At 36.0% G+C, this 129,442-nt stretch overlaps 10 protein-coding genes across 35 annotated transcripts; 3 read left to right on the forward strand and 7 right to left on the reverse strand.

Moving 5' to 3' along the window:
- Positions 1 to 23,993: 23,993 nt before the first annotated feature.
- Positions 23,994 to 36,731, reverse strand: LOC107269452 (protein odd-skipped). 9 transcript variants are annotated; one of them, XM_015743308.2, is made up of 5 exons: positions 36,133 to 36,729; positions 35,990 to 36,013; positions 35,257 to 35,419; positions 26,326 to 27,498; positions 23,994 to 25,241 (listed from the first exon to the last, which is right to left on the reverse strand). In XM_015743308.2, the coding sequence occupies exons 4-5, from the start codon at positions 26,799 to 26,801 to the stop codon at positions 24,890 to 24,892; spliced, it is 828 nt and encodes a 275-aa protein (XP_015598794.1). In that variant the 5' UTR covers positions 26,802 to 27,498; positions 35,257 to 35,419; positions 35,990 to 36,013; positions 36,133 to 36,729; the 3' UTR covers positions 23,994 to 24,889. The 9 variants fall into 9 exon arrangements, with proteins under 9 accessions (XP_015598794.1, XP_015598795.1, XP_015598796.1 ...); XM_015743309.2 differs by having other exon boundaries at positions 35,257 to 35,422; XM_015743310.2 differs by having other exon boundaries at positions 26,326 to 26,804; positions 35,990 to 36,731.
- Positions 36,732 to 39,330: 2,599 nt separating this feature from the next.
- Positions 39,331 to 40,178, reverse strand: LOC112494595. The gene is made up of 3 exons (XM_025086727.1): positions 39,846 to 40,178; positions 39,544 to 39,794; positions 39,331 to 39,478 (listed from the first exon to the last, which is right to left on the reverse strand). Exons 1-3 carry the CDS (start codon positions 40,026 to 40,028, stop codon positions 39,331 to 39,333), a joined length of 582 nt encoding a protein of 193 aa, XP_024942495.1. The 5' UTR covers positions 40,029 to 40,178.
- An 8,546-nt stretch (positions 40,179 to 48,724) lies between these two features.
- Positions 48,725 to 54,786, reverse strand: LOC107269451 (pyruvate dehydrogenase phosphatase regulatory subunit, mitochondrial). Its single transcript, XM_015743305.2, has 12 exons — positions 54,255 to 54,786; positions 53,662 to 53,893; positions 53,198 to 53,461; positions 52,842 to 53,004; positions 52,419 to 52,703; positions 51,989 to 52,291; positions 51,766 to 51,905; positions 51,276 to 51,481; positions 51,026 to 51,167; positions 50,679 to 50,948; positions 50,260 to 50,432; positions 48,725 to 50,071 (listed from the first exon to the last, which is right to left on the reverse strand). The coding sequence occupies exons 1-12, from the start codon at positions 54,545 to 54,547 to the stop codon at positions 49,804 to 49,806; spliced, it is 2,739 nt and encodes a 912-aa protein (XP_015598791.1). The 5' UTR covers positions 54,548 to 54,786; the 3' UTR covers positions 48,725 to 49,803.
- Positions 54,787 to 54,870: 84 nt separating this feature from the next.
- LOC107269454 lies at positions 54,871 to 56,981 on the forward strand. Of its 3 annotated transcripts, none has more exons than XM_025086733.1 (8): positions 54,871 to 55,189; positions 55,343 to 55,375; positions 55,532 to 55,576; positions 55,731 to 55,796; positions 55,903 to 56,034; positions 56,099 to 56,170; positions 56,283 to 56,334; positions 56,593 to 56,981. In XM_025086733.1, the coding sequence occupies exons 1-8, from the start codon at positions 54,977 to 54,979 to the stop codon at positions 56,706 to 56,708; spliced, it is 729 nt and encodes a 242-aa protein (XP_024942501.1). In that variant the 5' UTR covers positions 54,871 to 54,976; the 3' UTR covers positions 56,709 to 56,981. The 3 variants fall into 3 exon arrangements, with proteins under 3 accessions (XP_024942501.1, XP_015598798.1, XP_024942500.1); XM_025086732.1 differs by having other exon boundaries at positions 54,879 to 55,189; positions 55,532 to 55,582; XM_015743312.2 differs by lacking the exons at positions 55,343 to 55,375; positions 55,532 to 55,576 and having other exon boundaries at positions 54,872 to 55,189.
- A 16-nt stretch (positions 56,982 to 56,997) lies between these two features.
- LOC107269455 lies at positions 56,998 to 59,066 on the reverse strand. The gene is made up of 2 exons (XM_015743314.2): positions 58,849 to 59,066; positions 56,998 to 58,287 (listed from the first exon to the last, which is right to left on the reverse strand). The coding sequence occupies exons 1-2, from the start codon at positions 58,886 to 58,888 to the stop codon at positions 57,995 to 57,997; spliced, it is 333 nt and encodes a 110-aa protein (XP_015598800.1). The 5' UTR covers positions 58,889 to 59,066; the 3' UTR covers positions 56,998 to 57,994.
- Positions 59,067 to 60,473: 1,407 nt separating this feature from the next.
- Positions 60,474 to 107,255, forward strand: LOC107269437 (liprin-alpha-1). 15 transcript variants are annotated; one of them, XM_015743277.2, is made up of 23 exons: positions 82,272 to 82,522; positions 83,630 to 83,795; positions 84,608 to 84,709; positions 85,928 to 86,092; positions 86,207 to 86,281; positions 86,698 to 86,790; positions 88,338 to 88,532; positions 89,450 to 89,737; positions 89,995 to 90,138; positions 91,108 to 91,267; positions 91,353 to 91,714; positions 91,869 to 92,111; positions 92,425 to 92,607; positions 93,352 to 93,444; positions 94,275 to 94,435; positions 95,373 to 95,420; positions 98,100 to 98,352; positions 98,475 to 98,620; positions 98,909 to 99,121; positions 99,407 to 99,670; positions 99,817 to 99,973; positions 100,085 to 100,201; positions 100,301 to 107,255. In XM_015743277.2, exons 1-23 carry the CDS (start codon positions 82,458 to 82,460, stop codon positions 100,388 to 100,390), a joined length of 3,783 nt encoding a protein of 1,260 aa, XP_015598763.2. In that variant the 5' UTR covers positions 82,272 to 82,457; the 3' UTR covers positions 100,391 to 107,255. The 15 variants fall into 15 exon arrangements, with proteins under 15 accessions (XP_015598755.1, XP_015598752.1, XP_015598756.1 ...); XM_015743269.2 differs by lacking the exons at positions 82,272 to 82,522; positions 83,630 to 83,795 and adding an exon at positions 60,474 to 62,273 and having other exon boundaries at positions 89,995 to 90,120; XM_015743266.2 differs by lacking the exons at positions 82,272 to 82,522; positions 83,630 to 83,795 and adding an exon at positions 60,475 to 62,273.
- LOC107269439 lies at positions 74,292 to 79,636 on the reverse strand. 2 transcript variants are annotated; one of them, XM_015743282.2, is made up of 4 exons: positions 79,377 to 79,636; positions 77,026 to 77,225; positions 76,262 to 76,600; positions 74,292 to 76,129 (listed from the first exon to the last, which is right to left on the reverse strand). In XM_015743282.2, the coding sequence occupies exons 2-4, from the start codon at positions 77,223 to 77,225 to the stop codon at positions 75,952 to 75,954; spliced, it is 717 nt and encodes a 238-aa protein (XP_015598768.1). In that variant the 5' UTR covers positions 79,377 to 79,636; the 3' UTR covers positions 74,292 to 75,951. The 2 variants fall into 2 exon arrangements, with proteins under 2 accessions (XP_015598768.1, XP_024942502.1); XM_025086734.1 differs by having other exon boundaries at positions 77,026 to 77,191; positions 79,377 to 79,635.
- A 1,463-nt stretch (positions 107,256 to 108,718) lies between the features above and the next one.
- On the reverse strand, positions 108,719 to 111,779 carry LOC112494596. The gene is made up of 3 exons (XM_025086735.1): positions 111,532 to 111,779; positions 109,368 to 109,590; positions 108,719 to 108,983 (listed from the first exon to the last, which is right to left on the reverse strand). Exons 1-3 carry the CDS (start codon positions 111,546 to 111,548, stop codon positions 108,783 to 108,785), a joined length of 441 nt encoding a protein of 146 aa, XP_024942503.1. The 5' UTR covers positions 111,549 to 111,779; the 3' UTR covers positions 108,719 to 108,782.
- A 1,745-nt stretch (positions 111,780 to 113,524) lies between these two features.
- LOC107269420 (potassium/sodium hyperpolarization-activated cyclic nucleotide-gated channel 1) lies at positions 113,525 to 117,217 on the reverse strand. The gene is given in 9 exon segments (XM_025086736.1): positions 113,525 to 114,620; positions 114,683 to 114,804; positions 115,161 to 115,262; positions 115,326 to 115,590; positions 115,593 to 115,793; positions 115,879 to 116,013; positions 116,238 to 116,424; positions 116,514 to 116,738; positions 116,829 to 117,217. Coding segments are annotated over 9 exon segments (1,743 nt in total). The 5' UTR covers positions 117,122 to 117,217; the 3' UTR covers positions 113,525 to 114,407.
- Positions 117,218 to 117,731: 514 nt separating this feature from the next.
- Positions 117,732 to 121,547, forward strand: LOC107269425 (HAUS augmin-like complex subunit 6). Its single transcript, XM_015743247.2, has 8 exons — positions 117,732 to 118,080; positions 118,300 to 118,597; positions 118,936 to 119,089; positions 119,168 to 119,310; positions 119,657 to 119,853; positions 119,925 to 120,315; positions 120,397 to 120,642; positions 120,842 to 121,547. Exons 1-8 carry the CDS (start codon positions 117,919 to 117,921, stop codon positions 121,303 to 121,305), a joined length of 2,055 nt encoding a protein of 684 aa, XP_015598733.1. The 5' UTR covers positions 117,732 to 117,918; the 3' UTR covers positions 121,306 to 121,547.
- Positions 121,548 to 129,442: the final 7,895 nt, after the last annotated feature.

Below are 129,442 nucleotides of genomic sequence, written 5' to 3' on the forward strand. Positions count from 1 at the left end.
CTCTTCTCTTTCTCTTTCATCGCCATGCCTCTTCTTTTTACGAGGATTCTTCCTGTTTATCCCTTATTTTACTTTGTCTATCCCATCGTTATCCCTCTCTTTGTCTGTCTTTAGAATTATCTCATTGCTCTTTTACTCTCTCGCTCGTCCTTTACGACTCTCTCACGTTCCTTCTCTCGGTTCGGATGCTGCGGCTCACTTGGCCCCCGGTGAATCCAGTTAGCAGCGCCTTTTACTTCGTTACATTATCATTATTATTATTAATTTTAGGCTTTTTGCGGGTACCGGTAGTTACTCGACGGTTTACTGCTGTGAGAAAGCTCGTCGGAGTACGACAGTGGTGCAGCGCCTGTGCTGCACCGGCAGCCGAGCTGCATTCTCCCTGTTCGAATAAAAATCTACAGGTAATATCGTCATCCGGTACCAGTGCCGATTTAAATACCAATCGAATAACCGATAGCACTCGGTAAATAAATTTGCTGCTGTAACGCGACTTCTAAAAATGCTAACTATAGTATCCGGAAAGTTATTTTGCTCTTGATATTGTTCCCGATAGGAGAAAAGAGCTGAAAAATTGTACGTATACTATAAGACAAATTATTTTCTTATTGACTTTTAAAACCACGTATTACGTAACACGTTTAATACCTACCTCAAGAACGACCGTATATACCTACCGAATGATAAGGCTCGATACACGGTGTAAGGGTTAGAGATTGGAGGCGTAGTCGCAAAAGAAGAAGAAGAAGAAGAAAGGAGGGAGGAGTTGGAGAATAAGAATAAGGAGATGATGCTGGAGGAGAAGGAAGAGGGAGGATGTCGATTCGTCGTGCATTCCGACGGCGGACCCGTTGAATGACAGATCGATAATTGATCATTATTATTGTATGACTGGGGTCCATTGTTGGGGGCCAGAGTCCTCCCCGTGCTCTTCGTCCTGGAAGCGAAGCCCCTTGAAAAGTTACAGGGCCGCACCCTGTCGCGGGAGTACCTCGGGTCAGGGGTCACAAGCTACGTGGACACCCGCTGCGAGTGTCGCGCAGCATTCTCGTCCGAACGGCTCGTGTCCAACCGATCTGTCCTCCCAGATCCTTTTCTTCATCCTATTCATCCTCTTTATACTCTTCATCCTTTACTCTCTTCGTACACTTCATTCTGCAGTACACGCACGGGCACTGGCTCATTCTCTTGGTACTCCGGAGTCTCCTGCCTCAGCCGCTTCACCTTTGGGAACTTCACTCGTCTGACACGGAAGGGTCTGGGCACTTGCTTTGGTATCACTGACAATGCATAAACATAGTCACTGCAGTCGTTATTGGCTTAAGTTATATTTACGACGTCGAGAGCTGTTGATAAGAAAAATAGTGACAACGGTAATCGCACGTTGAGACCTCCAGCGAAATTAACGATGCTGTTTGAGGTAAATAGAGCCAAATGATCGTGACAGTTAAAGTAAACCAATTGCAATGTAGCTTCAAGGGAATATAAGTATATCGAAGTATCCGGTACAGTGGCTGAGCTCGTAAAGTCGATTGTAAATTCCAAGTAAAAATATAATACGGCTACTAAGAAGTAAACACGGTGGGTATGGGCTACGAAGCATTGAAAAAGAAATACATGAGGTAAGGTATCGAATTCCTGTTATTTCAATGTAAAACCAGAGAATATAAATCAGATATACTATTAAATAGCCATGTAAATTTTTAATCTGAGAAATAATAAATTTATATCCCCTAACGCGTATAGATGATTGTTCCAAGTATGTTTTTTTTTTCTTAATAGTTTAACTCAGGCACAGCAAACAAGGCAAATCGTTTTAGGGAGGTTCGAAAAATCAAAAACATTCAATCCGGTACACAAAGATCCTGTCGAAGATCGAAGGATCTGTCCAGGATCCACGTTTCTTTTTGGTGGGTTCGTTCGACGTTCTGTTGCCGGGACGTCGATCTCGACCGCGTGTACGGGAAATTGGCAAGAGGCCGGCAGTACAAGCCAGTTGTAAAGTTGCGTCGGGCTACGAGTTGGAGGATGTCGAGGTGAGGGTCTAAGGAGATGTACCGAGAGGAGGACGAGGAAGAGGAGGAAGAGACGGAGGATGCGGGGCAAGAGGGTGCAAGAGGAGGAGTACCAACACGAGGTGGTTAAAGAGGAGGAGGCGAAGGAGGGGAGCTGGAGACTTCCCGGAATGCTCGGCCCGTGTAAAGCGGACTTTACCTCGGATCCAGCCTGGAGCCTGGCTCCTCTTGGAACATCGAAACGCAGGACGTATTGCTCTGTCACCCAGGACTCGCCGATCTATTAGTTATGAATATGTTGCCCACGGCGATACATGCTCGGCGCTCCCCCACCCCGAAAATATGTCTGCTGAGATCGTCATGGCTATATTCATTTCGAAATGTCACGAAAAGCGCACCTCGTCCTAGCTGTGCGCTAAACATCGTCTCCCGCTCCACCGTTCAGACGAGATGATCCGCTTTGATAGGAGGGACGTGTGCTGGCATTTAAATGCACCGAGACCGTCAACTCGGATGCTACGAGGAAGGAGAATTCAAGAACTGGGTTGAGGTCGTGTCACAAGGTCCATTAGGATTTGGTGTACTCTAAGGCTGCTAAATTTGGAGTCAATTTAACTCTGAAACTTCCGATTTGATATTTCGAACCGGTGGATGTCATAGGGATTATTAGCTGTACCTATAGCTACATCTATCAGAAAGTGACGGTGGCTATATAGCCCGTAATGATGACGAAGTGTAGCAGGACTCCTGATGGTAGCTCGGTGTATCGCTGATGTCGAATGCCGGTGTCAGGGACGTCGCTGAGGTTGCTTCGGATCGAAGTTCGACTGATGACGAAGTGGCCGAGGTTGGATAGCATTATCGAAAGAGGAGGCGGGTGTGGTATCCGAAAAAAGGAAAGCCAAAGAAGTTCGAGCCGAAGGTGGATGTGGAGGATATGTGGAGTATAAGGATGTGGAGGTGAGAGCGGTGGGAGCGGGTCGCCATTAAGCGGACCCCCTGCCGCGTGGCCCGCGGCAACCCTTCACAAAAAACTGTAATTGGAAATACTTTTCCTCCTTTTTTCCTAAAATAATTTATGAATCTCCACCGGTCCACGGGTCCTAGCCAGGGCTCCTCCGCGCGTAAGGCCCTCTTGCGGAGGGGCCCTCTCCGTGGTCCTGGTTAGGACCGAGGTAACGAACGGAGCAACCTTTAACCGGGAGGACGCTTCTTATTCCGTGGCCCGACGACCCCTGCTGCGATTCGGGTGGAGGTGAACCTTCTTAAGGTCCACGTGAGGTACCGTCAGGGAGACACGCCGGCAGCCCGAAGACGCCGTTATCAATTTGCGTGATTCTCAGGATTTATAATGAAGACGCAATGAGTGGACCAGCATCGGCGCCTTGTACCGATCCCTCGTTTCGAGCAACCACCTCACGCAATAATTACCTACCAGCCACCATCCGGTTACCATCAGCGACCTCATCGGCCGCCATCAGCCACCAATAGCCATCATCGGACCCCACGCATTCCGCCCATACGTATCAATCGGCGCCCGATTTCGCGCGTCATGTAAACGATCAGCTGCCACTACAGTCATTATAGCCACTATAGAGGCTTTATTAACGAGCCATCCCACTTACACGTCCACCTCCGAACGTCAATTATCCTACAGATCTTCTGCCACGAATAAACGCGGTCAGAGCTCAATAGGTTAGCTTACGGTGACCAGCATTTCTCATTCAAATAATTACCCACATCCCACTCTGTGTGGCAAACGACAGTAATCACAAGACAGGTACATAAGTACCGTTATACCTGCAAAGTCTCTTGCAATGCACAAAATCAAATTGAAAGACTTGCTTGACATTCAATGAAGTCCGTATCCATATACCGCAGCAGAATAGCTTAAATAAAATAATTTTGTGACCTGCGGAAAAAGATACTCCGCTATTTGCTAACCATCATAAATCATCAGGATTCATTGACATTCCTATGTCATCATTTGGGGACTTCAGCAATACTCTTGTAACTTATTAACAAACCACATTTGAAACGTACAAAGTTCGTATGCTAAAATACATAAGTGCAAAAGGACTACCTACAATATGTTATGTCTTCATAACCTATTATATCAAACTATTGCTATTGTTTATTATATCTAACCTACCTGTGTTTCTACCGGTATCTTTTTAATTAAACGATTTTACCTGTTACCTTAATGACCGGGGACTACCGTCAGAAATTGATGAGCCGTCAGAGTTCAATATCCGACACCAAGTCGACCGACTCTTCTCTCTTGCCGGTCAATATCGGTTTCACGTCGAAGCGACATGACAGGTCGTATAACCCCTGCGACGACCTCTATGCATCTAAATTGGGCGGACTCCCATGACCGCGATACTCGCAATCGCTCGCGCTTCGTGGGAAGCGACCCGCACTCGACCTGTCCCGTAACCATATTTTGCCTTCGAGAGACAGCAATAATCACAAACGTCTGTTGGAGGGAACGTCTTTCTCGCTAGGCATTCCTCACGAGCTTGCTTCTGGACTGGTTCGAATCCTCCGAATGGTTCAACGGACCACGTTGTAAATGGATGGTTGTAAATATACTAGTATAAATACATATAATATGTACATATGATATACATACGGTCCATAGTTCCAGTTGGCTTCGCGCGTGCTGCGTGTCATCTTTTTAAGATACAGTCGGTTATTAATCGAACGGATTAGCATTGGCGTTAAGATATAAAAAATTATGTAATCCATGCAAGATATTGAACCAAGTGCGTATGTAGTATTAAAGATTGTGATAGTGTAGGATATAGTAGATATGTTTTTTAATGTGTTGAGACACCGTTTATGCATTCTTTGGCTTTAATTTAAAGGCAGACAAAGATACTATATTTTATACTTGTCTAGGAGAATGATTAACAGCAGAAGCATACGTGAGACGAAGGATAATAATTTATAGTTAAAATTTTGGTACTGTGAAAGTTCCTAATAGACTGATACACAGTATTTAAGATCTAATATAAATTTAGTACGTAGCTTAGATTTTATTTTAATGTCAAATTTTAATTTGACTGGTAACCTTGATCTTCGTGAATTAAAGCCAGTGTCACTATGTCGAATTGTCTTACTACATGTAAAAGGTATATAAAATCGTCGAAATCGACGGGACTCGAAGTTCGAATTTTTGAATTTTCAAAATTAATTTCAATAAAAACTTTACTTAGATTCCACTAAACAGGATATATAACAGAACGTATATCGAGTAAGGAAAAAAGGAAGTATTAGGTGCAAATAGAGGCGTTTTTCGAGTGAGAAAAAAAATAGAGTGCGATCAAGTGGAGAGAAAGAGAGCGAAGATAAAAAAAATGTGTCCGAGAGTGTAAAAGAGAGAGAAAGAGAGCAGCGAGTAGAAGCGGCACGAAAATCTCAAGGCGCCTTTCCACGCGGCTATTAAGCTATTGTAAGTCGCGCAAAGGCGAACCCGACACAAAGGTATAAAACCTTTTGAAGATGTCACTTATTAATTCCCCCATTCTCTCGAGGCGGCCTAAAATGAATAGGGAGTTCCCGAAGGAATTCGGTGAGACAGAAGGAAGGATGGACGTACGGACGTACGGACGGATCATGGACAGCCGGTAGAGGTCAAAGGATCTCGCTACCTGACCACTTCCAGTCCTCTCCTGGAGCGGCGCGTCTTGCCGTGTCCTAGCCCTTTCCATCCTTGGACGATTAATAATTCCTGGTCCAGCTACACCAGGACTCCGGACGGCCTCTCGCTCCTAGAAAACCACAAATTTTAGCTCCTGACCCAGGATCGGTCATCAAATTCGATACAGAATGAACCCGACTCGGTCGCCCAGGACCTCCTGCTGATACCGAGGATCCTGATGGAGGCGGAGCACCACGGACGCATCCTTTACGTCTATGAAATGCACCCGATGCACATTCTGCTGCAGAACAATCTTACCTGTATTAAATAATGTCAAGTTTTCATAGCGAAAAAAAATTTTAATTCAAACCCTTATAATACATATATCAACATGAGAGTTTGTAGTTGAACAAAAAAATGATTCTTACCGAACAAAAGTATTTGACGTAGAATTGTTCTTGATATTTTTTATTGATTATTACAAGTATTGCTTAAATTTTATTACATGCAAGAAATACCGATTACGCGTGGGCGTACAAAAAGGCCTTGGTCCTTTTCAAGTACTACATACCGATCCTATACGTAGATCAGTAGGATCAATGATTCATAATAAGGTGGCATCAAAGCTCAGACTGTTTATTAAGTAACGTTTGATTTATTCTAAATTAAATCAGTCACCTGTCCAGGACACCCTTTCGCTACCTACTGACTTCCACTCATCCACAACCACCTCCCATATAGGTTCGTACCATTCTCTTTACATTGTATTAACAGATTATAACGATCTATGATTTATAACCAAAGTTACAACCAAATACAGAGGATATTTACTCAGTCACCTATGGCTAGTACCCTTTTGCCACTGATTCATGCTCATACATAATCATTCATTCTTTTATCCCACCACATCTAGATCCTATACAAAGATTATAATGATCAATGGTTCACAAACGAAGTTAGTATTCAATGTAAGGATTATACCAGTAGTTAGCCTTGTTGTCAAGCGCAATAAATGTATGTTTAATTATATTTAGTTTGATTCATTAGGGCCGTTGATGTAAGCCCCCCTTGAGCCCTATAAAAAAAAAAGGTTCTTGTGTCAATAAGAGGACAAAAGCAATAACAACATTGTACAATAGCATTTGTGAGCTCGGATAATTTTCTTTCAATATTTTTTTTCGACTCAATAAGCTAGAGACCTTTCTCACCCTTTTTTTTTGCTCTCGGCCAAGGAGATTGTTAGCGTTGCTCTTGTTCTTGTTGTTAGGGGGGTTAACAGGGGGTTGAAGCTCAACCGAGTAATATGGGTTCCTTGAGATGAGGGTGTCGCGATTCCCTGCTGTGCGTTGATGGCCCCATCTAGGGCTAGGGCCGAATTCGGTAATTAGCTTTTTCGTTTGGTGCCAATTACCTTCCCGATTTACATAACGGCCTCCGGTTGGCCGGGCTGGTCTTAATGGATCCCGACGCGGTGACGGATGCCGGGGCTGTCAATTTTAAAAAAGTGCCCCGAAGCCACCGAGCAACCCCATGGCTCCCTGCTGCGTAAAATTGTCTTTTGCCTCCGCTGACCGCAACGCGAGACCCACCGTGTAATTATTACCTTGGTCATAACTTTGGGCCTTCTACACGAACTTCGAATCTCGAACCTACGATCTGACATTTCATCCATAAATCTGATAACTACCGAAACGATTTCGCGCCCTTCTCGGTATTAGTGAAAATTACCGATTCCATTGTGGTTGACGAATCTCTGTTTTATTTTACGTAAGCGGGACGTGATTAAGAAGTTTCATGTAATCGTTTTTTGAATTGGTTCAAATACATTTTTGTAATTTACATCGAGACGTGTTTAATTGGTGGAAGCTTTGCAGATACGATCCCAGAGGGTAGTTGCAAGAATACTTTTGTTTTAAAAATTTTTTCTTAATTTAGTGCCATTTAATTCAATCTGAGGAATTCTGAGAATTGTCGAAAAAATACGTTCGTAAATCGGTAGACTACCGAAGGTAATTTGTGACTTAAAAAAAAAGGAGATAGAGGAGAAAAAAATAAGAAACTGAACAGCGGCTCTAATTATCAAAGGACTCTAGGCTAGATGAGGCCATCAAGTCTCAGCGGGGAATCGCGACACCCCCCGGCCCTGGACCCACATTACTCATCTACATTTCACTCGAGCTCATCCTCGTTCCAACGCCGTCACGCTCTTTACAGCACCCACATAAAATTCGGATTCCTATCCAACGAAGAAAATCATGGTTGGGCGTTAATTATATCGGCATGACGCCGTACTGAGATATCGCTCGTATCTCACTGGCCTAGTACATTCATCAGGGCTTTTGCTGGACCCAAATTAGAGGCCCGTGTCCATGGTGCGCGTAACTAATGCTCCACCCACGTTTTTACATAATTCCTGTCAATATAGAACTGAGCATACTGATCCCGATAAAAAGTCATCGAAATCGAAACTTTATCCAAAAAAATCCTTAATATATAATATTACATAGATAAAATCCAGTATTTACTATAAAAGTATGAATTAATCTGTAATCAATGTATGTTATGCAAATTCTTCATATATCAAGTACATGTATCGTACAGGTAACTAAATATTTAAAAAATCAGATTTATTCATCTCGATAGACTTAAAGCGATTAAGAGATGAGATTAATTTCAAAAATCGAAAGTCATCTAGTTTAACAAAATAAAAATGTGTCAGTCTCAATACTTTTCCAAATCACTGTAAATTTCAAGATGCTCCATTTATTTTTATATTAAAAATATCTGGAGGTAATAATTAAGTAAGAAAAGTGAATACGACATACCAATAATGAAGATACAAGTCAAATAAAAGAAAGTCCAATTGCCATGTATGGCTGCCCGTGAGATGGCGTGGTAGTCAAAATGACTAAAAAAGGGAGAATAAAACGGTAACGTCGATGAGGGCGGGAGACGGTGGATGCTAGTATAAGGTTGAGAATGGGAAGGAGGTGGAGAAGAAGAGGTTCGCGTCTGTTGTACCGCGGAGGTCATCGGGCTTCAAAGAGACAATTAATGTGCCGCGGACACAATGGCGGACCAATGGTCCATTGTCAGGGCTACAAGCGAGTGTCCCTGCAGTGTCTCTCCCTCTATGCCTGAACAGCGGCCGTGCATAAAGCGCATAGAGGGCCGAGTATCTATTGGTAGGCGACCATTGGACGTCCGTCGACCCATGGGGGGCGGAGTGGAATGCATATCGTTAACTTTTGGGCCCCATCGTGCGGCCCGAACGGACTGGCTCAAAGACAACGCGGAATCACCGTCACGCGTACCCAATACCTGCCCGTAAGTCACTCATGAAAAATCGTTAGACTTTGCCGCATAAAAGCGACAAATGATTAGGTCATTGTTTAAATAAAAAAATTCACAGATGCGGATATGCAGAATTGAATGGAATAGAAAATTGAAAAAAAAATATATATATATAACTAGTACGTAATATATCTTTGGAGGTTTGAACAATAGGTTCGCTCATAGTACGAAGAGACCAGGTGAAGGGTCATGGCTTAAAAAAAAAAGATGATGTTAAATCATCGAAATATTTCATCTTTTTTTGTTATAAACTCTTTTCGAGCGTCTATGAAATCCTCCGAGCTATCAAACTCTTGGCTATTGATATTATCGAGTTACGGTTGTCCGGCATCAGGAATAAAAGAAAGAATAATAATAAGCGCGTGTCTCCGTGACGGGGTAATTCGTTTCGTTCCATTTTAAAAGGCAACAGGCAGGTTTAACGTCCTGGAAAGAATGGTGTTTCGTAATGGTTCCTTGCAGTTCTATTTTGCGCGATGTCCTTTGTGTTTCGGCGTACCCGGGGGCCTAGTCCAGGTCTCTTGGGTCCGTAGTCGCATCTAATAATTGGCTTCGTTGAAAACCGCACTCCGCGACGAATCCTTCGACTCCTCTCTCTCTCTCACTCTCTCTCTCTCTCATTCACTCGTTACACTCTGTCTCCTTCCTTCCTTCACGCGTCTCTCCTCCCTCATTCTTATTCTCTTACCTGACCCCCGTTCACTCCTCCCGATCACTGGACTCCTTTGGCATCTCTCACGAGTCTCTCGTCTCGCGAGGTTGAGCAGCCGTGCGATCCTTCTACGTTCTACGGTGCCCCATTCCATTGAGCGACCACGTGGGAACTCGAGGGTATTTTTACGTTTCGCCATTCATGTGGACCATTATAACAGATTGTTTCTCGGAACGAGAGAACCAGGAGTAGGACTGCGTCGTCGTCCCGTGCCGTGGCGATCCAGGATCACGCCTAATAATACCTAGAGAGCGTGAAGAATACCCATAAAAAGTCCGTAAGTGGTTCGTTTTGTCTCCGCGCTGTCTTCTTTGGAAGGACAACGGAGATGACGACGCCGACGATGTGGACAGGAACGAGTGAGGTCGGTTGGGTCATCCAAGTTAACTGAATGCCGAAGAATTAATAGATCTTGTCTGACCTTCTTGGCTGCCATTGTCGTATTATAGGTTAGGGCTGGCAAAATTAAGATAGGAAAATTGTACGTTGCAGGGGTTATGTGATATTTTGTGGTAGAATTCTTTCGAAGGTACGAACGGGGGTAACTTGACGAAATTGGGCCATACCGACGAGACGAGAAAAGGAGAATCCGTGCCAAAGACCGGGTTGCGGGCGTGGACGGGACTGACAAAAATAATGATTGATTGAGCAATTAAATTCCGTTGTCATGCGGCGGCGGCCTGCTTGAATCGTTCGAGACACCGCGGGGAGTCGGTCCCCACAATTGCTGGTAATGAGCCAACTTCAGCCTTCTGACAGAACTCTTACGCTTCTTCGCCACCAAATTTGCATGCTCACCTCGCTCTGATAGGTCCAGTGACAACCGTGACACGCCTTTTGACGAAACTGGAGATGATCGGTACTAAATGTACGCGATACCCCGCGTCCAAGATCAGATAACAAAGTTTGTAATCGATCAACGACCGATAGACCTCATTTACCTTTTTTTTTCTTATTTCGTAAATGTATATCATCCAATTTCGTTATTAATTTATGGAACAGCGAACATTATACTACCCAAAGGCTACGGTTACTAAATTCACACTGTTAATAAATTCACACTGGTCGCCTACATTATACAAATTTTATATTGACCTCTCCTTCCTCTCTTCTTTGAGAGAGACATTGTTTTTCAAAAGTGCAACTGATTTTTATTCGCAACACAGTGTAAATCGCGTTGTACGTTGATATACAATCAAGCGAATTATCGAGGTGATCTGTGCCGTTGCGTCGGACATTTTTGTGCACGTGTCGCCATCTGGTGGCAAGTCGATAAGTTGGAAAAGCAGAGTGAGAAAAGAGTCGACGGCGATTTTCATCACGTGCCGGCAAGCAAGCCTAGACCAGCACGACACTTTATATTCTGATATATCGGCGCTCGCAGCGTGCGGCGAATATATCGGTAAGATTAATCGAGTCAAAAGCCGCGTTGTTACAAAGTGCGCCGCCCGCCGCGACACAAACCCATGCATTACCGGAGGGCCGGCCGTGTTCTAGCCCGGCTTGTCTCCAGGATACACCCACGCCAGGTATCCAGCACGAGATTGCTTTATTGCGACTCCGTCGCAGAAACCCGGCCCGCGAGTCCCGAACTACCAATCCCCGCGATAAACGAGATTTAGGGTTGGCCCTGAGGTTACGGGGTCCTCGAAGAGGAAACAAAAATTGCAAGATCCCTGCAGATAGGAACGACGCCAGGATTCATTCAGGATAAAGTAAAATATCATTATACTCTATTAACTTTTAGTCATTCAGACTACAACAATCTTTCGCGACTTCATCGGGTCTCTTGTAGCAAAATTTAAAAAGTCGCTTGCATACCAGAATTCTTGTTCGATACAAAATATTGGCAAACAGGGCTTGAGTTACACTTCATGAAAATTCTGATTTTACAAACGACGAAGAAAGACTTGAAAAACGCCCTTCAATTATTTCGCTTCGTTCCCTTATTAGGCGCTAACGTTCCATTATATCGTAGGTGTCAGGTCGATCGTTTTGGAAATGAACCTGTGCCGTTTTGAATAATCGCGATAAAGAGAGTAGCTAAAGTGCAGAAAGAATGGAAAATAAAAGGAAACGTAAGTAAGGAAAAATATTGGATGGGTTCCAAGGGTGAGTCTTCTTTCTTGGTTCTTGGGTCTTCGCAATGTTCGGTGCGTCGATTCCCTTTATTAATGCCCACCTCTTACGGTAATCTAATATTGGTTGATATATGGGGTAAGGCGATGGGGAGCCGATGGCTCGCAAAGGTCGTAACACCGGGGGTCGCGATGGATATTTACAATTTTAATCATCGTCTCTGCGTGGGACTTGGGGCCCAGATACGGCAGGGCCCTCACCTCGAAACACTCCCAACCACCCGAATCACCCTCCACCCGCCGCATCAACGCATTTCTTTTCTATGGTAGTGAGCTTCTTTATCGCGGCGCGATCTCGCCCTGTTCGATGAGCCGAATAATATTTAAGGCTGTTCTTCCGAGGCGACGGCCGGCTGGGTTTGATGAAGCGAACCAGCGCCGCGACGCGACAAGAAGTTTCTTCTCTTTCCTTCTTCTGCTATCTTCCTGTCTTCTCATTTTTTTTTTTTTTTTTTTTTTTTTTTCGCTAGTACCTTTGCTGTACGAAGGGATGTCATATGTGTATATATTAAGGGACGTCATATACGTATATATGCTTTTTGTCTAATTCTCAAAAACTAGCTTAGTCTGTACTTCTGCTGAGCTCGCATGTAACCCAACCTCGACTATGAGGCACCGAGGGGCCGTCTTCTTTTCTCTTGGACCCTTCCTTGGACCCTTTATAGGTACGCATTGACCGACACGCCCCTTCGTTATTCGGTGACAAAGGGCAACTGGGCACCGCGGTAGCTTTGACCACCTGTCGCTACTTCGGCACATAATGCCACCATAGTACCACCATAGCACCACCATGAGACCAAGACACTACTTGCTGGGCCCGGTGTGACTTCGTAATGCTCGGAACAGAAGTGGGTCCCATTGTCGCGAACCTCAGGAAATTCTTTGCTAAAATGTATTATGGGAAAATATACTCGAAAACGAACCCATATAGCTCTTTATTCACCAGTATTTTCAATTCCTTCCCTATTGTACCTATTATAATTTCCTTTTCTTTATTTTCCTATTACCTACAAATATATTCCCTCTCTTGGACATTTATTTGCACTCATGAATTCACCCATCACGCACTGCCCTCTCTACTCCCTTCTCTCCTCCACGTGTCATGCACGATATATTACTGCTATGGATTAAGTAGCTGGCAATCGTATACATAATTAAACATGGTTTACACGGGACGCCGATAACACTACGGGTTAATTATCTTGGCCTTACACGATGTGCGCCATCTGCTTTTACACCTTTTACATTTTATACAGAGTCGCTTGCTGTCTCCTTTTTCTACGAATTAAAAATTATAGATTTCATTTAAATATTCGCTTTCCTCGCATACACTTGTTTCGTGCTGGTTATGTATTCAAAGTAACAAATAACTTTATAAAGACACTATACCGATATCGCGACTCTACAGTGTCAATGATACAGTGGTGGTTTATTTTGTCACGGGGTTAATTTAAAAGAAAATAATTAGTCCGTTATTGGTGGATAATCGAAAAATATGAAAATTCCCACGACAGAGACGCATTCCAACGCGAGGTATTTTTAGCTGGTAAATTCATGAGAACCTCTCCGGATAGTGACAAGTCGGCGAAGCTTGCAATTCCTCTAAGAACTGATTGGGATAATTGCATTCTCGCGTGTGAGCGCAGGGAATCGACATGGAACTGGTTTCGAGTCGTCGCAACGTCTCAATCCTGACGTGTTACGAAAGGCGTAACGCAGCGCTTGGAGACTAGGGACCTTCTTTACCTTCTTACCCACTTGGAACAAAACCAAGTTGAATGAAGAGCGCTCGTTTCTTTATTTTATGGGATACCATTACATTCTATGGATACAATGCTACAACTCCAGAACCTGACGGTCGAGTGGCGCTGCTGTGGCCAGAGGCGCGTTTTCAACGTAATCGCGGCGCGGCTACGTGGCTTAATTAGCCACTGCTAGCAGCCGAGTTAACTATAAGGGAATACCAGAGCTTCGAGCCTTACAAAATCTCTAGGGTCACGGTCTCTTGACAAAGCACCGATTGGCTCTTGGAGAGTCTCTTCTCTTCATTTCAAATATTTCTTTTTCTTCATTTGCATTGGAAAATATTAAGTTTCTTCAGTTCGCATGTTTGCAGCTGCGGTTAAGCGAATCGAAAATTCGTTCAAACTTTTAAGATTCTCACGGTATATTTATTTTGAAATTTTTCTTTATTTTCTGGTAAGTAGACATTTGTTTTGCAATTGTGGTATAAGAATCGACTATGGTAATTGACGTGGGTTTTTTTAGATTCTTTTTTTTTTCAAATAATAACTAGTACGGAGTTGATCCTGAGCCTAGTGGTTTTAGTTCGGAATGGATGATATTTTTGTGTAATTTAATATTTTTTAACACTCATTTAATTTCAATTTACTAGTTGTGGCACTATTTATGAATTAGACGTGTACTTGAATACTATCTTCGATACGGTAAGACATTTATGAAATGAATAACTGTTTAATCTCTTACTAAGATATCCTCCATTAATCCGCTCAAGCGAACCTGCCACTTATTCGTGTGTAACCAGTCTTTTACGTATAAACCCAACATTACATTGATAAACACGCTCTACCCTGATTATGCGATATAAAAAAATACAGGACTGCTCATCAATCCCATTGTTTAAAGCCCCCTAGTACTCCTAAGCATCAGCCTGTTGACTTGGTCAAAAAAAATTCTCAGCAACCCTTTCTCCAAGTTCGTTCAAAATAATCAATCCTGTGCGGAGTTGGACTCTTGATATTATTTTTAAAAAGAAAGGAAAGCAAACTACCACCTACATTTCAGCGAGACTTAGATGGTCCTTCCGGAACCCTTTAGAGACCCCCCTCGGTGGTGCCTTACTTCGGTCCTGGAACCTACGTAGCGATAGCTTCATAAAATCTCGTTTTTAGAAGGGGGAACGAGGAGGGAGTCGGTGGCGGCGCCTGGGGGCCCTCCCATGAGGAGGAGTGACCTTAGTTAGCTTTGCTCTTGGGAATGAACGCCGCGATCTTTCGCTCGGTGGCCGCGAGGGGGCCCCCCCAGGGTCGCTCAGTCGGTCGGGGCCCAACGCCAAGAAAGCAGTGGCGGCGAATAGTGGAGGTTACGGGGTTGGCAGAAGAGAAGAAGACCTGAGACGCGCTTCGAAATACTCTGGGTCTCCCAGAGTACGTGGGGGGCAGTGAGTCTTACCATCCGCTGCTGGGGAAGCTCTGCCTACCCCCAACTATGGGAAGACACCTACCTCCACCACCACCACCCAAAAGGAACAGACTGCTTGCTGGCAGCTCCTTCTGCACGACTAGCCATCATCCCGAGCTCAGAGAATTGTGGGCCCACGAGATGAGGAAGAGGAAAGAGGAGAGGAAGAAGTTGCGTCGTTACCGAGTAATCTTTCGCCGCCGCCATCCTGGCATTTAACGACCCGAGGCTCCCTCAGGCCGCTGAACTTGACCCGGCAACGATTCGACGATACCGAAAATTCGGACGCGACTTACAGTCATCCCCCCTACCCACCTCTCGGACCCACCTATTCCCTTGCTGATTAAGGGAGATTCCGTTACCACCATATTAAAGTCTATCGCCCACATACTTAACGAGAGGATACGACGATAAGGAGATACATCCTCCCATTGCCATCCATCCATTCTCTCCCACCATCCTCAACGTATTTCGTGACGAGCTACACACGCACGTTAATTGATTCGTTCAAATAGACACGTGACTGGCACGATACATCGCTCGTCCACTGGGCAAAGCAGCCCCATTTTCCTGATATCACTGTTAATACATATACACGATCCACTATGCATCTCTTCAGCACTTCAAAGACCTAGTCCAAAGCCACGTGGTTCAACTCCGCGTACTCCTGGCTGTGAATCAGGTATATGATAAAGGACACCAGGATTCGTTTGAGAAGCTGTCCTGCGAATTAATTGGCTGTCAACGGACCCAAGTGAGTCATGGCTCCGTTGCACGGCCCTGAGTCGCACGCCGTCCGTCCGTCCATCGGGGTCCGGTGATCCCTCCCTGCGTCCGTCAGGGTTGGTCTCCAGACTTCGCGACGTGTAAAAGGCAACGAAGACCTAGGAGGAGGATAAGGAGACGAAGAAGAAGGTAAGAAGTACCCCGAGGGCGCGAGCCAAGACATATCCTGCGCACACGCCTGCTGCTCGAGTGCTCACTCGTTCTACGTGTAGAACAGAGTGGGTACCACTGAGACCGTGTGCCACGTCAGTGGTGTACTTGATTCGATGGCGCTCGGATGTGTGGGCGCGTCTATATAGGCAGTTACGTCCGTAGGAGTCGGCGTCAGTCGAGTCCCGGTACCGGGTAATGGGGGGTCAGAGGTCAGCGAGCCGCCAACGCTAGAGGAAGGAGTGTATACGTTATATATCGGGGGGTGGGAGGAGGAGAGACCATAGAGACCAACGGGGGGACGATATGCCTCGAAACCGTGGGAACGCGCGTGGACCCACGCGCCTAACTAACCCCTTCTTCTGCTTCTTCCTCTTCATCTTCATCTTCCTCTTCTATACTTCTTTGCCTTTTTCTTCCTTCCGTTATTCCCTGCTGACTCTTTTTTTTCCCCCCTTTTTTCTTAGCGCCGCAAGGACTCCATCTTTCTGGTAGTTCCTTCGACGGACTTACCACCATCTTTTTTTTCCTGGTCCCACCTCGTTCGGCCCACCGCATCACGTTCTCCACTATGGTGGTGTTTTCATAGAAAGCGATCCTCCGATTACACCCTATTTATGGGTTTAACATTCTTTACGTGCTTTGGACGACCTGCTGACCTTAAATCCTCGTGGTTACCTTCTGCTTTGGATTTCTTCCTCATCTGGATTTTACTTCAGTTTACATGGTAGTTTTGACCCTCTTATTAGACTTGGATTCTTAGCGCGAACAGGCCAATCGATACACCCCCGCTTAACGCGCTAACGTATTTATTAATATACTCACCGGCTCGAGACCTTCGTTTTTTACTTGCTTTTTCTTTTTCTCTTAGTCTTTACGTTTTTTGATAACTTTTTATCTATCCCCCTTTTTTCCTCGTAAAATTCCATTCCCGGAAGCTTTTTATTCTCTTGAAGCGAAACAATTTGAAGAAAATTTGTTCTCGTCGCTGGGAGCACTTTGTCATTTTTTTTTTTCATTGGATGTTTTACAGCACGGCTTCTTTCGTTAAGGTAGCATTTTAGCCGATAATTATATCCTTCGAGAGGATACTTTCTTGGTTTTGAGTATACCTGATAATAATATTTATTTGACTTTGTTAGTTTGCACGCAGGGATAACTATCATTTTTATTTTTAAAACATTTTTGCGAGTAATACATGCCTTGGTTTTTATTATAAAAAAAGTTGATTCCTTTCGTTCGCGTCTGATTTTCCTTTTTGTCAAAAATTTATTCTTATCCGATGGGCTGCTAAGTCCACAGGCTCTGATGAAATATGGAGTATGAATGCAACATTTTAACGCATGAGTGTCCCGAGGAGAAAAAAATGTCGGCTGGAAGATGAACGGATCCCCCGCAGCTAGTGAGCACGTGCCCCGGGGCATCCGTGGGCTTCTAAGGTGGGAGGCCTTAGGGTAAATTTACACGGAAACTCATCAGACTACCGCCCAAAAGATTCTCACGTATTCTGGCTAAATCACTAATTAGCAAGTAGCTCATTCTTGTTGTTCATCTTATGCAACAGTTGTATTCATATACATATTTCTTCGCTAACGATGATTCATAGCTAATCAAATTTTTAATTTGAGTGTGGAAATTAAAAATCTTGTGAATAACACCATAGCGTGTATGTCAAGCAGTCCTATTTATTAATTAATAAATACAGCACCATGACTATATCATTTGAAAATATTATCCCTGTCAGGCAATTAATATTTAATTAATTTAATTATTCAATTTATATGTAAACAGAAATATAAGCGCGAACGGAATTACCACGAAGGACATTATGTCATTATTCAGCCACGTCGTTATCAATCCTCCTCGCAAGATCCGATTAAATTCGCTCACATGTCAATTTCAAACCAGAAGTTCCAATTATTTGCAACTCTTACTGTCTTATCCGTATCCATTTCGAATTTGATTATTTTTTTAAGCTGCAGTCTAATTGGTTGATTGGTTCGTTAAAAACAGTTGTAAACTCGCGGATGAATAGAGATTCGCGCATGCGCAGTTGCAGAACCAAAACTACTGGATATATGCAAATGCTGCTGCTTCTCCTAGACCTAAAGATTGAATTTTTTTATAAATTTTATTTTGATTAGTTCCACAATTTATATGAAATTTAGGATAAAGATGTACGTACTGGTACCTGCACATGAACTTTGTTCGCATATGTTCCAATTTTTCAATAGCGTATTGCAAAAGTATTCCAAACTGTTCCATGTGGTGGTGTCTGGAAAAAATAAAAATATTTTTTAATCATTCAAAAAGAATTTGTAATACATTCATACTATAGTCAATACATACATAGGTATACAAGCAAATGAAATTGAATGAATAAAAAAAAATGAAGTCTTAGCTGCCTGCATAATCATACGTACAAGATATTGTTCTTAATTGAATATTTTTATTTTAATCTAAATACCGAATCGTCGGCTCGATCAATAATCCAATCCGAAGGACACGCGCTTTCCGAGGCAATTACCGTCGTTGCCGATGCGGATGATCGGCCGGCTTGAAATTGATTATTGCCCAGTGATAATGATCCATTACGACTGGATAATATTACACCGTGGATAAATCAGCCGACTGACAATCACTGTCTCGCAACACGTGAGTTACGAGCCCGTAATCCGCGGGTACCTTCGACCAATAGAACGCTTTTATCGTTGGATAATCGCCTCAAATCGCCTCATGGAAATCTAAATCGAATCCCAGTTCACATCCGTAATTTTGACGAGGAATTAAAAAAAAATGATTAACACTCCCGTGTTTCAATGTCTATGAAAGTTAATGGGAATTAAAAGAAAATGTTTTGATTTATGATCCTAATCCCAGACCAAATATAGTTCATTGACTTTATATCGAATGCCATACACTGTATTACCTGCATCTAGAACTATCAAAATGTATTTTAACAATTATATGTTGTATATAAATTACAAGTGATTTTCTATTAAAATTGTTTATGTTTCTGATTACTAAATCACACGTCAAATAATATCTATATATATTCGAAGCTACAGTAACAGTTGTTCTTCAACATTTTTAATTTCTCGTCTGAGTACAGTATTCACTAATTTATTACGCATGAACAAAAATTGCTTGCAACTATGCAACTACGCACGATAATACAATTTGATAACTTCGACGCATCTTTCATACAACAATTTAAATCAGTTAAAAGTATTAGTATTCCTTCATTGCACCCACTGTAAACAAAGCACTGTTCCGTAATTGATAAAGAGAACGCATCAGTTATACGAAACCGAGGCACACTTTTAAAACCGCAATTAATAAATCATACACAAAGTATCCCAATAAGAAGGTAAAAATTATTAGCAGCTTGAGAACGAGCAGGAAGCCAATCAGTAGGCAAATTGATTGGCGATCAAGACGAGTTAATGAGCTTCGGTAAAAGTCTAAGACAGGTTATAATCGACGCCGGTAGATGGCAGCATGTGGCGGATGTCCCGGTTCGAGTTCGAAGCATATTCTAGTAAGGTGACACGGGCGACATCGGGTCGACCGTGGGAAACTGTCCTGTGCGACACTCGGTCGGTAATTCAGAGGTTTTTCGACTGTTGCATGACCCCCCGCAATGGTCGCCACCATTAGTACGGCCTTTACTCCGCGGAAAAGACTTGCGTCCACATGAACCACGGCGCCAAGACTCCCGGGTTAACCGCGAATTAGTGGCGTTTAAAGGCGAGTCAAGTTTACTCGTCTATACTACTAACTAATAGCAGCCCTAGAACGTGTCTACAATGTGAACACAGCCAGCAGACGTTTACCTAATTACCGGTCACAAAAAATATCCAGCCGCCCTAACCACAGGCCACGAGCCGCAGGCACCGAACCCCCCCTCAAGCTATAACACCGTGTTTTACCAAGATCCTATCTGCACTTGCATTTCTTCTCTATCGCTATTTGAGTACGCGGATTTGCAGACTGTCCGAAAATTGATGTATTCTTGTTCTGAGTAACAGCGAAATTTGTGGTAAGTTCAATGAGAATATTGAAGTTTTATATTGTTCATTAACCTATTTGCATCATTAGCGCATACGTGCGCGCATTTTGCTCCGTAATAATCATTATCCATTTTTCCGTGTGGTGCCAATGGGTTAATAAACTCATTAGTTATTGTTGGATATAGATAAATGTTAGATTTGAGACCTTGGTAGAAGTTTTCCCTTTGGTAAGAAGTTAAAAACAACCTTAAGTTTCAGTCAGAGGTTCTCACGTAGCATTCGCGAGATCTGTACTTCGTATCAACATGACAGTCTTTTTTTGATAATGTAAGTATTTAATAGTACGGAGATTAAAGGAGTTTACGACGAAATCTTATCTCTGGGAAGTGTCATTAGAGTTTCTGATGTATTCGGAGAATTCGCAAGTATTTAAAATTTCTAATACTAATTATATTGAAATTAAGGAGGTGATTTTAATTCAAATTATTATTTCGAGTTACAAAGTCCTTTGGATTTGATTTAAGCTGTAGTTTTTAAATCGTCATGAATTTTATTGTGTAAGTTAGGTTTTCAAAATTCAAATAATTGTGTATCGATCTTGATTGAATAACAAGGATCTCTAAAGATTAATTCCTAAATAAATCAATCATCCAGATGTTCAGTAATTATGTAATAAAATAAATAAGGAATTAATATTATTGTAAAGCTTTCAGTTATTGTACAATAACCTTGACTTTGCCAGCTATGAACTTGCTTTTGTTAATTCCCTTATAGTTTGTCTATTATACGTGTTACATTTGAAGAAATGTCCATTTTACAGAATTTTGTGCAACCTACAAAACGTGGCACATTCAGTGTTATCATTTTAGTTTAATTGCAAAGATTAAAAAGGAAGCACAAGTAGTTTGCAATGAGATCATAATCGAGCAGTTAATCATACAGCCTGATTATAATTAAGTACAAGTATTAATAAAGCGTCTTCATAATGCGACACGGCCAATATGGCGCCGACAACCAAATCGCTATTAAATATCGAAGAAATATGTCATAAGAACTAAACTTTTTAAAAATTATTTTTCCACGTTAATCATTGTGACAGGTAAAAATTAAGTTGAAAATATAAATATAAGTAGAATTTTGACTTTCAACACATTTTGATATTTGCAGCTTACAAGCTTTATCAAAAAAATAATAGTGACGATAGTAACGTGTACCATTAAAACATATGAAATTTCAAAAAACGATAAAAGTTCCTAAATCAAATATTCTTTGAAAATAAAATGTATTCCATTATAATAATCACTTTTTTCTACGGCACGATGAAGCGATAAAAATGCAAAGTTTGGATACCTTGAATTTGGTAACTTGGATTAAAGTGGAAAAAAAGGACTGGTCCCGTTTGATATGAGGACCTTGCAAACTTAGTATGGTGCGGAAGAAGGACGAAGGGACCGAATTTGATGGGCACGAACTCCTGGAATTCGACTGTGGGACTTGGGTCCGAGGTCGCATGGGCCCGGTGACCCTTAGATAAGGCTCACGCCCTAATAAGAGGGTATACTCGCCGAGTTTCTAGTCGACTACAACCCAACCATAACCTAACCCGTCTAACCCATACGCTCTCTGTGGTTAGCTGAGTTAGCCTTTTGCTGAGCAGTGAAGGCCCAAAAGCCGAGTTCACGACATTCCTACGAAAGGCTCCCACACCGCAGCAAGGTTCAACGCAATAAAGCCACGAAATCGTCCGAATTTCATTCTCCGATCCTCGGGTCCCATCCTGTTATTAGAAACCGGGTTACATCCTCCCTTTTAAACGCAGCCTCTTACCGATCGATCTTCCTCTGTTCTTCCTTCTTGCAGCTCTTTGTCTTTATTTTCATGCCCACTACTTTTCTTTTTCTTCTCACTTTTTTCTATTCTCCCACCAATTAGACCACTTTGTACACGTTTTAGGTATAACCGCGACAGCTTGTACTGTGCTACGCTTCATTTAAAAGACTGTTAAACATGTCCATCCGAACGATATCAAAAGATTCAGGGACGTACCAATTTCTTTTCCCACCCTTGCAGATCACTAGCAATCATCTAATCGTTACGATAACGTCAGACCTCGTGGTCTCTACTTGAAAATTCATTCGATCAAAATAGTCTGTAATTGTATAGCCTGTAAGCTGACAAGAAAGGTAGTCAGACTCTTTCTTGAATGTAGTACAGGTCTATTTAGACGACTCTGTATCTTAGCAATGTCCATCGTTGATTTAGGAAGCGATTACCTCGAGTTCGAGACAAGTCATCAAGGATACTAGGAAGGTGCGTTCTGATTATTGTAATTAAATCGTTTCCAAGGGATCCACTAAAAGGGTGGAACAGCTCCTCTTCGGCTACCTGGTTTCAACTGTGTATGGCACGGCTCCACCCTTTCATTTGATCCTCACCAAAACAGCATCTCGTGTACTAATAATTATCCAGAACCCGAAAATAATAGTACAAAGAAGACTTCCGAAATTCGTCCAAACTGAACGGCAAGCTCGTGAAATATATATCTTAGCCCTTGGGAGTCTCAATTAACGGTTTGCTACTCGGGATGTTTTACGATCTGACGCCTCGAGTGCACAGAACGATATTCCCAGGGAATTCGTGCCAGCGGCCATTGACTTTTCGCGATAGAACCGTATCCGAAAATCCCTTAGAAAAACCCCTGGAACAGGGGATGACAGTGGGGGCAGTTCAAGGGTTTACGGAACAATAAAACCGGCTAAATGGCACGCGCCCATGTTTGCTCGCCTTTTTCATTATCTTTTATACTCCGGGGGTGAGAATTAATTAAAGTTAAACATTGCTAACCGGACGGCAAGCGTGTTACAGGGCGGCCATTCTGTCTGAGATTGCACCTGCTGCGCCACTGGTTCAAAAATCTCGAGCAAGAATTTAATGCCATATATATATATATGTATGTATATATAATTGTTATGTAGCAAATTTAATCCCTTATCTTCCCAGAAAAATTTCTAATTAAAAAAAAATACTCAAATTTTAAATCTGGAAAATTTTGGATAAGGAACATGTACTATTGAGTAAAATGAAATTTCTGGGATATTTGATGTTGACATTTTTTAAGTATATTCTTAAATTGTTACTCTTTTTATATTATTTATATTATTATAACAGCCTATCGATTCTTTCCTTATTATAGAGAAATACGTGTCAGACGAAGTTAAATTTCTTTAATTGAATTATTCTTAAAAGACGCGAAACTATCAAGAAAATTTATCATTCATCATATGATCATGTCGCTTCGCTTTACGTCACATATGGAACCGAAGAAAAGGTAAGCAAGTAAAATACAACGTCTAGTCAGCCGTAATAACCAAATTACCTATTTGTGCATAATGACAAAAAAGGATTACCACCTATCGACATCTTCAGACAATACGAGGAAGTTTTTATAAAAAAAAAACAAAATTTTCAAAAACATTAAAAAAATTTTACAAACTCCAAAATACATTGACATACGTACTATGGATCTTGTACGGTGATACGAACACGTACGTTTTCATTGCTCCAAGAACGATACGATACGTCAGACGAACTTCAATGATAACAACACGTTGAAAAATGATGAGACAGTTAATGATTATGACTTATTGATATAACAATGAAAATGACATAACTCGTCGTCTACAATTTCGGACAATAAGAAACATATCTTTAATACAGTCGACTAGGAAGAAAATGACTTTTCTGAATGTCTTTCTTTCTTTCGTTTTAATTATTATTCTTTTGTTTTTTTGTTTTTTTTTGGTATATCCATACGGTAACGACGAAGTTCTTAATGCCTGGCAGCTTACATGCAGCTTATGGGGCTAGGTACTTAATGATTCAGATAAGGTGACGATGACGACACGTTTCAAGACGATTTACACCTAGGAAAGACGACGCGTCACACGATACTACGTATATGTATGTATGTATGTATGTATGTATATATATATATATATATATATATATATATATATATATATGTTATGTACACCGATCTTAAATTAGTGGTAACATCGAAAGGGACACGACGGGATGCGCATAAAATGGGGGGCTCCACGCACAAAAACGGAGTCCTCTTTCGACTATGTTGTACTATGTACAAGACGTGCGCGTGGGTGGTCCCATGGGTCTGCTTGGGTCTGCAGGACTCGACGCGGACCCAACCGGGTACCTATTGGGGCCTTGAAAAATCCTATTTACAGTATGCGAGCCACGAACGGGATCCCTATCTTTTTCTAACATTTATGTCCTTTCGAAATGACTACGCCTTCGCTATGAGAGATTAGGATTTTTCTCGTTTATCAAAGATCCACGCCGGATCATTATTCAAGGAGACACTTTGCACCCTTGATTCGTTGTACTTAAACCTAGAAGTAGAATAAGTTGAAAGTTCCTGTTTCTCGACTAAAATATTGAAATCAATAATTTAAGTGAAATTCGATCCAACTGGATATTCTTTACATTAACATTGAAATAGCTAATTATCGGTTCGTTGCCAATATGTTTTTCTCGTTATATATCTACAGCTAGTAATTATTTCGAAAAGTGACATAAGAAACGGTACTAGCTTTGAATTTGAAAAATCGATTTTGATGTAATGCCACAATTTTCTCGCTACAACAAAATTGCACAGAATCGTTATCAATCTCGATTTTATGTCTTATCTGTATTCTATGTGTTCGTTCTATGTTTTTGAAAATTAAAATTAAAAAATTGGCCGTTGCGCAACAAGCTACACTGGAATGATTTTTTAACAAGAAGGATGCACAGATGATTATTTACAATGGTATTCACTATATATATATATACGCGAGGTGCAATGGATACGAGATCTAACGTCGCATTATCTCTTCTATACTGAAACCCAATTTTGGGGTTGTAGTCGTTTTCTGTGGTGCATGAAGTCCGCCGAGTCTCTCTGTAATCTGCCGAATCGTCGTTGACGCTGTCATTCCGGTTTCCATAGGCGCCGGCACGTCCACTCTGAGATCCTGTGGTGCTTCCGTGTGCGTTAACAAATGTGTCTTCAGATTACTACGTTGATTGAAACTTCTGGCGCAGACTGGACATTTGTGCGGCGATTCTTCCATATGTACGATCTTGTGCACTGCCAAGGTTCTGCTCTGGCAGAATCCTTTGCCGCATTCGCCGCATTTGAAAGGCTTCTCTTTGCTGTGTATGTATCTGTAATGCAATGTGAAAAAGAGCCTTTAGAATATTTGTCAAAAATTTTAAGTAAGCCTTATTACAACAGTGATTATTATATATCAACAAGCATTGTATACGACTGTTAATCAGTAATTATCAAACACTAAAAAAATGTTTATTAATAATTATTGAAAACATTATTGCGTTAATTGAATACACGAGTTACTATAGTGACACTAAAATTATTTTTTTTAAATTCATTAACGCTCTATAATTTACTGGAATTAGAACAATTAATAACCATTTGATAATATTATATAATATATAACCAATTAATAGCCAATTACGTATTTGACGTAAATGTTATAAATTTTTATTTTTTTATTCTATTTTTTATAATCTGTTTATTTATGACAATTAAAAAATTTATTTTGTATATTGTCATTCGGTAAATCTGTCAGTATCAGTGTGTAGTATAGAGAAACGTCATCGAGGCGATAGTACTTTATCCAAAGAGATTTCATAAAACCACAAATATCGTATCAAGATAACGTGTGTCTAAAATGAAAAATTATACAATTCGATACGAAATCCTGAAACTGGGAAGTTCCAAAGTCAGACCAGACAGAAAGATAATATACAAGTCAAACAAAGCATTTGCCACGAGCCACATATGTATTTATATATATACTTATGTATATACTTAGTTCCCCATGTGAAACGTCATTAAGTCATCGTGCTAGCTAGTCATCCTATATTACCGATAAGACACCTGCCTAACGCTATTCCCAGTCATACTCATGCCATCCATCGAGGGATGGTTTTACCAGGTGGGACCGGACCCATTTAAAAGTGATTGAAGTATGACAAGCCAAAAACGGCAAAGAATAGATCACAGGCACATAGAACCTCGTAAACCGATCATTAATTATTTTCATAATATGATTTGTATTATCAAAAATTACAGGCTGTTTCATATTATTACCGCATGATTCAGTCAAATAATTCAACTCTGACCTACGTAACCAAAATATATAGCACCTACGCTTTTCACAGTCCTATCCGGGAATAGTGCTAAGTGACAGAAAAAACAAGTGAGGCAAGTGTCAAACTGAATTACCTGTGATCCCGAAGATGATCTTGTCTCCTAAAGGCCTTGCCGCAGATGTCACACGAGTAAGGTCTCTCGTCAGTATGAGTCCTTTCGTGTATAAGAAGATTGTAGCTCTTGGTGAACTGTCTGTTACAAAATTTGCAGATGAACTGTTTCTTGGGTCGCTGACCAGGTACTCGTCGGCTGAGGAATGAGGCCGGCGGTGGTACTTGCATCCCTGGATGGATCAACGGATGCTGCGGTCCGTGATGGTGAGGTGAGGTTTGCGGACAGCAGCCCCTAACGGCCAAGAGAGCAGCACCCCGTAACCAGTGGTCCAGAAAGGTTGCGTGATAACCAGCCGGATGTGCCTGATGATGTTGCTGATGTGGTACGTGAAGCTGGGAGCGAATCCATCGCGGTGGTGACGTTCTATGGGGATGGACCAGCTCGCCGGAGGGAGGCGTATGGGGTGGCGTTAGAGGCTCCATCTTGGTTTCCATTATCTGAGAAGCCTCTTTATCCCTCAGCAAGTATTCACGGTGTGTGCTTTTCAAATTTGTCTTCTTAGGTTGGTAACAATTTTATATTATTATTTCACCATTCACATTCACTTCACTGCTCCCTGCCTTAAAGTCCCATGTACTTATGAGCACCTTGGTTCCTTCTCTACAGGGTGGTCCCTTCTACTTTGGAACAAGTACCGAAAAGTGCCTGCCTGATGTATTGGTGGGAACGTGAGGTCAAAAAAAAAGAACAAGAAGCTCTCTACTCGAGGGTTCGAGCGATACTGAAGTGTGCAACGAGTCCTTCGGGTTTACCTGACACAGGAGGTGGCGGCTCCTCCCGTTCGGGAAGTTTGGACTCCCGGTTGGCGGCGACTTCCACAGGGGCGTGGCTTCCGGGACGGCGCCTCAGGGCGTCGCGACGCTACCCCTGCTTGTTCCTAGTTTCGTTCTACCATACGGAACCTTTACTCGTTCTTATACGCTTTTACGACCAATACCAACACTCTACCAAACTATCGCTGCCAATAGCACGACAACGCTACCACCACCAGTCACGGTCATATGTTAAAAGCGGACTTTATTATTACGTCAGAGTTGCCTTTTTTTTATCAATACTGATAACACTCTCTTGTCGCTCGTATGCATCTGCACAATCGTGCCTATAAACGTTGCATTCGATCAAGCAGCATCCCTGCAAATTTTTAAAAAAAATTTTGCTATAGAGTCTAATCAATTTTTTTATTAATTTTTCCATCCACAAGTATAGCCAGCTCACGAAAATTGTGGGCAGAAAGAATTTGCAATGTCTTATCGTTAATCCGTATTGGATACTAATAACAATTAAATTATTGCTCAAGTATCAAGTTGGCTTTTGCAGCAGATCTTTTGTAGTATTAAACAAAAATTGTAACGTGATTCTAACGGTATTCGGTACCACGTAAGATATTAATGATAATATAGATATTAGAGGTAGAAATGAACATACGCTTAATAGGTTTGACTCATACGGTAGATAAAGGTCTAACGTAACACTTTTACTTTAATCTCAATCGGTACTAATAAACTCGTTACAATCGCCTGGTACCGACTCACTGATCGATATCGAAAGATTGACTCCTCTCTTTCAACATTTCATTCCCGATTTACTCCTAGGCGGAGTTCTGCTGATTAAATCTTCGATAGCTGATAAATTTCCTAATTAACTAATTGCTACCAACCGGTAGCCGATGCAGGTGACCGATACTCTGATGAATGACGCTGATTATAAAGACTTCTTTTTTTTCTTGTACGCTTTTTATTTTTAAATAATTCTAAACATATTCCGTACTTTGAATTAAAATCTGGGACTATAGATTAAATAATTATCGAATGAGCTGTGTTAATTAAAATGTAGACGTATATCATTCGTTTTTTTTAAATGACGTAGAAGGTACAGTCTGGTGGGTGCATTTTAATAATATTCTTGATAATACCAGCAGAGCCTGTAATTTAGATTATTCAAATAGCTATCCAAAAAATTAGAAGAAGGAGCAGCCATACCTCGGCATGCTCCAGATCTTTTTGGTTTTTTTTTTTTTCTTATATAATGCTTTTAGACACTTTTTTCCTCCCTTGTAAATAAGGAAGTCTGACAGTGGGTCTGTTCAGGTGATAGTGTCAAGGGCGGTCTGTTAGTAATATTTCTAATCTTCAATCACTACTTCATGTTTAATTATTATATGCCTACGGTGTATTTGTATATGTGTTTTTAAATATTTCTACACTATCAGAATCACTTAACTCTGCTTAAGTTCAGTAGTTACTTAATTTTTTTATGTCGGGATCTTATACAAAATTTTTAAATGTTTCTGTAGCTTCAAGGACAAAAGAGGAATAGGCTAGAATAAAGTAATGATGGAGTTCGAATAAAATTTTATAATAAAAAACACCAATGAACAATGAATTGCGAATGCTTATGCTTACGTTGTAAAAAGGCCCTGAAGAAATTTCAATAAATAACCCAATGTTATTTATAAATTCATTATTATTCCCGACGTATGTAGATTCAACAATTTTTAATCGTCACCCTTGAAAATTACTGCTAGATGTGCAAAGGTATTCTTCCACTATATCGCAATAATCGAATAGCAGATTAATTGTATTTTTAATTAAATAATTTCTTGAGATCGAAGCGTAGATCTTTAATTATCAATCAACTGTACCCCATTGACCCACAACTACCCTGGATATCGTGGAATGGAACAAAGGATCAGCGTATGATAAAATATGGTTGGGTTATAAAAAATCAGAGTTATCTATTGAAAATCAGAATAAGGATTTGCAGAGATAAGAAAGTATCCATAAAAAAGCATATAATTCATTAAAATGACTTTTTTCTCTAACCAATATTTCCTTCCTTACATATAACTCATTCAACTCTCTTGCATTTATTATAATCAGACATATACAAACCCCCCAAAAAACCACAGATCGTCCATTTTTTGTTAACGTATTTTTTATTCACATTTTTTTCTCGGTACCTCTCAAAGCCCAACCCGTTACTGACATAATGATAATATCGAGTGCGGCCTGTTAGTAGCTCTATAATCTACCCCTTTCTCGCTGTGCGAGTAACATCTGGTTACCCGGTATATTTATCGCGAGATTATGTCAAAGAACAGGTATGTTTCCTGAGGAGCTTACAATACTCGTGGAAGACCCCGTGTATACGCATGGAATTTGAAAATAATAAATAAAATAAAAAATAATAACCTCTAAGTCGATATATAGTTATACGAGAATGTAGCAGATTGCAGATTAATACGATTTTCAAAATAGCTATAGATAAGTTCAGTGTACAATGATTATCTCTTCACCGGTATTTATCATTGACGTCAAGGCCATAAAACGTAATCGTTTACTCCTTTTCAAGAAAAAAACATTTAACAGCTGGAAAAAAAGTCATCCTGTCTTATATTCTGATTCGTTATCAACGTTAAAGCATAGGTACTGTACGTTACGATTCTGCAACGATATTAACAAATCGCCAAGCAATGACGTGGATACCAAGAGAGATTGGATTGGGATCGATAAACGAGATTCTCGGACTCCCTGGGAGTCTCGGCTCTGTATCTCCGAGACTCACTCGAAACATAGATTATACTATGTAGATCATTAATTGGAACACGCTCTTTTTTTTTCGGCAACAAGTTTTTTCGACTCCCGCTGACGCCGGATCGGTAATCTTATTATGCGCTAACGATGTTACCCAGCGTGATATTACCAGGGCTACCAACGTGCTTTCTTCGTGAACTCGCGCCGTTACGAGCGCTACCGGATCTTTAATTTCGACATTCAAATTCCCCGCGCAATTGCTTACCTATTCGATAACACTTGCTCATTATGTTAGTCACGAATGCACCGATAATAGTATTGCTAATCTACTTTATCGAACCTCAAACAATAGGTGGGACACACCTCAGTATGTGCTGAGCGATAGCGGACGATTACGTTTGGCGGGAAATTCTTTGGATTTTGAATTTTTTTTACGTCTTTCGGGTGACGAATGAGTTTGCGCTTAACATTTTTGTTGTCTAACGTGTTAGGAGTTTTATGTTACTTTGAAAAACAAAATTTTATTGAATCCATAGTGCATACTTCGATCTATAGTAACGTTATCGATAGCGGCACACGCAGTTAAACGTTCTTATCCATTTATGGCGGAGCAGACAGCGCGTCACTGCGATAGAATCACTCGAGCCACTCGGGAGACATCAACGAGCCTTTTCATCACATATTCTTGTTATTATCTATGTTGTGTAACGATACATGGAAAATTGAGCTAATTATGTTTTTTTTTGGTGAATTTTCACAAGTCATGCGTTATTATTAATTATCGATAACAATGTAAGGAATGTATTCACGGAAATTGATTAGGGAAGCGGTATCGGAAATTTTTGAAAATTATCTCCGACTATAATTGATTTTTGTGTTTCCGATTGTATATCGGTAGGCGTCATGACGCGTAGACATCATACGTATCATGGATTTCGAAGAAATTTTTTGGAGGGCGATAATAGCCATTTGATAAGGTAGCAGATAATGGGGTATTGGTTTATTTATTAAGAAGTTTAAAAAAAAAATAAAAAAAATTTGAGGCCTTTTTTCTGACAAAATATGAATTGCTTTGTATTAAATGAATTTGATATTAGTAGATATATCTAGGTAACAGATTGATCGAAGTAGTACACAATTATGAATTTTTGGAAAAAGTTTTGGATTTGTTTTTCTGGTTACTCTTATATAGAAAATCTGTCATCGAGACACAATCAGTCTACTATGGAATAAGCGTAGGTACATGTAAAGACATTTATAAGGGATGATGGTGGTGGTAGGTGGTTGGGGGTTGCAGAGGGGGGTGTCTGCCTGATGGAGCTAGAAACTGAATTAACCACCCACGCCCGGGGCCGACGATCTTCAACGCGCAATCTCATCTCAACATCCATTATATCTGTCTTTGTATGCTAAACATTTTGCGAAATTATACAGACTCTCTTTTTCGCCTCGCCAGAATAAAGGCCTTCTTGAAAATATGTGCTTTGACTGAAACTAGAAGATATTTTGGAGTAAAACGTGAAAATGGTATATCAAAAAACATTAAATCGCCAGGTTGAAAACATTTTAACTGTTTTGTGCAACATGATTATTATATGTTTCGAATAACTTTCAAAATATATGAAAATTAAAATTTTTCTTAATTCGACCCTAACATGGAGTATCATTAAAATTTTAAAGTTTCCAAAATTTAATAATTTAATAATTTTTTTACTGATAATTATTCAAATGTGCCAAACATCTATCAAGGATATATGAAATCTGTACATTTAAGATATAACTCGTAAAATACAAAACATTCATCTATGCTCTTTTTACCTAAAACTATTGAATTTTTCATTCGAAATTTCAATATCAAGTCTAGGAAAAAATTTGATTTTTTTCGTCTGATTTTACATGAAATGCCGACAGCATTGGCCTAAGAGAGTATACAAGTGAGTGATAACTTCTTAACGCTTATGTATACAATTCATGATATATGTATAACTGCAAAGATTCGGGTGTGAAAGATTCGTGAAGAAGAGGAAAGCAGACAGCGTGGCCTTAGCCGTGCATGTTATGCACGGGGCTGCACAAGCAGGATGCACCAAGATGCACCAGAATGCATTCAGGAGGTCCATCTGCGTTATAACTTCTGAAACTAATCACCGTCTTCACAGGAACGTGAAAATGTTATCGGGTCGTATCTAAACGAGTAGAAGGGCCCACTCGAACTACTCGAGAATAGGGCCCATCCCTAGCACTGCTGCACTCTTTGAAGGACCCTTTCTACAGCTTTCCTCGTGACATTTCTCTCTTCGTCGTTTCCCAATGTATATGTTTACATCAGTATTGAATTACGATAAACTGTCAAAAATATGTATCAGCAGCTTAACGTTTTTTTTTACAAAATAATTAAATTTCTTTAAAAAACCCCAAACCAATCACTCGTGACAAATTATATTTCAAAAGTCAAATGTCAAGAAAATTTTTATCTGGATTGTAGTATTTCAAATTACAGCCTTATTGCTTTGACTAGTGTTTATACTTTTTGGAAATAACGACTGTTGTACTCGAACCACAATGGGAACAATTTGATCTTTATATTTATTAGGTATTATCCGTAGGTCGTAATACTTGGCAAGTTGATCTTCGTTTCATGAACAAAAGTATAAATATTGAAGAACGTGTTAATCCTGGTTTATATTTATTGTTTGATATACTTTTGAATGTTATATGGGAAATTATTTTGTTCAGTATAGCCATGAATTATACAGGTTTCTTAATTGGCTTTCGTTCAAGTCTTATAAATACATGAAATACGTATTTGCTGTCTTACAATCATCCACGTGGATAATTTTAATAAACGTCATAGCTAAGGTACCTACTGCGCTGCACATTGGTCGAATGAGGGCTAAATTTGTTTTTTGAATTTTACAAAGTTAATTATATTAACTGACAGTAGTGGAGGGCGATTTGTATTACAGCACGTGTTTTATAACCTAGAGAAACGTTTATGTATAGCAATGTATTTGCTGAAGAATTAAGTGATCAATGCTAACTTTCATAGCACATTTTTGTTGAGTATTTTCGAAAAATAAACCGTAACTTCGTATCGATTTCAATGCGTCGCAGTTAATTCGGTTTCTTGAAAGTTGCTCTACGAAATCACCAAATGAATTTTATTTGTAGTGTTGACCGTTTAAAAATTACAACCTACCGTTAAATCGGTGAATTCGTGGAGCAACTTTTGAGAGACGGAATGAGCTACGGCGCATTAAAATCGGTATAAATTTATAAAAATAATTCAATTAAGTAACCTCGCCTGGTACACCACGTAAAACTGATGTATTAAAGGAATTTATAATTTCATTAATTTGAATTTTTTAAATTTTATTTCAAAGGCTCCTTATAATGTTTAATATACTATATGCAGGAATTATTGCGAAAATTTAAAAAAAATGGAATTCAGGGGGAATTCCTTAACCGCGTACCTACAGTCCACTTGTACATACAACTCACGAGTATTTGCTGGAAAAATATTGAATATTTGCGTTTGTGCAAACCTCTGAGGATTTCGTGGTACTTTCTGGCATTTGCGCGAAATTCAAATTTACCCAGCATGCCCCGGAAATCCTGACAAGCCTCCGCGGCTTTTCTCTATATTTTTTTTTTCTTACCGCATCTGTTTTCACTTCTTCTTACTTTACCTGCGTTGTTCTATTTCCATTAACTTCATCGACTGACTAAGAAAATGCCACGAGTATTCAGTTCTGCTCAAGTCCACCTCGACAATACAATTTTAGTATTTCTTTATTACCAGCCTTTCCTTCCCCTTTCCTTCTTAACTGGAGGGAACAAAAAATGTTAACCCAGTACCTACTACTGGGTCTCTAGGTCTTTTGTATAATTTGTTTTACTGTTCCAACAACGTCATAAGATCTAAAGATATACCGGCAGGAAGTACTGCTGGGGTATAAGACGTTACGTTAATGAAAATCAAAAACATTAATAGACCTGAGAAATTTGGTTTAAGCCTATACATACGTCAAAAATGAAACAGAATATTTGCTTCAACGGTATATGCAATTTATATTATATTTTTGATTGGTCAAAAAATTTCTCAAACATTTCGGTTCTTTTCACTTGCAGCCAGTTTCGAAAGTGAGAACGGAAAAATGACCGATATTAAAATCAGCCAGAGAAAAGAGGCCTGTTCCGCTACTGCACAGCGGCCAGTCGTAAAAATAATAAACATAAAAGCATAAACCATTGTTCATGAATTACAGAGTAAAAACCCGTCCCTCCTAACACCCTCTGGTCTTTAGGTCTACTTCAAGTCCAAATATTGCTTTAGCATGTCTATTTACGTTATTATACCAGCCTTAGAAAATAAGGGTTGCTTCATAAACAACGGCTCTAAAATTCAAACTGCATTTTCCAAAATCGATTCAACTAAACATATTCACCATGAAAGCTCTCTTCGTCGGTAGCACTTTATCACTGACCTGTTACAAAAATTACTGTTTTTTACCTCTTTCGAAAAATTTACAATAGCATCATTTTAAATTTAAAAATAATCTTTTTATGGACACTAAGAACCTTAGTTGACTTCTACCAATTTTTTATAAAGGGACACTCCAATTTTTACTATATTTTGCGTATACCTTTACTTGCGCTTTTACCGTTTTTCAAAAATACTTCACGTGGACTACCTGCTGCGAAAATTAGGTCAACAGGCTTTATGGTATTAGTAAGCTTTAAAAGTAAACCCATATTTCGGCTTACTTAGTTTTTCGGCAAAGTCCTACTGTATTGGATGAGAGCATGCTCCTTCATACCTGGTATTATTATAGAGAGATGTAGTCCGTTATCGCACAATAACATCCTAAAATAATGTTCAACAGAAACCCTAATCCACAAAAGACTTGACCACCGTGTTCTCACACTGTTTCGTTTTATATCGAGTCAAATTATTATTAGATCAATTATCACATAAAAAACGGAACTTTTCCACGTGTCGGTTGTAAACCTAAAAAAAATCTTCTAAATCACTATAGAACTTGAAAACCATTTAATAGAAAAAGATAACGTTCTTGTTATTATTCCCACTTTTCTTAAGCGGTTAAAATAATTATCAATTAATGATCGCGATTATTTATCGAATTGCAGTTACTCATTATTTAATATTGTTTAAGACTCTTTTGTAATCAAAATACGTAACAAAAATTAACCCCAAAAAATTCTTCAGCCTTTAAGCTCCATTTCTAATTATCGAATCCATTGGAAATAATGACTTTGTTTTAATGACAAACGGGTGCGTCGACGGGGTGTTACTAGAAATACACATATGGATTTTTGGAGTATGTATACTCACTTAGGCGGAATATCTGCTTAGTCTCAACAGCAGAACAGATGCCCAATGCTCTTCCATCGTACAGTTCAGGGTGTCACATACCACGTTCGGAGAGTACGTGTGTGGCCATGAAGAGAGGAGCCGTCGATACGCAGAATTCCAAAGAACTAAAGTTACCACGTGGCTGCTGAGAAACAAGAATATATGAATAAACATACCGTTTTCCAAATGCTGGCATAACGCTGGGTGGCCATTGTTGTTAATGATTAGAATCAAAGCAGAAGTCAGTTGGTGAGCGACATATTTTCTACAGCGAATATTTGCATTTAATTCTAAGGCAATAGTCTTATTGATAGGCTAGGTTAGGTTTCATATTTACGTATCTAAGAATTTCTAGACAGTCATAATAAGTCATGCTACTGACAGGACTCCCAAAATCATGTGGCAGTCCAATAAATAAAGTCACGTTTCACTCGAGCCCAATTAACGCTCGCAGTGTTTATTTTTGTTCGCGAGGCATCTGTCCAGTTGCGATCGTCGTTCAGACCACTTGAAACTGAGAGCTATCGGGAGTTTATCGTCTGATTCTTTACGTTTTGTTTTCGCAGTCGCACCATTGTTTGGATAAAGTGTTTACTGGATGAATATCTATCGATCGGTAGTTGAGTAGCTCAGTGCAGAATGGTTCACACGACATATAAAATTAGACATTAGAAAACTATATTTTGCATGACTTAACCTATAACATACGTACGTTGTCGTTCTTCTGCGACACAGCCTACGTATTTCGGTTGGTGTATTGAAAAAGAAACGAATAAAGTTGGTCAAGAAATATCTCGTGAAATAACATTATTCAGTGATAGGCTTCATATTTTACTAAGAACTTGAAGTACGAACATTTATATTTGACGCTTCGCCGATGAACTGGTGCTCCTCGTGCATTATAAAAAGCTATGAGTGTTTTCGCAGTGTCGGACAAGGCTGGAAAATGACTTATTGTTAGTTGAGTGGCAGTGCGCGTGGCAGCGCTAGTATGCAGTTACCAACTCAGTGACAATTTATACGATCGGATCCAATATCTAGGGACATTATATATCACAGGACTGAACGTCCCGGCTGGAAGTCCGAACACACATCGCACACACATAAAATGAGTTGCGTCGCTATGAGATAGCGGCGCCTTTGATGTTCGCCCCACCTTCACGAATGCTTCGGTTCCGACGGCACCTTGGCGTGTGTCGTTTTCCTACGACACTCACAGTATTCATGATATTCACACCTACGAAATTCACGTTGACATCCTGGAATACTCAAAATCTAAAACTTCTCCGCACCTCCTGACTTTACGATGTATTCTAAGAACTTTCTTAGCAGCAATCACCTCTGTTCTGATTAATACCGATGGTCTTAAAAGTGCTCGGTTATTCTTATCGTTGATACAATATAATTGCCTATAGGCTTCGTTAGCTTTAGATAGAAATATATGTATTCATTGGAGTGTCTGGATTGTAGAAAAAATGTATGAAATTATTACAATTTTTATACAAACTACGTCTTAAGTACGTGCAACGTTTTATAATACATTTTTAATTGAACTTGCACATTTAAATGTTAACGGAATATTATCTAATGAATTATAATATAGAATTATATTAATCTAATACTGATGCCCATACGATATGCATATATATAATAATTTTTTATAATTTTTCTTTTCTAAATTTAATGTCTTTATATATTGATATTCTAATGCATGCTTTATGAAGGTGCATTGTGTTTGATTGAAATAATTATTTTTTTTCATACTTTCTAAAGGTTGTATAATAATATACACATAGGTGGACTCGTATTGCGTTGTATGTTGGGTAGCCTGTTGTAAAGTTACGGTAAACCTAAATAATCCAGGACATCAGTAAGACCGCCGCGCGGCGTATAAAGAGAAAACACGAAGCGGTCGACTCGGCCTCGTATTGACAGGAGTTGGACGAGAGGAAGACGAGGACGTACCTCGTGAGTAGGTATCGGGGAAATCTTATCGTTGTGCAAAGCATTAGCTGGTCGTGCTTTGCGGGGCTTTGAAGATTTGCGGAAGGCCGCTTCTAAGAAATATCCGTAGACATCTCAACTCTGGCTCGAAAGAATCGCGAGACTTATCGATAATAATATCGTTATCAGGCTACAATCGTACGAACGCGCTCCCGTTGGGATTACGGAATTTCGATTTGTTTTTTTTTTTCTTATTGCGTGATTTAAGAACGGCCAATTGAATTGATTGAAGAATTGACGCCAATAGATTAATCGACATCGTTCGACACTTCACCAAAATATATTATTGAGCAATACTCTTGCCACGCTCAAAATTTTTTATTACTTCGATCTTACGCGATATTAATGCGAAGTTAGTCGACTATCGAGAATATTACTATTACATTTACTATATCTATGTTCACGCACTACAATTTAAGATAGAAGATATAAATGTATATACTTGGTTAAATAATAATATCTATGGATTTTTTTCCTACGGATGACTTCTGTTGATAATGCTTATCGATAAGGAACGATTGTCGATTCTAGTAGTAAGTAGGATAAATATTCTTGAGAGATCTTTCAAGCTGTTTCTTAAAATAACTCATGTGTGAAACGTTGCTACAAGTTAATGTCTATAACGATATATTTATCTTGGCAAGATAGTTTCTAATTTGTTTTTGCGTTTTGACAATTTTTTTTAATCAAATCAAACGAAATGCATATACAAACTTTTGAAGTATATTTTCTTCCTTTTATTTGTATATGAATACATATATACTACAATAAGTAAAACTATAAATTTATAATATTTAGACCCAATTCTCGTTGAGCCGTGCCTCTTATAAGGCTTATTCTTATTTAAATCGGCCATTTTGAATTATGATGTCAGAAGCGAAAAAACATATTTCTGTCTTTCTATAGAAACTAATAATTCTTTCTGAATTACTCTCGTCTGATTTATCTTATATGTGTGAGAGACTGCATTGACCGTGCAGACAGAGGTGTGGTCCATATTTTTATAACGTCACAAAACGACTTCGTAGTTTCTTCCTTATCAGCATGGATCTATATGATCCAAATTTGATTGAAATATGTCGCATAAGGGAATTTCTAGTTTCTCATCAGGATAGGGAAGAGTTTTAATCCGCCCTTATGTAAGAATACATATAGTGACAATAGGTGAAACGAGATTATTGCCCGATAATCCATTTATATCAAAGAGATAACTGGGATGCGAAGAGCTTAATAAAATCTTTCTTATATCTGCCGCCATGAACGTTCATTACTATGTTGCAGCTAATAAATATTTCTTAAAATCTAAAATATATCAACATACACTTTTATTGTCTGGCGCAGTGAATTTAATGAAAAGTCAGATTTTTTCATTAGCTACGGTGAAGGCATTACTAGAACTTCTATACTTTCTTTTTTTTTTCGCGGGCATATACAAAGTCCAAGAGTGCGTCGTTAACGTCCAACGAGGCATTTGACCCGTGTTAAAAGGTTTATGCATGGTTTGCTGCGGTTCAGAGTTGTGGTCTGCTACGTGTCAGTCGACGTTCTCTCTATGACTGCACGTTGTGCACCACAAATTGACTCTGGGGGACCCTTTACAAGTCGCAGTGTAGGTGAACAGTTCAATTTTATTTAGTTTTCTTTTTTTTTAATTATTCATTGAGAGATTCACTTCACTTTGAGAAGGAAGAACGCATAAATAAGATACAATGATTATATGCAATTCTTTGTCGCGTGGTATCCGCACTAAATATTTTTGAAAAAGCGAATATCACAAAAATTTAAAATTTCAAGAATTTCTAAAATTTAGTATAAATTTTTATGTTTTTGAGAATTACTGTCAAAGCTGATTCTTTATAAATGAATACGACTTGAGCGTATTAACCACTGAATCAAAAGCGAAGATGGATGAAAAAATTTTGAAAATTTTGACACCTTTATATTCGTATATAATTATAATAATTCGGCTGATTTTCGTAAAAAAACGTTACGGTTGTTTTGTACAAGAGAAAAGTATCGAAAAAAAACGTAAACGCGATCAAGAATTATTTAGTCCTGACCGGAAGTATCCGCGTGCAACGTAATATTCATGATTTCCATTTGTCCTTCGGTGTCAAAAGCGTAAAGCATGAGAACCGGACCCAAAGATCGGCACGCTCCCAGTAGCCTTGGATCCTCGTAGTCAACCACCCGCTGCCTGTCGTTTTAATGAAACTAAGTAATCTCGAAAACAGGGAATTGTAGCCTCGTAAAGGGACGGACAATGCCCTTGTAAATATGAAAGTTTCCAGGGCCTTAAGAATCTCCGGTTGGCTCGTGCAGTAAACTGTAGCAATTCCATAGCTCGTAGGTACAGAGGGGCCTCTCTCGTTGGGCATCCAAGGCAGTTTCAAGCACGAGGAAGAAACGGAATGGGTATTGCTGGCTCCATTATGGGGTCCCATAAAACACCTCTGGTACTGGAGGCGCGTGGCCTCAAGGCCGACCTGCCACTTCGTCATCCTACCCGCTGCCTACATGAAAGTTAACATACATCCTTTTACACACTGTGCTACGCTTCTTACGTTTCTTCCACTCGTACGCCGCCATTTTGATCTGTCATAGTGACTCACTTTGTTCACCGTTTCAAAGCCCGGAACACACAGGACAACATTTCCCGTGATCTCTATGTTGATAAAGGAATGGGGTTTCCCTGAGTAGTCAGTGCCAATTACGTCACAGTTTGTAATCGACGAGTAACGAGTCATACGCGTTACTATACTTCTCGTATACGAGTAATGTCACTCGGAAGAGAGGATCATGTGATTTTGAACACAACTTTAATCGATTAATTTTACAAAAAATTAACCCTTACAGCATATCCTGTAAAAAATAGATTTATAGTTACTAAATTTTATTGGCTGATAACATAACTATAGCTATGTGATTGGTTGAAATTCGAAAATATTAATTGCGGCATAGTTGCGGAATTATTACTTTGACTGATGCGACTATGATGCGAAAAGAGATCGTGAGGATTCTCTGATAATATTTATTTCATTGAATTTATTTACTGGTGAACTGGTTATCAGTTCAGGTGCCCAGTTAAGCAATTCGACGAATATTAATAATATTTATTAACATGTAACTTTGATATGAGTCATTTTACTTGTGTTCCTACATATAGTCGATCAGCGAGTTCAATATGTTTTTTTGACAGTTCGCAAGCAATGCAATCCTTACACGTGGTTTTTCATAAAATGTAAGTATATGCTAAAATAAAAAAAATTGAATATATTAAATTCAAAAAAGCATGCATATGTATATTTTGTGACAAATATTTTATACAATGACACGTGTGTCTTACTAGAGACTTTATTGTTATCGATCTGTCAAAAAACCACATGGAACTCGTGAACTGACTGCGTTTTGTAATACTTCTACTTTCAACTGGTGTTCATCACGAATCATTGCATGAGTCAAATGTTTATCGGTATCATGACAATGTGTATTACCGAGCTTGGTGCTTTCAGTCTTCGAATAGATAATATTTGGTATAATGACGCAATCATTCTAGGCTACTTCGTATTAAGAAATTGTCGATCAATGACGTATCGTCCACTCGTGTCTAAGTAGGAAAATTTGTAAATATACTTTTTTAGATGAAATCACAAGACGACTAATGCCGACGATTAGCACGTAGCTTTCTCATGTCGGATTCTTAGAGCGGTTTTATTTCAAACGCTGCCACATATTGGGCTACGATTACTGAGGATCGATAGTCGAATCAGTGCGATCGATCGATTTGACTGATTGACTGTCGAGTAATTATAAAAATTACTTTTCACCAATTTTAATGTACTGACTGACGTTATCTGTCACCATATTTTCTGGAAGACATATCTTCTTACGTGTCTTAATTTAAAAATTTTTTTATCGATGAGATTTCTAATTTCAGATTAGACATCGATAGTGGATTTAGATGTATCGTGATTAATTTTTCTATAGACTTTAATTGCTATGAATTTCTATGTGGAAATTTAATCTGATTGTCAATTAATAAAAGACTGATAAAATTTCTGAATTTCAACTTAACCGTCCGGTCAATAACCAGGTCAATACCCGGGTATCCATTTCAGTTTGCAATGTAGAAGTTATTAACTTCCCCTGAAAAAATTTTTTTGAACGCTCGGATCCCCACAGTTGAAGTAGTTTGACGTCAGTTTTTCGTCAAAATTTGTTTAATTCATTCATTTAATAAAAGTTATTAACTATCAAAGTCAATATCTCCTCCGTTCAGTGACCGGGTACCCGGGTACTCACTTAGGTCATTATGTATGAAAGCCGTGTTTATACACACTAGAAAGACCATTTATTAAAGTATTTATGTAACTTGACTTTTTAATAAATAATCAACAATATAGTTTGTAATTTCCTTGATTTGAACAATTTTGATTATAAACAATAGTAAAGGTAGTAGGTAAAAAAATGTCATTCACTTTTTTTATTTTAGTTATTTTTTCTTTTATTTATAATAATACAGTGGCATGTCAAAAAATAGGTAAATTTAATTATTTTGCACACTCCTGACATGTCGTGGTTGAAGTAGAATGTTCATCACAAATAGGTAACTCACATACAGAGCAAGATTTCCGAATTTCGTTTTTTGAATTCGTTCCGAAGACAAGCATAGCATACACCAGTAATCTTTTTTCTCCCGGTTGACTCGAGCTGTGCCTGAGGTATTGAAGATCCAGATGCTGTTGGCTGCACATATGGATCTACCAAAAAAACTGTCAATCGCCACTTTCGTTGTAAAATGCCTCATGATTTGAGGATTATGCGAAGGATCTTCGACGAATGGAGTACACAGCTCTCTGCCCAGTTGCCGATAAAATAATCGTCGTTCATACGATTCTTTCGGATGCACTTTATTGTTCTCATAATAAAGAATACATGCAGCAAGGCAGGCGACATCGAGAATATTGTAGAAAAATGCTAAAAGCCACCTTTGAGTTGATCTTCTTGTAGTATATCTTCCAAGCATTTTATCCATCGTGTCCACTCCAGCTTTTGACAAGTTATAAAATTCAATAATTTCGGGTTTTTTCTTTGCACCATCACCACTTTTTGCTTCCTGATGCATTGATGATAGCATAATCACTGCCTTTTTTTTTCTTTGGCACATAACTGCACATAGTTATATTTTCATGAAAGCCAAACACAGTATATAATTCTTCTCGTGTTTTCAATGCAGCCATCGCTGGTGGAATGTACGTTTTATTTTTCTTCAAAGTGCCAAAAATTTTTAAATCCCAGAATACTAAAAATTTTGCTAATGGCGGAGTAGTGAAGTAATTATCCATTGTAATGTTTCTACCGGATCCTTTGTACGGTGCCACCAAGTCTTTGACAACCCTCTCACCAACGTTTTTCTCACGACCGGCACTCGACTGTCCAGTGTAAAGCTGTCCACTAAGTGGATACGAATTTTCAGCATCACGTATCCACCTTACCTTATACCTTGATTCCATACTTGGCTGGCTTTGATGGAATATACTGAGTGAATTTAGTTCGACCTCGGTATGGGTAAAGTTGCTCGTTGATTCTCAGGTGCTCCGTTGGCTTATAATTTTTTGCCAAATTACTATTCAGCATTTTCCAAATGTCTCGTATCGGAGCAGCTTTACCCAGGTACCTGAAGATTGTTGGATTTCGCTATTGTTGATTAAAATTCCACGAAGTTAACTGGAACCGCTTAGCCAATTGGCGCGCAGTATGTGGGTACCCGGGTACCCGGTCATTGAACGAATGGTGAAAGTTTGGTTATTGACCGGACGGTTAAGGAATATCATGATGCGTCTATTTACGTAATATATTTATTTATATTAGATTAGAAAAAAAATCTGATAACTAAATATCGTGAGAATTTGTCTATCGTCAACAGTTAAGTAGTGAACTTCAGTGACTTTTACAATCCGACAAAAAAAAAGACAAGAAGCAGCAACTGCAGCAGCAACGACTGTAGGACGGTAGTTACGTAGGTAAAGGATCCCATGCGATTCTACAGGATTTCATAGATCCGTGGATCCATGGATCCAAAAGGATAGCCGGGTATATGGCGGCACTAAACAGATTCGTCAAAGCCACGCGACCGTGTCCCTGAAGTCCCGTACCCAGTTCAGCAATCCTAAAGTCTTCGTGTTCTAAACCAATGACCATTTCCAATGTTTTGAGCATCGGTACGGTTGGCAACCTTGAGGACCTCATCGACTACGCGTGTCGGCAACTGCAATCTCGTTATGATCACTCTTTCCTGTAACTTGTGAAAAGGACCTTCCAAGACGCCAACCAATAGGGAAACTATTCTTGTGTCAGTTTTCTGCGTTCCCAAAGACAGATGTTTGTCGGGCTAACAATACTAAAGTCTCGTACATCCGTAGCTGATCTATGATCTATGTAGATAAAAGTAAATCATGTACTAGAATAAATATGAATCAGGCATAGATCTTATAAAATCTATTAGTGGCAATTTTGACGAAAATAAAATTACTAGAAAATATTGAAAAAAATCTTAAGGCTCGTGACGTATGACTTTCATGGTCACGTCAGCAGAACCTTGAGGATGTATTTTACCGACGCGTGGCGAGAAACCAGAAGGTAAAAGGTCCTTTTTCACGTTCCCATTACAATTCCTGTCATTCTTTCAGATTCTTTCTGTACGAAAAAAGTACCCAAGAGTCCTTCTGGATGGGAAACAATATAGCACAGGATGATCAGTTTGTCTTTTGTCAAAATTATCTATCTGCCGAACATCTTCAATCTACAGTGTACCAGACCGATACCAAAATTATCAATTTGATCTTGCTTGCCAAGAAAATGAGGACATGCAAAAAGAGAGAAAGTGATAGTAAAACTAAGTCGATCGAAAATATCAATACGGAGCAAGCTTGAATTAATATCCAAACCGTGTTCGAATCTTTCACTCCGTTTCCCTATTGCTGCCTGTACATATCTGACTTGACTGCCTGCCGTGGTAATACCGTGTTTTCAACAGAGTCGCAGCCCGCAGTCCCGAATTCTCTGATCTCAGCGACTCCATCATCAGCGACTCGGTCCCGTAGATAAAAGCCAATTGAATTTAAATCATGAATACGAACGAAGCGAGCGAGGCGGTGCAAAGCCCAACGGCAATCTGGTGGCAGCTTTGTGCCGGTAATGGCTTCAACCCCTAGCCTCCGACCCCCCAACTCTCCCAACCCCTAAGCCAGAACCCACCTCTAGATCACCAACCCAGCCGTGTAGATATCTTCAACCAAAGCTCCACTATGTAGATACACCCTGCAGGAGGCAGGACCTTGCAAGGATAGGACAAGCAGCCCGATAACAGTTATTTGAAAGTATTGAAGGCTCAAGAATTTCTTGTTTTTATAACCCCTTTCTAAGTTGCAGATACCAATCCATATATGAATTATCAAAATAAATGAGATTTTTCAGTAATTCATTATTTGTGGATTTTACATTTTTTTTTACACGTATTTCATTCAACATATTTTGTAACATTTTTAATTACCATGATCTCGGCAGAAATACAATATATTATTCTATTGTACAGCTGTACTCAAGGGGTATAATCCAGTGCTTGAGGAACACTGATACAGTAACTAAAGTTCGTAAATGATAAACCTAATAATAACCAGATATGTAAATTATGTCACGAAAATTGCTCGCGATAATATTTATATACGAAATAATTTTTTATACAAAAAATCTATAAAAAATAATTTCAGGACGACCGTCTGTCAGGCGCCAGGACGCCTTCTCCGTTAACGTTCTCCTGTCTCCCGAAGGTCATAGCAACTCCCAGAGAGGGGAGACATGTTCCGCAAACATCATAAAACCGTCGCTTCTTAATCAGCCCTTATTAAAGGCCGGGTTGACTCCAGCTCGTACCTATACGCAGTCTCGTGACTACATAGAGGGTTGAGTTCGCCCTCTCATCCTGGGCAATCCCGTGCAGAGCAAATTCTATTTCGAAGGACCGGGACACTCCCTTGCAATTTACCCAGAATTCTCCACGATAAACGGCGACTGCCATTTGTCCATGTTATCTTCAGTAAAAGACATTGCAATTTGTCTCTCATCGGTACGTAGCTTTAAATGACATCGCTTACTGCGTCAGATTTTCAAGTGATTCACAGAGATAAATAAACATATAGATCTCGTAAGATAATTAATCTGTATATCGAATACAAAAGCGAACCCTCTATTTTGAGTCGCGACTCAGCTATGACCCCCTATAGATTTTTCAAAATTAAGACACACCCAGCATACCGAATATTGAGCATGCAAATATACCCTCCTAGATACGATCTTCTCATTGTGTATCGTAAATATCTAGGGAGTAGTTTCGGGAGCAATATAAGTACCCCAATAATCTAATAAACTCTCGTCTCTTAGGGCACGCTCGACTTCTGTAAGGCCCCCGGGGACCTGGCCCAGAATTACAAGTAAACGTTTCGGAAAGTGGCTGGCGCGAGCACTGGAGCCTGGTCGTCCCTTTCATGATTTACGGTATGTTTACCTGAAACGTAAGTACCTTGACGCATCCGTCACGCCGATGGCCATTACGCGTAAGAAAAACTAACTTTTCGACCCAAATTGTGCAAAGCTGTTTCTCGACTGTCCGACAAGGAAATTCAGTAAATGCTATTCGCATTGGACTCTTTCGCTTACCCCGTTCTCTCTATGGCTTCTACCTTTAACTGTTCGTTACAAGTAGAGAAAATAAATCTTTTTCTCAACCTTTATATATCGTAAATGGATATTCGCATGGCCTATATTTGTCTTTACCGTGTATTTCGTCCTAGGGATTTTCAAATATGGAGGGTTCAAAGTTTAAAATATTAGCGTAGAATATCTCACGAAGCATTGCCTTGTTTATACAACGCAAATATTTCGTAAGTTTCTATGCATTACAAATTCACGTTTACGGAGTAATGAAATTCATTATGGTTGTTAATAATATTATGTATCTTTTTTTTTTTTTTTGAAAATGAATATGCATAGGTATTTTGAACGGGAATAATTAGTATATAATTTATATGTTATTTGGAAAATTAATTTATAATAATACATAATACATTGTAAACTTTTAACTGGACGTACTGGGCAAGCAGTATTAACGTATCGACTGAAGTTGGTTCTAGTAGAAATCGAATGAAGAGGCTAACTTCAGTTGATGCGTTTGGCGTAAGTTTTTTTATTACGTCGAAGCCTACGTGTTATAGTTTCAATTTTGAGATCAAAACTCACTTTCGAAATTCTCTTATATTATACTTCCAGAAATATACTTATGAGACGTTGATTAAAACGTAAGAGGATTTTTAAAATAATTTTTCCTTGCATAAATATGGAAATTTAAAAAAAGTACAAAATCATATAAACATTTAGAATAGTTTTATTGAAATATTATTTAGCTGAGATACATTTTTTATATTTTGAGAATTGATCGAGTCTCTTGATTTATCAACTGTCAGTCATGACACTTGATGTGTTAACTTCTGTCGGTATTTCAGATCTTCCAATTCTACTAGCGAGTGACGGACTAATATACGAAACTACCCTTACTAATTGTTGATAAGAAAACTAGTCTCAGTTTTGTGTTATAATTGTAAGCGCAATAATATTTTTAGTTATTCAACACACGATATGATTTTGATTAGATAAGACAAGCATCCCAGTGACTAATTAGTTTGCAAAATAAAGTTGAACGTGCTTCTTTTGTACACATATATACAAAGATACATAAAGTACAAGTTGTCAATTTCTTACTTGTATAAGCGATAGTCCATTTCCTGGCACGATCAACATATCGCACGTAAATTTCCACTTACGAATCGTCAAGTGCCTTGTGCTCGTGTTTAATTAGATCTAGGAGTTCCTTAAACTATAAATTAAAATAGTTGTTGGGAACATAAAATTTAGATAGTTGATGATTAAAAATTGAGTCACCCTGTAGTGATTAACAATGCTGTTAATAATTTCTGTAAGAGCCATTATAAAAGTCATCATGGGTGTCAAGGGCTCAGTAGTCTGACGTAAACCGCCCCAAGTCTCACAGAGTTTAGGTATCTTAAAATGTACGTAATTACTTCCGGAATCTTAACAATAGCAGAATCAAATGAGAGTCTTATAAACGCATAAGAGAATACCAGTGATAAGGCTTTACTGGTCCACTGCACCTATCAATGGACCAGCAACAGTTGAGTACTGGTTCGCTTTTATGTGCTTGCTGGTGTACTGGTATAAAACAATACATACCAAAAACAGGTATTGTAAGATAGATTCGTCGAGGCAAAGCAAAACAGAAATGTGTCCAAAATACGTTTGAACGGTAACTGATAAGGCAACTTTCCTAGCGCGCCAAGCAAAATTTGATTCGAAATAAAATTTCGAGTATCGAAAATGTCCATGTTTGTCGTATAATTCTGTCCATTAAACTGAACCCTTTCTCTCTCTTGAGAAACATGAATGTAGTTAGGCCATTAAGGATTCTCTTTAGAATGCACGAACTGCACTTGCGCCAACTTCGTGGAATAATATATTATATAATTATATTAATAAATATATTATAATAAGTTTCTGATTCTTTAACAATGATTTTCTTAAATTTCATTCCAGAGCTTTGAACATTTTTGTTTCTCTGTTGAACTGGGATACTCGTTATTAACTTTAGGATTAAATTTTATGACACATTTATTATATACTGACAAAGCACACACATCCTGTAGAAGTTCTACAGATATTTTGTACTTTGTGGGTATTTACTTTGTGTAGAATATCGCACGGCGTGTATCGTTTCCAATAGTTCTACGGGCCGGACCCACTGGCGCACAGACCAATTGGACACAAATAACTTTTTACTGCAAATTCTATTCACTTTTAAATAGATGGAATAGAATTAGGTATTAACTACGCGATCCCTACTTCTAATTTCTTGAAAAAATGTCCGCTCGAATAGACAAAGAGGGACTGAGGTGGTGGCCAGTAGCTCTTCCTTTCTAATGCTCCCATTGGCTACGCTTTTTATACTCTCGTACTACGGCTGCTAATTAGAAAGAGACAGGACTTGGCCGCTACCAGTCGCAATTTCTTTCTTTCAGCCGACCATATTTTTCTATACTTGTGCGTAGTCATGCTATATGTCAATTTTTTAACATTACTTTACGCTAGGTTTGGTTAGGTTAGTTTAAGATAGAGTGAAATGTTTAAATTCCCGAGACTGGGTAGGTTAGTGGATAATAACATTAAATGGATAGATAGTAGCATTAAATGTTTGAAAAGGTTCCGTCAGATAAAGATAACTTACAGTATCGTTGAATTACTGATGAAATATCGCTCAGGAGATCGAAGGAGTATGATCGAAATATTTAGAACGATTGCGATTAAATAATTATGGAAATTAAACAATCACAATTTTTATTCAATTCGAATAACATCTATATACGTGATATACGTATTTGCATATATTATCGGTTTGCACGTGACAATTTACAAAAATTATTATTACAAATTGAAACCTACTCTGATGTTAAAATCTTGAAAATTTTGAAAGATTTATATATAGGAGATTCCTTTCACATACTGAAAAGTTATTATATTCAGCAATGTTAATATTAATTATGCTACCGCATTTCTTCAAGTCGGCGTGAAACCCTTTACATTCAATGTGTATCCTTATGTTTAAATATTTTGTATTTATTGTATGCAGTATTGAAAGAAGCCGGTTAACGTGGTTCAGTAATCACAATTATAATAGTAATAGGGAATCACGGATTAAACAGGCAGTGAACAACTTCAAGATTTTACGTTCAAAAATAAATGAGCGAATATATGTATATGGTAATCTCAACATTCCAACCAGAAATCATTACGTTCTACCGTACAAATATTAGGATATTGAATTTTCAAGTTATTTATTTTTATAGGTTGATTATTTCTTTATAGTGGAAATAGACACTTATAGACTTTTTATATTACAGAAACTATACGGCAAATCATGTTTAAAGTTTGGAGAGACGAAGATTTAGTTACTGTGAAATATATGAAACAAAATTAGGAATTATAACCTAGATTAGGTGTTACAACCTAAAAACAAACCCTAAATTTGTACCATTACCCGATTAAAGAGTTTAATTGTACAAGTATCATAATTTTAATAACAAAACTTCAACAACTCTCCATTATATTTTTGGCAACCTTCAACAATATTTGTTCAAATAAATACACACTAAAATAAAACATAAAGACGATGCTTTACGAATAATTGCCTCAATCCATTGTATATAATAATTCATCACAGCACAAGCAGTCATGCGTACTGTAAAAATACGCTATGTATAAAATAAAATACTATAAGATTTCAATGATACCATGAGATTTCAATAACTAAAAAACAAAAATGCGAAATAAATATTAGATTGTGAGCAACAAAGAAACTAAAAATACAGATGACAGCTAAACAAACATAAAACAAGGTGTTCAACGGGACACATCACTTTGGTATGAAACTACTGGAGTAGGAATATATTTTTTGTGAATTTTACTGTTGAAGACTGGGATCGGCAAAGCGTAAAAGTGTGGTTCAGCGGGAAATCGATTGCCAGCAATATCGATTTCATATCGGGCATTAGGATCCATTACATATTCAATAGTAATTACGGATGCATTAGAGTCTCCATGTGAATATCTTGCACCAGGAGAACCAATGAAACCCAAGCAAACGAGTTTATCGATTCCAAATCCATATCTGCAAATTACCAGTAATTAAGAAAAGCTAAATTAAAGAATAAGGTTTCTATCATATAATGACCTATTGGAATATATCAATAGAAATCTATAAATCACATTATCACAACAATGCCTTCAATTAAAATATCTTTACGTATTAACATTTGAATAAAAATTAAACTATTTTCATATTTTATAATCACATACCCTGCAGATGTAACCGTTCCAACATATTCACCATCACGATACACTGGTTCACCACCCCAGGCCCAAACGTCCTTATTTACATCAAGATCATTAAGAACAAATAAAACAAGTCTTTTAGTCACTCCTTGTTCCTTCTGACGTTGAAGAGCAAATTTCCCAATAAAGTATTCTTTCTACAAAAAAGAAATTCCATAAGAAAAGTGTATTAAAAGCTACTAAATTTCTAACTTTTATACTGAATTCTTAAACCATTTTAATAATTGAATACTTAGGGCAGTTTTCATACTTTTAAGTATACTTATAATTGCTTCATTATCGTAAACGATAATAAAATAGTATTATTGAAAATATCTAAGAAAAACTAATTTATCATACATCATATTATATCATATCATATCATACATACTAATTATACATACATCCAGTTTAACGCTATATCCATTTCCAGCTTCGTAGGGAGTAACGTAAGGGGTGAGTTCTTCTCCCCAAAAGGGGATGAATCTTTCTATTCTCATAAATCGTTGCGTCAGTACTCCGACGTCACGTGCACCATAATCCCTGCCTACCTCCATTAAAGTAGAATATACGTGAAGAGCATATTCTGATGGTATATAAAGGCAATAACCTGGTTCACCAGTGTGAGTGAATGCCATTACCATGACATCTGATGCATAGCCAACGTTTACTGACTGTGAAAAATAGAGATAATTTGCATTTTATTTTCAGAATGAATGTTGATCCAATAAATAAATTTGTGATAATTCACCTTGTAAGTAAAAGCGGTAAGATCGATATCCGAATTTGAAAATTCAGAAAGTAATTCTGTAGCTTTCGGACCGACTACATTGATTACTGTATACTTTGAGGTAACGTCATTAAGACCTACTGAATGATCCGACGGTAAATGTCTGAAAATTAATTAATTCTAATGGTACATTCAAAAGAACAATTTTTTGGTCCTACAACATATTGCACGATTCATGATAATCCATAATTGATCTTCGGTATTGATTCACCTGGACATCCATTGATAAATTCGAGTTTGCTGCGAAGTTGGTGATACCATGAAGTAACTATTCTCTGCTTTACGAACAAGCATGCAGTCATTCTCATAGCCACCTCTTTCATTTTGCATTCCCGTATGCGCTATACCACCCACTGGGATATTAACGTCATTTGAACATAATTGTTGTAGATAATTCATGACTTCCCAACGAGTAGACTGTTGAGAAATGAAGTAACGATTATTGACATGATTAAACAGCAAGTAGAACAATACTTTTATATTATCAAAACTGTATAGCAATATTCAGAGATAAGTAAGATCAACGAGACGATATTAGTAAAGAGGACCAGCTCTCGTGTATGTTGTGTCTTCAATGAAATGTATCACCCATTTCAACTCCTTTCAGAAGTTCTGTATTTATACTGTGTCCATTAGCTATCAGACACAAAGTTCCGCAAGACTGGTCCTGCTTACTAGTACTCCTCGGTGGTAACATATACCTTAATTTCAATTTTTGAGAAGGAGCTCATATCTATTATACCAACTCCTTCACGGCATGCATGAAATTCTTCTTTCATAAAGTCAAAAAATTTAGGTTTGTAGAAACTACCCGGTGGCATGACTGGTTTTTTCTGTCCACCTGCCAATTTAAATTACGTGTTTAAAATAAAATTACAATACTGAGTAAAATATAAAAAATGAGCAAAAAGATAATGCACATACGTCTATAAGTTGAATCAAAATAAAGTGCTCTCTCGTAAGCCATTTTAATACCAAAAACAGCACCTCGTTCTTCCAATACAGAGTAAAGTGGCGAGCAGCGTAATTTGCGAGCATATTTGTATTCGCATTGATGCGGATATAAAATGGCATAATTCCTCCCAACAACTTCTTTGACTCTTTGTTGAAGATATTGTTTATTGTTGTGAAGATCCAAAAATCGTTGAATATTAAATGGTAATAATTCTTGTGTTGGTTCACCGTTAATCAACCATTCCGCGATTTCTTTTCCTATTCCACCAGCGCCTAGAAAATAATATGACAAATTACATATGTATTAAGAAATGTATTTATTTAATAGTATAAGAATGAAACGAATATAACTTTAAAAAATATTAATTGCAGAAGTATCTAATATGTCGTTCAAGCTTACCTTGTAAAGAATTACCATTCATTCCCACTGCAACGAAATAATTTTTTACTTCAGGACTCTCTCCTAATATACATCTGCCATCTGGTGTAAAGTTATCTGGACAATTATACACTGTGGGTTCTTTAATGTCTTTTAAAATAGGTAACCGATGCACAACTTTTTCCCATAATGGTTTCCAATGTGCTTTGTCAGTTTTTAATTGGCCTGTCCAATCTTTTGCTGGGACATTACCATTTTCAAAAGCAGGTCGTGCTTCACGTTCGAACCAGCCAGCCATTAAACCACCTATAAACAACGATAACATTTTGTTACATTGAAATATACATAATCAAAATCATTTGAATCTTTATAAAGTCATTTATGGTTTGCAGAATAACAATTATTCAAGAATTAAAAAGATAATTCACATTTGGCATATGTTACCTTGCCACTGTCTCATATATGAGTGAGAATCAAAATCTCGTATGCAGGGTAAATCGGAACTTAACTCTGGTGTAAACGGTGCGGTTGTAGCATAAAAGTGTTCAGCCGGATATGCAGGAATTCGTACTGGTGGATTGCACCGCAATCCTAACTCTCGAGCCCACTAAATAAATTAAGCACTCTGCTTATGCTCAACGCATTATCATTTTTACTTGTATTAAAAAATTACAGATACTTATTTAAGGAATACCATTGTTAACGAGATATAAGATGTTTCTTTTTTAATAAATCTTTAAGTGTAGTTTAATGCAATTAAAATAAAAATAATAAACGATTCACCATGAAGAAATGCTTACCATTCCGGCACAATTTATAAAATATTCGCAGAGGACAGTTCCACTTTCAGTTTTTACATATTTTACAGCACCATTATCTGTGGAGACTTCTAGGATTCGACAATTTTCCCGATACTGTGCTCCACCTTGTCGTGCTAATTTTGCTAAAATATCGCAAATTGCACTAGAATTGGCCACTGCATCTTCTGGCACCCAGACTGCACCTTCTAAGTCATCCACATGCAAATATGGATGAAGTTTTTTTAAATCTTTTTTCCCAAGAATCTTTTTCCCATGAAACATATTGAAATGAATTAATAGTTTAGAATAAACTCAATTTATGTTTTAGATAATTTAGTAAAGAAAAATAATTGTTTCTAGTACAAAAATAGAATTCCAAGTAATGATGAATTTAGTTTATGCAAGCATAATATTGTAAAATGACTATTCAAATTTTCTAGGGTTTATAATTAATGTATAATTACTTCACAGTGTAAACCAGTAGGAACATTATATGCTATTCTCCGTTTTAGGGCTGTCATTCTGTCTTTTGTTTGTGCCAAGTTTATACTTCCACATTCTCGCAATCCAATATCGTAACCCATCTCTTGTAACTGACGATACAGTTTTATACTGTATGAAATGAGGTTCCTGTGAGAGATAGGTTTGAATAATCCAAGAGTGCCCGAGCCAAAATGTGATGTTCCACTGCCAATCCTGTAAGAGAACAATCATCACACTGTAATGGACTAAACAAAAAACAAAATGATGACTTATTTACACATTATTATAGAAATGCTGATGATAAACAAACAAATTTGCTAAAGATGAAAATAATATACTTGTTTTTAAATTTTTCATATATAAAAAAGATATCTGAGTGACAATCAAAGTCCAGTTCTTAATTTCACCTGAATAAATATCATTGTATCATGCTCTGACATGAAACATAAAGTGAGACATAATATTTGAGTTTTCTTCTGAGCACTCCTTGAATCGTAATAGACTTCAGTGAGACAACAATGAAACAGGTAAGGATTATTTATATATAAGAAGAAATTTGTAAAATTACTCATACCGTCCTTGCTCCAATACAAGTACGTCATTACATCCATTGATAGTAAGATGATACGCAACAGAATTAGCAACAGTACCAGCACCAGCAATGACAACTTGAGATTGTGAAGGGAGAATTGATTTCCCAGGAGATGGAAATTCTTTTTCAACATTTCTTTTGGTTGTAATATCAGTCCCATATTTATAATTTATATTGTAGGTTAGGTCTTGTGGCACTGATATTTTTCTTATGCTATAATTCTCTTTTGCTAAGAATGGTAACCGACTGCATCCTGGGCAAAATTGTCTTAACATTCAAAAATATATTGTATCTTATTTGGAAGATGTTTAACAATCAATCAGTTCAAACCAGTTCAAACTTTGCTGAATAATGGTTATCTGATGACGTTCGGCGTAACTGGACTAGTCTCGACAGACTTGTTAATTTAGAAAATAAATATCTTCGACAACAATGGCAAACTTTCAGAGAAGCTATTTTCTGTCGATATATGTCAAGTTATATAAACTCGTATAACATTACTTATAAATTATTAATAGCTATAATGTTTAATGTTCTTCAGCGTAATAGGTGCGCATACATTAACTATATGATTACTTTTAATGTTGCAAGTATTTTTTAAATAATAGTAAGATTTGTGCAATTATTTACTGTGATATTAGTTTTGAAAAATTGTATTGTGGAATTAGGAAGCCCGGTATCGCAAATACATTTTTCTTAGTTTGATGTGTAATTGTCATTTTGTAATTTGCAGAAAATTTTCTGTCTCCGGAAACATTTATAATATACGCGATTCTATTTATAATTTTGCAACTACTATCATGGGTCCCCAAATTTACAATTTTGTCTGGCCTATTATAATGCAATTGTGTTCTTTCAAAATGTTATGGATCTTCTATTTCATCGTTTCTTGCATCACAACTTTTCTCATGGTTATGGTAAGATATGTACAAACATTAAAATGAATTTTCGGCAATGGAATGAAATTTTTTGGTCCAATAAATTTCTTCAGTGAAATATTAATTGAAAGTAAAATTTTTGCTTAAAATTATATTTTTACACATAGTAATTCAAGTTTTTCAAATTATTAGTACAAGAGTCGCGAGGACGAGTTAAAAGAATCCGTAAGTATGTTGTGCTATACATATAACAGAATATCAATATTGAATTTTTAACGCTTCGATAACATATTTGTATACGCCCTATAACCATTCTAGAGACTTTGCTTAAAAATATATTATTCTCCATTTTTATATGTATCTATTAATATTCTGTTTCAGATTTTACCCAATGATAATAAAGACCATAAACCAACATCCGGTGAAGTTGGTGTAAATTCTGATTAATTTTTATAATTTTTTGAAAATTATAATATAAATTAGTGTATTGCAACTGATGAATAATTCACATATATCACTACATACTTGCTTACGTATACTGTTTTGAAGAACTTGTATAGTATATTAACAATAATTACAGGTAATCAAAATTGTATGTGATAAATTGCATGCATTGTCGGAAAAATTGGCAGCGAAAGAACACACGGTATAAATCATCATCATTATATAATACCATTATGCTGTCATACAAAGAATAATATTGCAACAAAAAAGATAATATAACGAATAATAACAATAATAATACATTACAGTTGAAGGAGTCGATAAAGAGTACAGAAAAAGTATTGAACGATATCGACAATAAAAGTGTATCGATGATCGAAGATCGATATAGAGACCTGATGATTGATTTAAAGAAAAATCTTATGAAAACCGAACAAGAGGTTGGAGCAATATTAATGTTTATTACTGTAATGCGAAAAGAAATATTATACATTTGAATTGTAGGTAAAAAGTTTACAAGATGAAGTCACAAGTTTATCTCTGCGTCGTGAAAATCTTAAGAACGACGTTTTGAAGGTTTTGTGTCCCCCTGAATTATTCTATTATTGTTTTTTAGTTATTGTTTTTCTTTATTTATGGGTTATATACGCTTACGTCCTATATCTGACTTCTGCTTTCATTCGTTTAGCAACAAGAAGACTATCATAAAATGCTAGCTACGTTTAACAAGGATTTGGAAAGTGAGTATACACGTTTTAATAATCTATTGAATTTTTTGTTTCTTTTTAAAATATTTTTATCAACAAAACTGTTTATTAGAATGAAGATTTAAAATAAATACATTAGCATATTATAGCTCAAGTTTCATGAAATCAATGTATTTTAAATACTCTACATGATTGCCTTGATTCTAATGTTAATCCAACAAAATCTACAATGATTGAGATATTAGATTACTTATATGATGCACTCATTAATTTCTGATAAACCAATTACAGGCAACAATGGACAACCGAAGTGCAGTAATTTTAAAGTTCCAACGACTTTGAGATGCACTTATACGTCTGATAATCATTCTCGATCAACAATTCGCTCGAAAGTGGATCGATTGTAAATATGTATACCTTTTTCTCAATATTTCTATACTTCACATGACAATCGTCGGATTTAAATCTATTAAAATTTCCTGATATAAACTGTATCGTGATGTTTGAATTTTGTTAAGTAAATGGCACAATATATGGATACAACTTTATCAATCTTATATTTATTAATAAAAATTACCTTTGTATTCGAATGAAATATATCGAATCTTACAATAATTGAGTAATTCATAATAAAACACATTACATTCGTGAATGTTATGTCTTATGCGTAACGCAATTTCGGTGTTACTTTGTCGCTAAAAACAGAAACAGGCATTTATCAAAAAGTCTGATTACGTATATAATAGTATATAACGATTATATTTGTCCGTTGATAAATATAAGTCAATTATACGAGATAAATTCTCACTATGCTACTGTATAATATCAAATACGCAGGTAATCTGGATATTTGCGAATTACAGGTAATTTTGCAATTTGTTGAAAACTTTAATATTTCAGTTTACAATACACTGTCCTATCTTTTAGCCAGCAGAATATACTATAAACATTTTAAATAAGGAAAATTAAGTTTTTTTATATGCATATACTAAGAAGCAAGAGATGTACGTCTATGTATAAGGCACTCAATCGTCATCTTTGCTTTCTGTACATAATAAAAAGAAAAATTGCATAAATAATTTGGCAATAACTAATAGTAGAGTAACATAATCAACTAATAAAATAAAACCAGGAAACATAAGTAGTGAAACTTAAGTTATTAAATTCATTTAAATTATCAAATTCACAATATCATTTGTGAAATTTTTTCGCCCATCTGTATTTCTTATTTGTTTACGTAATCTGTCCTGATTTTCATTTCGCTTAACGAAATTTTCATTCGCATACCTTAGGCATGTTTTTAATGGTGTTAACGTGTTTAACCCTTTGAGAGCGGAGCTCTTTAAATTTAAACACTTGCCGGACACATATAAGCGCCAATAGCACTAAATGGGTTAATATCAGCTGATCAATGAACATTTGACAGTATATTCATTGTAAATAAATTTATTAGATAAAAATTTATCTAAGTAATAATTAAAGTTGTTTTAATGTTAATGATCTCTAATAATAACAAAGATTAGCAAGTAATAAAACCTGTGCAAAATATTGAATAACGTTCAAAATTGTTTTTCAAATAGACAATTTCTTAAGTGCCAATCAAATCAATAAAATTTATATAAATAATCTCATGATTGTGTATCACGGATATTATATCATTTGTTAGATATTGATTGCAACTTCGCATGATAATTTATAGTTCCGTATGATGAGAGGGAAATTTCTTGAGTACCGCGTGGTAAAGATTATAGAAGGCATAAAAGCTGACACTGAGTATTACAAGAAGTGCTGAACCAAATATCCAGGACAAAAAATTTCCGTCAATTATGTCAGATGTCTCTCGTCGTTTTCGTGCGCTCAGATCACCTAGCGTGCTACCCTTTCGAGCCTCCATCATTCTCTTCATGTTCGCCAATTTTTCACGTAGCTCGTCCACGGACTCGGCGATGTCCTCGATCGATTCACCGTCCGCGAGATTTCTGAGAACTTTTAAATGTCAAAGTTTTAGGATAACAGTTAATCAATATACAACAATACAGTATAATAAATAATAAGTCTACATTATTTGCAATACATGAATCATTATAACATAATTTGTCTTATTTATAATTATAATAATATTTCTGCATTTTTTTTATATTGTCTAAATTCAAAATTAATTTATCCAACAACATCAACATTAAGGACGTGAAAGTGCCATAGGCGATTATATAATTATTTACTGTACCGACATATACATATATCGTCATTTACATGTGCATATATATAGTTTTTCATATATATTGTTTGACGTAAACGTAATCATGTTTATCGCGAATTATTATACAACACTGTAGAGTATTTATGATAAATTATATTCAGTTTTTAAGGTTCGGTAGTAATAATTGAAAGATTGACACAAGAATAAGAAATGTAGAGAGTAATTTTTTAAGCAAGTATGAAAGGGGTACGGAATGTAGTATATCAAGTAAATATATTAAGAATAAGAATGTCAGGATTTTTCTGCTGTTTTATTTAGAAGGTTTTTTATTTTTAGAAATAATTTACCTGCTGACTGTGGTATACAGGTGTGTGTACTTGATTTCATGATGATGCTTCGGCTGAAACGAGATGATCACGGCTTCTCACTGGTCCAGCTTGCTCTCCCACAATCGTATTGATCTTCAGCCTCCAAACCAGCCCGCAATTTCTTCGCGCAGTCTCAGCTGCTTGTTGGACCCCTTTTCTACAATTATTTTCCTTTTTTTTTTCAAAACTTTTTTTATGGTCGATTAGGAATTTCGAGGAAGTTCTGAAATTGCCACATTTTTTATTATACGGTTATTTAATGTTGTTCATAATGTCTGCTTTGTAATCTAGAATTTTATACCTTGTTCTTAAAAATTTAATGGCATATTTTGCATATTATATATTTTTCAATAAACAATTTTTAAAAATAAATCTTTTATGGACAAATTACTACAATTTAAAATATATTTGTTATTAATCAATAAACATTAACAATTGACTCTCTAACGATATAATTTCTTCATAAGTTTTGAATTATACGTTGATTTAAAATAAAAAATAATGTAGATTACCTTAAACAGTGGAGTCAATATTATTATAAGAAAAAATTTGTATGTTCATACTGTACTTTTTATATATTCATTGATTTTTCTGGGTAAAATTGTTTAACAGTAAGATGCCGAGCAGCGTGGACAATTCTTGGGTAACTGACTTTATTATGTAGTACACATTCTTTGTATGGATTCTTGAAGAATGATAATATATTTTATATATGTAGTCATTTTCGCATATGGTCATTAATTTTTTGTGACGGATTTATTGCATAAAATATAAAAGAATTTAAACAAATAGTATTTCCTACTTTTTGAATATTATAAATATTTCTTTATAGTCACTTTTGACAATAATAGTTTTATTTTATCTAAAAAATACCTACCATCAATGATGTTAGTGTGCAGTCCGCTGCAAGTAAATTCACCAATCAGCAACTACTTTACCATAAAGTATGCATAGCATATGGGCTAGTATCGCAATGAAATTCTTGTCCAATTTCACACAAAAAATATAAAATACTGAACATAAAATTTTATTGACCCTTCCGCATATGAATCTTATCCATTTCAAATTTTGTCAGTGTTTGTTGCATTTAACAATATAGAAACTGTAAATAATCATGCACAGTTAATATGATTAATGAAGAAATAACAGTAGATGGTATGATATTAATTAACGCATATTGTGCAATGTTTACTGAATTAAATTTTACTATTTCTAATTGATAATGTTGGTTAATAATTTCTAGTGTGTGATATATTTAACTATTTTTGGTGCATATTCAGGTTAATGTTTGAAATACTCCAGTGTTGTTTGAAAATGGATTATCTACCTAGGAAATATACATCAGAAGCTTGTAATTAATAGGTCACAATTATATTTTATTGTCTTCACTGCAAATCTCTATGGCCAACATTTATAAATAAATATACTCTTGCTTATTGGAAGAACAACTTATCGAAGTAAAGTCAGGCAGAGATATTTTGTTTACGCGTATAGATCTTACTAGTGGAGTGGTAGAATAATATATTAATTAATGAGGAGCATATAGACCGGCGTTGAATAGTATACAGAAAATGGCTATTTATGCTTGTTTTGCAGCTCAGTTTCATATTGGTTTCAATCAATTGATCGTTCGTCGCGGCTTTGAATATCCGGCAAAAGAATAATCCGTCGCCGCATTCGGGCGGAGTCCTGCGCAAGTTCGCTCGAGGGAGCTGTGACGTCACGGGGCAAGATGGCCGCCGATATTGGAAATGGAGTAGCCTAGAGACTGGGCGGTAGTGAGAGCCACTTAGGTGTGTCAGTTCGGCTTTTTCGCGAGAATGCAATCGAAATTTAACAAACCAGCACTAGTGCCGTGCGTGTACTGTGATAAGAAGAGTGCGCGATTGTTTCAGTGTACAAAGTAACTGGATATTTTGAACGTCACGGTTTGCCGACGGAAGACGGCCAATTTTCTTATCTTGTCAGAACCTCCCGTAGTCATCTTATCGCGACAGGACTTCTTTTTCAGAACGTTTTCTCACGTGAACAATGAGCAGCCTTAGAGAGTGAGGAAAACTCGGAAATTGTGTCCTAGATAAAGCAAAAATATTTGACCGCTTCATCGTCAACTGGTTTACTAGCGATGGAAAGACGGAAATGATAAAAATTCCTTTACGTATACAAGTGCATTTTTCTTCACCAATGTGTTTCAGAGGATTGTGTTCTATAGTTCAGGGTGAAGTTAAACTCTTGTGGAGAAGATTTTAACAATTGTATTCTGTGTCAATCAATGCTTGGGTTTGATGGACTTTAAAAGGATGGGGAATTTTGATTTTCACATCCTGTTGGCTTCTCAATGGGAAGCAATACTCTGGGAACAATGTTGAACTCTACAAACATCAAAGTTTAAAGTGCAGGGAATATGATGTTTTCAGTGACCAGTGGCTGATCGAGGTGATCACAGATGTACATTGCAAAAGAACTTTGTGTGTTGGTATATTTCATTAAGAAGTAAAACTATTATGTTATTTTGTTTGGATATTTTCCATAAACTTTACAAATATTTCAGAGAGGAAAAACTTCTTATTGCTTAATTCAATCTTTTTTATTATAGAAATTTTTTGAATAACAGCAAAGATTTCTTATTTAAAAGACAAGTGTCCAAAAATGAAGGGTGATACAAACACGATTGACTTCTGATGATAAAAAAATGTTAAATGATGTGAATAGCTAACTTGAAATATTCATATTTAGCTAGTAATTGAACAAAACTACAAACTCACATTATACATGAATTCAGAATCATAACACATGACACTTTGTTATTACAATAGCTCAAATTTCACCGTTCTACAAGATATCCAGAATTTTTTATCAGACAAATTATAACCATAAAATATGGGTGGTTTAATTAGCATTATCAAACTGATATACTAATGGACGGATAGACTAATATGAATATAGGGTCCTAAATAAAATTTTTCAATTATAGATTGAGAACCTTAGTGTGAAATTCCAAAAGTTGTAAAATCATCATTTTTTGAGCAAGCAATGAAAGCTTATAACCAATGGGGTAGTAGTGATGAGTAGATAGATTTAAGAGGAAGTGGAATCCTGTCAGTTCAAGGCAGTAGCACAGTAGTGTGATAGTGTGAGAAGCAGTAACAAACAAGATGTGGAATATGATGTGCGACGTGTTGCCCACTATTTCGGAGGACAGCATCAGTCAGAGGAGCTCACAGTTTTCTGGCGAAGACGCTCAGTTTGAACAGCTGATGGTCACAATGTTAGATGAACGGGACAAGCTGGTGGACTCGTTACGCGAGAGCCAGGAACGTTTGCAAGAAGCTGAGTCTCGACTCCAGGAAGTTGAGAAAGAAAGAGATGCACTCAATCGTCAAATCAATGCTAACATTCCTCAGGTACTGTTGCTATCTATTATATTCATTGATTTATATTCAAAATACTGATACTCCTTTACTTCCCAAAAACAAATATATGACCTGCTACAAAGGAGTCATGTTTTTGAATGATATTCCTATTTATAATAATTTGTTATATCTTGAGCAATGCACATCATCGATGTTGAATATAATCTTTACAAGTATGTACATGATATGAGAAATAGACACATCTTAAAATCTTCATAGAATTGAAACAGTAACAGGGTCATACAGGAGCATTCTCAAATTATGTTAAAATACTATTCCTGTAAGAAACAGACATAATGATGAAAGAAGCTGAAGTTGCTTCAAGATATTTTGCTAGGACTTTGTATACTTAACTAAACTATCGTTCCTGAATATTAAATTTGTAACTAAACATATTCTAGTCCAAGCATAGAGAAAAATTATATAGATATCTTATAATATGAAAATCTTACAAAACTGCTATTAAATGCAGAGATGATTAAAATTTAAATAGTGAATTGCGAAACTTGGATTGCCAAATTTGCTGATGACAATCTGTCGTTTAATGAAACAGCTGATTTTATTAAATTGTTAAATTTATCAATAGGCTGCATATATTTGGTGAAACGTATTCCAAACATTATAGCAATAATAGAATCTCAGTGCTGGAAAGTTGGTCAAAGCACCTTATTCCTATTACCTAGTATAATAGAAGTTAAAATACTAAGAGTTGTCAGGTTGTTTAATTTCAGACCTTTATTTATTACTTTATCAATAATGTAAGATACAGTTCATATTACGAATTTAAAAATTAATGTTACTCGCGAGTTTGTTCCAATATTTGTTTTACCTGGTAATAATACTCAATACAACGTAGTTCTGAAAAAATTGTGCAGAAAGTTAAAGATTTAATGAAGCCTCATAAATAAATGATGGCAGTAAAATAAATAAAATCGATCTGATCGCGTGTCAAGCAACATAAATTAATTTACTATTACTTTCTTACTGAATATGAATGAGCGTGTACTCTAATCGTGTCCAGCTACGCTGAGAAAATTCATTCTATGTGCAAATTTTCTAATTTCATGGTCATTTGTCGTAAAAACAATTATTCCAATTATACAATTTTAAACTTAGAAAAAGCTCCCACGACATTTATTGCAGTAATCGCATATATGAATTTCCTACAGTGATTTATCTTTGTACTAATTTCGGTCTACTTTGATGTACAAAAAAAGTTTAATTGATAAACATAAATTATAAGCTAATCTGACTGGTTGATAAACGATCAGCCACATATTACACCATAGTTTCTTTAAAAAAAGAACTACACTGAGAAATCGTCATTAAGAAACGTAAGCCAAAAGTTACTCTCACAAATGGATTCCGCTTCCGCTTTTGATTGATTACAAAATTATCTGAAATATACTACTCGTGCACAGTTTCTCAAGAATTGACTTAAGAAATTCTGTCACTCGTTTTTATAAAATTCATTAGACAAGCAGATTAAAGGGATATTAATCTGTTATCGATTCACGGTGATTGTCTATTTTTAAGCTATAGGTACAAATGGCTCCAGAAAGGTAGAGGTGTCTCAAGAAGCGATTATTAAGATTAATCCATAATAGTATGGCGATGAAAATATAATAAGAGGGCAAATCGAATCTCATATCGTCTGACCCAATTTCTATTTTCACCTTTCCACTCTTTCCACTACCTCTTCGTATCCGTCGTCTCTTACTTATTTATATTCCTCCAATTATCCCAGAATGGAATTTAATATCACTAATCGTATGGTGATCGTGCTTCTTTAATAGAGCTGGTACGAATTCTCAAGGAGATTTCGGAAAATTATTTAATCATCATTTTCAACGCCTGGATCGGCGACCAATGCCTGCACGAACCCATCAGCTCGAAATAAGTCGATTAAATTATTTCGCAACAACTAAGTTGCACCTATGTGTATAGTATACTATTTTATCTATACTAGGTAGCACCAGATTTTACCCACGTATAGTGTTGTACTCGTTCGGTTAAAAAAAAACGTAAAAGTAAACGTGTTTCCTTCCCTCAATGGAAGCGAGTAGTAAATCGACTTTTATAACTGAACGAGTCAATAAGCGCCACCATTTATTTAATGTGTAATGGCATTAAAAATTTCTTATTTTTTTCAACGAATTCGTTAAGTTTCAATAAAGCGTCAGGAACTTATTCGAGTTATTTGAATCGTTTTTTTCATATCAGTCAGAAATTTACTTGTAAACTTGCTTCGTGCTGCTACCATTAAACTTGTCTATCTTACGCGCGATTTCAACCGGCGAAATGCAATTCACACTTTCTTCGTGTTGCCATTTGTATATATATACACATATTAAAGTATATGTACGTACTTGACATGTAATCGGAAAGGAATTAACCAGTTTCGTGTGGCTTAAACCAATTCGAGATACATGGTTGCATTGGATAGGTAAATACGTGAAGAGATATTAATACCTGTAGACTCTATGGCAGCGATGATCTAGTTCAGATTCATTAATTGATTCTCGATTTAATCGGTGGATTTGCATGGTCATTTAGCTGCGGGATTCGATATTCAAGTATTAAAAGGCACGAGCCGATTTGCCGATTATTGGCGAGTCTATAATAACAATTGTCGATAACTGTGTCAAGAGGGTAGGCAAACATAACCTGAAACGTTTTGAGCTTTGAGAAGAACCGATTCTATTTTTCCGGCCGATTAATAGCTCCCCTTTTATTACTTTACGCCGAGTGTTACGAGTGAGTGGTTTCACGTTAGTTGAAATAAGTAGAAAGGAATGAAGGAAAGAAAAATACGTCGCGAAGTGACCTGGTAGTTATAAAAAAAAAAATTCACCGTTTCCTTTGACGATCGGAAATTTTAAAGGGATTATTATAGCCTTTCTGTTTGTTAGGACTTTATTTTTTTTCCTTTCAGTTTCAAGGCAATCCGTATTGATGATTCTTGGGTGAAAAGAAAATTTCATTATACCGTCAAAGTTATGGACAAGAATTTACGTTACTTCGTTATGGGGCGAAATATTGAATGCTTTGAGGTGGACCTTAAATCTGGTCGCTACTTTTGGGATATTAAAATAGGTTGTCACATAATATTCCAGATGAATTTGTATTTCTTGTAATTTCTTGTGTTTTTGGTGAAATTGATGGAAATTACAAAATTATCAGCCGAGCTTGACAGACATCTTAATCTTGATGAATCAACGTAGTAAAAACTTATCGAGCTCCTGTGAAATAAACTTAGCAAATCAGGATATCAGCACCCTGACCATTGTTAACGCTCTTGATTTTATTTAATTTATTTAACGCATGCATTGATTTGATTTATTATCAATTTATTTGAACCATTTGAGGCAACATTAATTCACGTGACGTATACTTTGTGCAAAATTTAGAAGTTTGTACATAATAATTATTTACAACTAATGTATCCGCGACATAGGTATACGTGTATCTTTTAATAATAACTACAGAAGTCGAATTTAATACATCGTATAATAATATTGTATGTGTCTAATAGCAGATTTATTTTACTTATGGAAAAAAAAAAACAATTTCTTAGTGCAACTATGAGTGATATCCTTTTAGAAAGTAATAGTAATTTTAACCTTTTGTCCTTATTTCTTATTGGGGTATTGTGTTACAGTGATGTTAATGGGTCGTTTTTTGAATGTGGAACGAATGGAAGGACTCCATATATAGAGCCGACTGAAAGTCAAGACGATTAAAGTAATAGTTATGAAATACTATTAGGCCGTCACGAAGATATTAACTATCACGTTACCTCGCTATCGCGTGACAATAACGTTAAATACCTTTAAAGTAATACGCAATGTACACGACTATACACCTTTACGAATCTGTCACAATTTTTGGGTGTCTCCTAATTTGAAACTCGGGGAAAATTTGTTTATAAGAGAACCCATGCAAATTTATGATATACAAGAACATAGAGGCTAAGCCCTTAATTGCCTCGTTTCTCATTTATTCATAGCTTTATACAGTCCGTCCATCAGTGAAATGCGGTTCGAAGGTGACATCTTCCCACGCGTTTTAATGCAAAGACTGTTTAATTCGTGGATCGATTATATATTGTATAATGTTTCCTTAGTCACGTATTTTCTTGTAATTTATTCATCGTCACACTTTCATTGTTCATCTCGATTTTTGTCTACACATTAAAATATATATTACTTCTTACAATGGTCATGCATAATACTCAGCCGTGTAATATGATAGACATTTCAATTTGACCAAATGAATCTGAAAATCATTAGAAGTCCTCGATCTAGCCATGAAAGTCAATGATTATTACATTATCTGATTTGCCGGCACGATCAATCGTATATTAATCGGGACTTAATGTTATCGGGAATCTACGGGCTTATGGGATCGTTAAGTGAAACGCGCCTCTTTGGCTTCGTTTTGAAATTGAATTATATTAATCGGGGTATAGACAGTCTTGCTGCTTCGAGACTCGTCGAACGAATTTCAACCGGTTGCTCTCACTTGCTGTGTAAATTTCATAACCATTGCCATTCGCAGGTCTCTGTTATGACAGAAATACATTTGCGGGGAATTTCAATTGACATGGACAACGCACCGCGCATACAAAGCCTCCCTGACGACCCTCGTCTTACGCTTTTCTCTGACAGGCAGACAGAGAACAGAGCTGCTAATTGTACGCTAAACAGTTGAGTTTTTCACTCTCGAAGGTGAACGAACACTTGTCATTAGCGGAAGAGCGCCAACTTTTCTCTGAACAAATAATCTGTCTCGTTAACGACGCGCGAATAGAAATTCGTTCTATTCTCCCTTACCTTTGACTCTTGGCCTCGGCCTGTCTATAGAACTTCGTTGTATTAACGCGATTCCGCTACTTCAACGTGACGAATGAAATTTCTAATTGGCATGCATATTACTTTTTCTGTTCTTCACGTTGATTCTTTCCAGTCGACCTTCGTCCAAGCGCAACACGTCGTTACGTGTATTCCGTTCATTGTCGGATAATCATGTACCATCGGAGAAGCTAAAATATCGCTATTTATTTTAGCTGGTCGATAACGTTAAGCCGCAAAAACTAATTAACGTTATGGAACAAATTAATTTCATGCACAAAAGGCCATTTAGTTCCTCTCGTAGAGCCTTTTCTATTTCGTTGCACTCCAGCGGGCATCGGTGCATAACGCAGGGCTATGCATTTCATTAGCCAGCTTTGACAGCATTATTTCGGTATCATGTGTTCCAGTCTTCTGGTGCGGATCACGTGTCTTGTGTCATGGTGGTTACATGCTAAATGCAGTTATTTTTGTAGTTCCGTTTACGTTAATACGAAATGCAGGCTTTGTTCTCTCGTTGAACTCGGTTAGTTCTGTATCACCCTTTTTTTTGGTCTTAATAATCTAAGAACAGGTTGTGCTGAAGTTACAGCTTCTGGCGTTTGTCCTGCGAAGGAACGTGGCAGTTTACGTTGGATATACTGCATGAAATCTTGCTTCAACGACCGCTTGGGGAATCGTAAGGTACATTTTCGTTCGTCTAACAGTACTTAATGTAAAGCCTCTGGGATTCTTATCGAGGTTCGATTCTATAATCTGAAAAGGTGCAACGAACCAGTAGTATTCACTGTGAGATGGAACATCCTGTCTCATACGACTCTTGCATCACAATGTACACGGTGGCCATTCAACCTTTGCTATTCGGGTGTACGGAGTATCTTCAATTTCATTAAAATATAGCTACTCTCCTTTTTGCTACAGAACTCTCTCGATATACGTAATACGATTAACCATATAGGGCATGTATTGAATTAAGGCACCTTATGTGCTATCTAACTGAAAATGCATTGGTATATGCGAGTCTTATTACGTCATGAAAATTTTCGATCAGTAGACGTAATCTCATTAAGACAAAGTTCTTGTTAAATTTGATTCGCGTCTATCATTATACCGTGGGGCAACGGTCGGTCGGCTGGTAGCCACGGTAACAGGTCATCAAGCCCACACACGGCGAGCAAGCAACTTCCCACCTTTGTATGAGAATATTTCTTGTCATATTGGAATGTTAATGTGGGCTTTACTTACACGCCGGTTATTTCGTAACGTAGAAAGAGCAACGAATTGCTGAATAAAATCGAGAAGGAGTCAATATTGTACGTAGGGTAGCAGACACGTGACACGAAAATTGTCAATTTTCGTTGTTCTCTTCTTAATAAGGGCGGCGCTCCCTGTCGGTGGTTGGCAAGCGTGCTCATTGAATTTATTATTGAGAACTGATCGATTACGCAGGACGTATATGGATATGGGTGCGGGATCTGATGTAATCGGTTGCGTATCACTTTGCAGCAATTGGAGTGCGAAGGGTATCGCTGTAACAGAAACGAACTTCGGGTTACATGATTTTTCTTTCTATCATTCGTCGCGCTTCCTGTAGCTCTTGTTTATCTTTTCTTTTTTACGTTACGTTTACTTAAGTTTGCACGCATCTCGAATATCAGTGTAGCAATGCGCCATGCCTAGGTATTTATTTAGTTAAATTTCATTTCTTCCGTTAGTACGTGGAGTTGCTTTTATTAGCAGATATATCTATGTATTACAGCCCGGACGAGCCGCATGTGTATATTTATCGTAGGCAATGATTGTTATTGCAAATTGGATAATAATATTTTTAGTCTCGCAATCGCGTTACTGCTCTCGATCTTAGTGTTTCAGGAAGCAATAGGAACGGATACGGCTCGATCGGCGAAACAATTCTTGGCTAAAAAAGCGGATGCGATGCATGACGTTGCGTGGCTTGTATATAACACGAGCGATCAATACCCCACCTACTCACTACCGGCGCATGAATGAACCTCCTCAACTCTTCATCCCCCTTCGCCCACTATTCACCTTTTACTCCTTCTACGTCTCTTGCACCACTATGCTGTGGCTACGGGATGGTCGCGTAACTGGATTGCTTTACTTCCTTCCTGCTTTCCTTCCTCTTCCACTATTCGTTTCCCTACTCCCTCTCTCTCTCTCTCTCTCTCTCTCTCTCTCTCTCTCTCTCTCTCTCTCTCTCATGCATTCGTGTTTTGTTATCATCACTCTTATCTTTTATTCACGTGTTTCTTCTCTCGATTCACTCTACCGATTTATTGGTTTCTTTCGGGTTTTCGCTGGTCCCCTTTACTCATTCTTCACTAATTATCAGCCAATTATATTCCCGTCTTACATTTTCTTTATTATACAGGGTGTTCGGGCTAGTACGGGGTACTTGTTATGGGTACTAGGAATTTATGTGTGAGTGGAAAAAATTACACTGTATGTATACTGTTGGTATATTGCTGGTATAACAGCGACGGTAATGACGATTCTATTTCTTCTTTCATGTGTGTGTAGTTTTATAGATTTGCGTTTGAATTTATAGGACCACACGTGTCCAGATGCCAAGTTGATCAAAGGCGTCACGTGGACCAGCTCTTGCACTATGGAAATTTCTATGAAAAATTTCTTCGACGTCTATTTGGATTTTATACGGCAGAAACTTGATCCTACAAAATTTTCTTCTAAGGTCGAGCTTAGAAGAAAAGAAGAGGGTCCTCTCGTCCTTGCAGCATTTTCCTACTTTCTATTGAAAATTTAGACTGGTCTTAGGTCATAGTATAAAAATGTATTGCTGCGCTCGATTTTCGTCGCTCACTAAGCTTCGATTTTCGTAGGGTTTTTTCAATTTGGCGCTGCCTGCTCGCTGCTTCATACTGTGGTAACTCGAAATAATTTATTGGACTTTTTTTTTGTTAATGTTCAATTCTTTGTTAGGATATAGTCGGCGCAGTATTTACGAGAATATTTTTCCACTTTTCACAAATTTCGTCTGGGTTTATTTTTATTTATTTTCAAACGGAACTCGACGACATTTTTATTTAAGCATTTAACGCTTTTACGGGTTTTCGATGCTATGTTTCGCTGTTTCCGTAGATCGAAATGCCCTGTGCTCAATTTTACTTATTTTCTATAGGTACACGTGCGAAACGACTTTTGTCGCGTTTCAATATTGCGCTGCGAACGGTTCCGTTATCTACTGATAAGTAAACGAATATTCCAAGGTCCCTAATCTAATCTGCTGTCGACAATTTGTAATTACTCGAAGAAATTTTTTTTTTCACTCTCCTTAATATACGTAATTTGAATATTCGCGATCGCACGTGGTTTATACGGCGACCGTATTCTATTTCTTAGCTATTCGCATACGTTATATATTATATTTGCAACGTGCTTTCATTATTTTTCTTTCGCTTTTATCGATTTCCACTCTAGTTCTTGGTGTTTCAGTATACGCTTTTATCAAGTCGTCTAGGAAAAAATAAAAACTGAGGTAACTTATTGTATGTATAGTAAAAGTCATTTTACAGTTTGGCAAGCTCGATAACGTAATCTAATCTTCCACCACGCAATATTTAACCAATCTCGGTGCTACTTTTCTTCTCCGTTTGGTCGCCAATCGCATAACTTTCCTTATTTTTATGAAGGTGTTATCCAAGCTACACGTTAGAAGTCGTGGAGGAAACAAAAACTGTTTTACATTTTTACATATTTTAAGAATTGCTATTAGAAATTAAATGAAAATCCTCCCTTCGAGAATCGATATAGTTAAATGGTGAATTTTAGGTAAAATTATGGTAAACTATCGTGTTAAAAAAAATTCGGATTACTATAATTTAGTGGTTTAGAGCTTTTTACTGTTGCAACAGACTATTGAAATTGGTGCCAATGGATCAGTGAATTTATCCATTTTTTTACGATTCCTATATTTTATTAGACTCATAATAACGTTATGACAATATAATCGTATGTTAACCTTCAGGTGATGGCGCGTAATGTAATAAACACAATAGGTGTACATTTCTTACGGCAAGAAAAAAAGGCATCACTGAATGGGTAACATGAATATTTTCATATATACGTGAACAGTCAGAATTTATTCTTAGCATTAAGAATTATCAATTACATAAAAATGACTATAATTGGCAAAAAGGGGTACTTCGCGAGTTGTTCTCGTCCTATGCTTCAAGTATCGTTTCTCAATTATCCGAAAGTTCATTAGATTCGCTTGACTCGTTGAATCAGTTTAATTTTCTTCGATATGATGGGAATAATATCGGTTATTTTTTTCAATGAGCCAATCTACGGAATCATACTTATATAAAATATCTAGCAAATACTTTATATCCCATCAATTATCATTCTCCGATCATTGTACGTATTAATTCAAGTTATATATATATGGAGGGTGTACGTTAAAACGAGGGACGTAGTTTAGGTATGGATTCAGGACACGCGAAACAGTGATAAAAGATTATATGAATATGTATCTTATTCGACACCCTATATATACTTATACGTATGCTTGTTCTTAGATCTGCTAATTCCCTAATCGACACTCTATCCTTAAAGAAACTTATTTTGTTCATGGTTCTGGAAATTGACCTGTTTTTTTTTTCTTTTAAGTAACTAGAGACAAACTTTTCCAAACCGTATTTTCACTTATGGATTTTAATGATCTTCACAGAGCTTATTAGGACGCAGCTGCATTGCGGAAACTCGCACAATACATGCGAGTGTGCATATCTTACGGCACGCCTTGTAAACGTATACCTAGCTAATAAGTTGCCACGAGTTTAACGGGCTTTTCTTATTTCTTTCCCTCTCGTGCAGTGTTCTTTTTAGTTTTTGCGGTCAGCCGCAATGCTTTAGCCGGGAGGAGCAATTATTTTATTGATTTAAAACAGCTGCAATATCGCTTAGTGATGATCATTTGCAATCATGAAAAATAATTACTTTTTTATATAGAAACACGAAAAAAGTAACTACATTAATTTGCCAAATATTTGTATAGCGAAGCTGCTTGCAGATTCCAATTTGCTTCTCGATCAGGGCTGTTCAGTGCTATTTAATGTATAATTGAATTTGGCGAACATTTTTTCCACGCTAATTTATTTAATGACGGTCAGTATGTTTGAACGAGTGATCAATGAATCGAGGTTGTTTTATATGATTATACGTGACACGTGGCTTAATTGTTTGTTTTTCTCTCTTATATGTCTTCTTCTCTTCTATCGCATCTCTCAATTATTCTTACCTTGTTACAGTTCCGCGTGTATCACTCAATCCAATACTACCGGGTGTTCGAAAGGAGGCGTCATATAGAAAGGAAAAGCAATTACGTGTAGAGTCAAGCTACGAGCACGAGGGTTGCTGCGAGTCATGAATGAAATTCCTTGTTTGCTGTTTTCTCTGCATCCTTCAAGCGCGTCGCTTTATCTCCTTTCCATTCTTATACCAAGAGAATTTGTCTCTTTCTCGATTCCCATTCTCCTCTCGGACGCCCTCAATTTTCAATTTTCTGCACTGTCCCCCTTTCATACGAGGTGACTGACTGATGCTTGTCGATTAAAAGCGGAGGTTGACGCAATCCTGTAATTCTCAACTCGTGACCCAGGTAATGCATGCGACTGAAGGTAATACTGACACTTAATGCTTCTTTAATGACGTAAACTGAACGGTGTACTTTGAATTCCTTAAGATCGCAGTCATCACGGCTTTTTTTGTCTTTCATGTGCAATAATGGGAAAATTGTATCTTCGTGCAGACTTCGCGGAACAGTCGTTTTCTTACTTTATTTTGTATAACGTGATGCAAATCTTCAAGGATATTTGAATAATTGTATGCGACGGTGTTGGGCGTACGATTAAAATATTGTTTTTATATTGCAATGCGGTATACTCGGTGAGATGAGATTTAAGGAGTTTGACAGTTAGCTGATCAACTTTAATTTAATGGAAGTGCCTCTTGCGAAGGTTATATAGTGGTTTTAGAATGTCAGATAACAGGTTTCATGCTGGACATGTTGATGGGGAAGTTTGGATGCTTGAAGGTAGGTCATGTACTTTAATTTTAGAGGACCGGCATTTTTGCCTTGAAATTTATTTTTTTACAGAAAATTCATTTATGTATGGAGTCTATAAATTACGAGGAGGCGTCGGGTTGCGTTGAAAATTTTTAAATTTTTATTTGAACGCTTCCAGAGGTTTTTGATATCTCTAAACACGATTTCAATGTGAAATCATAAAAATTTCGTTAAAAAATAATGTTATAACCTAAATGCGTCGAATTGAGAAGCAGACATTGAAGAGACTAAAACACGACCGTTAAACGATACATATGTATCTACCGGTCTATCAAACCGCAAACAGGCGAGCAAATACACTTGTATATATCAATGCGTATTGCATATTTTTCTGTGATTCGTCTTTATTTGTATGTTATACTAGTATCTGTTTCTGTCCACTGTAATGACCACCACGGCCTTCTGAAGGCTAAACAATTTCAGCAGAGCTATTGGGATATGTGTTTATATCGATATCTGCATTACTGGCTGTGCGACTAGACTTTGGCGCCATCTAGCAGAAAATATAATAAATGAATATAAAGCTTCATATAAACTTCTCGCTTCTCAGATAGATGATGCGACGTGTATCAAAATTTACGGTACGGTTCATTGTTTTGTTTTATTAATGAATTCTCATAAATGTGAAGTAGCAATTATTAGAATTGAAAATACGTGCGGTTGGCGCGCAGCCGTGTGAATTGAATTTAAAATTCGTGTAATTAATTATTTTCCAATGAGTGCATATCCATGCGCCACTTTGTGAGCGCATGCACGAATAATGTTTTTGATATTTTTCAGTTAAATCTAAAAAGATTTTGAAATAAGTCTACTATATACTTCGGGATACACCGCAAACAAAAGTATAGGTCTCCCAAGCATAATTATAGCTACGTAACCATAGAATACGGTTAACATGTGACAGGCATATTGTGTAGCTGCAGCAGTCATTTTTAAGTGATTACGTAATTTTTTCCAAAGTAGATCAGCTGTAGTGAAATACCTAGCACAGCTACATTTTCTCGTACATATTCGCAACAACTAAATTTCATAGTTGAAAAACTGAAGTATAGTCCACGCAACGACTTTACGTTGCGTAAAGTTTTATTTAACCATCTTTCAGCTACAGTAACGATATTGTCAGCCATAATACTATGGTTGTTATACCTATATTACGTGGCCACTGTACCAATATATATGATTATAGCAGCTATACGTTATAACTAATTCAGCTGTAATCTCTCAGTGATAACAGAATGGTTGTAGGGCCTATAGTATTTTTTCACTGTGACGACACGCCATCTGTTGGTCATTTATTACACTAGCAAGGAGAATCAAGCGCCATCTAGTTTCATCGGCTGAATGATAATTTTATATAAAATCTCGTTATTCTCATATCTGTTAGCTTATAAATAAAACGCGTAAATTATATTTACAAGTAAATCTGTTTTGTCGATTGATCTCTATAATATTATCCGCTCGAGTTGCACCTTTTCTCTCGATCCAAAAAATGAATCACTGATACACCTTTCCGTTTTGTCAACATACATGTTTTACTTCGTCTTCCTAACTCTTTACCATCTTATTCGTCTTAATTTTTATTTCTTCTTCTATCACTTGCACAATCATATCCTCTTTCTCTCTCTGTCTCTCTTTCTCTCTCTGTCTGTCTCTCTCTCTCTCTCTCTCTCTCTCTCTCTCTCTCTCTCTCTCTGTGTCTGTAACCTCTATCACACTTGACATTCACGCACTACAATTCGTTTATATTTTTTATGCACTCCTATTCTCAGGCAATCCCCAGGGGTTCTCATGTCCATTCCTCATGCATTCAGTGACACTTATTCCGTACACTCAAAAAATAAGTTTTAATTTAAAACTTTATAACTGATCATTAGGTTAACGACCCTTAAAATACGCAAAATCCCTGTTATAGGGTGCGAACTGACTGTCCGAGTTCGAATCAACGATTATCGACATACAGTCAACCCATACGTAACGTATGATGTCTAGGGGACTCTTTTACATTGTAAGTCATAGGAAGATGGCACCTCCGAAACATTTTATCCATGTACAGATTATAGGTATTCGTATATCTCGAAGAAATTCGAATAGAGAAGTCTAATAGCTATTGTTGTTCCTAAGTCAAATTGAAAATTAAACTATTAAATCTTTTTACCGATGGAACTTATAAATTCGTTTATCATACTTCGGTCTACCGTTATTTCTACAGAGCTATACAAAACAAATCGTTGAACCAACCAGACGTTAAAGGATTGTCTGATGTGTCGGGATAAAAAATTGTTTTCAACATGAACATAAACATAAATGCTAACGTCTTAGCACAGCGTAAGTCCCCATCAGAGATCTTATACGAATTTATGACACGCTATAAAAGCGGATAGGTTACACGTGCCCTTTTTACTTCCCGGCAAGAACGTAAGGATATTGTAGATGGCACTACCTGTTTAGCAGCGCGAGGAATTCTTGATGATTTATTGATTATATAGGTACTCTATCTACTTTTTCTCTGCCGTTTTATTTTCAAGGATGATTTTGACTTAACTTTCATTTATGCCGAGAATCATCTCGTGGCTACCACTGGACTCTTATTGATCTTTTTTTAAAAAGATGCAAACAGAGTTGAGTCTTTTTCGATAAATTATTTAAATATCATTATTATTTAGAATATTAATTGTGATATGATTCGCGCTGTTAATTACCGCCATATTTAAATTTTCATAGTCATTATCGAGACTACTTGTTTCGGATCAATACCTTGAAACACTTTTATTCCATCTTTATCTGTGTATTGCGAAATGTTCATTTCGAAAATAGACCTCTTGCCAAGTTTTTTGGCCATATTTTGACTGTACGGCGATGTGTATATACCGTAAAGTAAATTAACTCTGTAAAAAAATGGAATTTTTAATGACATTGTTGATTATCAAAAAAATCGAAATATAATTATACACTTCTTTCAATGTCTAATGAACATTGATTTTGCGTATTTTTTCTGATATCCTTTTTTTTTTACTTACTTAGGATTTTCTTTGGCAACTTCTTTGCCAGCTTTTAACAATTCAAAGGCAAGACCTTTTTGCCTGTCGGTTGGTCTTACAGTGACCAACTCGAATTCCGTGTAAGATTCGCAATCAGTATATAATTTGAACACGTCCACCTGCTTTTCAATGTATTCCATGTACCCGTACAAATCACTGAAGACACGACTTTGTGGCTTTTCTTCGTGTCTATCTTCTTTATTGCTTTCTGGACGGTTCTCCTTAGTATAGGTGCGCAAAATTAGTATTCCTGCAATTCGGCTAGTCTCTTCGTGGACAGCTATTATTTTCTTGTAATCGCTGTCACGTACCAGCGACCTACAATGAAACTTGATTATCTAATTTATAGTTGAACAAAACATTGCAACATTGATAAATGAATGTAATTTGTTCTGCAATCGATATTGGATCGACGGAATAATTTGGTTTTTAGTAAAATTTATGTCGTTTTGCATTATTGATTTGTTGTTTTAAATTTACATTTAAACGAGTAAAACTGTATAGATACTAATACTTCAGCTTTGCAGCCCCTTTATCCCCTAGTAGAAATTTCATTATGAAAATCAAATACGGTTCCAGTGGGGACCTTGACAGGTCCTGGACTAGGGTCTGTAATATTTTTAATTATGTTTTTGAGAATAAACTATACGTCGTAATATTAATAATTTTAGGCGAAAATATGTACGTGGAATCGAATCTTTGGCAAAAATTTATTATAAACTTTCGATATTATTACTACTTACGTCATCGTTATATATTTATCTTGATTAATAATCTTACGCTCATCGCGATCGGGGTCTGCATTCAGCATCAATCGATACATAAGAGTTTCGGTCTCAAGAAAAACATTGGTCAGCAACTCAATTAGCTCCTCATTATCTGCTTCATTGGCTTCCTCGATGAAATATCCTTCACAGGAACAGGAAAACCTTCGTTTCGCCATCTTAAATGTATATGTATAGCTACGTTTACGTAATTCGCAAGATAATGATAGAATAGATAGATAGATACAAGATAATGATAGATAGAATTTTGGGTCTTCAGGAACGGCATAGCACGTCTACTCTCTTAAAACGAATCAATTAATATTAACTGACTATCATCACAGGACGATAGGGACAATCATTGAAATTTTACTAATTGAATTAACGAAATTGACATACCTCCCGATTGAATCAGTACACAGGAAAAAAAAGGTTTTTTTTTTTAATATTACCGCAATAAAGTCAATTGGATATGTTGAAGTTAACATGAAAAATCTGTTTTTGTTAATTAATAAAATGTTAGTACATATGATAATCCAAATGGAGCGCTGAGTTCGTGAAAAGCTGTAAAAAGGTATTAATTTCTTTGTGCTCCGTCTAACGAAGCCTCAATTCAATTACAAATCTGAGAATTTATTACGAAAGAAAATTCAGTAATAATAGAAAAAAGACAGTCGTATTCTTACGCAGAACTCCCTGTCTAACCACTAATGCTTTCTCTACTTCGTTCGATACTTAACAGTTGCTAGTTTAAACTTCATCAAATGTATTGCTTAAAGTAGTATGGTCATGAATTGATTTTCAAGATTAAAATATGAAATAAATTTCAAATGAAAATTCATATCAATATTAACCTCCTGGTGAAATTTGTGGTCGATTGTTGGTCTGGTATGGTTGATAAAAATTAATGAAGAACTAGGAAATAACCCAGGGTCTTATGGGCAAATTACAGTTTTTGGGTTTTCACGTTAGATCCAAGATTAAAATATAGAAAAAATCCGAAAAAATCGGAAAAAAATTTACCACCAACTATGAACATTATTGACCGTTTGATACTTTTGTTATAAATAATTTCTGTTACTGGATGTCCGGGAATGGCGTAATGAGTAGATACGGCAACGTTGCGTCAGTTGAGTTCACGCAAGCGGGCATTTCAAATCTCCTTTCTCCAATGGTGAGCAACGAGCTATGATATTAACTTTTTTTTTTTCTCAAAAGATGGCCAGGTAGGTCTCCCAAATTTCCTTATTAATCAAGAATAATGAAAGGATAATGAAAAATTTATGAGTTTATTGAACAAGAAATAGGGAAATAGTAAAATAACTAGTTATGAATGATTATGACACTCACATATAGCATGGACTACGCGATCCCTACTTCAAACTCCTCGAAAAAATGCCGCTCGATTAGACAAAGAGGGACTGAGGTGGCGGCCAGTAGCTCTCCTTCTCTAATCCTCCCAGTGGCTATGTTGTCTATACATACACCCGTACTACGGCTGCTGATCAGAAAGAGACAGGGCTTGGCCGCCACCAGTCGCTATCTCTTTCTTTCAGCCGACCATGTTTTTCTACGCTTGTGTAGTCCATGCTATATGTCAATGGGAGGGGGGGGGGATACATGAGATAATATTTCTGAATTTGCAGCGTTGCCACATATGAAAACACGCTAGTCAAGAGAGCTACTATTGTTTGAGCAATAAATGAAAAATAATAAATATTGCCTCATTCTTGTATTCATGAAATTTAAAATTCAGAAAGGAAAATAATCATTATTTTTTGGTGTATTTTTATTTATTTTTTCCTGTGCACTCAACGACTCAACTGGAGTTTGACCATACTACTTTAATCTACTCATTTGTATAATGAATTTCGTACGACGTCATTATTCAAGTTTTAGCTCGACGATCGACAAGATTTTTCACATACGTCGTGTGGTGCATGTAACTAGATTTTTATACTGTCCGTAAACGTCCATTATAGTCATCCATTAATGGTTTCCCTATTAAACTTTGTAACCACTTTTATTATTCAGTTAAGGCGATGTCATACGAACCAAAAGTGCATTGTTTTACCTACTATATTAACGCACTATAATCAATGCACTTTAAAGTACGTAATGACTCACGAATATACGAGCAAAGTCCCTGTACATAAGCATCTCGGAAAAAAAAAGTATAATAATTTTATTACTGTTATCGCTGACATATGATCAGATCTACGCGATGACCTGGCGAAGTCAAACAACCCAAAGTATTTTGTCCACTCGAAAACTTTTTAAAACTATCATGCGAAATAACTTGATGTCTTTTTTCTTAATTTATCACTTGCCTGGCACGTAGAACTTCGAGCCACAATATACTGTTGAGGGGCACTTTTATATAGACCTCGTAGCAACCTTGTTGAAAAATTAACAGTCTATGGTTTTTCTGATCGGTATTCCGTCCTTACGTGGCGGGTATTTTCAGACACTGCAAAACACGCCTCACGCGCGCCTCTAATACAGATCCTCAGTATCTCGAATACCGTTATGTGATGGGATGTGGTGGGATATGGTGGGACCGCTTCCTCGCTCTCTTCTTTCTCGGTTACGTTGTACTCCTGTATATATTTCTCATGTTGCACTTCTTTCACGCTAATGATAAGGGCATAAATGATAAGATAACTTCGTGAGAGTCAACGCTGAAAATAAATTAATTAATCGATATCTACGTATGTCATCGACAGTATCTTCATCACGATTATGCAACTAACTTTCGCAATTGACCGAGTTCCGAAAAATCGTATTAGGATTTCCTATGTATCGATTCTTGATACACCCCCCCCCCCAAATTTGATGCTAATTATTCCTTTTTTTCAATACAAATTTTGTAGCGTTTTTGTATGTGTATTATATCGCAATTTTACCTGTATCTACCGCATACGATCTATATACATATGGTTCTGTGTTATCAGTAAGGGCGCTGATAGACGTAATGTTTCGATTGCTACATAAATACAGTCCTATAAATAATTCTGTGTTTTTGCTCCATTATTGTACATTATTCTTATGGATGAAATGTTTTATCGATGGCGACAATTCGTCTCGTAAATGTATAATGTTAAAAGGAAGTTGGAATTTACCATCCATTTGCGAGCAGTTTAATGTGCCATTAGAGATCTAGGCTAGCGATGCGAGTAAGGTAGGACTATGCTATATCAACTGCAGCAATGCATTTGTTTTACTATGCTTTCACACGACACGCCAGCGTGAACTATCGTGTTTCAAGTTCCGTTAAACGCACTATTAATGTGGTTCGGTGATAACACCCAATCGAAGATGAAAATCAGTACTTTTTGTATGTACTGGATAATAATTAAAAATTCGTCTATGCAGAATTTGAGATATGATTTAGTTTCTGAGATACAAAAAATCTAAAAGTGTTAATCACCACTATATAGATATATTCGGACTATAAAAATGAATAATTTCGAAAATTCAATTTCTCCATCTTCGTACGTAAAAGTGTCATGGATTTTTTTCTCGAATGCTGAGGTTATCTTATATTTTGACTTACTTTTTTTTTTTCAACCAAAAATCCTGGAATTTTTTTTACTGCCTGTTTAACACGCCATTTCCCATTACTATTATGATTATCATCATCGGACCAACTTTTAACAGTTGCCAGACTCGATGGAATTGTTACGGCGTAGTTCATTATCATCATGAAGCTTTATAAATTGGCATTCAGTTGGTTATCGAATTTTTTCTTATCGCAGTGGATTCTGTTCGAACGATAATATATCTGAAGATCGTATGATTGCGGTTAAATCTGTTTTTTTCCTCTTTATTAACATTCATGTGTTTTTTATATACCTAAAATAAGTTAATATCTTTATTTGAAATTGTTTACGTACGCGAATAGCGTAGTTTTGAATTTCGCGAATATTGTTTTTTTTTTCCCGTGTCATCAATATGGTGTACAATTTATCTGCATTTTAAACGTTTTTTTAGAAATTCTTTTTTAACTGTGTTATCGTATTGTTATGCCGTGACGAACTATAGCGTTATAGATTCAATACGACGTACAAGATTTCGCCGCTATGACTTCACGAACTGATTTTATTAATAAAGAAACAGACAACAGACAGAGTGTAGAAGAGAAAATCTTTTATTTCGCTCTCTAGAGGATCTCCTCTTTACAAATGCTCGACTGAAACTGTCCTTAGATACTGCGTTTTCTAATAAGGTAAAATTAGTCTAACTGGAACGAGGAATTTTTGGACAGGAAGAGAGGATTTTTTGTATAGTTGGGAAATTGCTATTTTAAAAATGCAGGAAACAACGGTTTCTATATTTTTGGAATTAGGGATAATTTTAGGATTGGAAAAATGTAGGGAACTTCCAGGGTAACGGTTCCTTATGGGCTATGTTATAATAGAGGGGCATAACAGTGTATTGCATAATTCCGTTATAACACGTTTTAACGAAATCACGTGAGATTATTATATTTTATCAAATATTTATTTAACTGTAATGGATACACAGTACTGATGTATTTAACAAATAGATGGGTAAGTCTTGCAGATAACTAAGTGGACTTAGTAAATAATTCATTAAGAAACGAATTAATGAACTTGCTGTCAGTTGAGTTTATCAACGTTAGTTTATCTTGCTTTGTATGAACATACATGTACATTTATATTATCTGGAGTCCGTATTATGGTTCAGTATAACAATGCACAGGTGGCATACTAATTTCAAAGGAAACAGCGGTTTAAGGAAAAAAAAAACAGAGGTACTGGTAGTTTGTACTGATGAAAATTTCCTTAAAAAAAGGAATATAAAGCTTATTGAAAGTAGCGTGTAAAAAATTAATTATCAATAAATTCCGGCATCATTCTACATATATTTATATTTCTTCCATACAACGTTTATTCGTTCATTAATAATTTTTCCGTATTTTTATGAGATTCGCGGAAAATTTATATTAAAATTAATTACCACGTTTTTTACTTTGTGAAAATATACGTGTGCCTGTGCATCAGCAAAGTTTGTGCAGTGATAAAGTTTTTGTGTCTCCAGTGCGAAATGCATAAAGAGTAATGCAGTGTCGCGCGCATCCTGTAACGTCATTTTGAAGTTACTATTCTAACATGCGCCGACGGCGTCGTCGTCATCGTTCGTCGTCGTGATGTAGTTACGACGTAGACCGTCTAGTGATATCACGTGTGACGTGCATCGACTAATAGTACGCGAACATACTGCTCGCGAGTTGCATTAACGTATAGGTGCATCTCAACTTCACGTGAAAAGGGTGAAAGTGCAGTGAAAATGCATCGGGTATCAAAAGAAGATTACGACTGCATTTTTTTCAACGGTTGGCCACTGGATGTGCATCGTATCAATTGCAACCGTCCCATCTCAGTTCCATGACTTCTGACAGTGTTTTGAACGCAGGTTTTTCTTTAATTGAAAATTTTTCAACAATTTCAACGTAACGTGGATACTTACAGTGCATTGTCTTTGTACGCGTGTGGTATATCTATAAGCATTGAATATCAATTAATTGTGGGGATAAAACGTGGGATTAATGTTTTTTTTTTTACTGTTTTATTCCGTATTTTTTAGTATAAGCTATTGAAGTAATTGTGTTTTTTTGTGTTATTAAATTTTTAAGTTTCAAGGGTCGAACTTGTCACGTGTTAAATATTGTAAAATAGTAATTTTTCAAAATATCATTCATTCGAATTGCTACTGCTGCTTGTGTGATCTGTTTGAAGGAGATTTAAAGTATTGGTCGGATGTTATCAGATACCCAGATGCTGCTTGGTATTTGAATTTGAAGTTTGTGGTGCACTTGTAATGTTATATCGTCGATAACAAATTGAAAATTGTATGCCGAATTTAAATAGTCTGTTACTTATACGGTTTAATGCTTGGAGCAGGAATCATGGAAAAATTCGTTTATTCGTTAGTAAAGATTGAATGAAGTATATATCTCAAGTGCATTTTTGGTCATACGCAACCTGCAGTTGTTCACAGGGACCAGGAAATTATGAGCGCTTTTTGCAACGGGGAATTGGGAAGTTGGTTTTTTAATCACGAAAACTTAGCATTGAGAAACTTTCTAGCTGGAAATTACATCCGGCAGGACTCGTGACCTTCGACTATAATATGCAGCAGGACACTGTTCGACGTGTAGAATATAATTAGGAACTACTTAGAAAATTCGGATGATTTAGGATTTTCGAAATTCTTTATCTCACGTCTCTGCTATCTTGTATCGATAGGTCTTCTTTATTAGGTTCATAAAGTTATTTTTTTCAAGAGTAACATTGCCTAGACACAGTAATTTTACTTACTTTTGTACAAAGAGGTGAAAACTTCTTGTACTCAAATATCTTGTATATAAGTGAAGCAATGCTTTTTTCTTTAAGTACATGTTTCAACTAAACGAAGTTAATAAAAAAATTTATTTTTGCTAGTTATTCAACCTTAGTTTAATTCGGGGTATTTATCGAGTAATTTAGTTATACTTAGATTAGTTCAGTCAGATATTATACTGATATCTTTATTATATTTCGAACTTATTCTATATCAGTATACTGAGTGCTTTTCTCGTGGGAATGACGACAGAAAATGAATTCCTGGAAGACTTCTCGGAGATGTGTCTGAACGAGGGTCTACGCATTGCGAGTCCACACGAGATACTATTGCGAAACAATTTGAAACATTGCAAGTGTATTATTCATCGACTGCTTTCGCAGGTGAAATTTTAAGTTTTAATTAAAAAAAAAAGTTAAAAGTTAAAAAACATTTCCTTAGAATCACGTACAATGAAAAGTATGTTCCATTAAAATATTTGTTGTAGTAAACTCCGATATTCCGCAGATATTAAACAAAATTGACAACTAACGTTATTGTGTAACATATTAATGGAGGCTTTAAAATAATATTATGTTCCACCGAGTACATTTCTCAGCTATTTCAGTCAGCCCTTAAATGATTCCCAAAGTTTACTATCATAATAGTAAGTCATAATATGAGTAATGATACCGATCTTTAGAGATTATAATTATATTATTTAAATAATTTTTTGTTTCTGGTTCCGATATTTTTTTATCATTAGAGCTCATCTATATGCTTGGACAAATTTGAAAAATTTGATTTCATGATTTTGAATAAAATGTACTAAGAGTAAAATACGATTCACTAGATGTTTGTATCTTTAATCAAGTGCCAGATAAAAAATGTATGCGTTGAATAACATATTTGGGTCTAGCATTGCTGCTGTGAAACGTAAAATTTACAAACGGGGTAAGAATGTTTATTTACACATAGCAATGTGCTACACTCGGAAAGATAACATTCTTACGAGCAGCAATTGAGATTGCTCTTAGTACTGTCAAAGCTGTTTACAGACCGCGTAACTTAGTCGCCCAAACATTATACAAATTTCAGTGTGCATATATACGTATATAATACGTATGTAGGTGAAAGTTACTCAAAGAAAAAACAGCATATATATTTTAATCCTTTCGTCGAATCTAATAATAAGAAAGTAATATTTTTGTTTTAGGAATTTTCTCAACTCACAAAGGAACTGACGGCGGCTCGGGAACAGGTCCTCGAGAGAGAAGAAGAAATTTCTGAACTCAAGGCAGAACGCAACAACACTCGGGTACATTTTATTTGCTGAGTTTAATTTAGATTTTAATTAAAACCTTGATACCAATATCTGATTAATTGATTAATACATTGATCTGATTAATACATGATTAATAATATCTAAGCTTCAATAACTCGTGTGATAACGGCATTTGGCTGTATCATAGATCTTCAATTAATTAACTTTGACTAATAAAGTCTAATTTTTGAAACATAAAGAACGACTTGGAGCCTGTAAGACTGACACTGGACATCGGGATTATTTTTATACGTATTAAATTATAGATGAAAGAATAATTAATTTTTTATTTAGTTTCATAATTACTTGAGTGTCTTTCTGAGATAATTGCAACATAATAACCAATTGGATTTTATATATAGAAACGTTACGAGGCTCACAAATAAAATGAACAGGATCTGTCAGACTTGAGTCCTGTAACTAAAGGTTCAGGGAAGTTTTAAACTTATGATTGATTACAGTTAGCAAGTATTCAGAAAACTGACTAAAACCGAATGGTTAAAACCAGTCTATTGTGGGTATCAGTGAATGAGTCCTATCTACTTATAAGCCCTGGTATTACATAGTTTGCTGGGTAAACAGCTGTGTAAATTATTATTTGCTGTTTGATTTATTGGATTGGCTTACGCATAAAAAAAATATGTTAATACCGTCCAATAATATCAGCAAAAGCATTAAAATTGTGTTAATTAAAATGAACGTTCATATCCAAATATAGAATCGTTTGTATCTTTAAATAAGCTAATGGAAAATATCACTTTTAGTAATCTTCCTGCAACCTTTTAGCTTATAGAGAAATTTATAATTAAAAAATATCATTGGTACGATCAGTAAAATGTACATTTTAAGATCGTATAAAATTCTTATAACCTGTTGGATTTACTTTAGATGGAAATTTTGTGAAGACCACAGTACGTATTTGATTACTAAGGCTTATCTAACCAAATAATTGGACCCTGAAAAAATCGAAATGTGTTGTAAAATATTGAGAACAGTCGGAAATCATAAAGGTTGTATTAGATACTAGAACTTTAGTTAAGGGTATTAGGGCTTAGGGTATATTCAAAGATCTAGATAATCCGTTGCTTTTTTCAAGTAAACTCTTCTAATACGGCTTGTAAATCAAGAAAATCTAATTTACGAAAGTGGGTAGTGTAGTTGGTAGTTTAAAAAAATTATCGGCATGATTTTCATATAATATCATTTTTACAGCTTCTGTTGGAACATCTAGAGTGTTTGGTATCTCGGCACGAAAGATCTCTCAGGATGACTGTAGTAAAACGACAAGCCGCCGCTCAATCCGGAGTTTCATCCGAAGTTGAGGTACTCAAAGCCCTCAAGAGTCTTTTCGAGCATCACAAAGCCCTTGATGAGAAGGTAATGTCAAAGAAATTTTGTAATAGTTTAAATTACAAAACGCGACAGTACCTTGTTACATTTTTATTAATACGTTGTATTGGCTGTTTGATGTTTCTTAAAAATTATTTTCAGGTTCGAGAGCGACTTCGCGTGGCTCTGGAAAGAAATACGACTCTAGAAGAGGAACTAGCCCACACCAAAGAAGAGGTAAGACTATCTTTCATGTTTTAAACAAAAATAACATTCTGCGATATCCGTAAGTAATATTAGTCTAATTATACGGTTTTTTTAAAAAGAAATTTAAATTCATACTTTAATTATTTTTTATTTTTTCTTTGTATTGAAAGGTGGGACATACCCTACCCTAGTAGAAATTTTCATCTGTAATCACAAGACCTGTCTAGACCTTACTGGGCCAGTATAGACTAACTAGACCTTCATGGATCCTCGATTTTTATAATGAAATCTCTAGTGGGGCATTTATTTTTTGATAGTTACAATTGCGTTTTCTGTTATCAAATTATTAAATAAACTGCCATTAATCGAGAATAGTTCTTTCAACTCTTATTAATACAATTTGTCTGGTTAGCGTTTGTTTTATATCGGATTATTTTGTCTTGCAGCTCCAACAGTATAAAGTGAGCGGACATGCTCCAAAAGCCATAGAAGATAGACCCAAAGAGAACGGTCAGCTCGACGACAGTCAACAAAATAAGGTATGCAGACGTTTACTCAAAAAAGTGCACTGGAACAAGTGCCTTAAAGTGAATGATGCACTCAGAAATCAAATGCATCATTCACCCGTATATACATGTATACACTCGTATATATATGTATACGTTGCTTAGTGTACAAGCGATTTCGAGTGTACGTTCACCGATGTACTTATGGAACTCTTTCACTGTGCATGATTATCCTTAGTGTCACGATATCTACGTTAGCGGCTGCATCGCTCTTTGGCAATCATTAATATACCTCACAAACACGCTCAGAATAACTAAATCATTCTTTCAAAATTCATCACATTTATCTCATCCTGTTACTTGTTTCTAACTGAAGATTGAATCACATTTACAAACATATTATTTTTATATCAATATATTATATCTAGGTCCAATATGATATATATATATATATATATATATTTAGAATAGAATTTTTAAGTCTAGCTAAGTGTATGGCACTGATTGTTTAAATGATTAGGAAATTTGTTTATAATAAAATATAGAACAAATCTCATTCATATAAATTTTTGATAATTGTATTTTACAACAATCCATTCCAAGGGAATCAAATTGAGTCATATTTTAATTTTTTCCTGATATTCATTTAAATCTCTTCAATGCGCACCAATTTTATTCATCTATTTCTTTGAATTTCATTTATACCATGTTTGAAAGACCAATCACGAGTTCACGAGAATATTACTGTATTTAGGCACGCAATCGTACCATGATATTCGTTTCTGATGAAAAACAAAAAAAAATGTAGAGAAAGTCGATATTTTCAATTCTATTTCGTTGAATCCCCATATAACGCGTTGCTCCATTCATATCCACGCTGTTCATCTCTAGTAGAAGGGAAATGGGTCAAGGGACCACGATCGCTAACGGGTGCAATTTCCGTTAAAATAGGTCAACGTTAAAGACTATTACTATCTATGAGTAGTGGATTTAGTTTACCTGAATTTTGCCGAATATTAAAACTAATCTTTCGTTAAAAGAAAACTTGCCTTTAATTCACATTTAAAAATAAGTCTGATGACTCGTTTGAAGATCGCTCGCGCAATCTAAGCAATAACACAAATCACAATAAAAATAAGAATCAAAGATTATGCACAACCAAAATGAGTCTTGATGACTGTATCTACATGGGATATTACTCATGACATTTCATTAACAAGGAGCTTACGCCTAGTAGCACGTACAATAGTTTTTAATCAGAACTTAGAAACTTGCACCATATAGAAACTAACAGCATATGGATATATTTTTATAATTGTCATTCATACAAAAATTCTGTTAAAACGAAATCTAAAAGTTTTATCTTCGAAATCATCTACAGAATGGCTGTTTTATCTAAAGTGACCAATGCTGACACCTTTTTTTTTGTGGCAACTGGTCAATTATAGAAATATATCAGTTTAGTAGTATTGCATGGTAGAGATCTTGTAGTATCTACGTGTGGAATTTGCGTGATGCGTGGCGATGCAGGACAGGCAAAGCGAGCGAGGCATTCTGAATGTAGTGTTGTGATCGGGCAGAGTCAGACCGAGCAGGCAGGAAGCCAACAGCAGCAGCAACCTGAGCAACAGCAGCAGCAACAACAACAGTCGCAAAAACTAGGTACAGAGAAGCCAGCCGAGATTGCCAGTAGACTCAGCAACGGCACTCTTGATCCCAACGACCAGGATTCCGCTGTTCGTGTTATTGACTTACAAGCCACACTTGACAAGCAGGTATGGAATTGCAATATGCCTGGTGAAGTCCAATGGAACTGTACTAAAGGACTTAAGGAACTTGTTCCTAGGAACGATATCTTTATAGATGGTACGAAGAGAATTTCTGTACGCATAACAGAGAAACAGGTTCTTATTAATCTTTGGACAGAACGAATCTATCCTTAAGTTTTCTTTAAAGACACGAACTTTGTTATGTTACCTAAAGATGATATCTGAGATCCCGTTTATACGTACGAGCTTCACTTTAATTTATCACTGAAATAGTCAATTATTCTGCATTTGATTGTTGGAATAAATATAATCATTTTTTTATCTGTGCCAAGAATTATTACACACATTTAATTTTATATCGGGTCAATTAGATAATACATTAGTTACATTTTTAATGTACAGATGTCGTGTTTGATTATTCATATATTATTAGCGATCGGTACATTGATTATCATTCATGACATAATATCAGCGATGAACCTTCCATTCATCATATACCATTGTAAGTATGGTATATGAGTAGTCGTAACTACTGATTAGATTTTATTCTGAGTAATTCGCAAGAAAGATATGGGATTGATTGATCGAGATTGACTTTTTTCAATGTAAATAGTATGATCACGTGATCTTTATTGTAGTCTATGATTAAAAATGTCTTGTGATCATTATTGTTAATCTTAAGATTCTGATAGTGCCCATGGCATGTTATATGGAATGACTACGTGTTACGCGTACTGTATTGGCATGATTATTACGTACGTATGAATCTTCCCTACAGACTCTTCGTATTAGTAAAGTGAGCTAAAGTAGATTTATTTAAATGATTATTATTAGCGACTGCATTCGAGTCACGTAGAAAATATATTTGACGTTACGCACGAGTTATTATTAACAAATTATATTGAATTCTGTTAACATTTCAGAGTTCTGAACTGAGCACATGGCAACGTCGGGTCGCAGAAATGAGTGGACGTGTCGCGGAACTCGAGGAGAATTTGTCGAAGGCGCAGAAGGACCTGTTGAAGACGCAAGAGACGAACGTTAAGTTGCAAAGGGATCTGCGTGAAAATGTTGCCCAGAAAGAAGATCAAGAGGAGAGAATCGCGACGCTTGAGAAACGTTATTTGAATGCTCAACGCGAGTCCACGAGTTTACACGATCTTAACGAGAAGCTGGAGCAAGAACTACAACACAAGGAAGCTCAGCTGAAGGTACAAGATCTCCCGCTGTTGATTAATAACGAAATTGAGAGCACAATAATTTGATAGCTAAATGAAATTTGCTTCGACGAAAGAAAAGTTATTAAAACTTTTCAATGGGCAAAAACGTAAAGATTTAACTGTATATTGCAGCTGGAAGGATTCCAGTTATTTTAACGAAATTCTTCTTTGGACGAGTAATGAAGTTTTGTGTTTTGAATTGCCGTCCCATCTTGTAAACGATCGTAAGCAAGGTATTGTTTGTACAGTTGCAGGAGGAAAAGATTGCTGCTATACAAGAGAAACTGGAACTGGCCGAACAAAAACTCGCCCAATATGCAAAGTTACCAGAAATGGAGGAGCAGCTGAAGCAGAGGATGGAGGCTCTGACCCAGGTGAGGAGGCCCAACCAGGTACGCAGGGGAATCACATCATGAACATGCCATAACTTCTTCCTTCACTTCTTTCTGACTGTCTGTCTCTCTTTCTGTGCTCGTGCCTGTGTTTAAAATTTGATTTTACTTCTTCATTTATTTGTCATTTCATTATCATCGTGTCTCTCACGTCTGATTTAATTGTGTTTCCAAAAGAATGTCTACTTTATATCTTTTTTTCTTTAGAAATGTTCTCTTATTCAATTCTCGTTTAGAACTACTGTTTATATATACTAAGCGACTATCGCCCTTTTCCATTCATAAAATCGAACAAATTTAATTTTGTGATTGATTTCTTGATCAATTTTTTTCGCGTTTATTTTATAGACAATTATAATATTAATCTTGTCTTAATATTCTATTTGCTTATATAGATTTTTTGTTGTTTAATAAAAATCAGAGAATTTTTTTTTATTTAGATGGATTATATTTTCGACTAGATTTACAGTGGTAGTATAGATTTTATAGAATAGATCCTAGAACACGTTATTAGAAGAAATTTGTATATATTGGAAATGAATTCTAATTTTTTAACAATTCACTCTCTGTGGGCTTTCGACTCTATACTGTTCAAAATGTACTATAAGAATATTATATACTGTTCTGTATAATGTTAAAAAGAGTTGTATATTTCCATGAAAATTATATATTCGATGGAACACCTAATAGTTTATCATAGTAATATTGTTCCTACCAAAGAATGAGAAATACATGAGGATCGTATTGAAGGTTGATTTATTGAAAAAAATTAAACAGACAGAATTAACCAATTTATTGAAAGAATCAATCGAATTCATTAGACAGCATATATTTTAAGTTAAAATTCATAAATCCTATCGAACATTAGATAATATTCCCATCTTGTTGATACGTACATGGTTTAAAGCGGAATGAAAGAAATGCGATTTTTTGTGATTTCCATTTTAATCGACGTTCAAATTTACTAAGCAGGCTCAGGAGAGACACGGTAGTGCGGAAGACCGAATTCAAAGACTGGAAACGCAACTCGAGGAAAAGAATGCCGAAGTGATACGTCTAAATCAGCGTCTTAAAATGAATGAAGAGCACAACAGTCGCCTTAGTACTACTGTCGATAAACTATTATCAGGTCAGCTGATTTTCATACTAAATTTAATATTAAATTAGATATATTGTTTGTTCAATATTGCATTTTAATAATATCTTCCATACAGAATCAAACGAGAGGTTACAGGTGCATTTGAAGGAAAGAATGCACGCTCTTGAAGAGAAGAATGCGTTAACGCAAGAACTAGAAAAGACACGAAAAATCGCAGAGGATCTGCAGAACGAAAAGGCAGAAATTGTCAAGGAGTTAGGAAAGGCGCGGCTAGAAATTGACAATGTGAAACGACAAATGCTTCAGCAAGAAATCGCTTTTAATATTCAACAAACCGACGCCCTTACAAGAAGCCTTTCACCAAATGCTGTCGATCCGGGTAGTTTTTCGAGAAGCGCAAGTCACAGCAGTTTCGATACGCATTCATTGCCACGAAGAAGTGCTAAGAGGTCAACCATGGAGGAGGACTCTGCTAAGGTACATCGAGTCTTATAAATTCTCATTGTAATTATTTCCTTGACTGGATCTTTAAAAATATCTAGATTCTTCGAATGATAATTCTTATATCGTAACAGTAACGATGAATCGTTATTCGACTATTGTATTTTAAATTAATCTTCTTCTTTTTCAGAGTTATGTAGCTCGCACGTTAGCTGAACAGGAATGGGAAAAGTTGCAACAGGCTCACGTGCTCGCAAACGTTCAGCAAGCTTTCGACGTTTCCAGCGATGCTGAAGGAGACGGCGACAACGAGAGTATTTTTAGTTCCGCAGCAGACGTCATCAGTCCAACTGGACACACCGACGCCCAGACTTTGGCTTTGATGCTTCAGGAGCAGTTGGACGCTATCAATAACGAGATTAGACTTATCCAGGTAATATAAAATTATTCCAATGCCTTTTATATTTATAAGTCCTGTTATAATCAAACTTTATACTTGTACTCTCGATATCATACGGCTCTAAAATAATTCGAGCGTCTCTTGTTGTATAAATTTTTTCCCTATTGAACGTCACGGTGAGCATACTGGCAAGGAAGAAATCAATTGCATTTATAAAGTCTAGAGATCTGAAAATAGCCTGCCTTACATTCAGCCTATGATATTGTTTCCTTTCTTTTTTATAATGTACAGAAATGGGTTTTATTGGTAAGGAGGTCAATGAGATATCAATTATTACTATTTCTAGGAAGAGAAGCAGAGCACAGAAGCAAGAGCGGAAGAATTGGAGTCCCGGGTTGGAAGCTTGGAGCATATGAATTTATTGGCTCGTGGTCGCAGCCTCGAGAGAGCATCTCCTCCGCTCAGTGGGCGATCTACTCCAAAATCCCATCACAGTCCAAATAGGGACTACCTGCACAAATATCATACCGTAAGTATCAATTATGTTGCGTGGAACGATTTAAGTTTTCGCGCATTTCTTTTGAAATCGTTTAACGATTTCTTGGTGACGTGCTGCATGACTTTTTTTTATCATCTTTTTTTTTCGTGAAATGACTTATCATCATCGACGAAACTATTCATTACATGACGTTTCGACAGACTTCCCTTTGTAAATAATAATAATAATGTGTGGGTCGTATTCAATTATCTTTGGGATTTCGAGTTTGTTGTATACATATATGCGTTCCTTTTCTTATTACCATTTAATGACTTATCCTATTCTGGTGGCCTTACTTCTTACGTCCTTCAACCATATAGGCATACGTAGAGGTTTTTCAATATCATAAAATACGTGAGTTTTCAGAATTTATTAATTGCGTCATAAGCTGATGTAACTATCGATATAATTATTGTTTCGCCGCGCTAATCAAGATTCATTCTTTAGTGTAAAACATGGATGTATCTTTTTTGTCCTTCAATTTCTCTAGTTGAAGGTTAATACTAGTTTGTATCTTTTTCTTTACACCCATGCAATCTGGCTAATTGTAAGAGATTGGAGCATTGAGATAACGAAGCTGTTTTAAAGATCCATGATATCACTATGAGACCAATGATTTCTCATTACGTGTCTTGGAGCGTACTTCTATGAGAAATGTCGTATCAGTAGATTTTGAAATTTTGCAAATTCAGTTATCGACAAACGGTTTGGTGGACGTTGATTTTGGTGTTACAGGCACCAGCCTCAATGTCCCCAGCACACCTTCATCAGTACGCTGCTTCTCTAGCTAGTCCAGGACAACTCTCCGAGTCTCTTCCTGCGAGCCAGGTTCGTTGGACACCTGAACTTTATGACAAAGAAGTCCGCAATAGAAATCGGTTTACGAGACAATCGCAAAAATTACAATTAAGAAATACAATGGATCCAGTCCAGTAAGGCACTTGGTTGGACTAATGGAAGGAATAATTTTTTATTTCACATTGCTTTTGGCATATTTCTTATTTTTATTAGCGCTATTATTGTCAGTAGGCACGACAGGCTATTTAATATTATATCATTACTTTTTTACATATTTTCATTCGTTCGCTTCATATCCGATTGATCTATTAACATCAATGATTCATCATCTATAAATGATACGCTTGAAAATATGCATGACTAACATCACGAGGAATTTTTAGAAACATGAAGTAGTGTAGGAAAATTCCTAACAGTAACGCATCACATGAAACAATAATCTAGTTTTAAATAAAATAAATATTTTTATAATGATTTGAAATTGTACGGTTAGTTCCTATTCATCGTATTGAAAGTATATGCGAAGAATATAAATCCACGGTATTGCCGTAAATAACGTTTATGAATTTTGTATAATGTCAAAATAATTAATTCCATTGCAATAGAGCTAGAACCTCCATCATAACCTCTTACAATTAATGCATCTTAATCTTCAATGGTACCAAAGCAATCCATCTATTTTTATGCTTCAAAGAGTTACTCTGATAGTAGATCTTGGTTGCAGTCTTCTTTGCCAACTTTTTGTTTTTAATATTATTATTGTAAAAGGACTTTTGAGAAAAGGACACATTTTAAATAAAGCTTACTAATTTTTCTGTGATTCCTAACAAAAAAGATATAATGCTTTCTGCCTGTGGCAGCTGCAGTTGTCTGGTGAGGAACTGCATTCTGTAAGTGAGAGGGACAGCACCGGAGGTGCAGGAAGTGCCGGAAGCGACGCAGCATCCCCATTAACTGCCAGATCACTAAGGCTCGAACGAGTAGTTCAAGCGTTGGCTCACAGTCAAGAGGAATTAAGAAGGTATCAGATCTTTATTTCTTATACCATACTAACTATAGCGACGAATTTTAAAACGGTAATTCAAAGTATCATCGACATTGGCTATGTTGATATCCCAATGGTCATAATGACGATTCGCAACTAATATGACAAAATTTGCATTATACCACCTCAAGAAAGTGTGTACCACTTTTGGTTAAAAAAAAAATGGTACCGTTCATTTTGCATTGGGGTGATCATTGAATTTTTTGCTACCCGTTTTTGTGAAACACTTACAGATACGGCAGATTGAGTTATCTTAAAATTTTTGAAAAATGTATTTTTTTTGCGTAAAATATTTAGTGCAGACTATTATTATTAGAGCTTATTTGCTTAAAATTCGCACATTGCACCTCTTCTGATCTGTCGCATCTATAAGACTGTATATTGGCGAACACGAAATATTATGAAAACAAGCATTCTTTTCGGAACTTAATAATTTGCAAAAAAAAAGTCTACAAGAGAGTTTGGTGTTTGATCGCAATGTTTCTGATGTAATATCTTTTGATCTAGAACTATCTCTATGCTTCGCAATATTGATAGAAACGCACGATAGAAAAGAAAACAATGCATCACTCGCTTTTGCAGTACGTGATTAATTTAATCTGTTGCATTCAGACACTAAACAATTCATACATCCACAAAGTATTGTGCGCGTGCTAAAGATGCAAATTAATGAACTGTCACATATCATTACACCTGATCAATTAATTCACGGCAAATCAGTAATTTGCATCTATGGCGGAATCTTTAGTAGATTTATAAAAAAGCAAGCACGATAAGAAAGGCTTTGACAAATATCAGTGCTGATAAAGCTTAAGCAAGATCTTTCGGTTGCTAAAGCTCTTCTGCAATTGGTTGTTACTCGAATTCGCAAATTTGTGGTATTGTCAATATTGTGAATTGTCCATGCCGCCAGACGCACGGGACAAAGTGGATTTTCTAGCAGTGGCTTCTCCGCGAACAGGTTAATTAACAATTCTAATATTGCATGCACACGGTATGCGCACGTGCCGCAGTGCGCCGTAAATCAAAATGGTCACGCAAAGGATCTCGTCCTCGAGGAAAACCTACCTAGCAATCGTCACGGTAATAGAAAATGTCTTCTACTGTCACTTTTAAGTCTTCCGACAGAGAATTACACTGGAATAGTTTGAGATATTTGTACGTACAATGACAAATGTATATTACACATTAATGGCTCATGCTTGAGATATTCACGAAAAAAAAAAAGATTCCATTGTCTGAAATTGAGATTTGACGTTTTTAGTAAAATTGGTCATTCTCTTGCGGAAGCTAATAAAACAAGCTGAATGAAAACTATTCCTTGATAAATTCTTAGTGGTTAATTTTTTTTTTTTTGGGAATTTATCTCCGGTCAAAAGAAATGTCCGTGGTTTCTATTTACGGGCACAGCGGCACGGACGAAGAACCTGATAGATACGAATTCTTGGAACCAATTGATAATAGCATCTTCCAACCGTCGTACGTTCAAGCCTGTCCCATTCACGACAGACATCGCTGTCTCAGGCAGACCAGGGAACTTATGGAAACGAGAAAATTGCATGGGACGTCACAAAACATGCTTCGGACAAGGTTCTTTTCTGCTTACGAATTACAAAGGTGCAGACGGAGCGATATCATTATTAATTTTTTTCATGCCGTTTTATAATATAATTTTTTTTGTGAGCATGAAAAAAAAATTAGTGACATATTTTTTAAATTATTAAAAATTGTTAACTAAGAGTATGTGAATGAGGGCCAATAATTTCAATAAGGCTAAAAATACAGAAATACATTTCTTTATTTGTTAGTCGTTGTTTTTTTATGTTACTTGTTAAGCGAAGTATGCCCTTATTACCGTAATTCATTTTTTTTTTTTTTTTTTTTTTTTTTTTTTTTTTTTTTTTTTTTTTTTTTTTTTTTATATGAAACAATCGTGGCGATTCTTTCTACACCTTTGCAATTCAGAAATTTCCGAATATTGTAAGGCGTACCCATCTCATAAACAGTAATCAGCCATATTTCCAGGTTTTTGTGCCTTACGTGTAACTCCGAGTAGGTATTATTGCAAAATGTTTCAGTATTTCTCTCTTTTTGTTATTAACTTTTGATACAAAGTATTTACCAATGTATCAGACGTCCCTGGAAGCAGAGGTTTCTAAAATTTCAGTAGAATGTGGTTATCCAATTTTTTCCATTAATGTGAAATGTTGTTTATTTCTCTAAAAAAAAAATAATTTTATCAAAACTTGGTTACAGCTTATGTTGTGTAGTTCTATGTCACGACTGAGCAATTGAACATTATTGACTTGATTTTGGTTAAACGAAACAATTGAAAATTCTAAGATATACTTCAAATCCTCAATGCTAAATTGACTATTAATTTATAACAATCACAATAATTTGTTTCAATTATATATTTACAAATTACAAAAGAAAGGATCTGCTATTCCACGGACTCATACGTATAGTTATTTCATTAATACGGCTATTCGATGCGCATTAGAAATATGCTTTCGCCATTCTTCATAATGACAGCATTATTGTATAAATTAGCAATGACGTAATTTGCAATTGAGAAGTAATATGCAAATCTAGTACAAAATACATTTTCATGTAGTCATAAAACCTATGAAGCTTTAATATATCAAGAAAAAGAAAGCTCCACGTATCTTATCTTTCAATATTACAATAAATATAAATTTAACTACTAATTGTTTCAACTCCTTGTCGCAAAACTGTATGTATTTAGTTACAATATTTCCTAACATCATTAATATACACTATGGCTTGGAGTCTTTTTCGATTTCTGTAAGTTCCCTAGTCATGCGCCCAATAATGTACTCTTGAGAAATCCAGTGAGTCCTCCGAAACGTATGAAAAAGCTGCGTACGACATTATGCTATTACCTCGAATTTTCATAGTGAATAATATTACGATAAAGTATATACATATAAGACAGACGTGCCAGATGATTTCAGACATCCACGAAAGTTTAGTCTCATAGTTAATAAAAATATTACAAGACGTGGCGAATTGGAAAGAAATCGATAAATAGAGCATATAACAATAAATAGTGTACTATAAAGTACAAAGCATATTGTACTGTAACGATCGGCATTGCTCTTTTGTTTCCTTGCAAAATATATTTTCATGAAACGCGATATGCACTGTAATAACGTTATGGTCACTCTACCTTACTTTTCCAGTGTCCAAAGAAAGTCTATTGCTTGCAGCGCTTGGAAAATGAAAGTTTCAGTTTTTCTATCAGCTTTAATAATGCATTAATCTATTATGACACAAGCACGTAAACAATGCTTCCATTGTATTTTTACCACTCATGACAATTGGCCATGACAATTTGTATGCATGTAAATTGAACATCAGTTGTGAAGGAGGGTGTCGCACTTGTCATAAACATCACCAGGAACACTCGTGTATTTAAAGGCGCTTACGATATCTTTTCAATCACAATGCACATCCATTTACACGTATCTCTCGAGGACGTCTGAAATTATCCTGCGCACATAAAGTCACATGCTTAATGACCGTAAAAGCCTAGTACTACGAAGCGTGCCGCAAGGAACGCAGTAGCAGTCGACTAGAGTAGAACTAGAAACTAGATTAGCGCTCCATGCAGCAGGCATGGGCATCATAACAACGGCGCTCTCAATTCTGGGACTCCCCCTTCCCCATTGTCCTCACGTCACAGTAGCCAGGACAGTTTGCACAAGAACAACTTGAGCGGAGTCGGGCTACCCATTGGACAGTTATCGAGCTCTCATTTGCACATGCAAGCGAGCATGAGTCCGGCTACAGCTGCGGCGGTTGCAGCTGCGCAGAAAAAGAAGGGCATCAAGAGCAGTCTTGGCCGATTCTTTAGCAAAAAAGACAAGGTATGGTTGGTTTGAGGATTTTTCTAAACTTCTTTCTTGGTCATGTTAAATTTTATTTAATGATCTTCGTAATTTTAATTTTTGGAAAGTTACGTAAATCTTATTACTGGGTACATTTATAGATCAAAGGGAAAGATACCACGATGCCTGGGGATGTTCCGGGTATGGGTGGTGCAAACACACCTGCAGATCCAGACTATGGAGATAATGTTTCCTTAGCTGGAACACTCGGTGGTAAGAGTGACTTTGACCGCAGGAAAAAGAAAAGGTATGTCTATGGAAATATTTAGATTTTTTTTTTATACTAGGTATGTCGATGAAGGTATATCTAGTGTTATTGCGATGCAGGAAGGTCATTGCAATTGAACATTTGATTGAGAACAGAATGGTTTGAGTTTTTTTATGAAATTATTTACATATTTTATATTGAACAACGGTTTTGGCTTTCGCTGTAAAACGTAATGCAGAAAATACGTCACTCTAAGATTTACTTAAGAATTTCATATCCACAAGATTTGGCATATGGGCATTGTTTTAGTTCTAATATATTTGATAGCATGTTGGACTCGTCACGGCATGAGCTGTTGGCAGAAGCAATGAAGGCTGGAACACCGTTCGCTCTTTGGAATGGACCCACGATAGTTGCCTGGTTGGAACTCTGGGTAGGAATGCCTGCCTGGTACGTTGCAGCATGTCGAGCAAACGTCAAAAGTGGTGCTATTATGAGTGCTCTCAGTGACACGGAAATACAACGTGAGATTGGAATTAGGTAAGGATTTAATAAAGTTTATAGGCCAATATTGCTAACGTTCATATACTACAAGTAGCGGCAAGCAGTTATAAAAGTACTATGTCAAACAGTGAATCTTTATAAAGAAACAATCTCACTATATCATAATTTTGAAAAATTAAATATTGGACTGCTGTGTTGAACTAAAAAAATCAATATTCGATACGTACTAACGACACGTAATCTTTGTTTGAAACTTCTGCTTGGGACGTATATGATACATTTTTTAACAATTTACTAATTCAATATATTGTTTTTGAATAGTAATCCTTTACATCGGCTGAAACTCAGGCTAGCTATTCAGGAGATGGTTTCTTTAACAAGTCCATCCGCACCAAAGACATCGCGCACCACTTTAGCCTTTGGAGATATGAACCACGAATGGATAGGCAATGTTTGGTTGCCCAGCCTTGGATTGCCTCAGTACAGGTCCACTTTCATGGAGTGTCTTGTCGATGCCAGGATGTTAGACCATCTTACTAAGAAAGATCTTCGTGGTCAGCTTAGAATGGTTGACAGTTTTCACAGGTAACTTTACTCATTTATTTTTAATAAATTAAATACCTAATGATTTGAAGCAATGAAATCTTAGATAATTTTAGAATCTATTTATCTTTTGATGTTGTATTTTTAACGTATGCTATGTATTTATCCGCTGCTTCTACATATTTCAGAACGAGTCTGCAGTACGGAATATCGTGTTTAAAAAGACTAAACTATGATCGACAACAATTAGAAGATAGACGGCGAATGGCGGAAGGAGCAAATGTCGATGTTCTCGTTTGGAGCAACGATCGCCTAATAAGATGGGTGCAGTCAATCGGCCTGAAGGTACGTGAATGCGATTGGCTAAGAAAAATTTGTCAATGTAATTTCAAAATGTATGTGCTAAATGATATGGAGTCTTTAAATATTCCTTTCATGTAATTTATTGTAATTTAGGAATACGGGAACAATCTCTTAGAGTCTGGGGTACACGGCGCCCTGATAGCTCTCGATGAAAGTTTCGATGCCAATAGCTTTGCTCTGGCCTTGCAAATTCCGACGCAGAATACACAGGTAGGTATATTATTAAATAAATAAGGATTCTCGAATTTTGCCCTTTCCGTGTTTACATAGTTGTCGCGAACGAGTGTACAAAATAATATATTATTTCAGGCAAGGCAATTGTTAGAGATGGAATTCTCTAACTTGCTGACAGTCGGGACAGAAAGGCGGCCCGAAGAATCGAATAGCATGAATTCCTGATCGAGTTCTTCTAGTAGACTGCCACATCTCCACCCTCATCACGTCTAGTCCAAAGCCCCAGCTATTACTACTATCTGTGCGCAAGTGTGTTGTAACTAACAGTTGTAAGAGCTTTAAGTATCACTTCTAAGGGTATCGTCACGCAGTCGCGAAGGAGAACCGCGTGACATAATGATATGGTACCGTATGAGAGAAAGAGAGAGAGAGAGAGAGAGAGCCATTATCGTGAAAAAATAATTCATACCTTTCTCCATAGAGTGCAGATAGCACTACGATAGAAAATACGGTGAACCATGTCTTATGGCTTAGATAATTTATTAAATGGATACATTGTTGTCGGTAATAGGTCCATCTTAAAATAGGAAAACATACGATTTAAAATGTCAAAAGTGAGAACAATATTTACACGAACGCGATATCTCTGGCTAGTCGGATTTTCGAAACTTGCAAGTCATCTGCACGGACTTTAATTTAGTTCTACGGTGTATGTAGTATAAAGGAAAAGCAAAAATAATACAATAATGAGAATTGGTTATGTAACCCGTACTAGCTGTTTATCGCACATCTCTTAAAAGAGATTACCTTCAGCCTCTCTCTATGTTTTCCTAACGTTCGATGTACCTAACCTCTGAACTGAGGATACTGTCGCGACGCTATTTAGCCGTTGCAGTGGATGGTCGAAGTTGCCGAAGAGTTTCTTTGCGTCGCGATTATAAAGGCGAGACGAGTAGCGATTAAAAAGTGACGTTCAACGGATGCGTGGAAATATCAGCGAGATTAGTGACTTCCTTAATTTTCTTATACGAGATTTCAGATTTCGACGACGACAATAATTCCGTCTGGTTTCGAGACTTTCGCACGGGATGCACACAGGCCGCATATACCCGACAGCAACCATTAGACTGTAGTAATAATAAATTCTTCATCGCTGCATCTTGTTATCGCATCCTACTGTATTATATCATGTATTCATAATCCACGTACATATTAACGAGGCCCGACGCCCAAGCACCGCACAAAGTTAAGTCGAACAAATTTCACTTAATCGGTCACTACCATATGGGAGTTGACCTCTAAAATGCTCTCCCGCCATCCAACGTCCGTTGAACGCACGAAGAGCCATGTTACGTGCATAGGTACATACATTCATATATGCACACAGTCATATATGCTCACGACATATACATTATATATATATACAAACACACACACCGATACATGCATATTTACATACTTTAAGTTTTGCGGAAGAAAGTTTAAACAATCTCCATTTTTTTTTGAGTTTATCTCCTTTCTTTTTCTGGTCTTATTGAAGCACTTTTAGTGCTCGTAAAAATAAGAATTCAAAGGATCACGCAAGATATAATGTATACTTCAATGAATATGTCGATAGACGTCAGGATTTCGAAATAACGCTCGTGTCCTCTTAAGTTTTCTTAACTGTCCTTTTTTTTCTTTTTTCTTTTGAAAATGCTTACAAGTTCGAGAACGGAACACTGACATTTTTGTACCAAACTATTTGAGTGGCATCGAAGTGTGCGATACGTATGGTAGGTGTTATTCAAGTAAAATGCGAACACATGCGTCATGTAACTGAAACACTAACGGTCGATCGCACTTTGTGACTGCATAATTGTTTAAACAAAAACAAGATACGTGCATATGATAAATAGTTAGATGATACACAACCGAGAATTGTAATTCCGAGTGGGAACCTATCTATCTGGAAATATTCTAATCGATCTTTCTTGTACTTTTAATTATGGCAATGCAATGATACGGTAAATGATGCTCGTGTAACGTGTGACTGTTAGTGTACGTCACGTTGACTATGATCAAGTGGTATTACATGGAACGATATAAATTTTGTTTGAGAAGTACATAACTGTCGAATAATCCAAAATAATGATCGATTTGTCATGGTGATTTCTACAGTTTTATTTCTGAGTTTGCAATTAAAAACGATTAAATACTATGAAAAAACAAATTCGGTACTCGTGATGATGCGTTACATATAATTCTTTTTTAACCTGTTGAATATACAGATTTCCGACGATTTATTTGATAATGGCGATTTCATTTATAATGAATCGTTAATATACTTCATTTGTGAAGACGTAATGCGACCGACGCATTTACTTCTCAAGGATTTTGAAAACAAACCCGCACAAGAATGTCTTAATTCATTAACGGTCGACCGACGGTTAAAATGTGGTGGCTAACGAGAAAACCAGGAAAGAATATAAATGCCGTGAAATTACAGGAAACGTGTAATTATATATTAAAAGTAACGATGACGATCATTATGAAAATGAATGGCAGTGACGACGAATGTAGATGATCATGATAATTATAATTATTACGGCACGGAACGAGAAATGAGTGATGCTGACAGCGATAATGAGGATGATAGCGATGCCGTAAGTTACGATGCTGATTGTTAATGTTGTTGATACTTGAGGAAATCATTGTTGTTGATGTTTGTTTCCCCGCAAGCTAATTCATTCGTTGTAAAACCCTCGTCCTAGATGACTCTCCGAACGAGTGTAAATTCACGATTAATTATTTCTATTTCCGTACCGGTTATCAATGATTGGGAAACGGAGTTGTCAATGTATCATAGAAGAGAAACAAGATCAGTCAAAGCAAAGAATAATGAATTAAGATGGACAATAATGATTTTTTAACAATAACTCTTTCGTGACTTTCAGAGCTACGTGAACACTACTAATTTTCCATATCTTTCCTGCATTACCTTGTCTATTTTTCATTACTATGTACATCGGCCCTATGAAAAAGAAAAGAAAATGAATCTGTAAAGAATATCGTAATTTTTCACACGCTCGGAAGAGTCCGTGGCGCATGTAAATGACTGAAATTATTTTTAATCGTACGCTAGCTAATAGTGTCTAATAGACATTCCACATTGATAAATGATAAAAAAAGAGAACCTTCCAAAAGTAACCACATCCATAACCACATACATAAATGTGTACATCGTGAAATGTTTGTAGCAGCACGATGCAGTCGATGTACTTAATTGTAAATACACTCGTAGGTGCGACAAGTTTACTAAATTACTCAAAAATACCTGGATCTTACACTTCAAAAGAAAAAGGATAAATCGTTTGAACAGCAGCGGAAATGTATTTGTATCCAACACTACAATTCACTTGAGGTTTTAGTGATGTACTACATATAAAATGTCTGAAATGTTCGCTGTACTATTTGTTTACCTCTGACTTGCCTCATCTACGATGATGTATTCCGAATCGATAGGGCTATTGTGTCCTGGTTATGGAAATAAGATCGACAACGTAGATTGTGAATATTTACGGGAAATTCAACAAAACAATAACCAAACAAGAAGAAGGAAAATCTTAAATTTTTACGTGATGCCAGAGACGAATATTCTGATGTTTGAATAAGGAACGACTTGCTTGAAATGAATGAAGGGAAGATACATTTTTGATTTGGGACGAGATATCGTAATATCGAAAAAATGATTCGTGCATTACCTATAGCGATTTTTATTTCTTTATTTATTTAGTGAGTGGTTTTTGTTTTCTTTTAGTAGTCGTAAATTCACTCGGGGAAAAAAATTTTAACTGATTATATCGAAGGAGTCATCCATTTTTCAAACGCGTCGTGCAGCTCGATTCGCGTCGATTGAGAATCCATTTTCGAAAATTTATATTTCGTTTTTCGAAATACATGCAGCACAGATACATCCTTAGACGATATTCGTATATACTTTTACATATATGATGTAATTGACTTGTTACCAAATCGGGAGTGACTCTGGCAAAGAAAATAAGGAAGGTATTTTTGTAATTTTATTACGTTCGAGCTGTGTTAAAAAATTTTTCGTTTTCATCTTGTACCATGTGTATCATCTCACAGAATTACCACAAAAAGGACCATATACCAAAAGGGGATCATCCATCTCTATTCTGATAGACCGAATTGTTTGAAAAAAAATTTAATTTGCTAATTTTTAATTGTCCATTTGAAATTGGAAAGGAAAAATGTGTACTATGTAAGCATTTAGGAAGTTAAGCTTTTTTTTTGAACCCACGACAGACTGATTTCATTATCGATCAAATTATAATTTTTCTATTTACACATAAGAATGAATTTTGGTACCTATACACCTTACACGCAGTTCGTAACATTCCATGCTTAAATTAAATTATCACTACCCATTTTTTTTTTTTAAAATTCTTAATTCTTCTCCGTACGAACGTCGTAGAATGGATTACTGAGTAGGAATCAAAAATATTGAATACGCATATCCAGTAATTAGTAAGATGAGGATTTTAGAATCGATTATGAAATTTAAAATACACAACATCACAATCAAATGATTATGCTTTACAATTATTTACATTTTTAATGACGCACTATTTACAAAACATTTGTTTTAACGAATATATTTTACAGTCGTTACACGTAAAAAAAATCATTAATCAATTTGATAAATTTTATATATTGACATGCTTATTTAGATGTTGATATAACTTGCCAATGTCTATGACGTTATTTTTTTCATGCACTTTGAATACGTATGAGAAACTGAATCACAAAATATACATTAACGAACAAATGTACTGAATTTTTTAATTTTACTTAATCTATTTGACTGATCGATTTGACTAATTCGCTTCAAATTTTTTTTTGTTAATTTTTCCCCCACTAATTCTTATTACTGAAAGCATTGCCTTTTTTTGTCTATTTTCCGAAATACAAGTTGGAGACATACGATTGTTGCATAGAGAGAAACAATTTTAATGCATACAAGATACACGTTGTTAATTATTGGAATAATTGAATAATTTAATAGAAATCATTAATAGCATATAGAAAATATTATGATATATAGAAACACGTCATACATATCATCCGTTTGCTTTTACATATTAAGCCCATGCGACAGTTTTCGAGTATTTTGTTTTGATTTTAGTATTTTTTGAAAGGAAGGAAAGGGAAAAGGTTATCCGAATGACTTCACCTAAGATCATGCATTTATTCGACGTATTATATGCGATTTACGTATTTTTTTTTCGGACTCGTCTTTAAAGCGTTAAAGGTACCGACGAAAGGCGAAAATTCAAGTTTTAAGGTAAATAGTCAATTGTACTAAACGATTACGTTTGTGGAATACGAACAAAATATGTTATTGTAATTCAGAGTCAAATTTAATTTGTAGTCTAGGCGCTTCGAATGCAAACGTTTTTACGTTACCAATGGTATATTATTATTACCAGTATCATATACGAATAATGGTTATTGCGCGACTTATTAAGACTTGCGACATAAACACGGAGATACTGTGTGTAAAATTAATTGTAAGTTATCAAACAAAGAAAATGATTCATCTTTCAACTGTCATTGACCATTGTTAATCGTAGTTTTAACATGTTTGCTCATATCCTAGTATAACTAAGTACAAGTTTGCGTTTAATTCTTTGAGCACGTTAAGCCGTTATTAAGTTGCTGTATAGTGTTTCAAAAATACTGATATCATTAAATCACCATCAACCAAAACTCTATGAACTCCTTTTTTTATAACGATTAGTTAACTGAGACATTTTTTTCAATTATTTTTTCTATTTCTTTTCCAATTAAATTTCCTTATGTCCCTATCTTTTGAAACAGCTTTCACATAATCCCCTAATATGATTGATGTATCCAATTATTTGATTGTCATATATATTTATTTATATCAATCAATCATACTCATCCGTCATAACGTCATTCGTTTCCATTACTCTTGCGAAAGTCAAATTTGTAAACTAAAACGCACGATTTGCACTCACGAAGCTGTTTTTTGTTGTAAATGTAAATTACAAGAATACAATTTTACAGTTCTCTATTTATCTTAGAACTGGACTTGGGAAAGAAAAGAAGAACAGAAAATAATATCCGGAATTGAAATAGGTGGTCGAAATTATTTTCATTCATTTTAGACGTTAAGGATTTTAAATGTCGTGTTGCGATGTACTGTGCTGCGTTATTAATGATGAAAACTAATTAAAATCCAAATTGAAAGAAAGGAGTCTGTGTGAAATAGGCGCGAGAGCGTCAAAATTTTATTGAACATTATTTTCGCTCAACTTCTATATCTCAGTCAACTCTGTCGTTGTTAATCGATTGTCGTATGACTGTTACTAGAAACTTTACGCATTAACACAGGACAAAACTCGAGGAAAGGCAAGTTTTACACGTAAACTTTTATTACACCTTATATACTTACGTTGATTTTTCGATGCTTTGAAAAATGTCTTAAATTTTGCGCAACTCGTCAGATCGGCCAATGCAAGTCTCTGTCAAATCTCTATGAAGTAATCACTTTTCATCACAGTGAAACTAATTTATATCGTTTTCGATTGAACTATACGTCGACTCCGTTCGGTGTATTTTTGTTCTCTACTGTCGCACGAGGACAAGTGAGACAGAGATAGACTAAGTGGAGCTAACGTAAATGGCGTGGGTTCAATCGAAAACGCTGTAAGATTCTTGAACTGAAAAAGCGTGACCGAACTTATGCAAGGTTATTCACAAGAAACACATCACCTGATGTTAACCTGTCCATTTGATTTCCATGATAGAACCATCTTCAGGTGATGGATTTGTCGTGAATATATACGTATAACCTGGTGATACCTAAAACGGATAACGAATTAATAATAGATTATCAGGGAAAAGTTACTGTTTTTGAACTTTCAATGTATTATATATCTTATACATGTACGATTAGGAAACTGACCGAAAACGCGACATGTTATGTATAATATTGTTTAAATTAATCAAGCACTCGTTACAGAAATTTCACTAAGAAAAAAAAAATGAAATTGAAAAGGAAGCAAAACTCTGTTATCGTAATTCTTTTTATATCGAACGTCTAGCAGTATTTTATACATTCCTACGTATTAGATATAAGTAAAATCACATTTGAGCCCATATCTATTTGCCATTTTGATTGCGGCTGGATAACGTCACGATCATTTTTTCTCGAATTTACCGTTTTAATCTGTAACATCATCCCGCTGAACGTGACATGAGAAATTTTTCACTACAACCCAAACACGCCTTGCGCCCAGTCAACTCGAAAATTCGGTGACACAAAACACACAACAGCGACGCAAACCCACGTGCCGAAGATTAGGCTGTACTAGGCCAAAACAAACAGTGACTCGGAAAGAAACAAAGCGCAAACGAAGAGAAGAAAATCTGGCATGAAGATTCGTCAAACGAGTACAAAAATGGATAGACTTCGTAGTCGAGAAATCATCGAAAAGTAACGAGATCCAATCATTTGTAATATTGAATTATAGTTTGCCCCTTTGAAAGTGAAAATAATAAATTTATCAATTTGAGCCATACGACCAGATAGAAAATATCGCGACAGTCCAAGAGACAAGGAATCGATAAATAGTTAATAATAGGATCACCCAGAATTAACGTCAAACGAGAAACACCCATGTTCGCCTATGAAGAATACACATGATACAAAACGTATAACGAGATTGGATATATCGAGCATAATTCTTAATTACGATGAGATATCGAGTTCGTAATTATTATAACTATAATATTACGCAATTACTGCTGCTGCTATTACTACAAGAAAGAAAGAGGAAAAAAAAACATCATTACTACTATTACTAACTATTACTAATAATTAATAAAAATATCACTACTGTTTATACATATAGTGATTACCATAACAAACTATTATCGTGACTGTCTGCGGCGAATACTACCAATACTCTCATTATTACAATATCGTCCTTGTAATTTTTATATGCCAAGTGTACACTTTCATAGGCTATTGTCGCGTTATTATACGAGAAACTTGCGTGTAAAGTTTTAAATAAAAAGAAAACAGGAGAAAAGAGTTAAAAATTAAAAGTTCTTCGTCAGGACGAAGAAACGCGGGAAATTGACTGCATTAACCGAAACTATGAAATATAGATATTGTATAAGACGATAAATGATGATTATTATTATTATATTATAGTACGACGATTAATGTAACTAAGATTATTAATGATTGATTAAGTAAATAGAGCAAATTGTAATCTATCCTAATTGACGCAACTATTCAAGTAAGGATATGGATCTGTAATTCATGTGTAACAAAAACCAAACTGTATAACGTTGTTGTTGTTATTGTTGCTGTTCTTATTATCCTTATACTTACTATTATTTGCGCAGTGCTACGACGAAGTAAAACACCCAGCAATAATGTCATTGTAAATATTATTTTAGCAATATAGAGACGACACTTTTATTTGAGCTTCGGTAATTGTCCTCCTTGTACCGGGTGTCTCGTGTGACGGAACGATTTCTGTTCGAAATATGTTCCCAAGAAATTTTTGTCATCTGTTCAACTTAAAAGATCTCTTTTATTCTGTTTGTCTTTTTTCTTACGATGAATGTAAAGTTCGAGGAAAAATGTTATCAGTGCTGAAGAGCAGCCAAGCATGTATACATAAAATATGGTTTGCAGATGGTCGAGGGTAAACGAAGTGTTCCTCTTCGAATTATTTAAGTCGTGGCATTTCAATCCCGAGCATGAACGTCGATTCTGAAAAAGAAAAGTTAACGTATTAATTTTGAATTTGCGTGTAGTGAAAGGAGCGGGTAATAAAAAAAAAGAATCTTAAATCAACTGTGACATTAGGATTACGATACTGACTTTACTGGAAGATAATATTAAAATATATGTATGGAAGACTGATTAATTCCTTTGATAATGGAAATATACGTGAAGATATCGAGATTCTGGCTGTAATTTTTCTTTTTAAACTTCTCTACTCTTACTTAACGGTATTCCCTTTCGAAAGATATTCTTATTGTATTTCCTTTCACGAAAATCAGATCGGTTAATTTTTATGAGAAATCATAGGACGAAATACAGACTGTTATACCGTTTTTATGAAATTTTAGGTTATCAGATTTTAACACGTACTTTGCTATACGTTATGTGAGGCGCTTGACGGAGCATTCCTTGAGAGGTATGAGCAATTAATTCGTTGATTATTTCAAGAAATGGGGATCCCCGTGGAAATACGTAAGCCATTAACGATGGTACAGCACATTCCTCTATTAAATGGAACATCGGTTGTCCATTGTGGTCTATGTAACGGTCGTCTTGCTTCATTAAATTCGCGATGCTTTGTCTCATGAAGTACCTATAACCGCATTATTATATAAAATAAAATATATATTATATAAGAAAAATAATTACAAAATTTGATTTCAATTTAGTCTAAGTTTAATGATAAAAGAGGAAAAAAAGTCTTCATAACTTTACGATGCGACAGAATTGTCATTTACGTTGTAACATTTATCGATAGTGCAATTTCGTACACTCCTTATGAGTGTACGAAATGGAATGTAGGTAAGTGCTCGGGGCTGACATCTTTAAGAACTTGGGCGACAGAGGATTAAATGATAAAATAAAATAACAAAGATTTATTAAATTATCGATGACAGATACAACAGTTTTTCTATGTGCGTTAATTATAATCGTCTAAAATAAATGTCGGTATGTAGGAAAGGATTGTCAGGGAAGCGTCCTATATTTGTTGTCTATTCCTATCTCTCTGACCTGTCTTTGAGGAACAGAGGATGCGCTCGTTTCAATACGGTGGCCCTAGTGGCGCTCTGCCTGTCTATTAGGTATGGCACTACGTGCGAATTGACTAATCACGGCGAGGATAATAGATCGAAATCAATATGGCGTCAACTGAGGTTTCTGAGGTAGATCGCAGTGCTCTGCTCAGAACTTTGACAATGTTTCTCTACACGACGGGCTCGGCGGAATAGCGAGCGCTAGTATGCCTCTGCCAAAATTAGCCTCTGACAAAATTCTTAACAACGATTTTATGCAATTACTATGCTCTATCCCAGAGGGCATAAATCGAGCTCAAATACTTCATAACGATTTTACGGTGCGTTATCCTTTCGCATTTAAGTCACGCGTATTGTCTTATTACTCACGGTCGTGTAGTTACTGATTGTTGAAGTTAAATTTTGAATTCTTACAAGGAGAGGTCGCACCCTGTGGAATTTTGTTTGGATTCGCTCTCCTCACAGTTATAGGTAATTCCTAAACTAGTAATTTGTTAAAGTAATAGAACTTTAACACTTTTCAGCAATTCTCGAGAAGAGAAAGGGCTTAAAGAAATCTACGTACGGTATATGAATTCTGACGTTATTGTTTTTCGAGTGGTCGGATGGCTCAAGTGGTAGTGTGTATGTATGTACTCGACTGGTTCTTGGAAGGCTTGGGTTCGATTCTCAATGTCTACTACACTTTTTCCGAATTTTTTTCCATTATAATTGTTCTTTATGGAAATTGACTATTAAATTTATTCAAATCAAACGAAAATCTTAATTAAAAACATTTACAAAAATTGTTTTCGTATAACGTTTGTTTTTAGAATGTCAGGGTCACCTAATAAGTTTTTTTTTATAAGTCGCTTCTAGTACGTTGCTAGAGTAACCAGCTCCTCAGCCTTCCAAAAATAAAGAGCACTATTAAAATATACGGTTGTTCTTATTTACACTGTACGTCAATTTCTTTAAGCCCTTTTTTCTCGAGAATGGCTGAAAAGTGCGTCCTATTACTTCAACACATTACTAGCTTAGGCATAGCACAGGGTGCGAGCTCTCCTTGTTAAAATATTGAATTTGATTTGAAATGCATTATTTAATTAATCAGAATGCTAGACTGATTAGCAAGAAGCGCTAATCATCTATCGAATTTTATTTATATTATTTTCCGCGGATTGACTTTCGGGAGATGTTTTTCATCTATCGGCTACTGTTGATACTAGCCGCCCTTCCTCATTGTTTGATTGTAACGAGTGCGCTCTCAGTACAGGAGTACTGAGAGTTTGATCGATTTGTCACGATACAACACACATAAAATTCTTATTTTGCGGATAACTAATAAATGTATAAAATCGAATTTTCAATTGATGTATTAAATTTTCAAAAATCACGTAAAAGACCTCAGTAATCTCTCATAATATCGAATTACTCATAGCAATTACGCTTGTGTTATTGGTATTACTCCAATACTCGAACAGATTTGTTTACTTTTTTTTATTTGTTCATATACTTACCCACGCGTCACATCCATCTCCCAAGTCTGAGTTTTAAATATCGTTTGGTCTAGTTCGATTCTTGGCAACAAAATACTGGCGATGTGTGGATCAACGGACTCCGGCGTAAATTTAAGATTTTCTGCTAATGTGAGTATCGACAAGTTCGTACCATTTAGATCTTTCAGTGACTGAAGTGATCGATAATACAGTGGTTTTGTGAGGAAAGAAACAAGTATGCTTTTGTAAGCAGAATTTAAGAGAAAACAATACAGTATGTATGGGAGCAGAAAACTTTTCTGCTTTGTATTCGTATTAATTTCCTGCTTACTAATTGGCGCGTCGCAATTCAGTTTACATAGCACGCAACAAATTTCCAGTCTAATTGATTCTGAAAAATAAATTTTATTTTGATGCATCTTTTACACGTACGATTGTATCAAGTACTTATTACTAGTATTTGTTGTGATGCAAAGCAACACTGAAATTATTACTTATATTTATTTTTGTCAATGTTAAGTCGTACGTCAAATTCTTCATACTTACTTTCCTCGCAGCATTGTTTATCAGAATATCTGCTATCAGTTTTGTACCCAGACAATTGCGACGCTAGTAAGAATAGAGAGTAAACGATAAAGCTCAAAGCAACAAGCAGCCATATATCGATGTTTAAAGCTAGAAAGAAATTATAAGCCTGAGGTATTTTAGCTCCTGCCGGCACGAGAATACAGAAATCATCCTTATCGACCGGGTAGCTGGCTTCGAATCTATTATCATTCACGTTGAACATGCTCAGTAATTTTAACTTGTCCCATTCGCTATGATCAACAAGCGTCTTGGAAACATCGTCGTTACTGGACATCTGTAGCAACGAATAAATTATGTTGACACAATGAATATTTATGAAATCTATTATTTTGGTAATTATTTGTGCATAAAAGTGAAAGGGAATGAAGCTTATGTAAATTATTCTTCTTCTTGTGTTGTGCGCATGCGCTAGGTGAAAAGTAATAATTAGTTATTAATAAAAATTATAATTACCGTCTTAAATGGGCATGTTAATTCAAATCGAATATCCGTTAATGATTTTTTAAGTTGGCAGTCACTTTCAGTATCTCTCATATCATAATATTCAATTACAGGTGTTACGTTAAAATGAGTGAGGATTGTCCTTAAGAACACATCACTAAAGCCTACACTCTCGAAATCCGAGCTATTTACAGCAGTGTTTTTATTTCGAATAACGGGTAATTTTAGCGGATAACCATGAAGATTTCTGAGTTTGTTGTAAAAAATATTCGTATCGTTCATCTGGCTTGTGAAATTTTGCAATATGAATGGATTCGTCCATGGTACGTACGTGTAAATATTTGTCCTTCCTTCATTATCAAACAGTACTGCTACGTCAATAATAAGTACCTAAAAATATATAACATATTTTATATATATTTTTTTTTCAAATTATCACAAAGTAGGAGAACTGATAATTTTTAAACACGTGCTTATTTTTAAATCCTTCTCGATATTCTAACATACAATTATATTCTGTCAATAGTTTACAGTAAGTTGTTGAGTATACGATTCACTATGGCTGATGACATGTAACACGTCATTTTATGTATTACACGCAAGATACGAAAATTGCATCGTAATTAATATTACAGATTATTTTTATAAAGGTAGTATTTTTATGATCGACCAAGTAAAAATATTTCAAATTAAATCTCAGTATGAATATAATAAATAGTAAATAATATTTTTTTTAATAATAAAAAATTGTTTACCTTCCATAAACACATAAATATCTCTTTTATCCAGGTATCAGTAAACTTGACAGGATCAGTCATTACAAGCAGCATATGTTTTCTGGTACTAAAAAGTGAGTAGGACTGACTGTACCTCAAAATGTCGCAAAGTTTTTTTGTATTTTCAAGAATTAATATATTTGCGTCTGTTTTCATTGATTCTTTCGTAATTACGTACTCCTTATTCGTACTCCACTTTTCAGATATATTTATCATGGAATAGTCTAGCAGTACGGTAGACATAAAGTTCTCATTGACATCCTGCAGGATTCTAAGACTCCAAGGATTTGATACGTTGTACAGGACACCGATGGTGGAAAATTTTTGAAATTGTTGAAGAACAAATTTTTTAATGAAAATCTGATGACTTGTATTTCTGTTCACTAATTGTATTTCACACTTGGCAAGGTTTATAATTATCAGAACTAAAGATAATCGGAGAAACATATTTTCTTCGAAGATTATTTTTACTTGATCATTGTAAAAACTATTTCAAATGTTTTCCAATTCACTTTCATTCAATTAAACGCGCGGTCAAAGGTCAATGAAGCCTTGTTGAACTGCAGGGCAAAAGGTATGCTGTGTAACTTATAGTCATAGCACAACAGCACACTCAATGATATTATAATACCTATTGATATTTCCAACATCAATATAATATCAATGATAACAAGTGATTGTTAATACGTCATATTGTTAATAAGATACAATAGAATTTCCTAACGTAATCCATAATACAATGCGATTAGTACTGACAATCCGCAACTTCGTGGCTATCGAATTATATTTTGTTAATATACTCTTATTATTATATGATTATGAAACGGGTATTATCAGTTACTAGTATTCTGGAACGAAGTTCAAACAAGTGGAATATTGATGTCCTAAGAGGATAATACGTATACGTATGATGATAGTATAATACTAATTTTCTCATCTTATTTATCTTAAATTAAAATTTTATATATTTCAATTACGATAAAATAAACAATTCGAACTAGAAAGTATTTTATTAATTAAACAGTAAACATAATTAAACTAAATTAGATCCAGATGATAAATTTTTTTTCAATGTCGTGTCTGTCAGTGTAGTCACTTTTCATTAAGCAAATCTAATCGTGCTTTCGCAATTTTTTCTAATCGTGCAAAGAAATCTGAATTGGAAGGCACTATTTTATTAAAATCTTTTCTGTCGAATCGCAATAACTCGCAAATTTCGAGGGCAATCACTGTTACTTCTCTTCGTCTTTCCGGATAAACCAATACTGTTTCACCAAAATATGCTCCATCCTCAAGATGACATACCTGACGTAAAAAAATGAATACTTCATTTCTTATAAAAAGAATTTAATTAAAAGCGAACGTACCTCTTTTCCAGAACGTGTGATCAGAACTACTGTACCACTTGCAATAAAATACATATAATCGCCTTCAGCATCACATTTGAAAATTATGTCATCTTTCAAATAAATATCCGGCTTAAGTGTTGCTTGAAATAGGAAACATAAGAATTTCATATTAATGATTCATATGATAAACATTGCAATGTATTGATTCTCGAAATAACAGTCTATTTTGAAAAATGAATTAAATTTTGTTTGCTGCATTATATACATCTCCCACTTATATTACTGCCATGAGTAAATAATGTTAAAGCATGAAAAATATATAGATTTTTCTCATGACAATTTTATAATGGCAATATATTTGCTTGTATTAATTATGGATTTTAAAATGATTATTTATTATCTTAAATATACATATACACGTATTATCCGACAATAATCACCCTTTGGACATCAAAATGACTTGAAATGATAGAACAGATTACAAATTTCACATTACCCATTATACTTGTTGTTAAAGTTCGTGGTAAACCATAAAAAATGGTTGCATTGTCCAAAATTCCATGACTAGTATGTACTATGATTTCGTGCTTCAAGTGGCCTAAAAATACAAAAGTACATTAGAAATCGAAAAATCTTTGAGATAAATATTCAATTGACAAACTTGGTAATGTTGCCGTTATTGTGTGCTCCTTAAAATAACTGCCTTGGTATCGATACTCGTAATAAATAATTAATTTATCTTTAAGATTTTTCGGTAGCGATTTATCCTGCGCATACTGATTCACCTCGGACATTATTTGATGATACTGAAGTTCTGGCGCAACGTGGCACATTATTAACTCCAGTATAACAACTAATGAAAAGAGATATTCAAAATTTATGGATTCAATTATTATTGTTATGAAATTTTGAAAAATTTTCAGAAATACATGCCTATGATGTAAATGGTATAACCCTTTCCAAAAACCATTAATAGACAACGAATAGTATCGTCAGCTGATTCATGAGGCTGGATTTCAACGAAACTTGCACTCCATAACTCACTAACTCCAATGTGCAAACTTGATAAATATATATCGCCGGCTGACTTTCTGAGTGTATCAGACTTGACAAACCACGCATTCGATTTCTATCGTGATATTCGATAGCCTTGTAATATCTTATTAATTATTATTTTCTAGAAAGGGCATTGGCTTAGATAAATGACAAATTACCTGCAATCCTGTTTTACCGACATGCATCGCAAAAAATGGATAGCCGTAAATTAGGCATGCACTCCAATGGCATATTAAGACTGACAGCAAAGCCAACCACAAAAATATTTCGTAGACATTGTAAATGCCACACGCCTATTAGAGATATTGTTAATAAAAATTATCAGTGTTCCAAATCCCATTGGTTTAACGTTCAATGTTATAATAAATCACGTGTAACGTTATAATATTGCTTTTCCACAAAAAATGTTGTTAACTGTATTTCTTATTTGCAAGTCGACTTTGAGTATTAATATGTTCTGATTTAATTGGAAGTCATATCGTCTATCGGAACAATGATACCATATGTTACAACTTACAGCGCTACATTGTTTCACGTATTTTCGAAGTGTCGGTAATCGAAAGAGCTTCACGAGCGGAAGCAGTTCCACGAGAATTGCTGGAAAATTAGTATTTTCTCCTGGTGGTAAAATATATTTTCCGAACAACCAGCTATACGGAAGGGATGATATCAAATCCACTAAAAAATATTCTTGAGCATAATGCCTGTGTAGTGTTAAAATATTTAGAAATGTATACATATAGATCAAAAAAAAGTTTTAACCAGAAATTGTATAGCAATTTCTTATACGTACCTCGCTATAAGGATAGGATCGAGAAAAATCTCGTGACTAGCAGTAGATGTATAAGCTGTATTGAAATTCACAAGTACATCTGCTAAGCATATGACATAAGATGGAATTAAAACATTAAATATATTTAGGTTAGATGTTCCTGATAGGACATAGTATGATATCATGTATGGGAATGCAAGAAAGGAATAAATGTAAGTGAAACTCATTATGACATCCCAGCCAAATCTGCATGAATTTAATATCGTATTATCAAAGTCATTCCGGTATAATAAAATTATTAATTTTTTTGCTTAAAAAACCGTCTCCATTTTTTACCTGAATAGACTATATGGATGAATAACCCACCAATGCGATGAGCGTCCGTGGCGTTTCTTTTCAAAAGCCACTGCTGCGCGGCTACGAAAATGCCACCTTGTAAAAGGATGCTTCACGGACAATATGATAATCTTCTGAAATCGTCTTTTCAGTCTGGCAGTGAGTCTTGCGTTTGGCAAAAGTTTTGGTAAATAACTATCGGATCCTTTCGATAATTCGCAGGCATGAACGTCCAAACCACGTTTCTTTTTATTATATGTATCACGCGTGAACTGAGATATTCTCGTTTTCATTATTTCAAATTAGGTTTACATAAATTCACTGAACGGAATTTGAAACGTTTCTTTGATATTGTAGGTTATGATTTTATTAAAGATAGTGTTTCACTTTTCTTTAAAAACTTTTACTACCTATAATGTGAAGTATGTAATATATAATTTTATGTTTGTCCCAACAAGGGCAGCAATGACGATTTAAAATTTTTTCGAAAGCTAATACATTACGTTGGAAATATTTTTGTAATGAACGATATACAGGGTGTTCGCTAAAATAGGAATAGTGGTATTACACTTTAAATTTCTTTATATAAAAATCTTTAAATCCTTATTACACAGGAAGAAGACTTAACTGAAATTAACAAGAAACAGTGGACTCAGTCTGTAAATGTTATAAATACATGATTAATGTAATGAAATTTACAGCTCAATTTCTTGTATCTATGCTCCTAAATTTGCAAAGTAAAAGAATCAGATTGCATTATTAAATCAACCGTTTAATATATAGGAGATAAAGATGGTTAGATATCTATCTTCGTAGCTCATCTATCCCCTGTTTACCCGAACAAAAGTTAATCCATCGTAAAGGACAATATTATTTCCATTTACCATTTCTTGTACAGGGTGACGCGTCTTAGTCATCTTCGAAATGTGAAAGTGCAAACAAGACGCGAGACAGTAAATGATTTTAATAAGTCAATAGTAGTCTCGAAATTTTTCTAAATCAAACCCGCGTTGTCGATACAGCTTATCAATTCCGATTATGACTGTATCTTACAGTCGATTCAGTGCTACAGAATTTGATAATATTTAGCATGTCAACGACATTTGATAAATCGTTCGCAAGTACAGGACAGAGAAGAGATTCCTTGCTAACGACAAATATCACAGAAATCAAGACATCTTTTTACAAAAATGTATCTTTACTAGTCAAAGCAGTGCCTGCCAGTGATGAATTTAAAAAGTATTTTCATGAGGTTCGTTATCGCACTACAAAAAATTACCATATAAAACTGCTCCCGACTTGAGACTTGTAAAAATTCAAAATTAATAGTGTATGATTTTTTGGATGTTTATTAAAAAAAAAAATTCAAAATTAATTCATAAGTATCATATAATATTGAATGTGTCTATTTATGAGATTGCTTAATTACCTGTGCCTGTACTAAATTATGAACTGTACATTTCTATCGCAGCATATGTTCAATAAGCCAAACACGATGGGTTTCATTTACGTAACACATTTTCTTTTAACGGTGTACGATGCGGAGCGATTTAAAAGAACTGTCGAGTGGCCTGTTATTTGCAAGAAAACTGAAGCGCGGTATCGTATTGATATTAAAAATTATTTGAGCGAATTATCTAATGAGAATCCAGACATTGGCTTTCCACTTATAATGACGTCTACGCTACTGCATGCCGGAGGCACGAAATTCATAATTCTTATGTGGAAATTATCTCAGCTCGTGTTGTACAATTACGTCAAAGTGCAGAGTAAGTGCAATTTTTTGTTATATCAGATAATATATGTCCCAGAAAAAACAAATTAAGAGTTACATATCGGCAATGTTAAAATTTCCAACTCAATAGTGTCATTTATGGAATATATCTACATAACCCTCAGTATGAAATTCTAATACGTATATACGTACTATAACGTACAGTTTAATCGGATATTAAACATATTCGTTATAAGCACCTTCCACCCCTCTGGAGCGCAGAAGTTTCCCCGACACTAAAGCTCTTTCGACTTTTGCAACGTCAAGCTACGAATTATCTGACTATAGTTTGAATATTGACAATTATATAAATTTTTTGGCTTTGTCATATAGAAGATGAAAATGTTTTACTACCACCGAAACCTGGTGTTGCGGAGGAATTGACGAAAAGAATTTTTAATAATGCAATTAATAATATAGAGATTAAACTGGAAAAAGAGGGAGAAGCTTTGTATCATTTTATCGAGGAGTGCAGATTATTTGCAAAGTGAGCGATTTCATTGAATATCACGAATATTCAGTTACGCGAAGATAGGCATGTAATACGAATTATTTTGATAACCAGGGAGGAGGCTGATGCGATAGATGAAATTCGATCGAACTTATTCGAAATGCGAAAGATTTTGGAAGATCGCGTGACCATTGCTCCAACCCTGTCTGTAGTCAAGAAGAGGCTGCGAAATGTTGAAGATGTCGAAATTATTGAATGTTGGTACCAATAATATAATAATCAATAAATATCACAAGATCGAATAGTTAAACAATATTGGATTATATAATTTCACAGTAACATATTTTTCAAGTATCTCGAGCATTTTAGTTTACATTATCAAAAATCACGAATCATTCTCTGACACGCAAAGCCATTGTAAAAAATAAAAAATACAAACAAGGAATTTGAATAACATACTTTTCTCATTTTTTTTTTCTACGGATACATTTTCAGTACAGTAATATTAAAAAATGATATTCATTTCATATACATATTCGATCATTTGATATTCGTTGGAGAGATACATTAAAATATATAACCGTATTTATCTTATGAATTTAGTATGGAAAGCAAATATACTCGAAACACAAAATTATTTGAAAGAACGTAATTTGCGCCTCAGTGAGCTGGAGAGTCTCAGCAATCACGTAAATACAATAATAACGAATGTGTACGAGCCGAAAATATTAGATGTTAAAAAACTTGAAAAATTAGACACCAAAGCCATTCGCGAATTAAATCTTCCTCTGGAAATTCAGGTAACGAGCAGAATTACCGAAGGGACACCTTTTTCCGCTTTAAAATAAAATGTTTCCTTATCACATTTCAGGTGTCTGCAGGTCAATTGTACGTGAATGAAAAATTGTCATTGTCAACTTTGCTCTTGTTGTTTTCTGCAATTCTGTATAAGCTACGCTGGTACATAAGAGATAAGCAGTGGGCAGACGTATCATACGCACAATTGCAAGTCCAAATACTTTCCGATGACATTCGTAAAATGAAGAATTTATTTGATTTACTGTTTAAGCGAGTGAAAAATCTCTCGAGTGATATACAAGAATACTCCGATCATGAAAACTTGATTAACATAGGTACTATGAGCTGCGCCGATTTTCCTGACATGTACAAAGTTTTGTTTAACCCGTCGCCTAAAATAGAATTCAATGTGAACGAATGTGAAAGCAAAAGATTCTTAATCCTAGAACTTACGCCAGTGGAAGGCAAGTGAATAATTAAATAATATATATTTTGGATTTAAAAATTGTTTACTTGCAAATTATCATCTGTCAATTATCTCGCAGAAAGGCACAACGGACTATTCTCACGTCACAAACGCCGGAAAGACACAACGCCTCGATCCTCAAGGATTTGCAAAAATGCAATAATTTCACGAATTAAATTCGACGATACAATATCGTCTATAATTAATGAAAGGCAATCACCAGTACTGTGTAGAAATGAGAGTGTGCTAAGTGCATCGTCTGTTAAGAGTGTTAAGAAATATTCAAGATTGTTTACTAATTCCTCAAAAACTAACAATCGTAAAGGTTCGTTTTTTCTTTTATAACGATATATAAAATATACACGGTTATTCAGTAGAAACGCATCACCGTTGGAGCGTCCATTTGATTTCTATGGCCATATTCAAGTGACAAGTTTCTACTGAATACCCCTGTATAATAAAGATATATAATATAATATTTATACAATACTAAGTTTACCAAGGAAGCTTTGTTTTGTTCACAGCAAACTACAGTTTTATGTCTGTACCAAGTGCTTCTAAAGCAAACTCAACCGCGCTTATGAATATCGTAGAAGATGGCAAAACAAAAACAAAATCATGTTTGGATATTGCAGCAAAGAATCTTTTCAAACTTTCTAAGGATGTTGTTAGTATTGCTTCTCGCATTTCGAGTCGTGATTTAAAGGATTCTTTGGCTGTTACGCCAGTGAAGGACAATCAAGTGCAGGACAAGTCGGATGTTGAATCTCTGCGGACGATCAATGCTTTGGAGGAGGAAAATATATTTGAGGAAATACCATGTAATGGCGACATGATCTCTCCGAAAACTACCAAAGAGAAGGGAGGGAGAACTAGACGTTCGATTAGCGATTTGGTAGAACAGTACAGAACATTAGTAGACAGATCTTCGATCCAGTCAATACATTTTGAAAGTAGTAACGTCAATAATAGCACAGAAAAAGATTGATGATTGATTTGATATCGTTATTTGATATATTTCTGTAAATTATAGGTGTGCCAGTTGAGTTTTGAGTTATAAGCTAACTTTTACAATTACTTACCTTTTTTTTATTTTATGTCTGCACTGTAAGTCGTATTTTTGTAAAATGTTCATAATTACCAATTAGGCCATCTTTGAGAATTAAATTAACTTTAAGTTGTAACGATAGAAACGAAATACGAGTTTTAGAAATTACTTACTACCTTCAATGCAGAGTTCCTAATTCTTATATATTTGAATCACCTTTACGCTGCATTGAACTGTCCGCTTTGTGCTTTTAGTGTACTCCATTTTTTTTCCCAATAACTTTACCCCGAAGCAATCATCGGGAAGTTAATGTCAAATTATAAAAATTTATGTTTTTAATGCCTTAAAAATTGATCCTTAAATGCTCCTTATGTTTTCCTAATTGCTCCGCTGGTATTATACAATGATAACAAAAAAATTGATTGAAAGAAGAAAATGTATTTTTTATTGCTATTTCAATAACCAAGCAGATGTTCATGTGATTTTTTTAACACTAGATTTACGGAACCCGTAATTTTGACGGACTTCAAATTTCATGTTAAACCCTTAAATTCCACACTGGAGTGAATTGAAAACTCGCACCGGCTGTTACGGAATTTAAAGGTGCGTGGAAAAGGCGTGAAATTCAAAAATTAAAGTTACAGAAATTATAAGGATTATTTTTTAGCAATTTCTGTTGACGCTGATAATCAACCTCCGTAAATCTAGTGTTAATAAATTAATTGCTCTCAATTTGCTCTATTTTGCTCCGCAATTTGCTTTTTGTTTTGTTAGAGCATCTTTAAATAACAAGTAAAATTTGATTTTCTCTTGGCCGATTACGAAAGAAATTTTCCGAAAATTGCGGTGTTGAGATGGCAGAGGAGTTCTATAGTTCCTGATAGGTTTTAACAATAGTTCTGCTACGTAACATCGGTAAAATATCTATTAAAGATACTATTCGCACCATACGCTTCAGTGCAGGTAGGCATAAGGTGCTGACTTGCCGTGTTGTTTTCCAATGTGTTCCAAACAGTTCCGGGATAATTCTCTAGGAACTAGGAAGGATAGGAACTATTGTTTAAAAAATACTGAAAGCTAGCACCACTCCTCAGGCATGAGGTGCTGGCTTCTGTCTTATTAAATCTTATCGCGCTTACACTGTGCGCTTGAACTTAAAATTGCAAAAGAATAGTATATAACGATCCTAGGCCAGAAAGTTGGATTTCCTGGCGTGTGTGATACAAAGGCCGAGGCGAAGCCGAGGCTTGTATATCACATACGCCAGGGCATTTAACTTTTTGGCCATGTGTCGTATACTATTTTTCTTGCTCCCTAAGCCAAAAGTACCGTCTTCCCGTTTTTATTATTTAACTGACATTACAAATTTACGGTTATGAACAGTTAGAGTTTATGATTGAACATTCACTTGTTTGCATTTGTTCATATGCAGGCAAGCAGGCCACAAAAGTGGCTCTTCCCGGACTCAAATGCGGCCGGGAAGACGGTACTTTCGGCTTAGGTAGCAAGAAAATATATTTAGGCAATATCTGATGAGCGGCTTCGTTTTAAGGGTTGCTCTAGCAACCAGCGGTAAGTTGCGGAAAACCTCTGCCCACCAAGCTACACGTTCGTGATCAACTGATCACGTTCAGTTTGGTTACGATGGGATATGCATTATCGACGGAGGCGATGATCACAAAATCCTACTTTCGGACTCGCCGTTATGATTTAGCGCCATGATTTTGTAAAGCCATAGCGTTGACCATCTCGCTACTCATCTCTGTTTGATATGTGTAACATAGGGAAGATATTGAATTTTCTAGAGTCGGTAACTAACATTTTATCAAGAGGTAAATAAACTGGACATCTTATGGAATATGGCGTCACGCCAGCTTGGATATCCCAGACATCTATACAAATGGACTTTACTCATTGAAGTGCTATATATAGATATATATTCTATATATCAAAATCACGAGACACATGACACAGGTATATCTAGTTTATTTATATTCAGTTGAAATTTGATGTCACCAAATGTTGACTGAAGGTAAAATAGACTAGCCATTTCACAAGGTTTTCTTGGCACCACCCTGGGTAAAGCTGTTCTGTAGGTGTTCGCGACAGCTATGCTTGCGTGACATTAAATTTCGTCAGATAGCTTGTAAATTTGACTGTATGTACAATAGACGCATTCTCTATGCTTTCACTGTTAAGTCGGAAGGTTAGTAGTTTAACGGTAAGTTTTCAACGTTCGTTTTTAACGATGAGACTGTCAACATTCGTTATTAGAAGTTAATGATTATTCAATGTAGGCTAAATCCATCCGTAAATGAACACAAGACGAAAAGTATAGTAAAGAGTATATGTATACGAAAGATATAAAGTATAGTATACATATACGAAAGAGTAAGTCTCTAGTACATCTCCACTGCATTCCAGCGTTTGTACCGTCACAGTTTGAATTTACAAAAAAAAAACGGTGAGAGTATAAACGATGGAACGCAGTGGAGATGTACTAGAGACTATACTCTTTCGAATGGGACTGATAGGAAAGCTTAACAAACGATACTTTTTTTGAAAAACTCAAAAACTGGCGTCTAGACGCTGTACTTCCTACGTATTTACCTTGAATTTAAAAAAAAACCGTAAGGTTGCAAACGAAAGCAAAAAGGGATGCAAATCTTAGCGAACGGTTGACAAACAACGTAAAAAAGAAAATTTATGAAAATCCATACTTGGGGGGCTAACTTCACACAGGTTCAATTATTGTATCGATTATGTCAGCTCACTGTACTATCAGGCAAGAGACACATTTCTATCGTTGCACTGTACCTCTTGTTTAACATCCATTCTCATTAGTACAGTGCATATACATATATGTATAGATGTAATGTATTATTTACTGGTGCCTGTTTATTCAGTGGTGGAGTCAGCCTATATTTAAAACTTAAGAAAAACAGATTTTAACCTAGCAATATGTGGTCTCGATATTTTCTTCTTGGAAATATGTCAGGGAGGAATCTTCTAAATCGAAGATTTAATCCCAAGCCAATATTTATGTGGATTTTCCATCAAGCAATTCTATTTTACAGATCAGACGCCAAGGGCGCGTTCTAGTGATCCGATTGATTACGTAGAAAGACGATTTTTTCGTTTTACGTGGAAACTGACGGATTTTCTAGTAACCCCCCTTTCCGCGGTGTAATAACAGAAAAAATGATGGCCGATTTGATTGCCTCGTTAATGTATAAGCGAGCAGATAAAGCAGGAAGAAAAAAGAAAATAGAAAAGGACAAGCGACAAAATTTCTCCAATATATATTTTAGATAGCAAAATGATATTCTTAGAACGTTCTGAGGATGTGTAAGATAAACATATATACGAAAGATGTTTGACTACATTCTAAATATATGCAGTGTTTTTGGTATGTCCTTATCAAATGAATACTTAAAATCAGTAAATCTCGAAGATATTCTGTGATAGATCCAAAATATGCGCAGCATATTCCAAGTGTATACCCAGTCTCCAGCTAACTTATAACAGTTTCAAAAATTGTCGTGACGTACATATTTGCATAAGCCAGTCCTTCATTTTACATAATTCTGATAATTTTACATTTAACACAAAATTTGTTGGGACCTTTCTGACGTTCATTTAATATACAGTTTCAAACAGAGTGGGAAATGGTAGTTATTCGAGTATAAGGAGTTCATATGTACAGAGTGTTTAGAAAGTCTCGCAGTCTTCAAGCATTAAATTCCCGCTATGCGTATTGCTCGAATCATGCAGGAATTGTCCTAGGACAAAAGTGTCCTCCCCAAAAACACGACAAAAGTGGGAAAAGCAAAAGTCGAGCCATCCAGCTATATGCATATGCTCTACGACGATACTCATGCTATTGGTAGTGAATTTCGGAACGTACCCAAAGCTGTGAGAACTTTGTCATTGACATTGATTGAGACTGAGACCCTTTGAACATGCTACCAACATTCTGGTTCTATCAAAAGATATTTTCGAAAGGTACTAAGCATTCATTGAGAACAGACGTAGAGACATGGTCGAAATTTGTTCAGAATGTACTCGGATTCATTAATTCGAATGCTGACGATGAAATTAGGATATTCTGAGAATATTATATATCTGGAAAGTTTATTATAGTTTAATATAATTACCAGCTAATTGGTCGTCTAATTTGAAAAGCCATGTAAACTGACGTAGATCTAATAAATTTCCATAGCAAAAAACCAACCACGTAACATCTAGTTCTATAATTTCAGATATCAAACTACCTACAGCTATAGTCACCACCGGACAATCTTTCAAATAAAATCCATCTGCAAAAGTACGCAGCTATCATCAGCCATTGAATGTAAAGGCATAACAAAGAAGCTTCCGCCGATCGTGTCGCGAATTTCTCATTCTCCGCAGAGTCTATCCGCAAGATTGATGATGTCCTTGTGTATCCAGAGCTTCTCCCCAAGGATCACGATCATCTTCTCTATCATAGAATCACAGGAGTCCCATTGGACTGAAGTTTCACTCGAGATGACTTGCGAACCGTGGCAAATTTAAGAACGAAAACCTCCACTGCGAAACATCTCATATCGTCAAGCTGAAGAACCCGGTAGTCGATATTTCCCAGTTGACGAGTATGAAGCTTTATTTAATATTATAGTAATATCATATGAAATATTCCTATCAACTTAAGCTGCCACTTTATCACTTACGAATGAATTATAATTATCATTTAATATTTTTTTAATTTTCAAAAAAAAATTGCATAACCAACACGAATATATGTAAAGCTGTTTTGAAATATCTTATCGAGAACAGTCGTCAGTTTAAGCTTGATTCTCATACTTGAAAATATTCCGTGAAACTTCGTTAACGCCAATTGGAATATTACTTTGAAGAGAGCAAAATCTTTATTCCTCCAAAAGTAAAGTGACTATCCTGAATTATTTAAGTATAAAATAATTACGAAAAAGGGTTGAAATATAGATGACGTGCTTAATGGTTCCTTTCAGTAAAAATAATTTCATTATTATTATTATTCTTGTTATGATTGTTAATATTATTATCAGAGTCCCATTGAATCTCGCGTAAGAAAAAATAAAGAATTTGGTTATCTCTGGAGGATGTAGATACTGGATTTCTTTCGAAAGTTCATGGCGCTCGTAGTTACCTGCTCGTATCTCCTTTAACGACTAGCAGCCTTTCTGATACAGAATCTTCTACGATACTAACTAAATTCTAACCTGAAAGGTCGGAAACCCGTGAAATTGACTACGGCCTTGCTTACAACAGTATAAGGGATATAAAGACTCTTGTCCGTATTGCCCCAACTCCAAAAATCCGTAATTACGTTCACCCTTAGGAAGTTTATCGTTTCCTAAACGGAATTGCATTCTTATTGTGTTAACACGACAGTCGGTTACATATTAAGTGTAGTTTACATTACATTAAGTTTACACCTTAATCTTCATAATTTTATTGTTCGAGTTTAGGTAGGTAGCATTCTGTTTTTCTTAATTTCGCACTAATTGCCCCGACATAACAATTTTATATCTGACGTCAGAATAGCAGTTTGCGTTGTAAACAATCCTCGGACATTTATACAAAAAGTATTATTGTCGCAAATAAAAATCATTTGCTTCGTACGGTCCTTATCATTGGAATCGACCACCTGAGTATGTGTACAAGTTCTTACTTTATCTAGTTATATTCCAATTGTAGGTTAGATACTTCTTTTTTCTATGATACTTGAGCAGTTCGAATTGTTATTGTTTAATAACTGTGTTATCTTACTTATCATTAGTGTCATGCAGTATCCAGTATAAATACTCACGAGTTTCTTAAGAATACTAACGATGGATAAACACTGGTTCAGTCTTTCGGTTAGGCCGCACCGTCTTGTTATTCTGATATTCTCTTATTTCTGCATTTACCTCTTGTGCTTGTCTTTCCTGGTTCTTTTTAGGTCATCTTTTTTCTTTTGTGTATACATGATACAACGTGGATCGTACAATTATGCGGAACGTAACATCAGATTTATGTACCCAATTAAGGAATTTTACCTTATGTGCGTGGTAATCGTTTACTTACTCAAGATCTTCATCATGATCCAAATTTGACATGCTTGGTTGGTCGTCCAAGGGACTGTTATATGATATATAGATCACACCCTTATAACAAAAACATTGTATTATACTTGATTTCATAATGGGATACTGACAATATGTGACTTAAGATTGTTTTCTTTATATTTTACAAGCTATCGTATTCCAGTACGTCAGTAATATTATACTTGATTTTTATACACTGAAGTTCAAAGATAATTAGGATAGTTCATAATGGGTAACAGAAATTACCACACGTCTTAATGCAAATTCAGTTAGGTAGGATATTTCTCATGCGATTATACAAATTTATTAAATTATATATGTAACACTGACAAAGTTTCAGAAATCTAAATTTAAGAGAAACTGCATGATAAACAGAGGGTCTTATATATTTATGTAAATTTCAAGAAAAATGAACTTGTCCTTGTTTCAATTTTAGTTTACAGAAATAATTTCTGGTTAAGGCTCTTACAAATGGATGCTATGATTTTCATGCTTGTTTTTTAAAGACTGGACGACGATTTTAATCCTTTTTTGATAAACGAAATTTTAATACCTTTTTAATACTCCTTTTAACTTCACTAGTATTTATATTATATATCTTCAAGGTTTTGGTAACAGTCAACATACATGATTATTCAGCACTACTGCACCACCATATTGACGATAGTTCTGTCGTGAGAATTAATAGTCATCAAATGAACAAAGCCATCGTTAGATAATGTAAATAGTCCTGAATAACCGTGTATATGTATATGCACCATGAGTTACAGTTCGGTACTTGAATTTGCATTCGTCTTCATAGACGAGATACGGTGGAACATCTGGAACTCTAATTGAATGGAAAACTTAAAAAGCAAGAAGCGTCTTGGAATGATGATTTTCTATGAATATGAACGAGGGTTACTTATATCTGACCGAGTGAAGTGTAAACTCAAACTCAAGTTGAATGGAAAACTTAAAAAGCAAGAAGCGTCTTGGAATGATTATTTTCTATGAATATGAACGAGGCTTACTTATATCTGAACGAGTGAAGTGTAAACAATGCTTTAGAGAATTTGGAATTATTCAATGAATTACTGTCAACTGCGACTGTGTTTTAGCGTACAAGAATCCCAATATCATTGCGTGAATTGGAAAGTATAATGACGCCCAAATCCATACTGGTCATACGGGATAACGGATTTTCCATGGCAATGTAAAACAAAAACTTACAATAGCGTACAGCCGTGTATATTGAACGACTTATTAAACGGATTTTCCCGATCGGCAGATACTTTTTAAATTTGATTCTTGAATTGTAGAATTTAGCGAATCGACAACTGTCGAAGAAGTTTAGTCGCGAGCATGAAAATGCACTAAGGTACTTTTCGCCTATGACGTTAACTACATGTTTCGACTGCCAACTTTGATTTAAATATACAAGGTCCTCTTTCTTACTTTAAACTTATATTCTATGTTCTTCCTTGGGCGATTTTCGCAATTCCTGAAAATACACAAATGTGTGACCGATAAAACTTACTGTCTGGCATTATTTAATGAAAACCTAATTTTCATATATAATGTACCTGCATATAGTACGTATCTATAAATAAAATAGGATTCTATAGAAGAGTGTGATTGAGAGTGAATTATGGTGAAGACAAATTTGACGAGAAATCCGCAGTAAATCCAATATACAGTACAGAAAAACTTTTCCTATAGAAAATACGCGGGGACGGTATTGTCCGTGAGCTAATCAATACTTCGCAAAGAATTCGAAATTGACAGAAAGAGCCCTTTGTACCTATTACCTTAGATATTTTGTTTTTATTTGATTAATGATATCGTATGGAACTGTCTTAATGCTTTCAAAAATGACATCTATTGTCAATTGTACGAATATGGAATTTACCATAGGCAAGTAATTTCTATATACATTTTATAGAACTATTTCACCCACTTTATTATAGCGTATGCAAATTTTATCA

Source organism: Cephus cinctus, unplaced genomic scaffold (assembly GCF_000341935.2).
Source record: "Cephus cinctus unplaced genomic scaffold, Ccin1 Ccin1_scaffold0661, whole genome shotgun sequence".
In the NCBI taxonomy this organism is placed as follows: Eukaryota; Metazoa; Arthropoda; class Insecta; order Hymenoptera; family Cephidae; genus Cephus; species Cephus cinctus.

Excerpts from the sequence above, each read along its gene's own strand:
- LOC107269452 (XM_015743310.2), bottom strand. The coding sequence starts at position 26,801 with ATGGAAACCAAGATGGAGCCTCTAACGCCACCCCATACGCCTCCCTCC. Across the intron at positions 25,242-26,325 it reads GATCATCTTCGGGATCACAG|ATACATACACAGCAAAGAGA; the intron begins GTAATTCAGTTT and ends ATTGCATTACAG.
- LOC112494595 (XM_025086727.1), bottom strand. The coding sequence starts at position 40,028 with ATGACTCGTTACTCGTCGATTACAAACTGTGACGTAATTGGCACTGAC. Across the intron at positions 39,795-39,845 it reads GGCGTACGAGTGGAAGAAAC|GCAGCGGGTAGGATGACGAA; the intron begins GTAAGAAGCGTA and ends ACTTTCATGTAG. Across the intron at positions 39,479-39,543 it reads TTCATATTTACAAGGGCATT|GCAGCGGGTGGTTGACTACG; the intron begins GTCCGTCCCTTT and ends TTAAAACGACAG.
- LOC107269451 (XM_015743305.2), bottom strand. The coding sequence starts at position 54,547 with ATGTTAAGACAATTTTGCCCAGGATGCAGTCGGTTACCATTCTTAGCA. Across the intron at positions 53,894-54,254 it reads CTTGTATTGGAGCAAGGACG|GATTGGCAGTGGAACATCAC; the intron begins GTATGAGTAATT and ends GTTCTCTTACAG. Across the intron at positions 50,949-51,025 it reads TTACCGCTTTTACTTACAAG|TCAGTAAACGTTGGCTATGC; the intron begins GTGAATTATCAC and ends TATTTTTCACAG.
- LOC107269454 (XM_025086732.1), top strand. The coding sequence starts at position 54,977 with ATGTGTAATTGTCATTTTGTAATTTGCAGAAAATTTTCTGTCTCCGGA. Across the intron at positions 55,797-55,902 it reads TGGCAGCGAAAGAACACACG|TTGAAGGAGTCGATAAAGAG; the intron begins GTATAAATCATC and ends AATACATTACAG. Across the intron at positions 56,171-56,282 it reads TTAAGAACGACGTTTTGAAG|CAACAAGAAGACTATCATAA; the intron begins GTTTTGTGTCCC and ends TCATTCGTTTAG.
- LOC107269455 (XM_015743314.2), bottom strand. The coding sequence starts at position 58,888 with ATGAAATCAAGTACACACACCTGTATACCACAGTCAGCAG. Across the intron at positions 58,288-58,848 it reads CTGTATACCACAGTCAGCAG|TTCTCAGAAATCTCGCGGAC; the intron begins GTAAATTATTTC and ends GACATTTAAAAG.
- LOC107269437 (XM_015743266.2), top strand. The coding sequence starts at position 62,025 with ATGTGGAATATGATGTGCGACGTGTTGCCCACTATTTCGGAGGACAGC. Across the intron at positions 98,621-98,908 it reads GACCGCAGGAAAAAGAAAAG|CATGTTGGACTCGTCACGGC; the intron begins GTATGTCTATGG and ends TATATTTGATAG. Across the intron at positions 99,671-99,816 it reads ATGGTTGACAGTTTTCACAG|AACGAGTCTGCAGTACGGAA; the intron begins GTAACTTTACTC and ends TACATATTTCAG.
- LOC107269439 (XM_015743282.2), bottom strand. The coding sequence starts at position 77,225 with ATGGCGAAACGAAGGTTTTCCTGTTCCTGTGAAGGATATTTCATCGAG. Across the intron at positions 76,601-77,025 it reads GATAAATATATAACGATGAC|GTCGCTGGTACGTGACAGCG; the intron begins GTAAGTAGTAAT and ends GTTTCATTGTAG. Across the intron at positions 76,130-76,261 it reads GTTGCCAAAGAAAATCCTAA|AGTTAATTTACTTTACGGTA; the intron begins GTAAGTAAAAAA and ends ATTTTTTTACAG.
- LOC112494596 (XM_025086735.1), bottom strand. Across the intron at positions 108,984-109,367 it reads CTCACATAACGTATAGCAAA|AATCGACGTTCATGCTCGGG; the intron begins GTACGTGTTAAA and ends TTTCTTTTTCAG.
- LOC107269425 (XM_015743247.2), top strand. The coding sequence starts at position 117,919 with ATGTCAACGACATTTGATAAATCGTTCGCAAGTACAGGACAGAGAAGA. Across the intron at positions 118,081-118,299 it reads TTAAAAAGTATTTTCATGAG|CATATGTTCAATAAGCCAAA; the intron begins GTTCGTTATCGC and ends TTTCTATCGCAG. Across the intron at positions 119,090-119,167 it reads GAGTGCAGATTATTTGCAAA|GGAGGAGGCTGATGCGATAG; the intron begins GTGAGCGATTTC and ends TTTGATAACCAG.